Source organism: Pholcus phalangioides, unplaced genomic scaffold, assembly GCF_987345545.1.
Source record: "Pholcus phalangioides strain wild (caught in Gottingen) unplaced genomic scaffold, Ppha-v1.0 ptg000007l_1, whole genome shotgun sequence".
NCBI lineage: Eukaryota > Metazoa > Arthropoda > Arachnida > Araneae > Pholcidae > Pholcus > Pholcus phalangioides.
The window spans coordinates 42,042,829-42,187,007 of NW_028301600.1; the positions used below are offsets into that span (position 1 = coordinate 42,042,829).

Below are 144,179 nucleotides of genomic sequence, written 5' to 3' on the forward strand. Positions count from 1 at the left end.
GTCCGGGACGAACTAAGCCTCGAAAAAGCGGAAGAATGACTTCAGGAGAACGCGAAAAGACCTTTTTGAAAATGAGACCAAGCATTCTATTCGCTTTTTTGACCACCGCTGAACAATGTTCAGAAAACCTAAGCCGCTCGTCAATGAGAATTCCCAAATCGGTGGCCCTAATTGCATCCGGTATAGTGACACCATTCAACTCGTAAGAGAACCGTGGGTTGTTCGAACCAAAATGAGCGTCCATGCATAGGAACCCTTACATAGGAAGCTGTCATAGGGTTGACAGGGCTGCAGAAAGAGGCATCAAAAAGGTTCTCTGGTCCAGCTTCCGGCACAACAGACCCGCCTGCTCCCCCCTCCTCCGGTTGCGGCACTGCTCTCAGGAATCTTGGGCAGGTGAGGGAGGACCCTCGTTTTCATTGAATACCTCTCAAGAGATCCGCGCCTCATTTCAAACTCAAATATTTATTTCCCAGTTTGTAAAAAAACCACAATAGTCATCCTAAGCTAAGCCAATTGTGCCTCATAGTTATTTTATTCAAATGTCATTTTGTTTTCAACATGAAAAGAAAAATCTCTAGAAAAACTAATGGCTACATTGAAAAAGAAAACAAAGAAGTTGTAAATGAGAAATAAAAATAATTGGTTTTTTATTCAATACTTTAAAATATTTTCTGGCTCCTCTATCTTTTCACATAGTACACACAAGTTATTTTTTAAGCAAAACAAATTCAAATTATACATTTATATTGGAGCGAAAATGTAGACTACTAATAAGGAAACGAAATTTTATATTCACATTCAAAATATCAAAAAAAAGAAAAGAAAATGAATTTCAAAAAATTAATGTTCATTCTAACATAAAATGTTAGAAAGACGGAGTTAAAAAAGAGTGTTAATACTGGTTATAAGAGTTTAAATATTTCAATTATAAGGGAAATTTATAACATAACTTATAAATCTAAAATATGCATCTGGTTATAAATCAGTTCAAAAATAACAACTTTTCACCTTTTTTTTACTGACAGCTCACAATGTAAAAATAAAATCAATCATTTATTTTCAGGAAAATTTCGGAAGTATGTATATGACCATATATTAACCAGAGGTCTTCAACCTTTTTCCAGTCACGAGCTGGAAAACGAGCACCCTTACGGCAAGTTTGACATACGTATGCATGAAATTAAGACGATTTCAATCTTTGAATGCAATTTGTACAAGGTATTTAATTGGGATGTTGATTAAGAGTGCTCGCGAGCATGAAAACGTAGATGAGTATCGAGCACTCTGCGTGTTTCAGGGAGCGCCGTGGTGCTCGCAAACAACACTTTGAAGATGTCTGATCTAAATTATGTAAAACAAAATGTACATAATGTACTGTACTCATTGGTTTTTTTTTTTTTTTTTGGATTCATATTGATATCGATCATTTATATAAGTTTATCACACTAATGAGCATAATTGATAGCAGAATCAGAAACTAATTTGCTCTTTTGATGGTTGTCATCAAGTAATCAAGCATCATTTTGTTAAATTTACTCATATTTCTTGTAAAAGTAAATACTTAGATAAAAAGGTGTTTTATTTAAAATAAATCGATATACTATATAATGACAGGTCAGAAAATCTCGTGTTTACCCAGAAACTGGTAAATTAATATCCATTCCGTCTATCTCAGTTCACGTTGTCTACTAGTGGCTTAGATGAATGTCTTAAATGCTGGGTTTCTATCACCAAACGTAATTAAGACAATTTTTTTACACACTACTTATAGGTTTAAAATGTTCCGAAACTTATTTTATTACGGATTAATGTAGATAGAACCCGTTTTTTTGGTGTTTTCTTCGAAGTAACTACCCTGTGTAATTATGTATTTTTGCCACTTTTCATACAAAGATGTAAATGCGGATTGCAGTTTTTTTTTGTCACATCCTCCAGTGCCTCTGTCGCTGCACTTCTTTGGAACCTAAGAATCGTTGCGCCTTTTTAAGCAAATTCTTTATCAGAGGAAAAAGGAAAAAGTCATATGGCAAGATCAAGGGAATAAGTTGGTTGTTGAAGTGTCCTAATGTGATGTTTTGACAGGTTATCTGACACTAGGAGAGACCTTTCAGTCGGAAGACACCAGGAAGGTATGACACCAGGAAGGACACACAGGTCCTTCCTGGTGTCATATTACCTGTCAAAACATCACATTCCAGTACTTCCTCAACAAGCTTATTCCCCTGATCTTTCCCCATGCGAATTTTTTCTTTTTCCTCGCATAAAGAATTTGCTTAAGGGCAACGCTTTCTCAGGTCCCGAAGAAGTGCAGCAAGCAGCGACGAAGCCACAAGAGGATGTGACAAAAAAAAAATTGCAATCCACATTTACATCTTTGTATGAACAATTGCAAAAATGCATAATTGCACAGGGTAGTTACTTCGAAGGAAACACCAAATAAACAGGTTCTATTTGTATTCATTCTTCCGTAATAAAATAAGTTTCGGAACTTTCTGAACGAGTAGGATAACACTGACTATAGATTTTAGAAGACCACTGTCTTAACGCATGGGCCCACCACTCATGCACGGCACCAGTGCAAAGGGAGTCTCATGAAAACGAGATCTGATTGAAATTTTCGATAAGCATGTAAATTGGTAACTATGTATTTCAGGTATGTAAACAAGGCCGTAACTAGGATTTATGCCGCGCCAACAACTTTAAAATTCGATAATTTTATAACGGTGTTCTTTGTTCCCATCTAAAACTGTCGCCTCCTAAATTTTGCCGCCCGGGGCAGTTGCCCCTCTGTACCCCCCCCCCCCCCGTTTATATATACATATGTTGTGTTCTGTTAATGGACCGACAAACTCAGAGAATTGTTAGTAGGCATCAAGAGGAACAAATATTGCAATAGAACATGATGTCGCAAACCGCGTTGAGAGGGTGAAAATCGCAAAAAACGCATGCAGGCTCCGAGTCCAGAGGAGACAAAAAGTGGATGTAAGTTGATCGCTGAATGCGTTCGTGGGTTCGTTCAGCATATCTGACGTAAGCAGCGTCGCGAAACGCATGCGCTGGGGTAGGATCACGCGCTGCGGACAGCGTAAGTTAGCGCTATTGCGGTAGTAAGTACGTGTAGCAGTTACTTGTTTGTTTCAATGAGTATCGAGATGGCTGACTATACGAACGAAGAATACACTGATATGTATCTGATTTACGACCGAGCAGATGGCCGGTCGCAGTGCAGCGAGGCATATGGTTCATTCATGATGGTGCCCTGCCCATTTTTCCGCGAGAGGCATAATCACCTCGATGTTATATACCCAAGTAGGTGGATTGGACGAGCGAGACCCGTCGCTTGGCCTCCACGTTCACCTGATCTCAATCCGTGTGGCTGTTTCCTATGGGATCACCTTAAATCACTCGTTTATGCGACACCTGTGGACACACTGGAGGATCTCATAGCGCGGATTGTAGTCGCTGCAGCAGACGTCAAAAACATACCTGGTATCTTCGAGCGCGTCCGAGAATCGTTTTTACGTCGTTGTAGACTGTGCAATGACGTCAGCAGCCGCCACTTCCAACAACTCTTGTAATAATTAATCAAATAAATCTTTTTGTACTCATTAGTATACTTTTTGTTGTTCCAGCGTGACGTCGAAATCTGCATGCGTTTTTCACGATTTTCACCCTGTCAACGTGGTTTGTGACACTTGTGTTCCATTGCAAATTTTGTTCCTCTTGATGTCTACTAACAACCCTCTGAGTTTGTCGGTCCATTAACAGAACACCCTGTGTACAACCTTTCAGGTGTGGGAAGGGACGGCTCTTGGGCCGTGCAGCCGCACGGAGTGCCGCTCTAGGAGGGGTAACAAATCTGAGTCGAAAGGGTGACTTGTCGACCTAAAAAAACATGGTACGGGGCACCAAAAATAGGTTTTACACGGGTCGAAAATTTTTCTCGAGCCACCCGGGTATGAAGGTCTCAGAAAAATCTCTTTTCCTGGGTCCCACAATGCGCTTAAGATGGCCCTGGTTTGGGACTCTGTGGAGAAATTAAGTACACGCAAATCATTGAACACAGTCGACCCTGAGTGAATTTTAAGCAGTTGCAACTGATATTTGACAAGCACCCAGTTTCACCGGAAAATGTACGTACTCTAATTGAATCTGTGTCTCTTCTCGCGAAGCCATTATAGATATCAAGATATTAGAGGTAGAGGTGATCCCACCCATAAGTGGGTTAATGTCCCATAATGCGGTAATACTTTGGTAGTATGCAAGCTCAGTATGATGAACATTTGCATAACAGCGTGATTCAAAAAAAAGTTCCATAAGATTTTGATAAATAACTACATAGCTATATTTTAAATTAAAAAAGAAATACACATGATGAACAAACTGATGGATATGTACAAATGCTATATGATCTTTGGCTAACACAATGCTTAATTAACTGATTATGTACCTATATACAATATATCACTCACAAGATGAAACTCAATAAAGATCCATAAGCTCTGTGCTGACTTCTTGATATCACATATACGTGGAACTATCAATGATAAAGTAAGGCTTGCCCATGTGGAAGAGAATACTCATCAACATGATTAAAAAATATAAAATACAACCTCGCATTCGTTTATATACACTCTTAAATCATCTATATGAAATAATTTTTCACGACTTGATTACAACTTAAACATTCTGATGACAATTATACCAAACTTTGGTAAAATATTAAAGCAATAAACTGGTTAGTATAACAGCAATCAAGAAAATAGTTCATGGTAAAATGAAAACCTATGATTTTTGAGAGCATCACTGTTTAAAATCTTTTCAACTTCATCATTAAGAGACTTTGGTCCACAACAAAAAATTCCAGCTCTGCATCTACATGAAGCAGTATAAAATTTTAATCAAAAATGATATTTAGTGTGCAAATCATTAAGATTTACAATCTTTCATAAGTATTTTGAATTACACATGATTAAAAATGAATTTATTAAGCGATAAAGAACAATAAGAACAATTTTAATATTATTCCATAAACAACAGGGTGTAATTAGATGAACATACCTTTTATAATTTTTAGCCCAGTTTTTAAACAAAGAAAGAAATACTGGTCTTCCGTGGATCAATCTTGTTTTGATAAATGGAAATGAGTTTCCAAGAGTTTTCTGTGTGTGATAAAAAATACATTTTTTTCAGTGATGAATCTAAAGATCACAAAATGTGCACATACAAAAAAAAAAATCTTGTTTGAATTTGAAATTATATCCCTGCATCGCATTGTTGAAGAGACTATTTTTTTGTAGGAAAACATAAATAAGAATACTAAATCATTGTGTTGCAAAGAGACAGAGTGTGTGTGTGTGAGATTATAATTATTACATTGTAAGAATATTCTAATCTACAGCCTCAAATTCCTAGTTTTACATCAAATATGGTGCCATTCTTCTAGTAAATATACACTACGATTGGTGGCATCTCTCAAGTTATTGAAAATTTTTAGAAATATACAGGGTGGTGACTATCAACCACCCAATAATTCTACACGTGGTTCCTTGTGAAAAACTAATACGGAAAAGTGTTTCCAGTTTTTTGGTTTGACCCATAATTAATGAGTTCTAACGCTTTAAAAATTGATGACGTCACTTCAAAATCCTGCCAAATTCACCAGTCGTGCACCAAACGTATTACTTGGCGTTTTTAGAAGTGATAAAAATATATTAACCCCCACACAGAAATCCAGAAAACGAAAGAGATATAAACACCAAGTTTTTTTTCCTCACACTTTCAGTCGCCATCTTGACAAACACTGAAATGGCAGCCGAAGAAAGAGCATTAGTGCTACCTGTCGGCACCTGCGTGAAACTCGAGATTTGGCTCTTTCTACCTATACATTATTCGATCAAAACGAATTAAAAGCTGAATAGTTATGATTTTTTTTAAATCAGATGATTCTTTTTGAAACACGCTGTATTTTTAATGAAGTGCCCCTAAAATAATTGCCCAGGTGTGAAATGTTCAGGAACACTGACACATTAGAAATACAGAGCATATTCCTGTTTTATTCATTTTTCTATTGCACATGTTCTTTGCACATATTGGTGTAATTTCTTCCAATATTTGCATGTTCTCACGAGGAAGAGGCTCCACAGAACAACACTTTGTAGATTATACTATAAGTCAACTGTATACCTGTGCTATCCTGTTCGACCCTTCATTTTCAGCATTTTATATATTATGTTTACCTATTAGACATGAGCAGAGCCGGATTAACGCATATGAAGGCCCTAAGCACACAAGTGATTTTGGTGCCCCATTTACTTTTAACCTTAACGCATGACCCAGGACCTCATGACAATTAGATCTGTTTACAATTTTCACGAACAAGCGTGTAAATTGGTAAGAAATTATTTTTAGGGGGGGGGGGGGTCGATTCAGAAAAATCATTTCACTCAAGGCCCACGTTTTCACATGATCCCACGGCTTGGGAACATCGATTTCCGGGAGGCCTCATGACAATTTAATCTGGTTAAAGTTTTGGAATGAGTAAGTATGGAAATTAAGTAAGGTAATAAGGTAGGCAGGTATTTATAGCTAAGTGGGGGGGGGGGGGGATTCAGAAAAATTTGTTTTACCCGGATGCCTATGATGCTGTTGAGACAGCTCTGGGCTTACGGTACTTTATTGAAATACAGCAAAATTTCGATTCAAATACTGAGCATTGACACAAGTTCTTGTTTGCAATTAACTTAGTTTCTCTGCTTTTGCGTCAACCTCAGGGCCGCAACTAGAAACTAAAATTTACCCTGTTACTTAGGGGAATCTGTATCCATTTTGGCGCCTCCTCTCCACAATTTTTAACGAAAAAATAGTAAACTCGGTACCCTTCTTGGTTCACAGCCTGCGCACCAGACCCCCCTGTCCTCACACAATTAGTTGCAATCCTATTCAATCTTTCGATAAAGATATTCGACTCTACAATCAAGTGCTCTTAAAGTTTTAGAATTTTCAACCGGATAGTTGATGCTGGGGGAAAAAATTAAAATTAAAAAAAGTACTACTTTTGTGGTTCCCCTTTTCTCTTGATGCCCTAAGCACGTGCTTATTTTGCTAAATGGTTAATCCGGCCCTGGACATGAGTATACAAGCAAATAAAAATCATTCAAAGAAACAAGTTAATCAAAGAACTGTAGAGTCAAAAGTATCAAAAGACTAAACATACCTTCATATTCCGTATTCCATGATATCTTGTTAAATAGAATTGAAAGTCAAACATGTCTGGTTTATTATTATTCCATGACTGAAAAATAGAAGAAAAATCAGCATACTAAATCATGAATCTTGTACGCATTCAGTAGATCACATTATAGAAGTAAATTGATCAAAGATGAGATTGAATATTTACTTTTCTGGAGACCTCACTCATAAGACTTGAAAAGCAACAGAATGTTTCTATCTCTTTACAGATCCACAGTAAGTGTAAACGTTTCAGAGTAAATGAATCATCACAACCTACTCTAAAGAAAAGCAGAAAGAAATGTTACTTATAATAAATAACATATCGAAATAGGATATAAAGTCGTTTGACGTCACACGGGCAACGCATCACTCCACTTACCGAGTAATTTTTTGGAAATACCAATTGTCCTCTAGGTATTTAGAGCATTATTTAGACAGCACTAGCATTAGAACAATGCTACTAAACTCCTGAGAATACGTCAACCCACTCCGCTTAAGGTGTCACTTTTGTGAAAGAACTCTTTCAAAAATTACCATTCAAATCGGAAACTCTTCGTACAATATACACGATAAGTTCAACGTTCACTCTTACCACGTCAAAGATTTACCTAACAATTCAAGCAGAAAGCCACTGAAGCCTCCACCCCCCATCTTTCACTGCAGGCTTGTTGACAGATTCTTTAAACACTGGGCTACTTCTTATTTGGGAATGGTCCAGCGGGAATTTTGTTTTTCTTGGCGAGTTGTGGTTCTTGGTCAGGCAGGTGTCCATGGCAGGAGTTGACAGTTGTTTTTTTTTTTGTTTTTGTTCTTTTAGAGAGAAAAAAAACGTTTAGTTCGAGCTGTTCAATATTTTTGTTGACTTCTTGATGTTTTAAACAAAAGCAGGACGATTGGAAATCATCTGAAACTCTACGTGTTCATCCTATAGTCAAAATGTTCTACAAATTCGAAAAAAAAAAGTTCGTTCACCTTTAAAGACAAAGCAGCGTTACGGTGGAGTAATATGAAAAATCGAATTATTAATCAATGTCTCTGCTACATAATTACGCATTTCAATTCGTAAATTTTTCCGCTTGTTTATGGAAACCAAAGTATTGTCTTCTTGTATGGCAGTTTAATTCTTTCGGAAAATCATAAATGAAAATAATATATTCTTTATCGTTGAAAAAAAAATACTGCGGGTTTTGTTTGTATGGAATTGATAGTTGCATGGTGAGTCTTTGTCTTCAGAGTCGTCTTAACGCGTTGACCCACCCGGGCACTGCACGGGGCCTCACAGAAAAGAAAACCGATTGAAAGTTTCGAAAATTCACCAGGTAGGGTTTTAGAAAAATCACTTGTCCCGGGGGGCCTATGTTGCTCTTGAGACAGCCTTGTCTGTCTGTTGTGCATTTTAGTCCCGATACAAATTTTCTTAACATTAATTGATTAAGAAAACTCGAGTAATCAATTTTCATGACTGAACATCGTTTCAATAACTAAAATTTGTTTTTTTTCTGCGTGAATGCATCAATAGAGAGACAGGAATCAGCGCGAACATGGCTTACTCCGTTTAAGGAGTCACTCCACTTACGAAGTTATATTCTTGGTTTCCCAAGAGTGACTTATTAACGAGATTTGACTGAATACGGGGTGCATAGCAAAAACAGGGGCCATATGGCATTTCACTGGCGAACCGTTGTTCCTAGAGGTATATTATCCAATTAGAAAAAGTTTCCAAATAACGTGTAATACTCAGATATGTCATTCATGTTTCAAGGGGTTGTAAAATTATTAAAATAACAAATAAACTTTTTATACTGTCTCCGTGTGCCCGAAATCCCAATAATAAAGTTGTTGCCCTGTCTCTCCTGATATCAACAAAAAAATTCCATGCTTCAAAGTGCACTATTAACTGAGATATTAGAAATCGAAAAACGGAGGAAAGTTGGGAAAAAACAACCCTAAATTCAGAAAAACCGTTTTACCCGCATTTAACGCTGTTTTTTTTTTCCAAATTTCCTCCGTTTTTCGAATTCGAATATCTCAGTGAATATTGCATTTGGAAACATGGAACTTTTTTTTTGTTGGCATCAGAAGAGACAGGGCAACAACTTTTTAACTGGGTTTTGGGGCACACGGGGAATATATAGAAAGTTAATTTTTTTATTTTAATAACTATACACACAGAAAACCCCTTGAAACATGAACGACATACCTGAGTACTACACGTTATTTGGATACTTCTTCTTATTGAAAGTATGCCTGTAGGATCAACGGTTTGCCAGTAAAATGCCATGCTCCCTGTATATACTTCGACAACAAAATCAACACAAAAACCCATTTCCAGTAAAATTGCCAAATTTCTTTATAAGTATAATAACATGGCCATACTTACATGTGTATGACTGTACTAATTCTCTAACAGTGAAATATGTGTGGCCAAAAAGTGAAACATCTTTAGGGTGTCACAATTAGCCTTAGTATCTTGGGGGAGGGGGGGGGGGTTCTGTGCCCTGGCTGCCGGATCAATAAAGCCATGACTTTTACGTCTTTTCGTCCTTTGTCTGCTCGTTCAACACCCCAGAGGCATAAAAATGCAAGCTTGACCAAGGCTGACCAAGTATCCAGTTGCAGCCTGTGGCAGAGATGCAGCAAGATATACGTGTAACCTCTAATCTCATTTTGAAGGCCACTGCTGTATAACGAGTGTTTAATAATATTTAAATTCGTGGAAAGTCATACACACTTCAAGTAAACTTGATAATGATATATATAATAAATTCATAAAATTTATTTTTGTTTTCCTTTTTCTTAAAATAATTCTTTCTTTTTGCATGCATATATATATAAGCATTCTGCCAAGATATACAAATTATATAACTCCATTGTTAAATGAACACAAAAAGTACAAGCTTTGCTGTATCAATACTATGGATAGTTATGTGTACATTACAATGTATTTTGATCATCAACTTCGCCACACTTTTCTCTTTGCTATGTTACAAAAAGTAATGATGGGAAATGTATTTTTCTCCTTTTCTCTTTCAAAACAATCACATTAAAAATTCGAAATTAAAGTCAAGTTTTAGTTAAATCTGTTGTCAATGTGATTAATTTGATATGCATACCACTTTGATGTTTACTACTAGTCTAAAGAGAAAAAGTACTACAAACCTGAGAAAATTCAAAATGGCAGCAAATGGAGTGATGCCAATTCCACCAGCAATGCAAATGCTTACAGAATGTTTCAATACATTTTCCATGCAACTCCCATATGGTCCATCTAAACTTATTCTGAGAAAAATTATTATTAATACTAGTATAAAAAATGAAAAATTTTATCTATTAAATAACTAAACTAGCGAGAATAATGAAATGTACCCAATGCATACAATATCTTTGAAGCTCGGATATTCTATAGCTATTGCAATAAGATCCCACTATAGTAATATAAGTTAAGCACAACACATATAAAGTGTTCAAAGATGATTATTCTTTTTTTTCTCTCTCTCATGATAGGAATTTAACAAAACGCATGGATACTGCACTTGATGAAATTAAGCATAATATATATTATTACCGTCAACTGGGGTGACTTTGCCTCGTTTTAAAATTTTTCATACAACCCGTTTTTTGAGCCGAAAATAAAATTTTTATGTTTGGTTCATGGTTCATAGATACCATTTATGTAGTTTTTATTATAATGGGTAACCCCCCCCCCCCTCCCTTTTTTCAATGAAAAAATAGAAACAGGGTGGGCAAAGTCGCCCAGCACATAATGGGGTGACTTTGCCCACCACCTGATTTGTGTATATAACAAAGATGTGAGTGAATTTGGGGCAATGTGACCACCACGGGGAATCAAGAGAACCGCAATGACAACAGAAATAACGCAAAATAATACAATGAAATTTTATTTTTAAAACTTATGTCCATGAAACATTACGATAAAATAGAAAAATACGCGTGTTAAAATGGAAATTAGGTAAATGATATGCATTAAAAATTCATTTTCTATTATAAGGATGTAAGCTTTCTAGAAAAAAATTAATTTAAAATTTGAAATTGCCAAGAGAACGAAGGAGAAATAAGAAAAAAAAAAATTGAAGGAACCGATGGTTTCACTGCAATATACGTTAGCATACACAGAAAACAACTTAACATAGTACAAAACTACAAGTACATATTATCTTTAGAAAATACGTTAAATCTAATATTGAATGAGTTGAAAAAAATCCGGAATGAAAAGTAAACATAAGAGTTAACGCAGTAAAAGCTTCAGGTTGAATGGTTCCCCCAGACATTTCATGAGGCCACCCAGGAACAAATCATGAATAAAGTCAAGCTATTTTCTATGCACAGGGTGGGCAAAAAGTCCGTAGAAACTTTAAAAAGGAATGAAAACCGGAAAAATAAACGAAATAAAAAACGGTTTGCAGGTTTAACATCACTAGGTCACGGGAATTTTTTTAAGACAGGGGGGAAAACTCAAAACAGCCGATAGGTGGCACTGGTACGAGCGACTTCGGTGGAAATATGCAAATGAGACGGTTATAAGAACTTCGTTCCTAATCCACAACCAGTTCACCGTTGTAAATCGTGTATGTGGACCTCCTGCACTCTGCCGTAGCTAGATTTGTGACTCACCTGCAATGTGTTATCCCCTGTGGTGGTGGTCATTTGGAATGCATACTGCTGTAATAAACGATTTGGAGGCATTCTGTACGTTATTTGCGTATCTTTTCTTTGACTTGTGTACGTCAGCGCCACCTATCGGCTAATTTTTTAGTGTTTTTCCCTGTCTTAAAAAAATTCCCGTGACCTAGCGATGCTAACCCTGTAAATCGTTTTTTATTTCGGTTATTTTTCCGGTTTTTATGAATATTTAGAGTTTCTTCGGACTTTTTGCCCACCCTGTATATTGATTCTTACTTGAGTGAGAATCTCGTATTTAAAATAAACTTCTGTGTTTTTGTTTCACGCAGGTGAATAGTTTCAATTCTACTGACGTTATAAGATTACATCCATTTAAACCTTATAAGTTGGTACTTTGAGGCAAAATGACAATTTGAAAATGAGCAAAGTGATCCCCCCCCCACCCCGAAATTTTCTGTGGAAGCCTGGGGTGGCATATATTGCCCACTAAAATAAAAATCTTCCGGTAAGGTGCAAAATCAAAATTCCAATTGCTTTACAATCTTCACATTACAGCTACTACATAATAATAACTGATAGGACTCCTCTGGTTATCAAAAAGGCTGCACAAAAGAAAGTTTGAGGTCTTCAAATTTTCCTTGATATTGAATCTCGTTGAAAAACCGGCGTATTAGCGATATCCATTATCAGGAAATGCCTCCAAACCTCAGGTCGTCTCATTTACATGTAAAGCAAATGCCTTGACGACGGCAGCGCCACAAACGATCAATCAAGTAAGTTTCACACCACCAGAAAACATTTTTTTTTCAAAACTGAGCAAAGTCATCCCAGTTGACGGTATAATTATTGTTTTCTAATATCCAAAAGAGTAAAGAGATTTTTAAAATTAAAATATGGGATACGTTTTTCTCTCAGCATGCATTAATAATTTTATTTGATTATCTAAATTTGTAACATTTACCTGTTGTTTTTTCAAGCAGGATCAATGAATTTTGCTTGTCTTTTACAAATGAAATAAAAATTTACTTTACATGATTTTTAATTTTATATGATTTCTAATTACCTTGTGTGAAATATTGATTTATAATTTTCTTCCAAGCATGTGATTCAGAAAAATAATTTCATAAGAGTTCAGCCACCTTTGTTGACCAATTTGCCTGTTGTGGCTTTTGAAATTGTATTTGTATTCATTAAGCAGAAAAAATATTATGAAACATTATTTAAATCTTTAAATCACAATAAATTTGTGAAGAAATTTATAAGAATTTCCAAAATAGCTTATCACTAAAGTAATTACTTAGTCTTTGTCACCACTGAAAACGGCAGAGGACATAGAGAACGAGAAATATAAGAACTTTCATCATCAGCAATACCAAAACATGTATGGTTTTGAAGTCTGCCTGAAGGTAAAAAAAAAAAATCATGAAAAAAAATATATACCATCAAATCTCCATACTATCAAGCAATTTTTAATGCTGAGAACTTTTTTTTCTGTTTTAAGTTACTAAAAATTGAATTACCATTCCATGAAATGCTTCCATATATTTACAATAATCAAAAAACAAGGGTGAAAGCAAATATTTGATTAAAGTTTCTGAGAATCATACAAAAATGAAGAGAAAATGAACATTGTTTGAAGATACATTAGATAAAAGTAAAATGAAGGGTGGTTATAAATGAAACTGACACTACTCAGACTTATGTAGCGCCCATTCAGATGGAGGTATTTTGATGAAACTTGGTATATAGGACATGGTGTGCATTATGATACTCCGGCCCGCCTCTAGAGGCATCCGGGAACAAATTGTTGGGTCGATGTACGAGAGCAATCCACCCAGCACGAGAGGCTTGTTGAGATCGCAACTCGCGATTTTAAGTCTTTACGTTGCCAAAGTCCAACTCGCACCAAAATGGCAAGGGTCAAATAAAATTTTCTTGGGATCATGAGTGCAACTCGCACTAAATGGCAACATCTCCACTGAAGCCCGAAACTCAAAACCTTATTTATATACTATTTCGGTATGATCCTTACCCGGTAGTGCAATTTGTACCATACCCGAGTTTATCCCTTTCGTTCACCCGACTGGGAGTAATTTGAATTCAAATATTCGCTGAATGTGTTACACTTTCTACAGCACTCCAAGACAATTTTATTTACACATTTTCTGAGCATAAAGTGCTCAGTTAGTCACGACACACATATTTATATATTTACAATAACTTAAGTGTCAAAGTTTTCGCTCGGAACTTCGTAGTTAATTAAAGCCTTGGTTCTTCACTCTATTCCAGATTTCCTTGTAGAATAGACACCAGTTCTTCCTCTTGTATTTCTTCCCGTACGCCATAGATATTATTCTAGGGGTTTCCCTTTCGCCTTAGGCTGCGAGTAGAGCGAAGAGGTAATCGATACGAGAATTACGACTAGAAAAAAAAATGCATAGCAGTGGAGGAAGAGACCCCCGCACATAGCAAAAGAGAAGGAGGATAGAGAAAATGGCAGGAGGGGTTCTGAACGGTAGTGGTGGTGATGATGATGATCCCTCCACGGGAGAGGGAAAGAAAAAAGGGAGAAACGGGCCAATCAGCAGATAGTGAAAGTCGGCAGATCGAGGTGAAAACAAACCGAACTGTTCAAGTCGCGAACCTCGTTGAGTGGCGTTTTTCTCTTCTTTGTCTCGCTGCTCGAGTATGTGAAGTGTAGAACAAAACAATATAATTGTTTTCGTCGCTAGTCTGTATTATGCGTTGACGTACCTCGTGGTCGCCTCACTATGTGTTCAGCCATAGACGCGGTAAACCTCTCTTGGAGTTCGTTCTTCTTTAGTTCTCCCAATAACCTCGCTACTTCTTCCTCTTCAGAAGTTTCCACGATTACTGTCCTGGTCTTTGTTTGCCAGCTATCTCGAATCTTAATGTTCATTTTTGTCGGATCGAAACTCTTTCACAAATCCTCGAACGTATTTTTGCTCCCTGTGCTTGACTTGATATAAATCAAGTTCCAACCTTTAGGTACTTTCCCCTTCTTTTTCCTCTCTACTTCTTCCTTGCCTTAATTTCTTCCTGCTCCCTTATTATATCAGCAAAATTTACCGTTTTTTCAACATTACTCTTAGGTTGCGGTTATAGTGGAGCGAAGAGATACGAGTTCCAAGAATCGCGACAGGAAGAAAATATGTATAGGGTACAGAAAGAGACGTCTGCGCATACTAAAAAGCCCCGTTCACATGGGAAATAGAAAAAAACCCGCTTCAAGAATTTTCACCAACGACTGCACTCCATTTCTTTCCTTACGAAGGAAAAAAGTCGTCAAGCGGGTGCTAGAACTCCCAATGCTTCCGTAATATTTGCCCATGTGAACGGGGCTAAAGAGAAAGACAATAGAGAAAATAGCCAGAGGGGTTCTGAAATGTAAGTGTGTGAGGATGATGCCTCCGCAGAAGAGGGAGAGAAATAAGGGGGGGGGGAACCAAATAATCAGCAGATAGCGAAAATTCCTACCTCGATGTGAAAACAAACACCGTTCTTCGAATACCGCACCTCATCGAGTGCCTATTTCGCTTCCTCTCGAGTATGTGAGAAGTTGAACAAACGTCGCTAGTCGCTATTCTGCACTCCCGTACCTAGTGGTCACCTCACTATGTGCTCAGCCTTAGGTGTACTCGGTTAAAGGAATGGCCTTCCCTTTCTCTCTTCAGCCATGAGTCTTGCCACTAAACACATAGCTATTTCGAATGTCTATCTACACATTCCCAGTTCGATCTTCTGAAAATCAAAGCTCTTCTACTTTATTTTGTATCACGTCGTGCAGACGAAATAATCTCACTGTATTAATTTCCCCTCTTTCTATCCCACTCTCCATCATCTTGTCATAATCGCACTCACACACTCTGTCCCCCATAGCGAAACCACAAACCACTCTTAAACACATAAATACATTAGAAGCAACACGTCGAGTTTCTCTTTCCCCTTGCCAGGAATTCTACAACACATTTTTCTTGTACTGAGAAGCGTACAATATTGCGTAATATGAACACATTTATCTCACAACAGAAGTCACGTTTTCATTCACGTGCCTCTGAGTCAAAACCCTTGATAGATATCAGATGATTGCTTTCAACCAATAGCAGGTTTTTTCCACCGACTTGGTGTGAAAACACACGATGCTTTTTCAGTAAAGAGATTCTAGGATTTTGTCGGCTAACATGTCACGTTTGAGTATGCTGTAACTCTCTCTCTCTCTCTCTCTCTCTCTCTCTTCTACCCCTGGTTGAGGGCCCCTAATGATGACTGGTGGGTGAAAGAAATCATCGTTAAGACCTCTCATGGAGGAGAGGTATGGGTGAGTGTAGGCAGCAACTAAGATACTTTGTCATCCAGGGCAAGCTGGCATCCCTTGTAATGTAGAAGAAGCAGTTAAAGGGTGAATTCGGAGCCTCCTTCTGGTTCAGCTCCCTGGGCACCAGACCCGTCTGCTACCCCCAGTTGCGGCCCTGGGTGAGTGGACCAAATTTTTTTATTGATTGTTATGTGACCTTTTCTGTATAAATCATTGTGAACTGTGAGAGTGCCCTTGTTTGTTTATATTCTATATTGAGTTTAGTGTAATGTACCATGATTAGGGATTACCATGAATAAATAAAATAAACTTGTAATTCTCTAAGTGAAAGTGAAGTATCATTATTTTCGCATTGTTCCTTTAATATTTCAATGCCATATATGTTGCGTGTAATTCTACGATAAAGCCATGCAAGCACGTATCGTAGAGTACTGATATTTCATTATTATTAATATATGCCGTGGTAAACTTGCGGCAATCTCCTCAACTTCATCGGAAGGATTTTTCTTGGGCAAGCTCTTGATTCTTGGATTTGTTTCTTATTCGATCCAACTCTTTTGTGTTCTGCAATAACTGCTTCATATAATGGAATATGTCTAGTCTTCTCCAGTCTTACAAAGGAGTTTAAGAAAAAAGGTTCTTTCCTGCATCAGGCAACTCTTTGAAGATACATAAGGATATGAAGGTGCATGATAAATATTACAATGCATATATATTTAGCAGAATTTCCATTTTATTTTGAAATCAAAAAAATATTTTATACTTATATTTTTCTTTGCATAAGTTCAATTAGTTACCACCTCCACCTCATGCTGCTAATACCAGCGGTTCCTAACATTTATGTTCTACGGATCCTTTGTACCAATAAGACGCAAGCCAGTCACCCATTTGCCAATAAAATGAAAGCCATGGGTGCTGAAGGAATGATAGGACTTCAGAAATAGCAGTAGACTCCATAACCAACATAACTGTTATTTATTACATTTTTATCTTATCAGAAGGTTAAATATTCAGAACTGAGTAACATGATTAATTAACGTGTTCTATTGAATGGTGGTTATACAGATGAACGAATATAATGCAATGCGAATGTACAATAGAATTCGGTAGTATTTATAGATCCACGATGTGACGTATATTTCACGGTTATGGTTAAAGTCAAAAAGTTCAGTTCGCCACAGTGCCTTTGCCAATAAAATACTAAAAGCCATAGACCCCTTTACAGAATAATATTCAGCACATATAAGTAAAATAATAAGTAAACTGTTTTTTCATTCGAACTCACGAACACCCTGAAAACTCTTCAAGGACCCCTGGTTAAGAGCCACTGTGCTAAACACTCAAATTGAACACTTACTTGACCAGTCTCCTTTAGCCCTTATGTGAACACTGAAACTGGGGTCGGCTTTTGTCGGACACTGAAAGTATAATCAACCATAAAATACACATTTTTCATTTCATTTTCTTTCAGAAGTTGCTTTAGTAATCTATAAATCATTTGAATTCCAACTAACCTTTGAAATAGTAAAAGGATGCCATTCTAAAGTAGATATTTTGTGACATTGCAGAAAAATGAACTGAAATATGAAATTTTAACATTTCTTATTAAAACAATTATAAAATTGTGACCGAAAATGAGAATTATAGTCTTCAAAGAAATTGGGAATTTTTTTTCATATTCTTTTTAGTATGAATATCATCACATTTTCAATAAAATTAGTTTTTGAGAATTACGTTTTTTATTAAAAACAACTGCAAAGTTTTATATCAATAGATTTATCATGGTAGTTAAATATTACATTGTACAATTTGAGTAAATTTGTAGTTGGATTATCAAAATAATTTAACAAAGCTCAAAATATCATGGAATGAATTTTCAAATTTGTTCCAAATGTAAATAGTTGAAAATATTTTTCTCTATTACGAGTTCTTTTTCGTCTTCTCTTTTAAATCCCCGTTTTCTTTATCATAGCCATAGCGTTTATACACACATTTAATCATATTATATAGACTTATATAAAGTGCAATCACCACATCAATGTGCATGCCAAACTTATAACTGCAAATGAAGATATTGAGCATAATAGAGCTCAGAAAAAATTTTCATATTGACGGCTCATTTGAAAAAAGCAATAACCAAAAATTCTAGGTTTTGAGATATCTACATTGAAAATATTCACTTTGTATAAAACTTAATGGGAATCAACTCGATTCAATTATAGTAGGGAGCATATAAAAAGAGTTGGAAGCTGTTTCACACAATATGTAGAGACATTCCACCATTCTCATGGCATGCATAACTCATAAATGCAATTTTCTGAGTTTTTGCCTTTTTGAACTCTTCCGTCTATATTTAATCTCAGATTTAGTAAGATTGCATGTCTTTTGAGGGTGAATGAAAATCATTTTTATTATGAGTATTTTTCAGTTATCAGTCACCTTTCTGGGCTTTATGTCCGTTAATTATTACCTTTGTTTTTGTATTCGGATAAAAAGAAATCAGTTATTTTTTTAAATACAAAATTAATGGAATTACCTGACCTGGTCTTGCAGTAAAGCCTGGTTTTAAAAGGGTAAGGGAAAACAAATCACAGCTAAATGACTGAGTAGATAGAATTTGAACTGGCTCTGCTCCACGCAGTACTTTATAACTGATGTCTACTGCATATAACAGTAATGCAGCGGCTACCCACTTCCATGTCTATATCAATATAAAAAGGTTCAATGATTCAACAACATGGTAATTTAGGCATTTTGAGAGAACACACAATTAAAATTTTCCTTTGCAAATCGTAAAAAGTCAGCATAGGTGACGTAATAGTAAGCTTAAATCATACTAGAATATGATCATGAAAATTTGTTCTAATATTAATTTTTAATTTTGATTTTCAGGAACTATTTTATGCAAGTAAATTAATTACCTATACATACATGTGTTGTCTGGGGAACAAACACGGGTTTCTCAGTACAATTTTGTACAGGATGTGATGAGTAATTTGCATTACAGCCTGGAGGATGTGTCAAAAGATTACTCTGCTCCTTGAGTATTCCACTGGAAAAAAATCAAATAAAACACAAAATGTAGTCTTTTGATTTAAGTCTTACATGTAAAATATTTAGTTACAATTAGGTCAAGTCCAAAAATCACTTTTTTTAAAACAGAAATAATATTTATACAACTGTGAAATTTATACAGTAGAACCTCTCGATAACGAACACCCATGGGACCAAAAATTATGTCCGCTAATTTGGAGGTATGATATACAGTGGAACCTTGTTTGTGCCACCTTCACATTTATGCGACGCATGGCTTCACTTACAATTGGTTCCTATACATTTTAATGTTAAAATTTATATATGTTTATCTGAAAGTAATACACGCCGGTGGTTACACATAATCACTAATCGTCTCGATAAAGAAAATGAAATTAAATTTCACGACATCTTTTTGTCACTTTTAATGGTGATTATGTATAATTCCAAAGTAAAGGTGGAAAGTCTGATGAATATGGAAAAATTTATAACCTTTCTTCTCTTCATTAAACCAATTAATTATTTTTACCACTTAACAAACTTATTGCCTCAACTTATATGCACTCACCTTAACAAATTTATTTGCCAATGTCAATGCAATTCTGATTGTGCAATGATATTAGTAATCCACCTATCACTCTAGATAGCATCATTTATGATGATACTCGAAATGCATATATTAGAAAATAACAGTGTCATATCAGTAGTTGAGTAACACTAGTAAACAATTTGATGTCGTGTCACTTTATAAGCAGGGATGTAATATATACTGATCAGTTTCCTTGTTATTATATACATAGTATTATACAGTACAGGCTGGATTTAAATACGCATTTATAAGGAAAAGACAGAATTCTTGTTACCAACCTCAGTGGATGACACAGAAGTAATAAAAGAAATATCACAAATAGATGGTGACTGAACCAGAAGAGATCGTAGTTAGAAGACCTACAGGATAAAAATATATATGTTTTGAGAACAATATAACATAAAATATTATCAACTTTAAGCAGTATTAAAACATTTTACTCACCTCAAATATTTACTAGAAGATGAAGATAAAATGCAGAGTATCAGCATCATCAACACTCCAGTAAATCCAGGAACTAAAATGAAAGTAATATTATATTTTCCTTGTTTACTGTCAATCTACAAAGCTTCTCCCTTCTTAATTAGTTATAAAAAACATCTTCTTACCCGTAACAACCATCATCAGTAGAGGATCCTAATCATGGGGAAAAAACATATTTTACAGATATTAACGGTTTGCTTGATCACTTAATAAAATATTATCAACACATTTATGCACACATTATATATTATATATATATAACAGTAACCTGCATGGTACATATCTTACATAAATACCACATTTGTTATAAAAAAATTACATTCGCAAATTAAATTTTAAGTGTCTGAATGCACTGAAAATGTTTTCCACTTTATCTTATATAAGAGATGCAAAAGTACCTGATAGTTTGAACTGGTTGTGAGCAAATGCAAAGGGTTTTGCTGCACAGAAGCCGCAAAAAAAAAAAAGGAAAACCAACGTTTCTTTTTCAACAATTCGATAAAAAACTTTTGTTGAAAATTTATTAAAAATTCTACCAATTTGAAAGTTTAATTTTAATTAAGTGCACGTAATTTCACTATACACCACAAATTTTAGTAAACAACAGTTAATAATTCATAAGGGTGTATAATACACAGTAATTATAAAATTTTCTCAGATATAAAGGTCCGAATAAAAGATTACAGGCTCATAGTGTAAGTTAGTAGTCTATCGAATCGTTTCACATATTTTACTGTGGTCCTTGGTTACAGAAAGATTGTGAATGCTGATATACAGAGTGGTCGTAAAATAACCTTGACGATATACGAAACCCTAGCAGCCGCAAAAACCAACAAACGCAAATGAAATTCGAGACATAGGTGTTTCAGAGTATGCGCTCAAAGAATGAATAATGAAACAAAAACCTAGCTCTCATGGTTACGGTAACAGCAATAAAATTTCGAAAAACTGAAATGGCGACATTCACTTTTATGCATTTGGTGCAGTAAGAAAACATAGATGGCGTTGGAACGGTACCTGTAGCATGATAAACGCCGGAGCAGGACGCAGATAAAGAAACATGCGGAAACTGCCAATGCATATCCCATTTCTGCCGCAGGAAGTCTCCCACCGAGTGGTTAACGTACCAACCCCTTGGTGAGAGCTTCTTTCTTTGTCTGCGTCCTGCGCCGACGTTTATGGTGCTACAGGTACCGTTTCAATGCCATTCATGGTTTTTCACTGTGCCGGTCAGTTTGTAATGCATAAAAGTAAGTGTCACTATTTGAATGTTTCCAAATTTTTGTTGTTGTAACCGTAACCACGAGAGCTGAGTTTTTGTTTCTCTTTTCCTTCTCGAGCGCATACTCTGAAACACCTGTCTCGAATTTCATTCGCATTTGTTGTTTTTTGCTGCCACAAAAGGCTCGTATATCGGAAAATTTATTTTATGACAAGCCTGTCTGTATATGGTACACTACATTGTGTCATTTCAAACCTCAAATTGTTAAAGTCAAGGCCGTAGTGTGCCTTCTTGGAGCAGACCTTTTTTGGGGCCCCTTGAAAGGGTTTCAAAATAAGTGTATATTTTTTGTGAGGCCCCCGCATTCGGCCTGGGCAGTACCTCGGTTGCCCCAGCCTAGTTACGGGCCTGGTCCAAGTGCTTCATTGATAACCTATATGAAATTTTTAAGAACACATGAAGTTACATAATGAAAGTTAAAAAATACTGGATATCTTAAAATATATTGTATTACTGATAATATCACAAGGAGTGCTTACTTCTCCTTTGGTTTTTGCAAAGTTTATTCCACCTAATTTAGCATTATGAAATCTCGAAAAGTTCCACGCATTCATTATATGGGCCAATGAATGAAAAACTGGAAAATAAAATTTGCATTTAAATGTTTATCATAAAATAGAAATTTACATAGTAGTATAGGTGAATTTTTTGTGAAGATAAGGGCGTGATTCGATAGGCTTTTAACGTGGGATGATTACACTAGTCTGCATTTTTAAACTTTTCGTCAGATGATTTCTTAAAAGTCAGTGTTCCTGAATTAATTTTTGATGCTGATTGCAGAAATGACTTCCATTTTTATCTATCACGTCAGGTTTTTACAAAAAATAAGAAGTCATGTTTTCAATACTTTAACTAATGTAATCAAAAATCAATCACCATTTCATACACAGTATTTGGTTACACACTTTAAAAATACTGTAAAGAACTGTCCTAATAATTTCATGACTATTCTTTAATAAAACGAAAAGCAAACAGTGTTCCATTTAACAAACTTTCTCCTTTTTGACTTTCTTGCAGATCCTCCATCAATTCTGTCCATGGGCGGCGATACGGGGGGGGGGCAATGCCCCCTCCCCCAGCGTCAAAAAGGGAGTGGGCAAATCTAATGTATATGTTGTGTATGAATTGACATCATCATCATCGTGCCCCCCAGACTTCCGAGTCTATCTCCGCCTATGATTCTGTCCCTCTTCAACATCCAACAATAAGCGAGATTTTTTGGGGGTCTACGAGCGGTTCGTGCAGGATATATTCAGTCCCAGGAACAAACATTTCTCCGCTCTGCCCAAATTCTCACAATCCAATGCTTTTGCTTTGCTCGACTGTTCTATTCACATAGAAAGCAAGGCATTTTTGTGTACCCAGCTTTTTGTCCTAATAGTATTCCTATAAGTTTGAAGTTACCACAGATGAGCCATTTGTGTAACGCATACTGAATATTTCTTAACAGTTCCTTCATGTTCTCGAATGTCTCTTTCATTTGAAATAAATGGGCCACAGGAATGGACCCATATACATTCCCATTAGGCAGTAACACGCCTTTGAGACTACTCACGGAGGAGTCATGTTCAATGCCATAGAAGTGCATCAACTTGTTTATGTTATTGCAGTAAACAAATGAATCTTCTTTGAGAATAAAGGAAGTAGTTCTTTTTCTCTGTGTGTGTACCAAGAAAAATGTGTTCCTGGTGCCAGAAGATTCTTGCTTTTAAGCCGGGAGCCAAGTAGTTCTGCAGATTCCTTAGGCACGTACTAGATCATTAAGTTCACTCTGGGAGAACCGTTGTGAATTAAAGTCATCTTCAGGCTCATAGACATCATAACTATAATTTTCTGAGATTGCAGCATGTTCACATTCAACATCGTCTGCCACGTTTTGTAAAGCAGCTGGAGGAACAGGGGCCGGCACTTCTTGTCCATTTGGAACTGACCTAATGGCTGAAGGAATGCTTGGATACACAATTTTGTTCTTATTTTTTACATTGCACCCCTGTACATTAATTAAGCAGAAGTAACTGTCATTAAGGTGGCCTTTAGGCTTCCTCTATACCATAGGAATTGCAAACGACATGCACGTTTTCTTTCCTTTTGTCCATAACCTTAACCTTTCAACACAATAGCGGCAAACTTTCTTTGGCGCCCATGCCTTATCCTGATCACCTAGTTTTATTTTAAAATAAGCATAGTAAGCTCAGGGCCGTCTTAAGAACATCATGGGCCCCCTGGCCAAGTGATTTTTCTGAGGCCCCACCTTAGAAATTCTCGAAAAATTTAACTACTCATCTTTCTGAGGTCCCTCTTCTTGTGAGGTGCCCGGGTGGGCCCATGCGTTAAGACGGCACTGCGTAGGCTTTCTTCACAAAGTCTGTTATATCCGCGTTCTTTGCTTAAGCACTACAAAATTTCCGCAAATGTAACAGAAAACATTAGGATTGTTCACACACTTGCGTGAGGGCCGTATTCACCGACATGGTTTAAACTATAGTCACAATTTTTGGATAAGAGATCAATATAGATTGGTTAGAAACCTGAATTTAACCAATCCGTGTCGATCTCTTATCAAAAAATTGTGACTACAGTTTAAACCATGTCGCTGAATACGGCCCTCCTTCAAAATCAACTCGGGTCGATTGCGAACGAACTGTACGTGATAGGAAAAAAACTAAGAACAGTTCTGTAATCAGCATAAAAAAGCATTAAGTTCCCGTACTATGCCCGGGGAACTTAACTGCGTAGGGAGCCTCGCAATAATGAAGTTCGGCAAGGGAGTACGCAGAATTGACCTTTGGGGCGGGGCACGACGAATTTCTTCCAGAGAAATTTTGTTATCAACCTTCAACAAGCATTTAGAAAATGATTAAAATAGCATATAAGAAGAATTTTCTTTGGATATACTAATTTGTTCACGAAAGTGTTTAAAAAATTGAATTTTTGGTTTGCTGGAGGTTGGGGGGAACACGAGTCCCTTATGCCCGTTCCATCCTCCACCACGCCTCTCAAGTTCAGTATTATCATTTCCGAAATTAAGAATGAACTGGCAAATGGGCATTTTTTTGCTAGGTACGGACCAAAGGAGTATTTACAGAGAGACTGAGCAGACTATAGCCCAGGGCGGCAAAATTTGGTTAGTCCACAGGGGGCGAAGCTATAAATCGCCTCTGGTACTGACTACAAAACATCACTTGGCCCAGTAGGTTCATGACGTTATTAAGATGGCCCTGCAATCAGTGGAAGATAAGTCCAACAGGTAAAAATTGGCCCTATATGGAGTGGTCCTCCAAAAGAGAGGTTGTAATATAAGTATATTCGTATATATATGGTATATGTATTGTATATTCGGTAATATGTTATTCGTATAAGGAATATCCCCATTCATTATGATTTTTTTCCAGTGATAATTTCAAACCACAGTCAGAGCGAAGATTTATTTAGAAAAAATTGTTTATGTTGACACTTGCTGCGTCAGACGTTATGTTGCTGTTACTGACCTGAAGCTAGCAAAATCGTTAAGGCACAGCTAATATGGAAATTTTTGGTAAATGCACCCCACATGCTCATAAACCTCGATGATATCTGCAAGGGAAAAAATTATAATCTTCATATGTGGTTTTAAATATAGTATAAAAGGTGAATACTTCTTATGCAAAATATTGACAAAAAAAGTATTTCTAAAACAAACCTTTGATCCTAAAATCTGAATGCTTGCTGATAGAAAACGGCACATTGGAACAATGATCAAGAAACAACAAACATTAATAACAGATGCACTTGCACGAGACAAACATAACCCAAACTGTAAAATACGTAAAGAAAATCATCATACTTTTTTCATACAAGAAAAGAAGTTTCATAATTTTAAAGACGAAGTTTATTACATTTCAATAAACGCCAAAATGGACCCTGGCCCCGGGTGGCACAGTAAATTTTCATTTCTAGTTGCAGCCCTTTAGTTTAAAATTTCTGCACTAGCGTCAGTATTTGTTAGAATTTAGAATAAGTATAATAGTAGTTCTAGAACTTCATCGCCTTCCAATAATTGTGGTTTCTCAAGTTGTGAATAGAAAATATTCTATAAAAATGTTGCGAATGAATATTCGATATACGTGCTTGAAACGCATAAGAGAAAGTCGGCATTGACATCTCGGACGTTCTGGAACTGACCGAAGTTGACAGCGATGTCAGACCAATAAACCAATAAATAATTAAAAACCAATATCCGTGTAAGGTAATGAGGTTCCTGATGGATGAATGGGAATTTACAGAAAGATGAGAAACACACCGAGAATATTTTTATTTTCACAATGAAAACAACCAGTAGGGTTCTTAGATTGCCTTACCAGAAACGAGATTTACTCTGTCACCCGGGACCAGTGTCCATTTTGGTGCCCCCTCCCCGTAATTTTGAACGCAAAAAAACCATAAATTCTTTGCCCTTTCCGATCCAGCATCAGGGACACCAGATTAGCCTTCCCAATTGTAGGTTTAGTCCCACTATGTGATGTAATTAGCTCATTGACATCTCGGACGTTCTGGAACTGACCAACAGAGGTTCCTCTGTTTGACACATGCAGAGGGGAAAAATAAGCTTCTAGTATATCCAGACTGTTCAGTTCGATGCTAAGAGTTTTACACTGAAAAAACGTGTGCAGGAAACATTCACGTCTAGCTCCTCCTTTTTTAATGCATTTTATCTTAGCTTAATCTGCCATTTTCACATGAAATGGTTCTAAAACATTCTGAAAGAGGAGTGGAGGTACAGTTGGAAAGAGATATTCTTAGGCAGACATATAAACGTAACTAGATTGGCTTCCAGAAAAATATAGGAAATTGGGATTCCCAAGTATATGGGCGATCGCCGAAAATTGTTTCCGAAAATGATTACGAAAATAAGCAAAGTAGCTAATTGTTTCTAAAATCATCGAAAATCACCAATCGCGAGAAAGGATGCTACTGCAAGTTGCAGTGAAATAAAACGAAACTGAAAAAAAAATACACTCAACGTGATATCATAATACAGTTCATCAGCTGAGAAAATTATTTTAATTCTTGATTTTTCAATAAAGAGCAAAAAATTCAAATAGGCTTTGTTGAAAATGTACGGAGAAAAACGAACATTTTTACAGAAAAATTAGGATGGCCGAAATAGGTATTCAAAGTTCGAGAAATCGCTAGTTGTCACCAAAAAAGAATGCAACTTAAGCAAAGTTGCCAATTATTGCTGAAATCACCAAAAACTGGGTGGGTGGCAGAGCCGTAACAAGAATGTTTGTAGGGGAATATTGATTTTTTGTACGGTCATGAATTTGCCATTCCCCACGGTAAAATTCGATGATTTTATAACGGCGCTTTTCTTCTTGCCTAAATTTTGCCACCTGGGGAAGTTGCCTCCCTTTAGTTCCGGCCCTGGTGAGTGAGCGGGAGAAAAATTCAGGAAACGAATTCATTGGAAGTTCAGCATATTGCCATGGTTTTTGATGATCAAATCATGGACATCGCATGACATGACGCATGCAATTCAGTGTACCTCAAGACCACATATGTTGGGTAGGGGACAAAATAATCAAAATCACACTAGAGTATGTGCCCAGGGCCCCCAAATTATCAGGACCCAGAAATTGGTTCCTTTTGTATTATAGGCATTGGTCCCTCCCCACGCCACTGCCTCAAAGAAACACTATATGTACAGTATAATATACATTACACAGGGTGCATAGCGAACAGGGAGTATAGCATTTAACTCGCGAACGGGTGATCCTAGAGGTGGTATACTTCCAATCAGAAAAAGTTTTCAAATAACGTGTAGTACTCAGATATTTCATTTATGATGCAAGGGAAGGGGTTTTGTATATAGTTGATTAAAATAAAAAATAATATTTATAGTCCCCGTGTACCCAAAACCCAGTTATAAAGTTGTTGCCCTGTCTCTTCTGATGCCAACAAAAAAAATTCCATGTTTCCAAGTGCAATATTTACTGACAAGGAAACGCTCCCAGCTAAACTCACAGAATTAGACAAAAATTTTGCAGGCGTTAGTAGATGGCTCAAAATATGTACTGTGAAAAAAGTTGTTGCGGAATTGCATTATGAAAGGAGTAAATTAATGTTGAAAATTGGGTCTGGGATGCCAAACCCGTATAGTTAGCATCAATTGGCGACTTTGCATTCTTGAAAATTAACGAAAACATCTAATGCGTTTATACTATAAAAACGTGCTTTATGCTGTATTTTTAGAGGATTTAATACTTGAAAAATAGCTTTTTAAAAGTCTCGAAAACCAGAATATGCATATTAGATGCATCAGTACTATTTTGCATAGTTTACAACAGATATAGTTAATTACAATTGATTCAGGTCGAATGAAAGGGTTATAATTTCTTTATAAATTGAAAGTGTTACAAATATGAGGCTCATTGGAGAAATGCATAAAGCAGAAACGTATTTTACACCAGCTACAGCGAGCGAATATTTTGGATGCACAGTTTTGTTTCCAGCAATCAAGTGCGTTGTTTGCAATAATTAAATTCTATTTAACAAGATATCATGAAATACGGAATATGAAGGTATGTTTACAGTCTTTTGATACCAATTTTGACTCTACAGTTCTTTGATTAACTTGTTTCTTTGAAAGATTATTATTTGCTTGTATACTCATGTCCAGGGCCGGATTAACCATCAAGCAAAATAAACACGTGCTTAGGACATCAAGAGAAAAAGGGGAACCACAAAATTAGTACTTTTTTTAATTTTAATTTTTTCAACTATCCGGTAGAAAATTCTAAAACTTTAAGAGCACTTGATTGTAGAGTTGAATATCTTTATCGAAAGATTAACCAGGGCTGCAACTAACTGTGTGTGTGAGGGCAGGGGGGGGGGGTCTGGTGCGCAGGCTCTGGACCAAGAACGGTACCGAGTTTACTATTTTTTTGTTAAAAATTGTGGGGAGGAGGAGCCAAAATGGATACAGATTCACCTAAGTAACAGGGTAAATTTTAGTTTCTAGTTGCGGCCCCGAGGTTGACGCAAAAGCAGAGAAACCAAGTTAATTGCAGACAAGAACTTGTGTCAAAATGCTCAGTATTTGGATTGAAATTTTGCTGTATTTCCATAAAGTACCGTAAGCCCAGAGCTGTCTCAACAGCATCATAGGCCTCCGGGTAAAACAAATTTTTCTGAGCCCCCCCCCACTTAGCTATAAATACCTGCCTACCTTACTTAATTTGCATACTTACTCATTCCAAAACTTTAACCAGATCAAATTGTCATGAGGCCTCCCTGCAATCGATGTTCCCAAGCAGTGGAATCATGTGAAAACGTGGGCCTTGAGTGAAATGATTTTTCTGAATCGACCCCCCCTCCCCCCACTTAAAAATAATTGCTTACCAATTTGCACGCTTATTCGTGAAAATTGTAAACAGATCTAATTGTCATGAGGTCTCTCGTGTCATGCGTTAAGGTTAAAAGTAAATGGGGCACCAAAATCACTTGTGTGCGTAAGGCCTTCATATGGGTTAATCCGGCCCTGAGAATGAGCATGCATGCCATGAATATTTTCACATGTTGTCGTAGCGTGGTGAAGAAAACTGGTTGTGTGCAATGGATTGTACGACGTTATATTAGATGTATTTTACCCGATGGCGTAAACAATCAAATCATTGTTTTTGAAGGGTGACCAAGAATCCACTTTAAAAACACGGTTTCATCGGGTGTATTTTTAAAATACACTTCCGATAAATATTCGCGCAGTTCTTTTTTGACCCCATTTTTTCTAAAGCAACGGTATAAATATTGTCAGCTTGAAACATTTTCTGCCGAACCTATTTTCCGAATTGACCTTTAGGTTCAGAATTCATAATAAATAAAGTCGAGAGATGTATAGCAGCATTCCTTCTTTGCCGATTGTTGACTGACGAGGCATGCATGTCTATCTTAACACCGGCACGAATACCCATGACGATGGTAGGAAGCAGTTCACTCCATTTGGCTCCACCATGGCACATCAGTGAGCTCTTCAACTGATGGTGAAAACGTTCGACTATACCATTGGCCTTCGGATTGTAAGAGGTTGTCCTGGTGGCAAATGTTCCTAGGAACCTGCAAGTGACTTGAAAAGATTCCTTTGTAAATTTTCACCTCGGTCAGTTACAACTATATCGGGTGCCCCGAAACGGGTTACCCAGTCATTGTTGAAGGTACTGGCAATAGTGTTAGCAGATTGGTTTTCATCGGAAATGCTTCAGGCCATCGACTAAAGCGATCGACAACAGTTAGACTATACTTAGTCATTGGAAGGTGGCGAAGGACTAACCATGTCTATATGTACGTGGTGAAATCTAGCAGGAGGCAATGTATACTCGCCGTGAGGAGATTTCACATGGATTTTTGACAAGGAATGCATGTTTTTTACACCATATATAATCGACAGTCTTTTCCCAATTCGTCTGAAGCCTTGTGGCACATAGTTGTTATTACTTTCAAACTGTCTGCCCTGGTCAGTTGTCACCCCCAGTCCGGCACACCAAATATACTTATCCAGCAGGATAAAAAATGTAGATGTAACGGTTTTTGCGCAGTCATGTCTACAATTGGACAAATTTCTGTTCATCTTCTATATCTATCAATACACGTTAAAACGTATCGAAAACCATTACAAGGGGACAGTGGTCCCACTACATCGACATGAACATGCGAAAAGCACTTGGACGGAGGAGTGAAATTAATAACCGAGAGACGACAGTATGGCGATATATACTTTACATTTTTGGCAAGCCAAACTTCTACTCCAGTATGTGCAATCCCGTCTCAAGATAAATTTTTTTTTCTTACCAAATTTACAGATGAACGCATACCAGGATGTGCTGAATTATGTATTTGGAGAAAAAATTTACGAAATGGACTAGGAATGCAAGGACGAGTTTTGTTATTAGAACTTTCACAAATTAATTTAAGATCTGAACCAGGAATAGCGCATGCTGTAAATGAAAATTTTATCATTCATCAGTGCCTGTAATTCGCTATTATTAGCCTGCACCCTTGCGATATCAACATAATCGACGGTTCTGGGAAATTCTATTGTTTCTACTCGTAAAAGAGTATCAGCAACTACATTATTAAAACCAGAAATATGCCCAATATCAGTTGTAAATTGATCAATGAAGGAAATGTGACGAATGTGACTTGGATCAACTTGATCAGTTTTATGGCGGAACATAAATGTCAAGGCCTTATGATCGCTGAACACCGCGAATTCCCTGCTCTCAAGCATAAATTGAAAATGTTGATCGCAGCATAACTAGCTAAAAGTTCGCGATCGTAGGCAAAATAATTTTGTTCGGTTTTGTTCGAGAAAAAGCTATAGGCTGCCAACTATGACCTTCAAGCTTCTGCAATGCGGCTCCCAGAGATGTATTAGAGGCATCAACCAGCAATGCTAATTGAGCAGATTCATCAGGAAACGCTAATAATGCAGCCTCGGCAAGAGCTTTTTACATTCCTCGCTAATACCGGTATCATTCCATTGGATGACAGTTTTGTCATGTTTTTTGTTGCCCTGAATATAATCGAGAAGCGGAAATTGCTTTTGGGCTAAATTGGGAACGAATTTACGGTAAAAATTTATCATACCAAAAAAAAAAAGTTTTAATTCTTGCGCATATATAGCAGGCCTAGGAAAATCTAATATAGCCTTGATTTGTTTTCATCTAAAGGTTTAACGCCTTTTTCAGAGATCAAATGGCCAAGAAATTCAACTTCTGTTTTACCAAATTTTGATTTTTCCATGTTAATAACTATACCAAATTTTGCAAGTCTAGAAAATAGGATTTTTAAATGTTATTAATGATCCTGCTCATTTGCAGAGAAAACCAATATGCGTCGTCGATATAAACGAAACAAAATTCCAAACCTTCCAGGACTTCATGCAAAAAACGCTGAAACGCACTACTAGCCTTTCTAAATCCACACCACATTTTTAGAAACTGAAACAGGTCGATAGGAGAATCGTAAGTAATCGTCACTTCCTCACTATCCTCTGCCGCAATGGGAATTTCATTGTAAGCACGGACTAAGCCAATTCTGGAAAAAAATTTCGCGCCATCCAAATTATAGGAAAAAATTCTGAGTGTTTGGTATAGGATACCGATCGGGATTAGTAATAGAATTTAATCGTCAAAAATCTCCACTCTTCATTCACCGGTCTTTTTCAAAACCATATGGAGAAAGCTAGCTCATAGGCTGTTAGATGGCTTGCAAATTCCTATTCTGACAAGTTTAGCAAATTCAGCCTTAGCAGCTTTTAATTTTGCTGGGGACAGCATACGAGCAACTGCATGAACAGGAGGGACCGAAGTTTCAACAATGTTTTGTTGAATGCATACATTTATACAGTCACCTCATCAGGGCCGTATTTATGTTTTTGCCGCCTGTGGGATATACAGCATGGAGGAATGAATAACAGGAGGTGACGCGACCAGCGCCTCCGTTGAGAAAGCATGGGGAATCTGGGTTGCCAGATGAAGCCAGTGATCGATCTATTAAAGGGACCAAGTAAGCCCAAACAAACCGTGGCTTCCCATGCTTTCCTATGAGAAACATCCCCGTTTTTAAAAATCATTTTAAAATTTACTATTCACTTTAGGAACTCGATTTTTTTTCCTCAAATTCTGTGGATATATTTATACAATTGAACGAGAGCTTTTACAATTTTAGTTGTTCGAATATTAACTTTAACAACATGGAACCTTTTGCAAAAAATAACCAAAATTTACCCATATCTTGTGCCCTAAAATTCCTTCTCGGCATTTTAATTTTAAAAAAATTATGCCAAAGCATGTAATACCTCAGTGCTGAGAGTGACACTATGTTTAAAGACACTTGAACAAGTGGTGTTTGAAAAAATCTGACTTTTTTTTTTGCGAAAAACATTATATATGCAAAACATTAGCATATATAATGCCTTTCAGCTGTTTATATTAAAATATTGTAGAAATACTTCCAGTCTAGGTAGAACAACAACAACAATTTTAGATTTCAAATTCAATTCGAAACTGTTTTTTTTTTTTTTTTAAGTTTTCGTACACATGCCACTTTAAAAGCAAAGTAATAGGTACAAAATGAAGAGGGGGGGGGGGAAACAGCCCAAGTGATTATTTTCCTAAATACTATAGGCCAGAAAGATGACTTACCGCGGCTCGTAAAAAAAGTTTTTTTTATTTTTAATATTTTTTTTCTCAATACTACATCTACTGTACATAGCGGAAGGTTCGGATGGGCGGCATATATTTCAATCATACGTATTCAAGAATATGAGAGTGGAACGGAAGAAAGGTGGCGAAATTTGTAGTCTACAGGCAGCAAAACCATAAATACACAGTGGTGGAGGACGCTCGAGCACTTCCAGTACTTTGAGGCACGGGGGTGGCAAAATGCTGTTTGTCCCGGGTGGCAAAAATCCTAGCTACGACCCTGTCAGAAAGTGCTCGAGCATCTCAGAATTGATTCAGAAATCAAAATTCCTGATGTAAAGCTTAAGACGAGCGCCCACGGGCCTCAAACACTTTCGAAATGTCCCGGATCTATGATAATGATGAACGAAACAAAAAGGCAAAATAAACAGTTAAAAGAAAAAATTATGAAAATTGCATTTTGTTGGAGCTTCATATTATTTTAATTAATCATATTTCCATAGACATTAATGTGATGCATCAAATTTTTAAAATAAATTGAAGGCACTGAACTAAAAACCTATGACGAGTTGAGAGTTAAAAATGATCTTCCCCTTTCAAAAATAAATTAAAAATATAGAAACCCCTTATACAAGGATAAAATTTTATCTTTCCCCATTATTGGATCATGTAGATTACCTGAAGAGGCATTAAACAGTCATGGTGCTTAAATTTATTTAGATATTAATATTTTAAGAGAATTCGATCCGGCAAAACACATGTTAAGTATAGGGAAAAGAGCGGTTTGTTTGGGCTTACTTGTCAGTCCATAGGGTTGCCACAACGGCTTCAATTTTCCTGCCTGATGTCACCTCCTGTTATTCTTTCCTCCATGGATATACAGATTTTGCTGCCCCCTCCCATTTCAGTCTTTTTTACCCTCCCTTGCCATTACTAATAAATCATAAACAAACAAAAAAAAATGATACTGTATATAGTCGCACCTAAATTTTACTTTTCTGTCCTGTCTTCGTATCCTATTCCGATTCATAATTATTGCCATATAACGGGGGGTGGTGCTCAACCTCCGGCCTGTAGGCGACACATCGATGAAAAACACTGATAAATTTAATTCCAATGTATGGTGCATACATTCGCATATGTAAGTATCTCAGCACCAATCAATGGTGCCGAGATACTTTTTGCGCACTTGGTTATAGTCTAGCAAAAAAATAAATAATGCATTACATAATATCTATACATATTATTTTTAACCGCACGTCCTAAAGTGTATTTTGAGAAATAATGAAATACTTTTCAAAATTTTTTCGTGGACCGATTGAAATTCTAGACGGGGCAGGCCAGTGGTTTGTGCACTCCGTGATTTAAATGTGATACTGCTACATTATACTTGAATATACAGTGTCCCACAATCGGCTGATGGTATTCAAAATGGGAATAGCAAGAAAACGGTGACAGATATTTAAGTCATTCTTGCAGAATAAATTTCAGCTACGTCATTCATGTTTGAAAGGATTGCATAGTTATTAAAGTAAAATTAAAAAAATTAACTTTTTATATGGACAACCTGTGCCCAAAAACCGAATTAAAAAGTTGTTGTCCTGTTTCTTCTGATGCCAACGAAGAAATTTCCACGTTTCTAAGTGCAATATTCGCAGAGATATCTTAAATTCAAAAATCGGAGAAAAGTTGGAAAAGAAGTGTTGTCCATTAGTTTTTGCTGTTTTTTCCCCAACTCTGTGTCCTGATTTTTGGAATTCAAATATCTCAGTAAATACTTAGAAACAAGGAAATTCTTATTAATTAAACTGCTTTTGTTCTTTTCCCTATGCTACTTTTATATTGAAGCGACATAATAAAAAAAAAATAATAATACAAAGATTATGTAAAAAATTCTTTGCAAAGTTAATTTAGTATTTAAAAGGTTAGAATAATACATATTTTATAGACTTTCTCCTGTTATACCGAAATCCATTTCTGTGAAAAAATTTTACATGATAGTCAAAAATGAGCCACGTTTAAAATCAGCGACCAAAAATGCATCACGAAACTTCACGGTTTCCAAAACTTGGCATGTTCATCAGTTTCCAGACAATTTTCCAAAATTTCAATACTACAGGTCTGAATAATCAAATTTATTATATTAAATTGATTCTAAATACGAATTAAATTGGGGATTTGCTGAGTGGTAATTAATTTTTAATTTATTAATTAATTAATTTTTTTATTAGAATTAAAAACGAAATGAGCAATAATTAATATTTTTATTGCGGTGCATGTAGTTTAATACAGTACCTCATTTTTTGGAAAAATCAGCACATGAACGTATGCGTCGATGTATCAGAAAAAAAAGAACCATCAATATATGACATTTTGTTCATGAATTTAACATAACGCCTCGCATCCTCCGCACATTTCTGATATAAAATTTATTAAATGCTTATTTTTAATTCTTGCTTCAGTAATGCTTGTCAATTTTAAAAATGCTACTCGTGGTTAATTGAGAGTTGAATATCATGTGATTCAATAGGCCAATCTCTTGGAAATTGGGTTTTTTTAAAACTAAAATGAACATACGCGTGGCTCCTCTTTGCGTGCAAGCACCATCAGTGTCTAACATGGGCGGAGATACGGGGGAGGGGGGGCATACCAAAGGTTAAGTCGACTGATCTAATTCATATATGTACAGATGAATTGACATTATCATCATCGTGCCTCCCCCAGACTTCCAAGTCTATCTCCGCCCCTATGGTCTCTAAAATCCCGTTTTTCAAAACATAGATAACACGATGCTTGTTCCATGAAATATGGGGATTAATATAATGTAAACAGCTACAATACTGAGTATATGCAAAAATCACTCTTCATATTCGTCAATATTGAGATATTGCTATTAATTTGCTGTATTTTCGTTACCCTATACACATAGATATAGCACATCAATTCCTATTTCAATAAATAACAAATATTCTCACTTTAAAAGGCACTCTTATAAAATTTCCAAATTTCCTTTTTGACACATGGTGCCAATTATTTCCAACATACAGAAATGGTTCAAACTGCAAATTTAAAATGTATTGTTCACCTGTCATGTTTGCTACTCATCTGAAAAACACGAGACAGGACAATATAAAGATTGCAGAGAAAACACGATTTAATTGCTGAGTAAGACCAGGATGTGAGTCAACTTCGTGTGGTTTTGCACCCAAAATGAAACTAAAATACAATAACTGTTCTTTTTTTACTTTAATTTCTTTTTTTTTTTAATGAGCACTATCTCAATTTCAATCACTTTTTTCAATTAATCGATGCATCATATAAAAAAATATGAGTCTTACGCCTTATTGAATACAAGTATAACAGAAGATTCCAAATTACCTAAGATTGAATTGTGGCGATTGTTCATAAATTATCATTAAAGAAAACTCTCACAAGCTACTAAACGTGAACTTATCAGAAATGAGTAGCTATATATATAATATATATTTGGTATTTACTTACTTTGTTTTCATCAGGAAAGTGTAGAATGAAGAGGATTTTTTTTTTCCGTTTTGTTTGATAATGTTTATAACCGTATGTAGTTTTGTAATACTGTATACAATTTATAAAAATGTGGGTTTTGATTAGCGTCACATTTGTCCCCCCCCCCCTTTTTTTCAGGGAAACGTCACATGAGGAGAGCTGTCCTTAGGACCAGTAAACCATATTCTACGAAACAAAATTCAGACACCAATTGTTATTGTCATTGGGACTTATGTGCCCATTGAACTTAAATTATGGTATCAGATCTTTAAGCCACAAATATTTATAGAACGACCTTCCATGCGTAACTAATGTTTCAATTTCTTTCACAAATCAAAATTCTGCTCGTTTAAGTCTCAAATCTGTTTATATTGTGGTGGTAACCATATTGCCAAAGATTGTGATAGTGAAAAGAAATGCATTAATATTGTTCATCACCAGATCATCTTCCTACTGACAGAAATGGTCCAAAATATATCCATGAACAAAAAATTCTCAATTACAAGTCTGAACATAATTTACCTATTCATATAACGAGGAGATTCTGTAAGCCAAATGAGATGTCATATGCAACTAGAGTGCAAGCTTCATCTCAAAACATTATTTATCTTTTTGATATTAGATAAATCCATCTCTTGTTGCAAAAGAACTGGCAGAAATAAAAGAATCAATAATGCTGAAAATTAAACAATCTGTAGCTGAAATAATTACACAATCATTGAAAGAAATTGTACCAGAAATCATTTCCTGTATATCTAACCAGCTTCAGCCCATGTTGAAAGATCTTACTAATTCTTCAAGAAAAAGATTGGCCTCTTCTGATGATCAATTGAGAGATGCAATTAATTTCAATAGGAGCATTTCTGAAGGTGTTACAGACATGGTTCAAAGAAAAAGACGACCTGTTCTTATATTTGATTTTATGCCACATTTACTCATCACCAAACTAATTTATAAATACTACTTACTTTTAAAAATTTACTTGAAGATTTGGTTTGAATCATGACTAACATCCATCGAATACTTCAATGGAATTGCAGAAGTATTAAAAATAAGAATATCACATTTTTCGTTTCATCAATGATTTTGATATCGTGTGTTTCCAAGAAACATTTTTATCTGAAGAAGAATTATATTATTTACCTAATATCCAAATATACAGATGTAATAGTGGTAGAAGAGGTGGTAATGACTATCAGAAATAAGTTTCCATCAAACATTTTTTTCAAATATAACTCATCTGGTGTTGAAGCTTTTATCAAAATTTATTTGCAGAATTTTCATTTCACCATTGTAAGGTTATATATAGAACTTTTATAAAAGAACTTTAAAAAATCAAAGAAATAAATCATTTGAAGATCAACTCTACAAACATCTCAACCTATCCAAAAATTTTTACTATGTTAAGAAGACAAAGTTATTCACTCCAAATCATATAAAGATAATAATTTGTTATTTCACCATAACAATACAGTCATCAGTGATCCTTACAAACAAATTGAACTCTTACAGCAAACCCTTATCAAACCTTATATACATAAAGACTGATTTTTTTTTGTGGTCCCTGTCAAAACTTTGCCACAGACATGAATTCTCCAATACAAATTTCTGAATTGAAGACAGCAATTATTAAATTGCCACATACAACTCCAGGTCTTGATTCAATTAACAGCAAGGCCTATTCATTAATTCCAGATGATCATCTAAAATTCATCAATTCTGAACTTAATGAGATTTGGTCATCGGGCAGCATTCCTTTGGATTGGAAGAAGGGAAAGATAATCTTTCTTCTCAAACCCAACAAGACACCTACTTGCCCTTCATCATATCGATCACTTACACACACAAACACAATTATGAAGATTTTTGAACACATCATTTTATCCCAATTGAACTGGATATCATTGAAATATAAACTGTTTCCTTCAAACACATATGCTTTTAAATCTAAATCTGGGACACAAAATTTATTAAATGATTTAAAAAGTGCAATATCGTCAATACGTTCAAATCTAAAGAGATTGGAATTTTAGTTTCTCTAGACATAAAGGGTGCATACGATTCTATAATACATTCTGTTCTTATATACAAACTTCAATCCACAGGTTTTTGTGTTGAATTTACTGCTTGGTTGAAAAGTTTCTTATCTAAAAGAAAATGTTATATTAGTTGGACAAATCACAAGTAAAATCTAATCAATTTTGACAGAGGCCTTCCTCAAGGATCCGTTTTATCACCATGGCTTTTCAATTTATATATGAATGATATGTTTGTTCAATTATATACCAAATTCTATCCATCAGTTTGTTCATGCAGATGACATACTGTTATGGTGTAGTAATAAAGACATTAAAATCTTAGAAAATAATATCAACAATGCATTGTTGAAGATTACTGATAGGGTTAGCAGAATGGGGGCTTTACTGTCAGTTGAAAAATTTTCATACAGTGTATTTACAAAGAAAAATGTTATTAGTACTTGTAATTTATCCATTAATAGGAACCCTCTGTCATTAGTACAAAACATCAAGATTTTAGGTGTCATCTTTGACCAGAAACTTACTTGGAATCCTCAGGTTGATCACATTCTAAAAAAAGGCATAAAAGCATTAAACATAATTCGAATCATTGCTGGTCATCTTAGAGGAGCCCATAGGCGGAGATAGACTTGGAAGTCTGGGGGGGGGCACGATGATGTCAATTCACATATGCATATATACATTAGATCAGTCAATTTCATCTTTGACGCTGGGGGGGCAATGCCCCCCCCCCCCGTATCTCCGCCCATGGGGGAGCCCCTGGTAGTAAACTCCTTGCTATTGCATCAACTATCATCTGCAGTTTTTCAATTATAGTTCTTTACTCTGGCACAACTGTTCACAACGAAATTTAAATAGATGTGCAGTATTATATCTCCAAGTTCTCAGAATTGCATCCAGATTACCCATTTCAACTCCAATACCGTTATTAAGTATTTGTAGCAAACCTCCTTTTGAACTAATGATTATGAAATCTGTATCAAGACAAATTATTAAAGCCAGAGCATCAATATACACCAGCTTCAAATTCATTAGTGCCAACTTAAATACTACAGCTCGCTCTGCGACACTTCTTCTCTACCCATGTTTAGTTCTTCAGTCATAAATTTCTTCCAGGACAATCTGCTCATACCAATTCAACCTATAGTTTTTGCTAATCCACCCTGGATCATCTCCAACATATCGTATGCAACTGATGAACTGCCATTCCAGGTTATGACAGATCCAAACTTGATCAACCCTTTATTTCAACAATATGAACAATTACATTGATCTAACTCAATTATAATTGCTACTGATGCATCCAAATCAATTCATACAACAATAGGAGTCTTTTGCAATAAAAATATGAGAACTTTCCAGGTTACAGTTCATGACTCTTCTGTTTTTACAGCTGAGTGTCTTGCCACTGCTGTTGCTGCTTCAAAATTTATATCTGAAAAATGTCACTATGTAATATTATCAGACAGCAAATCAGCAATTTCTGCATTAGCCTCCATAAATCCAAAGTCACATTCAGCCATCTTTACTACATATCTCTCTTTAATAGATGCTTCTAGCTGGGCAGAATTCATTTCAATTGTCTGGTCACATATCTCCTACAATGAAATTGCAGATAAACTGGCTCAAACCGCTATTAATAATGCAAACCCTACTTTTACAGATTTTTCATGTTGAAGATGTGCTGAATTTACTTGAGAAGTCTTGGAACATCCACATTGGTTGATATTTCAGACATCAGTTTCTTTATCCACTTGCATCACGTTTTTTTTAATACTATGAATATTCATCTTACTTTATGAAGAGAAAATATGAAACATTATTTTACAGGTTATTGTCAAACAGAGCCCCGACTAATGGTTATCTGTGCAGAATTAATCAGAAAAAGGCTCTGCTAAATGTGACTATATTGTGATCAAGAATCTAATGATCACACTTCTTTTTTATATGCAAACATTGGAATAAATTTCTTATTACCAAAGTATTGGTATAAAAAATAATCAGAATTGTAATTGAAGAGCTATGTTTATTGCTCTTCCAAAATTATTTTTTAAAGGATTGGAAGTGCATTTGTCTAAATATAATAGATTGATTTTTTTTTTCCAAATTTTGATACATACATCCTTTTTTGAATGGTTAAATGTTTATTAGTCCCTGATTTGATGTAAATATCACTGATTTGTTAATACATTTGTTTTTTGGAATTATTTTTTGCTGAATGTATTGCGATTTTTGTTATGTGGATAATTCAGTTTGATCATGCAAGTATGAATGTTTTTCTTCTATGTAGCTATTTGTTTTGATTCGAGAAAAATTTCTTGTGCTGTATATACTGGAATTTGACTTAATATTTGTACAATTTGTGAAAAGGCTGTGCACCTGTGTGGTACCACATGAATGTGTATAGCTATATATACACATATGATTTAAAAATATATATTTTTAAGATATTTACTATCTTCTAATTGTATGGTATTTTTCATATATTCTGAGGCATCAAATTCTTTTTCTAAAAAACTCTAACAATCTAACACATTAACTTTGTATGTTTTTTTTTTCTCCCCTCGTCCAAAAGCCCTAGGTTGGTACAAAAGGAAGTAAAACAAGTCAAGTTGGGAGAGGGTCACCAGTGTGGTTGTGCAAAATCAACATGCAACTAAATAAATATTTTCTATAATTTTTTTTAATCGGCCAATAACAGGCACAACTTAGTACAGCAAGAGTGAGATAAAGAACAAGAGCAAAACTGGATCAACACATCACCTTTTATAGATCCGGTAACATGACGTCATAAGTTCAGTTTCATTTGCATGATTGCAATGATACCACAAATATACACCAACGATACATAAAACATTACACATGACCATGTACAATACATTATGACTGTGCACTGACAGTCCTTTTTTTAAATAACTTTACATGCATTACAGAGATGATTTTCAAGCGCTGGAAAGGGAACCCCCCCAGAACAACACTTTTGGCTTTTACTGTAATATATATATATTTGGACAACCGCCAATGAAAAAAAAACAAAAAAAAACAGCTTTTATACAAAGCAATGGAAAGGTATGTCATTAATATACACGTGACACAAACACAATAACATTCAAATGCCTAAAATTTCCAGAATCTTCCGAGCTTATATTTGAAATAAAATTTCTTCACTTTTAATATTTTGACAATTATACAATTAAATAAGCAATAAACAATGCACTCTCTTATGAAATGTTCCATTAAATGTAAATGGGGACAGCTATAGTTTGATTCTTTTCTTTGGTGATTTCACTTTTGGCTACTTTCTGGAATCATCCCTTTTGTTTTAAACATTGTTGAAAAGTATTTGTATGTATTCTCCAAGAATCTCTGATTCAAGTTTGCAAATGTCAGCTCGTTAGGTCTTTGTGTGTCATTTGTGCCAAGATAGCACCAAAATGGAACACTAGCAATAAAGCAATGCATGTGACTCAGCGTTATTTCAATATTCATGTTGCCCACAGCTTATGATTTGGTGGCCACACAACTGCCATAATTTCATCACATACAACTTGCTTGGAAATTACTAAGACTGGGATTACACTATAAAATTTTTAGAAGAGTTCTTTTATAAGACATCAAAAATGCCACCAATAAACGTATTGGTTAAATTCTAGCGAATGTAACCAATAGGCTTATTGGATGTTTTTCTCAAGTTTCGCCACTATTCAGTAAGTGTTCAGAGATGAGGCTCACGAAAACCAATATTTCCTGCTTCAAATTGTTTTAAAGAAATTGAATTGACCGTAGAACAAAAAAACTGTTAAAATATTATATAATATTTCGATGGAATCTTTAATCCATACTTTTATAATAGTCAAATCATGTCTTAACGAATACCGTTATAGCAAAAAATCTTGTATTAACTAACACTTCTAATCCCCCAGATAAGTTTACATAAAAACAATGCAAAAAAATGGAATTTCTTTTTAACAAAACTTCATTATAATATGGATGGGACGAATAGTGATTTGGCCGAATATTAATTTTCTTAAAATTCAGAAAAAATTATAAATAAAATTGGTTTTTAATTGAATGAAATTATTGGTAATTTTAAATAATTGCACTTCTATTATGAAATTTATTATTCAATTAATATTAAAAACTGTGGTAATTGAAAGATTTTTACTGTCATGATACTGACAATTAAATTTAACGATGATATATAGTTGAACTTGGTTAATTCAAATCCAAAGTCACCAGAAAAAAGTTTGAATTATCCAATTAATCTATCCTGGACCTGTAAAAAGGCTACAAATTACAATTTAATAATCAACATTCACAGGGGGGGGGGATAATAGTTATCAATTATTAAAATTACATCATCAGTTATGAAACAGTTTCCCAAATTTTAATTATTTATAATTATAATAATTGATCTTAGCTACTGTTCTGGAATCAACATCACTGCAGAATTTCTTGACCATGCTTAAAGCTTTATTTGCGGAAGCAATTCATGATTATCGGTTAAGAAACTGCTTTCCAAATTGTGCTTGTCATTCTTATGCTGTCAATGAAATACTTTCAGTAAAATTACAATTTGTACTTTGACTATAAAAAGATTCAGATTTTGAATGGTACACCTTGATCCATAGGTTGAACAACATAATTGGTATCAAATGGTACACATTCTCGATGCACTCCAGCTGAACAATATCAACATAGACATTAAATTTGGTCAAACAAAACAGTCTGTGTGACTTTTACAATTTTTCCAAATTAAATTTGCTGATATAAAAATCATAATTTTTTCCCACCAACTTAGAGTTATCCAAAACATTCAAATTAAACATGAAATTTTGAATTTTGACATTAAATTAGAAAACTCAAGGGGCGTTCATAAAAGTTTGAATTAACCAAGTTCTACTGTATTGTATTATAACATTACTAAAAAAAAAAAAAAAAAAATCAATTTTTTTAACACTTGTAGCAATTTTGTAGCAATAGTTGCTATAGAGCAACTCCTCTAGAAAATGGATTCGGTCCTTAGAGTAGAAATAATATAGAGTAAGCAAGACATGAAAAAGGGGAGATATGTAATGATCATCATCACTAGCAGGAGGATGAAGCTGTCTGGATGGCAGGGGGAACTGACAAGCAATGTATATGCTCTGTGTGTATTTATTTAAATTAAGAAAAACAGCATATGAACAAAGTGATAATGCAACAGATTTGACTGTACTTTAGTAATCTCTGAAAATAGAAATGTTGTCAGAAGTGATTTTACTATAGCTGTTCCTGTAAATGCTATCTTTATACTGTTGATAAGCACTTATATAATATTTTAAAATTATAATCATTTAGACGGGTTTAAAAAATTCTAAGCGCCAGGTCAACTAAAAAAATTATAATTTGCTTCTAAAACATCATATGTAATGTTGTTAAATTGAAACCCAAGGGTAACACAAATTTATGTCAGGAGCCTTGGTAATCAGGAAATAAAAAAATATCACCAACTCCTCAAAATATATATATTTTGGCAATCAAGTAATTTGGCTAGTGTCTAATCTTTCTTTTAGATTGTCAAGTCCTGACATTATTGGTTGAAATAATTTGATTTTGTTCAGATGAGATTCCAAATGTAATGTATCACATCAGTGCTTCAGAAATTGACATAAAAATTAAGAAATCAAATTATTATTAATGAAAAATTACCCGAAATATTCTCCTTTTTCAAGAATTAGTCATCCTTCATATTGATGGACAAACATAAATCCAGAAAAGGTTTGTGTTGTCTTCTGAAATCACACATGAAAAATTTTAGGTACTGGTCAGTTATCGAGAGGACTGCTCATTGCCAATGAAAAAAAAAGCCAAGCTCTATGTGACATTGTTTTTAATAGTTTAAGAAAGAAAGGTCACAGTTTAAACCACAGAACAAATAAGAATGCCACACTACCATTAAAAGGGCTGTAAAGTGTGCTAATGATTATCCCCGTACTAAATTTCAGACACTGATAGATTTCACCAATCAACACTTGGCAGTACAAAAGGCAGGGTGTGAAGAAAAAAAAAATTAAGAGCTTAGCATTTATTTTAGGAGTAAAACAACCTAAAATCATGTAGGCATGTAGTGTAGTCATGTAGACTACACCTTGTCTTTTCCAGCACTACTTTCAACATTAGCAGACATGCTTACATAATTACCTAAAATTTTGTGATGCCTCTCAGTCTAGTTATACATATCTATATTATTTTAGTCATCAGTGCCAATTTTTTAGTCGCCACAACGACCCAGGATTCACTAAACCCTGATATAAAGTACATCTCTTCACAAAGAATCACAAAACTTCATAACCTCTTCACGATTTTCATAAAACTTAGATTCTACAAGCATCAAATCTTCTCTCTTCAGAATCTTTAATTCTTTTAGATTTCCACACTTATGTATGAATATCTTGAGGAAACTTGGATCAACACATTCTTGGTCAAAGCATAACTCTTCCAGTTTAGGATATGGATTACTGTCTAATAGAATTCTGAGTACGCTGGTGATATCGCATCTCGAATTCTTCATTTGCAGATGCAATAAGGTGTGTTTCCATTTGCTGACTGCCTGTTGGAGAGCATCCAAGTTCATATCCTCATCTAAAAGATTAATGTCAAGATGTGTGACTTTATCAGATGGGATCTTCGAAACATTGCTGAATTGCAAATCAAAATTCTCACATAAATGCAGGCATTCCAGATTATCAGAATTCTTCAATAAACTGCACACGTCCAATCCATGAAAATCACACCTGAATGCCTTGAACACTGTCAAATCTTTGAACCCACAGAAACCGTATCTACCTGTGGTAACAAAGTCACTCGACCATAAATCCAGTTTCCGCAATTGGGGACATCCAGTCGCAAGTTTATAAATCGGAAACTCGTACTCTAGACGGCGCCATTCAAATACTTCAAGCGACGGGCATTTAGCTGCGATGTCTATAACCAACTCTTCACTGTCTTCCAATTGAACTTGGGTAAAGTTTAAATGTTTCAATTTTGGTCCACATATGGTGAGGATCGGGTTCAGTTCTTTGAGCGTTATTGTATTATACTTTGCACGGCACACGTTTTCCAAATGCAAATGCTCCAGGTTCGGGCAGTATTCAGCCACGATATTCATCGTATTTACGTCGATGACGTGATATGAAATTTCAAGAGATTTGAGGTTGAGGATGTTTGACAGCACGGTCAATAGATTGACGGGGTTGAGTGTAACCTCAGTCATATCTTCATCTGATATCTTGAGGCTACGGGTATGACGGAGTAATCCTTCCGTGGAGAGAGATATTACGTAGGTCCAATTCTGCACGTTGATGCTTTTCCAGAGCGAAGGAGTCGATGAAAGGTTCCTCCAACTATGGCATACAGGTACGACATTTCTTGAGAATCTCAAGTGTCCCTCGGATTTGATGTAATGTGAGAAAATCACCACCAACAACTCTGGTGTCAGGTCTTCAATCGTCGTCGTAATCATCAAATCCTCTGCGAACAAATCTTTAGCCGTCATCATCAACACAGCTCTGAAGACAAATCTTTAATCGTCGTCAATAATTCTGGGGACAAATCTTAAATCGACAATGTCATTATAATAGGATACAAAAATTTAGGTACCACAGTATTCTTCTTCTTCTTCAATTATACGGGGCTTTATGCCTACCACAGTATTCACTTCTTTTTTTCGTTGATGAACCAGCACAGTTAAAGAGAAAGGAGGAGCAATGAACACGAATCAACACCACAAATGACTTCGGGTGACCATATGATCACTACTTCCCGGGACATCCCAATGAGGCTTTTTGGATCACGTGATATTTCGTTCTTTCTTCGAAGGACACATAGACTGACCATATTTTCTCGAGAAAAATACGGGAAATTAAGGTTCGAATTACGGGACAATGCCAATTATCGCCAAAAATTAAAGCCAAGAGAAAGCAAAATTGCCAACTCGTGCTAAAATCCAAGAATGTTATAATCTCCTTCCTCCATGGATAAAATCACAGAAAATTTGCTAATCGCGGGAAATGAAGCGCCACTTCAGATTAAAGTGAATAAAAAAAAAACGTGACAAATATGCGAGATGAATTTACAAATGCTTATTTGTAGTCGTAATTATCGTAATGTAATTTCTGAATTGGGATGAGGATTTTAATCGTTAATTTGAAGAATAAAGGGAAGAATAAAATGTCAAGTTGTCTTCGTTGAAAATACTTTTGCAAATATGTCGAGACAACCAAAAAAACAGAAAAAACCGGGACTATCCCGGCAAATACAAGACGTATGGTCACACTATTTACATACAAACTGTATTCAAAGCAACCAACATGGCGACTTTTTTGTTAGCTCACGAAAGATTGAAAAAACAAATATAAATTATATAAAGAAATGTAGAAATGGAATAGATTTTTTTTCATTGACTGGTGCTAAATATTTTAATTTTTTTTGGAATTTCAAGTTATCTATCTGCCTGTCCAATTATCTCAATTGCTGCAGAATTACTTCAATGTAATTTATGAGTTATTATTAATTTTTTTTTTTAACTTAACTAATATGAATTGATGCAGTTGAATATAAAAAGGGAATAAGGAGACATAAAATTAAATTTTCTTACTCGAAAGTTATAAATAAGAAGGTTGAAATCAATGTTATTGCATGGATATTCAACTCAAAAGTAGGCCCGGCTAATTATTTTATATTTAATTTTCTGGGCTTCAAACTCAATAATTCAAAAATCTAGAATTCGATTTAATTTTTAAAATTATTGATGTGGTGGAAAACCCCACTAAATCTCCGCATTTCTACAGTAAAATAGGCAATTTTACATTCATAGCAGAGTGCAGGTCTCTTAATGTAACCACATCGGCACTAGGAGCTTCTGATAATAATAATCGATTAATACCTATATCCGAAAAAAATCTCAGTTGTACGTATAATGACCAAAGTCCCGTTTGTTCAAAAGGGACAACTCTGTTTTTTTTCCTCCCACGTAACAAAGCTGACAATATCTCCTCGAGAAGAATACGGTAGATTTCGACTCCAGTGAAAACACGCGACATCCACCAACTATCGGCAAAAATAATGCCAGAAATAAGCAAAGTTGCCAACAAGGAATCACAGAAAAATCGCCAATGGTAGGAAATGAATTCTACGAAATGAAATGTTTAACGCTGACCAACGTCAGACATAAATAGTCCTATTCATAGTGTCGTAATTATCATAATGTAATTTATGAGTTGGGGAGAAATTACAATCCTTAATTTCAATGAGGAAATTTTTTATTCAGAAATCGTATGGGGTTGGAATGGAATTGTCTAATATTTAAAATTAATCATGATTAGTGTGACCATACGTCCCGTATTTCTTGAGACAGTCCTGGTTTTTCAGTTTTTCTGGTTGTCCTGATTTTTTGCAAAAATGCCCCGGTTTTTCACGTATCTTCAACGAAGCCAACTTGAATTTTTTTCTTCATTTTATTCTTCAAACAAACTATTAGGATTATCTTCTGAACTCAAAAATTACATTACGATAATCACGACTACAAATAAGAATATTCATCTCATATATTTGTGTCTTGTTTTTTTTTAATTCATTGCAACTTGCAGCAGTAGCGCTCCATTTACTGCAATTGGAGACTTTTCTGTGATTTTGGCACGAGTTGGTAGTTTTGCTTACTTTTGGCATCATTTTGGCGATAATTGGCAATGTCCCGTACTTTCCTCTATTTCGAAGCTCAATATCCCGTATTTTTCTTGAACAAATATGGTCAGTCTAATCATGATACTTTTTATAATGACCACTAAGCGTGCGGTACGTTCCATATATTCCTTGGGGAAATTTTCCGGTCGAGGAATTGTGAATGTGCTCAGTTGAAAGAAACTGACCATGAACTGAAGAAAGGGATTTTTTCACCTTATACATTCCTCATGGCCCCCACATGGGGGGGGGGGCGCTGACAGGGCCCGGGAGTGAGGGGGGGCCCGTGGAAAGAACTTTTTGATTTTTTTTTTCTTTCAGATATGTCCCATAGGAAAATAGACAGGACTCTTTAATATCAATCATATCAATTTGTACTCGTATGGACGGATATCTTGAACTACGTACCTTAGATCTCATTGAAATTTGTTTTAACTATACACATGTACAAGTAAACGAAAAAAAACGAAAAAAAAAACCCCCCGGAAACGAAGAAAAGAACATTGTACAAGCCCCCCCCCCCCACCCCCGGCTCTCATGGCAGTCGTTCTCCTAGGAAGGAAGAAAAGATATTATGATGGTCATGGCTACTGAGACGGCAAGGACACCAGCATTTTGTGTGTCCTCAGGGCTATAGCCACTAGAATATCTAGTCGTCGAGCGTGTGTAGGGACCTACAGGGCTACCGCACGACCCCTGCTGTTTCAGTTCATAGAAGGCCATAATGTCTCGATAGAATGAAAATTGGAGTAAACAGACGTCGTATTCGACAGTGAAATTGCCTCTGGCATGAAAGCACATGAACCGCCCCCCCCAACATCCTGGAACAGGGGCCCGTAGGCTGCGCTCTTCAGCGGACCCCCCTCTATAGTGAACTAATAGTGTGAAAAAAGACAAAAAATGACAAGAATGGTCCAGGCCCCAGGCCTGAAGCTCCGCCAGCCCCACTCTCGTGGGCGGGTTACGATACTGAGACAGCTTTGCTGCAAGCTTTTGTATGCAGTGGATCCCGCATTACTTTTTCCTCCTTGGGTCCTGCGACTCTCTGGTGCCAACTCTTATTACTAATATCATCGAGATTTCTCGTTTAAAGCGTTTTCCCGCAAAAAGTATTGTACGAAATGGCTGTAATGACGTGTGTATTGAATCACGTGATTTCGCTCACGGCCCCTCTAGTAACCCCCTCCCTCTCCCAGTCCGAACAAATCAAGTGGTTTTTTCCTTGCTTCTTACCCTTTTGAAAAAAAAGGCTACATTCCGCATCGGCCTTTTTTATTCGCTGTACTGTCTTGAGTAAGGACACATCTCCCCTCAAAACTTCTATTCACAGACGATATTGTTGAACAGAAAAATATTTACGGTTCGTGTCTGCAAAAATACAGTTGTTCGAAATCTTTTAGTAAAATAGTTGAACGAGTTTGCGTACATAAAGGATTGATTTTTTCCCCACGTGGATGAATCCTACGGTTCTAGCCCAAAAGAACGGTAAGCAAAGCTAAAAATTTGAATTTTTGTTAAATTTTTATTTTGAGCATTAAGAGTTAACTATAATAAATCTATGTCAGAAGAGTTTGGCCCTGCATCGAGGCCAGTTGCGATGTTTGTTGAATTGTGTTTCATAAAGTTTAAAAACGATTATTTTTAATAGGGCATATCTACAAATTACAGAGTAACCTCGTTCATACGTCACTCAGTTATACAACTTTCATGTTTATACAACGTTTAACTTGGGTAGCAATTGTGGTAACAATACATTTTATACAGCAAATACATTTTAATGTTAAAATATTTCATTCATTTATTTAACGTAAAACCTCAATTATTCGACGTTTTCACTTCGACTAAAACTCGGAAACTTTTGAAAAAAGAAAAGCTTAATTTATATACATCAAATGCGCACAAAATTTTTGTATGCAGTGAAAAAGCGTTGCTGCAACAGTTCTAGCATATTGTCACCGCAAAAGACATAAATTTTAGGGTGATTGCTGACGTATACGAAAATTGCCAGTGAGATGGCTGATGAACATTTAGAGTGGACACTTAGGTGATTTGTTTATTGTTCTTTCTGAGAATACGCAGATGTGGAGAGTCCCGAAGAAATTTGTTTCAATTGTTTTGATGGCCATATGACCTTTCAGAATTTTTTCTCTCCCTATGTTTTCAACGTTATCCCGAGAGGGTGAGAAAGTCTACTGTAAGCATTTGGGGGGTACAGGTCTGCCGAAAATAGGTACACATGCACAGCAAGTTCTTTCGATCATTTCCTGTAGAACTTTCTTTCGATGTGGTGCTTTGCTTGCTGACAGGGCCGTCTTAAGACCATCATGAGCCTCCGGGCCAATTGATTTTTCTGAGGCCCAACCTAGAGAATTCTCGAAAATTTCAATTACTTCCCATTTTTGTGAGGCCCCCCCTCTCTTCTCTTGAGGCCCCCGGGCCGTGCTCGGGTGGGTCCATGCGTTCAGACGGCACTGCTTGCTAACTGTGTCAAATTCGTCGTTCGTAATGTCGGAAAAACAAAACACGTTCTCTCTAAAAAAACTGGAAATTTTGGGAGAATTCAACAAGAATTTTAAATTGATAACGAAAGTTCATCTTGCAAACAAACCCGTCATTTAGGGGGGGGGGGGCAACGCCTTCCCCCTTTGGCTTTTGAAAATACACTAAAAATGGTATATATATATAAATATATATATACATATATTGAGTACATGTGTTTTTCCCCCGGAAGAATTTTGCCGCCCCACCCTGGAAAAATTTGAAATAACGGCCCTGCGTGCAAACTAGTTGAATATGTTCGTTTCAACTTTTTGAAAAGATTATAAAGTAGAGAAACAACCAAAGAGCAAGCTCCTGATTGAAAATCATCTACTGCCAAAAAAAAAAGTCCAAGATGGGGAAATTTTTGCAAGTCGAGAAGATCTTGTTGCAATTTTGTACTCAATGTCGTGTCCCAAAGGTAATGTTGTGCCAAATTTTATTTCTTTAAATGATTTGAAATGTGATTTAATTTCCTCTCAAGTATGAAATATTTTTTTATAACAGAATTGGAATGCAATTAAACACATAAAATTTTATAACATTTTATATGTATGAGGGGGGGGGCTAAATTTAAAAAAGGCTGTTATATTCACTTCGACTTATACATAAAACGTTTTATAAAACGTTTAGACTAGGCCTCTTGAACGTCGTATAAACCACTGTAACAGAATTGTAAAGTTGCTCAGTTGAATAGGTGAAGTGAACATAAATATTTAAATTATTTCAGTTCTCACACACAATTTTTCAGGCCGGTGCTTCAACCAAGGCCAATGAAAATAATTTTCAGTATAATTACTTTAACTCTTTAATTCACTAAATTTATTTATTCTTTTTGCACGCCTGTAGTGAATCGCCTGGCATAACGGAATCGCTTCGTTTTATCAAAAAAATCATTGCATGGAATTTCACGTTAAAGCAGAGCGTCTCAAACTTTTTCCACCTGAGGCGCCCTTTCCCCCTATTCAATGCTTATCCACGAGCTCCACCGGATCTTCAGAGCAAAGGATCTTCTTTAACAAAGAACATTTTCGAAAACCTCACACCATGACAAAGGTTGGAGGCGCACAGTTTGTGAGAACCCGTGCGTAATAGGAATAATCTTTGATGTTCTAAATTGAAGTTAAACGTTTGAATAGAAATTTTGTTTTGTGTAAAACACGTTTCAAACTGGTTCGTCATGTGTAGAGATTCTACAGTAGTTTCATTTGGTGTAGTATGAGTATACTTGCTTGCTTGGTGAACAACGAAACTATAGAGATGCGGTGAGATGCGGTGGATATCTTATCTGAGAGAAACTAAGAATAAATTTGATACTTTGATATAAAATTGATTTTCTGTCTGTGTGTGTGTGTGTATGTTCTCTATACAAATCTACAATTTTAGATCGATCGTTGCCAAATTTTGCATATATACCAAATGAGACCCGACTTGAACGATAGGCTACTTTAAAATTTCGTTAGAGCAGGGCAAATGCCTCAAATGGGCAAAAAATTGTCGGGCAACAATGGTTTCTCGGCCTCAACAATCACTTTCGGAATGTTTACTTTGGTTACCGTGGTTCCCTAGCAATGCGTTTAAGACGTGTATATGCCTTTATAATGGTTTGTCACTTCTTTAATGGTGCCAGTGCATGGAGAAAACACAGTGTAGCATCAGGTATTATTGCTAGGAGAAATGATAGTCCAAGCTGTTACAAAGGCCAAGTCAGTATCATAGGAAAATATCTCTGTATTGAGAAGTGATGCAGTATATCTATCTAAACGCTTGATTTTTTTGTGTTTACAATAATTCCAAATGATTCTTATTTAGTGCTATTGCGTAACCAAAATGCCCCTAAAAAAACGAAAAGCGATAGGATTTATCAATCCAAAAACAAAAAAAATCAGATTATCCAGGAAATCGGAGTCACTGCAAAATCGGGAATCACGACTTTGTGAAAACCAAAGAAGAGTTGAAGTACTGAGAGCTACCAAAAACTTTCACCAACGCCAATCTCGACGACAAAAAAACAAAAGAAGAACTGTAGCAGCAAGAGCCGTGGAAACAACGAACAGACGCAGAATTCGACTTGAAAAAAATAAAACAAGAACCGCTGCAGCTAGAGGAGAAGAAACGACGGATCAACGATTGAGCCGACTTGAGCAGAATGGGATGAGAACAGCAGTAGCTAGAGGAGAAGAAACGACGATTCAACGAGTGAACAGACTTGAGCAGAATAAGAAAAGAGCCGCAGTAGCCAGAGAAGAAGAAACAACAGATCATCGAGTGAGCCGGCTGGAGCAGGATCGGACAAGAACAGCAGCAGCTAGAGTAGAAGAAACAACTCAGCAGTGTCGAGATCGATTAGAAAGAGATCGTAATCGACTTGGCCGGTCAAAAGAAACAGCATCTGACTTGAAATTGGCAGCATTCAGTTATAATCCAAACTGCAATTATCAGTACCATCCTAAAGTAGTAATTGGAAAAATAAATCAGAAATGTAATTATTGTCAAGCTAACAAATTCACAACTGAATCACCGGGAATGTGTTGTTCAAATGGATAAGTGAAAATATTGCCATTAAATGAACCTCCGGAACCATTCCTTTCTTATGTGTCGGGCACAACATCAGAATCAAAGCATTTCTTGCAAAATATAAGAAAGTACAATTCATGCTTCCAAATGACATCTTTTGGCACAACAGCAACTGTAAAAGAAACAGGTTTCATGCCAACTTTCAAAATTCAAGAGCAAATTTATCACAAAGCTGGATCTCTTCTTCCCAAAACCGAAGAAAGGCCAAAATTTCTGCAAGTGTATTTTATGGGCAATGAAGAAATCGAAGCCAACCAAAGCTGCGATAATATTCCAGGAATGAGAAAAGATATAGTACTAAATTTGCGGACTTCTTTATATTAATAACAATTTAGTTATTTTGTTCAAAACGGCATTGGAAAAAATGCCTTCTGATGAATATAAGATCGTTATACGAGCGGACAAGAAACCTACAGGTGAACATGAGCGACGTTTTAATTCTCCCACCATTAATGAGGTGGCAATAATCGTGGTTGGGAATGAATTCGATAGCCGGGACATAGTCATTCACAAACGAAATAATGCTCTGCAACGAATTTCGGAAACGCATCGCTCATATGATGCCCTTCAGTATCCATTGCTGTTTTGGCAAGGGGAAGATGGATATCACTTCAATCTTAAGCAAACTGATCCCAACACAGGGTTATCAACCACTAAAAAAATATCTGCTAATGCTTTCTATGCATATAGAATAATGGTGAGAGATCAGTGTTCAAACCACATTTTAAAATGTCGCCAACTTTTCCATCAATTCGTCGTTGATATGTATGCAAAAATTGAGAGCGAGCGCCTTCTTTTCATAAGGTTGAACCAAAAGAAACTGCGAGTGGATGACTACATTCACTTGAGAGATACCGTAGCTAGCAATGGAAATGTATCAGACATCGGTCAAACAGTTATTTTACCGGCTACGTTTACCGGAAATCCGCGGCATATGCACGAGTATGCTGAAGATGCTATGTCTTATGTTCGATCATATGGCCGTCCAGATCTATTCATCACTTTCACGTGTAATCCTGCTTGGCCCGAGGTTAAAGAAGAACTTATGGTCGGTCAAGTGCCAAGTGATCGACATGATTTGACCGCGAGAGTTTTTAAACAAAAACTGACAAAGTTTATTGACGCAATAACCAAGAGTTACGTTTATGGGGAAAGTCGCTGTTGGATGTATTCAGTCGAATGGCAAAAAAAGAGGACTTCCACATGCTCATATACTAATATGGCTCAAAGATAAGATTCGTCCAACTCAGATCGACAGCGTTATATCAGCAGAACTCCCCGATTCAAAAAAAGATCCACTGCTGTTTGGAGTCATTACGAAGAATATGATTCATGGACCATGTGGAGCAATTAATCCCAATTCACCATGCATGAAGGATGGGAAATGCTCGAAAAAATATCCCCGACAACTGAGGCAGGAAACGGAAACAGGAGATGATGGCTATCCTCTGTACAGAAGGCGAAAACCTGGAGACGGTGGATACACGGCAAATATCAAATTGAAAGTTAACAACAGTTATAATGAGATTGAAGTGGACAACAGATGGGTCGTACCATATACTCCATTGCTTTCGAAGATGTTCCAAGCTCATATAAATGTTGAATACTGCAACTCTGTGAAATCTATCAAATACATTTGTAAATATGTCAACAAGGGCAGTGACATGGCCGTTTTCGAGTTAGCTGATGGAAGTAGGACAAATGACGAGATCACAAGATATCAAATGGGAAGGTATATCAGCAGTAATGAAGCAATTTGGAGGATTCTAAATTTTCCAATTCATGATCGTTATCCACCAGTTGTGCATCTCAGTGTTCACCTAGAAAATGGGCAACGAATCTATTTCACTGCTGAAAACGCACGAGAGAAAGCTGCCCAACCCCCGAACACAACATTAACAGCCTTTTTCTTTTTGTGTCAACAAGATCTATTCGCAAAAGCGTTACTGTACTCAGAGGTTCCCAAATATTACTCATGGGACACATCGAGAAAAATGTTCAGCAAGAAGAAAAAAGGTTATCCAGTCCCAGGGTATGATGTTCTAGCAACAGACACATTAGGACGCATCTAGACAGTTCATCCAAACAATGCAGAGTGTTACTATCTAAGATTATTGCTCCATACTGTCCGAGGTCCGACATCTTTCACACATTTGAGAACTTTTGAGGGAGAAGTGTGTCAAACATTCAGGGAAGCATGTCAGAAGCACGGTTTGCTCTAAGACGACAAGCATTGGGAGATGACATTATCTGAAGCGTCACTCACGTCCTTTCCTGCTCAATTGCGAAGGCTTTTCGCAATCATACTGACAACTTGCAGCCCATCAAATCCCAAAGATCTGTGGGAAAAGCACAAAACCAATCTGAGTGAAGATATTCTCATGCAAACAAGAAGAGCGTGTCCAGGCTTGGACTTGAACTTCACATCAGACATTTTCGATTAAAGCTTGATATTGCTTGAAAATGCATGTTTAGCCATGAATGGAAAAACTCTCACTCAGCTTGGTCTCGATGCGCCTTTGCAAAACGTGTCCGATGCCCTCGATAGAGATTTACTGAGGGAAACGAGCTACAATAAAAGCCATTTGGAAATTTATGTTGCTGACAACAAGCCCCTTATGAATCAAGAACAACGAGATGCATACAGTACTATTTATCATTCTGTTACTAATGGAAACGGTGGACTTTTTTTTCTGGATGCACCAGTAGGTACAGGAAAAATATTCCTCATCAACTTGCTTTTGGCCGAGATACTTAAAGATGGTGGTATTGCTGTCGCCGTGGCTTCCTCTGGAATTGCTTCAACGTTACTTGATGGAGGACGAACTGCACACTCAGCTCTCAAATTGCCTCTGACTATGACGTTTTCTGAAACTCCTGTCTGTAACATCAGCAAGCATACTGGTCAAGCCAAAGTACTCCAGGCATGCAAGATAATTTTTTGGGATGAGTGCACAATGGCCCACAAAAAGTCTCTTGAAGCACTCAACAGAACCATGCAGGATATTAGAGGAAACTCGAGTATAATGGGAGGAGCTGTAGTTGTTCTTGCAGGAGATTTTCGTCAAACTCTCCCTGTCATCCCACGTTCAACACCAGCGGACCAACTGAACGCATGTCTCAAAGCATCCCATCTTTGGAAGTACACTAAACAGGTTATCACTGAAGATAAATATGAGAGTTTATTTGCAGAGAAATACGGCCATGCAAAAATTCTCGCATCAATTGCTGCGTCTTGGCAATGACAATTTTCCGACGGATCCGACCACCATGCTAATTTCTTTTCCTCCCGATTTTTGTCAGCTGTTACCATCACTCCAGGAAGTTGTCAACAAAGTTTTTCCCAACATCCGTGAAAATTTTAAAAACACCGAATGGCTATGCAGACGAGCAATTTTGTCACCTAGAAATGACAATGTTAATGCAATAAAATGATAATACAAAGCAAGCTTCGTGACCTTCGTTTATAAATCTTTCGACAATGTCGTTGAAAATGATCAAGCCACCTACTACCCAACAGAATTCCTCAACTCTTTAGAACCACCCGGATTACCACCTCATAGACTGGTTTTAAAAGTCGGAGCTCCAATTATGCTTCTGAGAAATCTGGATCCTCCGAAACTGTGTAATGGAACCAGGCTAAGCATCAAGAAACTTATGGTCAACATCATAGAAGCGACAATATTGACTGGAAGTGGTAAAGGTGAAGACGTGTTCATTCCACGAATTCCTATGATACCAACTGATTTGCCTTTTGATTTCAAACGATTGCAATTCCCGGTAAGACTTGCGTTTGCCATTACCATCAATAAAGCTCAAGGACAATCTCTCAAAGTCGCAGGTATCAACCTGGAAAATCCATGTTTTTCCCATGGCCAGCTTTACGTCGCTTGCTCCAGGGTGGGAGCAGCTGAAAACTTATATGTATTTGCTCCGGAAGGAAAGACGAAAAACATTGTTTATCATAAAGCTTTAGAATGATAGTTTCTAAATTCGCAACACGCTTCAATTTTTGTAATTATGCAAGTTCGCACCATGTTTTCTCCCGCATTTTTGTAATTATACAAATTCGAATTTCTATATCATTTTGGCAAATGTGCAAGTACGCAACATGTTTTCTCATGCATTTTTGTAATTATACAAATTGGCATTTCTTTACCATTTTGGCAATTGTGCAAGTACGCAACATGTTCCCTTATCTATTTTTGTAATTATGCAAGTTCGCAACATGTTCTCTCCCGCACTTTTGTAATTATACAAATTGGCATTTCTTTACCATTTTGGTAATTGTGCAAGTTCGAAACATGTTCCCTTATCTATTTTTGTAATTATGCAAGTTCGCAACATGTTTTTTTTTAATCTCATTTTTGTTATTATAAACGTTTGCAACATGTTTTATCTGTCAATTTTGTAAATATACAAGTTCGCAACATATTTTCTTTCCCATTTTTGTACCCGGGCAACGCCGGGTATTACAGCTAGTATCTATATATAATTGATTTTCTGTCTGTGTGTATGTTCTCTATACAAATCCACAATTTTAGATCGATCGTCGCCAAAATTTGGACATGTACCAAACAGGGCCCGGATTGAACGACAGGCTACTTCAAAAGTTCGTCAGAGAAGGGCAGATACCCGAAATGGACGAAAAATCGTCGGGCAACAATGGTTTCTGGGCCTCAACAATCACTTTCGGAATGTTTACTTTGATTACCGTGGTTCCCTAGTAATGCGTTTTACACGTGCCTTTACAATGGCTTGTCACTTCTTTAATCCTGCCGGTATTATATATTTATTCCTTTGTAATGGTTTGTCACTTTTCCAATCCTCCCAATAAATGAAGAAAACACGGGCAGCGCCGGGTATTGTAGCTAGTATTATGCATGATAAAACTGCAATGAAATCTCAGTATAATGATATTCTGCGGATGAAGAAAAATACCATAATAGAGGTATTATCGTTAATCGAGAGACTTTGACATTGAACACTAGCCATCAGGGCCGCAACTAAATGCTTGATCAGCTGAGGTAAGCACATATTTTGACATCCCCCCCCCCTGTAATTTTGAAGAACAGGCTATAAAAGGTGAATTTTGCGCACTCTTCTGGTCCTGGGCAAGATACCTGCTTGTCCCCCCCCCCCCAGTTGCGGCCCTGCCGACCATGGATCACGATCACCATTGGCGTATGCAAAGGGGGTTTAGGGTTCTAACCCCCCCCCCAGAGCCGAGATTATAGGGAAAATTATTATAAAATTATTGCAGGAAAAAAGAACGTAACCCCCCACCCTCGTGAAAATGGCAATACGCCTATGGCAATCACAAGTTTCTATGGGAAAACCATATCGCCTAACCAATTCGTTCTTTTAACTGGCCCATAGGGGAGCTCTATTGTATTGCGTAAAATTATATACAAATCACATAATCATATCTCGAAATGTGATAATATTTATCACACACATACAATTATATTTTATTATTTAGTTTAAATAGACAGTGAAATCTCGATATAACAATATTCTACGGACCAAAAAAGAAAATTGTGGTAGAGGGATTAAAGAGGTAACATTATCCTCACGTGTGATCAAATTTATGCTATTGTAATTTTTTCTATATCGGCATTGTTAATATTATCGGAAAATACGCTTTTATGTATTTATTCGTTACAAAAAATTGTAATTGATTAGTTTATTTATAAAATTCACTTAGATGTGTATTGTCCCTGTACAGAAGCTTACCGCATAGTGCTTTTGTGTGTCGTACACATAGTGCAGCAATACAAATAACGTTAGCTTTCGGTAATCATTTAGTGCAAAATATTGATGTCATCAGACGTCTTCAAAAGAACGAGAACAAGTGGCGAAGTTAAAATTAAATTCAAAACGATTTTAAACAAAATATAAAAAATATTGTTGTAGCGATTTCAAAATTCTCCTAAAAATATCGGGTTATAGAGGCGTTTATCATAGTAGATGATGTCGTTGTACTGAGAGTTTAACATTATGCCAGGCAATTCCAAACAAGATTTGAAAAAAATATCATTGTAGATGTATTTATTATGGATTATGGTTGTAGCGATGTTTTGCTGCATATACAAATGCCGTATCGTATGCAGGATTTTCTCATTTGGGGGGGGGGGGAGGGGAAGGGCATTCAACATTTTTTTCTTCCCGAAAGGGGTTCCCCCTTTTTTTTTTTTACTGAAAAAATACACCATAATCTTTTCTCCAGGGAGGTGCACAAAATTTTTCGGGGGGGAGGTAGGGGGGCCCTGGAAAAATCCTGGCCTGGGGGCCCGGCACTAGCATGGGGGGGCCATGACATTCCTACACTAAAGTAAAGCCTTTGTAAAAGAAGCTCTGCTGATATATGGATCATAGTGGCTATTACGGTCCAATTAGGGCATTGTGAATGTGCGAGGAATCATGTATATGTACGGTTTAGTAGTAGAGTTCCATTTCCCACCACTTTTCAATCAATCAGTCATTTGGCCACTGTGCGGTCGTGTGGGCATCGTGCTGGACACTCTGCGTGAGGATCCAGGTTCAAACCACATTGGCCGCACAATCGAATTGCCGCTCAATTTGAAAAAGTCTCTCCACAGAGAGCAGGAAGACCTTTAACACGATTTATTTATACAATATTGCTTGCCGAGGCCTATACAAGGGAATGCGGTTATGAAGTTTGACAGAGACGATTGATGTTACAAAGGAAATCAGAAACTGTTGTACAATCAAATAATATTTGACGGGAGATTGTTCCAGTCGGTTATTGTTCGAGGAAAGAAACTAAATTTGAAACAATCTGTGGATGGGTTTCAATTTTTATGAGTGGTTAATTCTTTTTGAAAAGTATGAAGCTGGAGTTGGGAAATTGGAAGTGTCGATATGAAAATGACCATGAAGGATTTTGAAGAGTTGGCGCTTGAGTTCAGCGACGGAGGCGGAGGATGACCAATAGTTAAGAATGAAGCGGGCAGATTTATTTTGAATAGATTCTAATTTGTCTATGTTTGATAGAATATGGAGTCCCAGATTTCACAGGCATATGAGAGTCCAGGAAGGATATAGGTTTGGAAGCAGAGATGTCTGAGTTGACGGGTGGAGTTTTTGAGGTTCCGATGAAGAAAAAAAGAGTTTTTGGAGACACTTATGAAAGACGTAATCAACATGGAGATTCCAACGGAGGTCGGCAGAAATAATTACACCCAGATATTTATAGTTAGAAACTTCGGTGATTAAAGAGTTAATTATAGTGTAAGAAGAATCGAGGGGAAGTCTTTTGCGAGTAATTTTCATAAAAACTGTTTTTGAAGAATTAAGGGGTAATTGCCAGGACGAGCACCAACATTCCGAAATAATGTTGAGAAAGTTTTGGAGAAGTGCTTGGTCGGATTCGTTGTGCACCGTTTGGTAGATGACACAATCGTCTGGAAAGAGTCTGATATGGCAATTGATGGAATTAGGAAGGTCGTTTATAAGAATCAAAAATAATAATGGTGAGAACACCGAACCCTGGGGCGTGCCAGACTTAATTTGGAGAATTGGTGAGTTCTGGCACTTAAATTTCCCATTTAAGCAGTTGAACACATAGGCAAAGGTTTTGGAGTTCAAGTAGAAGTTTATTGTGGGAGCACCCTGTCAAAAGCTTTAGAGAAATCTAAGAAAATTATATCGGTTTGGACGTTTTTGTCGATACTGCTTGATAAATCATGTATGAAAAGAGATAATTGGGTAGTTACAAAGATGATCGAAAGCGGTGTTGATTTGAGGAAAATAAGTTTATTGAATCAAGGTGTGAGCGGATTTCTTTGGCAACTATGTGCTCAAAAAGCTTGCAGCAAGTAAAGGTGATATAGCTGTAAAGCCATTCGTGACCAAGGCTCTGTCCCATTAGGGATATAAGCTTTTTACCCCAAGGGGGTTAGACCACGAGGTGATAGCAACTGGTTTGAAATTAAGGGGATTTGAAAGAGATCCTGTGTGTGTGATTTATATTGTATGAATTGGGATTATTAATTTTCCAGTCAGAGGGAAAGTTAGATGAGTTTAATGAGACGATGAAGATAATAAAAAGGTAATTAGAAATTACATCAGTGCAAAATTTGAGAATATGGTTTTTGGTATCCCATCGTGGTCAGTGGAGTGGGGTTTCAGTTTTTTGAAAGGTTCAGAAAGCCTGCTTTAGTGAAGAAGACAGGACCAGTGTTGAACAATGAATCGGAAAAGGAGTACTGAGAAGAAGTGGGATCAGTGGAAAAAGTCCGATTAAATTCTGTGGCGATATCAAGGTTAGAAGTAAGGTCGATATTATCAATTTTAAGGGAAGACGGGTCAGCTGATTTAGCGCGAAGAAAATTCCAAAATTTTGAGGGGTTAGTTTTTAGGTATTTAGGTAAAGAGCTAGTTAGTTAATTTGTTTTTTGGTGAAGGATGAGATCTTTGAGGTCACGTGTAGAGGCTTAGATCTTATTTCTGAGAGAAAGGGAGTTATGGAATTTAAGTTTGGAAACATTTCGGCGAATTTTCCTTTTTAAATGGATAACATGCATGGGCGGAGATACGAGGGGCGGGGGGGGCATTGCCCCTCCCCCCAGCATCAAAGGTGAAATCGACTGATCTAATGCATATATATATATAGATGAACTGACATCATCATCATCTTGCTCCCCAGCAATAATGACCATGCTCCCCCTCCCCAGACTTCGAAGTCTATCTCCGCCTATGATAACATCACGATTAATCCAGGGGGTTAAAGATACATTTTAAAGAGGTATTTTCGATGGGAACAGAGGCTTTGCAGTTTTCGATAACAGGTTTGAATTTACTCCAGAGAATATGAACATCATTTGAGGAAGATGATGAAACGAAATTAAGGAAATGGGTGAGAAGGATATTTTGCAAAAGGGAAAAGTCAGCCTTGTTGAAATTGAGTTTTGCAGCATGTTTAAAGGAAGGGAGAGTGTGATGGAGGGAAAAAATTACAAAAGGCATTTCGTGGTCTGAAATGCCATCAAAAACTGAGAAATCGGAAACCAGGATTTTATTTGAAACAGCAATTAGGTATAATGTAGAGCTTGAGTGGTTCGAGATTCTTGTCGGTTCAAGAATAGTTTTAACGAGATTAAACTTGAGGAAAAGAAAAAGAACTATAATAAAATGGTTACCCGAGAGAGGGACTCCAAGTTGTGCCAGTCAATTCCGGGTAAGTTCCAGTCACCAGCTACGATAAGGAGGTGTGAATTAAAAAATCTATCTAAAATTGATTCCAATTCGACGAAACAGTGAAGATCTGGCGGGGGGGGGGGGTAAATAAAGAGAAAATATTGCAGTTCGGGCAACGCCACTCAGCTACCAACAATTTCAAGATTGGTGTCCAAAGAAATTTCAAGAAGAGGAATGTAGCTGTTAGCTGTTAAAGACGAGGGCAACGCCCCCCCCCCGGGTGTTTCTATCTTTACGAAACACAAGGTAGTTAGGAGGTAAGAATTCGGAATTGCTGATATTTCTATGTAACCAGGTTTCAGTGACAGTAAGAAAATTGGGATTATGAGGTAACAATATAGATTCGAAAGAATGAATTTTATTGGTAATGCTTCTTGTATTAATAGTACCGATTTTGAAGGAATTTTTCTGAGCTGCTGCAAGGGAATTCCAGGTGGCGAAGTTCGGGGCCTAAAGAGGTGGTGGAAGAAGAATGAGGGAAGTCAGACAAGGGGGGGGGGTAGGACTACAATGAGATTAGGAAATCGGGAAAAAAATATTATTAGTGTTATGATCCAAAATGTATTTAGTGTTATTGGAGAGGGCAAAGTTATGAAATAGTTTGACTTTCAAACCAGCATCGTGGAATTTCTGGGAAGCCCTTCAAATCTGTCCCCGCAGTCTGCGGGTCTCGGGAGAAAAATCCTCGGAAATGGAAATGCCGCTTTTTTTCATTTGGAGGCGTTTTTTAGAATTTCGGTTTTGATTTTGTATTTATTGAATTCAAATTATTGGGAGTCTAGATCCGACGTCTCTTTTAGAACCAAGTCTGTGGCAACGGTCAATATCGGAAGGTGAAATTTTGATTTCCGAAAGATCGGAGCAGTAATTAATTATTTTTAATTCAAGCGTCCAGGGGGGTTTCCAAGTCCGACTGTTCCTCCGGGATGCCACGAAAAATTAAGTTGGCACGACGGGAGCGGTCCTCCAGATCTGTTATTTTGCTGACAAGAGAAGAATGGAATTTGGAGAAGTCTGTGAAAGGTCGGATACCTGTTTTTGGAGGTCTTCAATGGGGAAAAATTTGTCTTCAACCGCACTCATCGTTGAGATAAACCGTTAGGTGGATACTGAAAGAGTCTTGTTTTTGTGAGAGAAGTGTCAGTTTTGATTCAGAATAGGCATTTGAGTATCATATATATTAAAAAGGACAGAGGAATCAGAATTATCAGGTGCTTTGGCTGCATCAGAAAGGGAATTGGATCTAGATTGTGTTTGAGAAATTGTGGGCGAGTAGAGAAATTTAGGATCAGGATTCGACTCGATATCTCCTGGAAGCAAGAGAAGAAGGAACAAGTGAGAAGTGAGCGAGAGCGATGGAAAATACAATGAATAGGATGAAAGAACCTCTAACATAAAATGGCAGTGGTGGGGCGATTCAATCGGAAACATATTATACGTGGAATGATAAACAAAACATAGGAAAATATATATAAAACGATCAGGAAATGGATGCGGGATCGACGGAATAATATTGGCAACATGATGATTACATAACATGAATAATCAAGCATTTAACATCTTCACTTCAAAATATGAAAGACAGATGGCAGCACCAACAAGAGCATGAAACAAGCACACCTCTTTGACAACATAAATACGTTAGGGCCACGCATACACACACATACACACACACAATACGTTCCGGCGGGTACTGTTCGTTAGCGATCCCGCAGAGGAATGTGTACGAGGTGCATGTACGGTTAAGTTGTAGTAGTAATTTTCAGTCGTGCGCAAAACTGTCAATTATGACCGTAATTACTAAAAAACTGTCATATGATGGTATCACTGTATTCGCAGATATATTCAAATTCGAAAAACGGGGGAAAAAGGTTGGGGGAAAAACAGCATTAAATAAGGGTAAAACGGTTTACCCGTATTTAATACTGTTTTCTCCCAACTTTCCTGTTTTTCGAATTCGAATATCTCAGTGAATATTGCACTTAAAACCATGGAATTTTTTTCGTTGGCTCCAGGAGAGACAGGGCAACAACTTTCTAATTGAGTTTTAGGGCACTCGATGACTGTATAAAAAGTTACTATTTTTTATTTTAATAACTGTACAAACCCTTGCAACGTGAAGGCCATATCTGAGTACTACACGTTATTTGGAAACTTTCTAACTGAAAGTATACCTCTAGGGTCAACGGTTCGACGGTAAAATGCCATGCTCCCTGTTACCTATCTACCCTGTATATGTTTTACAAACAGAAAAATACAACCGTTTTCTGAAGTAACATTTTTTGAGTACATGACTGTAAATTTTTTCGCAGTACATGACTGTAAATGTTTTCGCAGTACATGAAGAATAGTTTACTTTGAGGGACACTATACATATGCTTAGAAACTGTAAAAAATGAAACATAGCATAACTGCATATACGAAAGTAAACAAATATATTTATCTTAGTACCATCAGAGGAAAGTAAAATACAGATTTTTATGCTCACCCCAATAATCTGACGTAAGTAAAAGTACTTTGGTTCATTCTTGTAATTACAGTATGATGCCCAAAACACTAAAAACATGAAACACATCCATAAAACCTGAAAAATAGTATTTTAATAACAAAATATGGAATTCTATTATACACCATACATCGCTCTAACAGATAGTGGAACTTGAAAGATCGTTTCAAATAATGATTCCAACACAAACGTATTTGCGCGTAACCATCGAATTTGAAGCGACAGAGTAAAAAAACTATGCAGTGAGAACTATTTTATATGGTCATTACAATATAAAGATCGGTAGGTTTAATCATGACGATCACTCTCGCTGTCAGCTCTGTTGTTTAGAACCTGTATATCTAATGAGATCTCTATATAATATATATATCAGATAAAAAATACATATATAATCTGTGGAAAATAAGATATAAGCACCTTGAATCGGCCTTCTACCGAGTGTTGATTCGGGGTCTTGCATGTACTCGTTTCGCGTTGTCAGATCTGTATTCTCAGGATTGCAGCGTTCGGGGGCGGCGGCAGGATAATGATGATGATGTCAATTCATATATATTGATATACATTAGATCAGTCGGCTTAGTCATTGATGCTGATGGAGGGGGGGGGGGCATATGACCTCCCACATGCCCCCTTCCCCCGTATCTCCGCTCACGCTTCAGAAGAATTACCTCAAGGCGCTCGGACTATTTTGGTATGTACAACTAAGCCTTTTCATCACGAAAGTATGAAGATGTGTGAACGTTTCATACCCGAAAATAACTGATAACAGTCGACCCTCAGCAGGGCCGTAGTGTGCCTTTCCGGGACCCCGGGGCAGACTTTTCCTTGGGGCCCTTTTTGAAAGGGTTACTATTATGCAAAATAAGTGTAATTTTTTTGGGCCCCTATTCGGTTGCCCCAGCAAAGTTACGGCCCTGACCCTCGGTGTACGAACTTGACCCTTTTAAGCAGCATTGACGAGATATTTCGCCTATTTGAAAGACTCTTATTTTAGCATTGACAAGCACAGATATTTTGTGAAGTTGATTTCTCAATGGAATACTTTTCCCCTATATCCCTTAGTTTTTCTTCTGAAAATCGGAAAAAAGACTACCTCATTAAAAAATACACGGAATTTTAAGGAGGGGGGTTAGTGAACTCTGCTGTGTGCCGCTTGAAGGGTAAATTCATTCCTGAAGTCTGTTCGTAAACCGAATTGTTCGCAAATCGAAATAATTTTTCCCATCGGAATCATTATATGTTGGATTAATTCGTTCCAGCGACCCCGAAGATTTCTAGTGTGAATTTTGACGATAGTGTTTTACGCTCAAGTGCATAACGTAAAACCAATAGAAATCTCATTTCAGTAACACTTAAAACAATATTTTTCCTAAATAGAGATAGATACAATCCCAACCTTACGAGATAACGCGGGATAATATCCCATACCTCACAGAGCAGGGGCCATGTCTCTTGTTTCTTAATATCCTCCATAACTTTAATATCGAAGCAATCGAAATTTCTGCCTCAAAGCAATCTGCCCACAATGCTTTTCAAACCGGATTCATGGTTAATCACTTGATGCCAAGCTCTTTATAAAAGAGAACTATGGGCAATGTAGAACGTAAATTAAAAGGAGTTTCCAGAAGTTAGTGAGTGTTAATTTTATGTCAGAGATTATTCCAAACCTTTTTGAAAAATTTATTTGATGTAAACATCGGGGTCATCTTAAGAATATCATGTGGCCCCCGGCAGGGCCGCAACTAGGGGGAGAGGGCGGGCTTCATGCCCCGGGCGCTGGATCAGAGGGGCGCAAATTTTATTCTCAAACCTCTCCTTCAACATTACAAGGGGGTGCCAAAATGCGCCACTTGCCCCGGGTGACGAAGCATCTAGTTGCGGCACTGCACCCGGGTAAAGTGATTTTTCTGAGCCCTCCCCCCCCCCCGGCTAGAAATGACTGCCACTGCCTACGGCCAACGGCCATACCATGCTGAAAACACCGGTTCTGGTCTTTCTGCCACTGCCTACAAATTAACATGCTTACTCTCAAAATTTGAACCACATCTCATTTTCATGACACCCCTCTGAACTCGAGACCCCCGGGTCATGCCCGTGTAAGCCCCATGCGTTGAGACACAGCACTGGTAAGCCTTCTCAAAGTTTGAAATTACCCGCTGATCCATGGACTGGATAAAAGGAGTCGTATTTAGAAGAAAGAACTTGAAAAAAAAATCACCACAGAGATCATATACTTCTCAATTCTTTCATTATTCTTTCGGAAATGAGCACTTACACTACTGCGATCATTGGGTACGAAATCCTTTCTTTGGATGGCATTTAACCACTTCCTCTTCAGATCTTCACATTTCGGAAAAGAAAATACAGACACTTTTGGTCCTGACAGATAATTTCCTCTGCAATACGGTATGCACTTGATAGGCATATTTCTGGAAAAATATCTCTACATTAACAATCGGCGACCACGTGCGTTCGTTACGAACTGATGTTTTATGGCGATTATTTGGGACAAGCAGTTTCGGTCGGGGGAGAATGCCGAGAAGAAGAGAATCTCTTTCTCGTTCAAGCCGGACCGTGATGACATCATAGCTTCGAAAATATCGCGGGCGAAGGCTTTCTGCTCTAGAAGGTGTTGGCTCGACCCCCTCGCTACGCTCGGACGTCGCTTCGCTCCTCGGGCCAATAAAGGGGGTCCCTGACCCCGGACCTGGAAATATCAACTCTGTTTTCACCACAACCGGAAACATTAGTAATTCACTAAGCAGATTTTTGAATGGCAGGCATTTGACAGGCCCATTTTTGACTGACGTTGAATTTGCGCCACATTTTGTTTAAAAAATGTTTTCAATTAATTTTTATTAAAATTTTTGGAACTTGAAAGGTTCAATGAGTGCCATAGTATTTTTTTTAAAATTTGTTTACAAAAAGAAATTTAATCTTTTATGGCTTTTCAAAAATGAAATTCTTGGAAATTTTATTCCAATATACTCATCTAGAGAGCATTTTTACCCCGGAAAAGAAATCATACATAATTTTTCCCCCATAGAGTTCGGTAGAAGGGAAAATCTTCCTTGTGAAAATCAGCTTGAAATTATTTTTCTCATAGTGGTTTATGTATTTTTTTTTTTTCGACTCCGTGTCCAAAGTGGCCGTTGTTCGGAGGTTACTTGTAATGTTAAGTCTATGGAACGCATTCGGTTCCGACAAGATGTGGCCGTTATTCTGAGATGGTCGTTGTTTGGAGGTGGCCGTTAGAAGATGTTTTACTGTAATATATTCCTGAAAGAACTTGGGTACGTAAGCAAAGCAGACTCATCACTTTATATAAGGCGTTTGGGATACCGAACTGACTCATCGCCCACCATCTTAATGTGGCAAAAACATTATTTTGTTCAAAGTTACTCCTAATCGTTACTAAAGGCATCATAGGGAACACTATTGGCTGTAGAGATAATACTTACGTCATACTTTGTATAAATATGGTGGATAAACCAGCCTAAGATTTTTAGGAGCTCTACCTAACAAACTTCGGGTTTCCAAGAATCAATGTTTGTAAATGCTGTATTTGTAAATATGGTTTGGCACCAATCCTGAATGGAAACAATTTTAAGCATTTTTCGGACCATTAACACCTTACTATGGTAAAACGTAGGATTTACCAATCTCTTCGGGATTTTACAGTGTTTATATATTTAAAAAAAAATTCGAAAGCGAAATGTTCGATTGCTTTCAGAGTAAATATACATTTTTATAAACTTTATATTAGATCTAAATTGTACGAATCGTAAAGATTAATTTTAAAAGGTTTTCTTCGATGGTGTTTTTTAGCTCGTTTGATGGTGTCCATACGAACCTTGTAAGGGAACGAAACGCCTAACAATTTTCACACTGATCACGTGTCCTCAACTGACCTAGTCTCATGAGATATCTTGTTCTTCCTGTGAGCATGACTTTTTTCTATTTTATAGTTTCTTTTTTTTTCCTTTTCCAAATATATAATGGTTTTTAGATGCTCTTTCTATTTTGTTTCTTTTGCTTCTGGGAGGTGTTTAATTTCAAGTTGTTTACCGCGAGGCTTTTCAATCACTAAAGAGCACTATGAAATCTTATATATGATTAGAATATTTTTCTAATGCATAGTAGGCTTACGTCACGCATTCAACTCGAAGCAATGAGAGGTGATTTATTTGAAGTCGCGTAATTCGGGAAGTTTTAATACGATGCTCACTTATTATGATGAAAGGATACATATGCGTAACATGACTAAACACGACCATAAAACAACTCGCTATCTGTTAGATGTATTAAAAAAGGTCGTTAGATGACATCACATCTAGTTGAAGGAACGGGCAAAGTTTTTATAAGGGCTACTTTGGTGGTCTAAAGTTTGTGCTTGGGTCAATGAAAAGATTAGTCTCGTCGATCAAAATTGAGTGACAAGTGACCAAAATAAGGAAATACTTCGAATACGCACACTTCAGAAATTTTGTTCCGCATTTTGTCAGTTCGATATACAGTACACATAAAGCCGCCCACAGAACTGCCACTCAATTTCGATACCGAGCTAATGTTTATTGAATAACTTAACGATAAAAAAATGGCTTGGTATCCGTTCCTTTTACTGAAAAGCCGATCTTAAGTGTCCATTAATGAGAAGAGCTATTAAAAGATCAAGCGAGAGGAAAAGAAGAAGAAAACATCAAGTGAGAATCCACCTCTCGGCCATAACCTTTTCTTGGAAAGGCTAATTACTTTTCTTTTGCTTTTAACATGCGTATAATGCTGATAGTAATGGCCGCCTACGGATTTATAACTAAGGTCGGAAGTTGGGGGGGGGGGGACTGAAAACGATATTCGACGTGGGTAATAATTATGTAACACGAATTAGTAATTTTCCAGTAGAACCAAAACGCTAAGAAGGATTTGATGATGAATTCGCTACTGCTGAACCAGTCAGTCGAGTGAAGCACTTCAACAGAGGCTCGCACCAGTCAGATTGATTCAATTTCTAGAAGCTTCACAAAGCAAATATCTTTGGTATAATATATGTTTATGCTCGTAAGTCACGAATATTGGCTTTTCTTGCGTTTTTTTTTGGGTTTGTATTTTTTTTACTCAAATCACTTCTTCATGTCTATGTACACTGGTTTTCCTGATGCTCTACATGCATACTTCCTATGCAATAATAACTCGAGTCATCTGTAAAGTTTGGAGAGCGACCAGACATAACCTAATAAATCTCAGATACTGTATCACAAGAAAACACTTGAAAAAAAAGCAAAGCTTATATTTATGGTCTTTCTAACTTCCTGTGCGCGATACAGCTGAAGAGATTTCAGTTCATGCTTTTCTTAGACATTCAACGAGAAAAAAAGTGAAAATAAATGTTCACTTTTGCTCAAATAAGAATTAAAAACAGTTGTGAACAGGAAACTGTCTTGTATACTGTAATTTTACTTTTTTTTTGGTAAATGTTACTATTATTTTAGAGCATACGAAGTTCTGATCTTTTTTCCAAGAATATAGCAGAAAAGAACTAAGCATATAGACGGTTATCGAACATATATAACAATGGGTTATACTAATACTGAAATAGAATTACAGCCAAACAAAACCTCACGAGCGTATCATCGATGGCATAATTTCTAAACCCTTACTCAGAAAATGCAATATTTATGCGGGAAATGGAAGTATAGAAATAATTTTCTTTTGTGTAATAGAGTTAACGCGCGGTGTATCCGGATAAAAATGTTGCAAAGAATTATTCATCTTGTGGAAATTATTCATGAACTGTTGGGGCCGGTTGCACAGATTTACAGAAGTAGTGATGCTGAGGGTATCTTCCGGGATTGGAAGCTTTCTAATGTGGTTCCGTTATTTAAAAAGGGTAGTAGAGAAACCGTGTCGAATTAACGTCCAGTGAGTTTGAAGAGCTCCCTCTCGAAAATTTTGTAAATTATTATCAAAATGCAATTGGTGAAGTGGACAGACGAGAGTACCGTATTTTCGGAAAACCAGCATAGGTTCAGGAAGGGCAAGTCATGTGTGACTAACCTCCTTTGCTTTGATCACGTGACTAAGACTTTGGGAAAATGCAAACACGTATATGTTGGTTATCTTGATTTCCAGAAGTCATTCGATCGGGTCCAAGACTCTTGAAGCATTTTTACATGGCATTGTGATTGGGGGCAACTTTTTGAATTGGATGGAATCATGGTTGAGAGATAGGTCATAACGGGTTATGGTGAACGGGGAATTTTCTGATTGGACAGGTGTCAGAAGTAGAGACCCTCAAGGAAGTGTCCTTGAGCAAAAACTTTTTTTACTTTTTATCGATAAACTCGATCAGGGTATCGATGGGATTGCTAAAAAATTCGCAGATGACGTGAAACTAATAAAGGTAGTCGGGAATCCAAGCGATAGGGAGATGCTCCAGACGAACTTGAATACGATTGCAGCATGGGCTAAAGGAGCATGACCTTTAGTGTTGGTAAGTGAATGGTCGCTCATTTTGGTTCGAACAACCCACGTTTCACTTACGTGTTGAATGGTACTACTATCCCGAATGCAAGTAGGGTTACCGATTTGTGTATTCTCATTGACGAGCGTCTTAGGTTTGAAGAGAGGCTTGATTTTTTGAAAATGTTTACATTGGAAGAGCACAGATGTCGCGGGGATATGATCTAAGTGTTTCGAATTTTCAACGGGATGGATGAAATGGACCATGAGTTATTAATACACCTTCAATCAACTATTTCGACAAGGGGACACCAGTATCGTTTGGTAAGGGACAATTCCAGGTTGTGGTGTCGCAGGGAGTTTTTCACTAATAGAGTTGTTAATAAATAGAATTACTTCCCTCAGGCGGTCGTGAATTATAACACAATTGATACGTTTAAAAAGAAGTACGATAGGATACTGGGATAAATCGAGAAACTATCCATACTTAGATAAAACAACCATGATCTTTATTATAGACAGTCTATTATATATTATTAATTATTATTTCTTTTTTGGTGGTATATGCTTTTATATTTTGGTTATACTTGATATCCATATGTTTTATGGGCATAATTTTTTCAGAAACCTCGTTCGGCAATTTGGCTGTTGCGGCCTTTGTATGTTGTGCAAAGTTGTATCTTGTCTAGTTTTTAAATAGCTACAAAATTATTGTTTGAAACATTATGATGAAGTGTTTTAAATCAACTTTATAAATTGTGTTTCTATTACGTATGCTTTAATTGCTCTTATACATTGATTTATCCTGACTTCGGCGTATCAATTTTTTAACGATTCAACAGGTGCCGTTCTCTTGTACGAGATGGAGCCGCTTAGAAGTAGTTTGTTAGAATGTGCTCAAATGCAGGGCCGGAACTGAGGGGGGGGGGCTGCCCCGGGTGGTAAAATTTAGGGGGCGACAGTTTTAGGTGGGAACAAAGAACACCGTTATAGAATTATCGAATTTTAAAGTTGTTGGGGCGGCAAAACAATGTTTGCCCCGGGCAGAAAAAATCCTATTTACGACCCTGCTAAAAAATGTACCAAATCTGGAGGAGTTCAGTCACAACAGAACAAATCTAATCCGTACTGTAGTTTTACCTCTGGTAAGGAGTGTTCAAGCCATAGTAGACTAATATTTGGTGAAAAATAGCCAAACGTAGTTTCAAAGTATATGCTCAAGCGTGACGCAAGAATAACTGATGATGGAGAAAGCTCAGCCTTAGAGGAAGGATTGATAAGTTATAGATTGGTGATTGGTCGAAGTTGATTTTCTGTGGTTTGTTTTCTTTAATTTTGAGGCGTATAATGTGAGCCGGTTCAAACCAAGAAGGTTGTAATCCCCATGGGTTCATTCCTCATGGTCATTCATTCCTCCATGGGTTCAAACGGCAGCAGACCCATAAGTTCTTGTGAGTGAATTAGCGTTGGGCTCAGTGTGTAGCGTACGCAGGATTTTCTCAATGGAGGAGGGGGTTCAACTTTTTTTTGTCCTCGAGGGGAAAGGTTTCGTTTTTTTACTAAAAAATTACACCATAATCCCGGTTCGACCCCCCCCCCCCCCCGCGTAAACAATGGTTGGGCTTGACAACATTATTGTCTTTTATGATGGAAAAAGAGAGAGAGAGAGAGTATGATATTTTAGTATAAAAAATCATTAAATGATATGATATAATATATATCATATACATCATCATAATTTCATAATGAAATTATGATGATGTATACTTGTTGTAGATGTAGACTTGTTCTCCCTCTTATCACAGAAACGAAAGTTCTCGGTATTCTTTCAGAGCATTCATTTTTTTTGAATTTTAGAAACTTTTTGTATTTTTGATACGAAAAAATGCATTAAAAACATAAATGGCAGCAAATCTTTATTTATTTATTTTTTTTTAAATTTTTAATTTTATTATTTTTTGTAAAGAAATAATTAATTTCATTCAGATGTTTTAGCCAAGATGATACAAGGTGTATCTTCACATACAATTTTTTCCACAATTTTATTGCCAAATTTTACGTAATAAATCACACTTTTCTCGAAGGAACATTCTCGTGGATACGTGGAAGCTATCGTAAAAATCCCCTGAAAGTTCAACTTCAAGTGCTGCCCTCTGATAAAAGCCCCCCAAAGTTCATATCACCATATTTCTAACTCAAAACTTACACAATCCTTCAAGTCTGGGCTTAGCTCCCCAAAGTGAAAAGAAAAAAAATCTACAATGACAAAAAGCAGCCCATATATTTGTGGCACCAGGGTCTGAAAGGGATAATTAATTTGATAAGAACAAAGGGCGAAAAACAAATTCTAGTTCAAAAACTCATCACGTTTTTTTTTTGAACCGAAAGAAAAATCAAGAACTCAATATTATATTTACCACATATTCAGTTGTTCAAGGAGTAGTTCGTTCAATAGTTAAGTATGGGGGGGGGGGGGCAGGTGAGGTACCTGGGAAACCGGAACAAATACCCTAATTCCTAGATAAATACCGGGACAAAACACGGAACCCAGTAATAAGAAACAAAGGACAAAACCGGGATATTTTAGAAAAACTTTTTTTGGGGGATATTACAGTATAAAATTGCAAACTTACAATGTATTACGAAAATATTATCACACTGCTTCTGCACAAAGGCGCCAAAATGAGTAAAACGTCAGGATGTGGCTATGAATGTCGAACATCCTGTATATACGGGATTCAAAGGCGTACACTGTGAAGGGGGGGGGGATTTTTTTTATTTCATTCAATATTTTTAATTTGTTGCACAAACAGAAATCCTTTCTTTTCGCGATCATTTTTCTAATTTCAAGATATTTCATAAAGCTATGGCATTTGTACAGATTTTTTTTGAGATTTTTACTTTTATTGAAAATGTCAGCGCCCTCTATTGGCTCTACAGAGAACAAAAATAAAATAAAGTAATTAAATACTGAAGACAACTTAGACACTTCAAGTTCCTAAGCCTAGGCTTTTTATAAGTCTTTAATTGACGATATATGCATAGGCGTACGCAGAATTTTCTCAAGCGGGGGTTTCAATTTTTTTTTTCTTCTCAGGGGAATTGACGTTTTTTCCTGCAAAATAACACTATGATCTCGGCTTGGAACCCCAGCAACCCCCCCCCCCTTTGCGTACGCCAAATGCATATATGTGTCATAATTTCAAAATGTTTTATTTAATAAATATATTATGTGCAGAGGGGTTAATATACATTTACAGTTGTCGTGTGAATCGTAATATTCGATTAAGCGGGGAAAGTTGATATTCTTTTAAGCGGGAAATCTTAACATTGCCTTTATGGGAGAAATTTTGGTCGCAGAAGATTTTATTCACCACCCAATTAAGCGGGACGGACTTATTTGATAATGATTCTATTTCATGCGATCTTTGATTGCGCAAAGAAAAACCGGGACATCTGGCCACCCTAGTTAAGTATGAAAATTTCCCGAATGATCCTGTGCAAGAAACCATCATACTGAAGAACATTTGAGTTTGATTTTATGTGTACTCCACAGGCGTATGTCAATGAATGACACTATCATATTGCTGCTTAGACAAGACACGTATATAAGGAGGGCTCTTTTTATTGGTTTTCAAAGAATTGGAGTTATACGTATATAACCGTTATAGAAATATATACTGGAATATAGTTAGAAACCTGAGCAGCTGCTCTTCTGTAAATAGTGTTTAATGATACGTACTTTGCCAAGTATTGGATAAGATACCTCGACAATTTTTAATTGTTACAAATCACGGCAACTCGATTATTTTGTAGACTCATGCTATTTTCGCTATGCTGTTTCATGCCTTATTTTGCCTTGTTTCATGCCTTATTTTGCTACAATCTTTGTATTCAAAGAACTGAGGAAAATTGGGAAAAAACAGCATATCGGGAATATATATCGTTTTACCCGCTTTTAAATATAATGCTGTTTTTTCCCCAATTTTCCTCCGTTTTTCGAATTCGTACATCTCAGTGAATATTGCACTTAGACGCATGGGATTTTTTTTTGTTGGCATCAGGAGAAACAGGGCAACAACTTTCTCTGGGTTTTAGGGAAAACACGGGGACAGTATAAAAAGTAAACATTTTTATTTTAATAACTACACACAACTCCTTGGAACATGAATGGCATATCCGAGTACTACACGCTGTTTGGAAACTTTTTCTGAATTGGAGGTATGCCTCTAGGATCAACGGTTCGACAGTAAAATGCCATACGCCCTGTTTGCTATGCACCCTGTATACACAGAGCCATAGAGAGCTAAAAGAATACATGTGCAAATTTTAGAACGCTTCAGCTATATTTTGGTAGAAACACCTTGTCGTTTTTCCTCCCACTTGAGTTCTAGGAATTGTCAGACATCTTCAAATCATTAAATTGCTTGGAGCACATACGGGGTCATATCCACTAACTAAAGGGAACTTGCTCTGAAACATTTTCCCCGGTTTTCGTTTTTTTTTTTTTTTTTCTAGTCGAAGAATATTTTTTTAAGAGTTCGGGGTGCAAAACGAAGCCATAATCTACTACGAGGATTGAGGTGCGTGCACGTGATATCTCTTGTTACTTGATGCCGTCTTTGAAGACAGTAAAACCTTATACTTTGCCATCTCACCGCACCAAGATGCAGCAAGATGGAACAAGACCTGCTGGTTATCTTGTCTTTTTCTTTTTCCCTGCCATAAAAATATCTGAAGACGGTTTGTTTTATGTTGGTTAAAGCGACATGTTTGGTTACCATTTTGTGTGGTCTCTTTCTTTGAGATCTGCAAGATCTCCTAAAGTAACTTATTGCATTGAATCTCTTAATACCATTGTGTGTGCTTGCAAATTGGAACTCATGACCATTTATAAGAGAGTTTTGACTCAAATATTTTCATTATCTAAAACATGATTGAAGAAGTGATTTATCATATTTATGCAAAATGTGGTCACAAAATTTTAAAACGCTATGTAATTTCGCGCATTCCTCGAAATAAACAAGAATCGAAACTGAAATAAGATGGATTATCATCTTTCACAGGTAAGTGCTATTAATTTTAATTTGACAAATTCTTAAATTAGAATTAATTTGACACCAGAATGTGTCAATTTTTTAATACCAAGTTTTTAAATTTCCTTCATTAAAAATCACTCACCTGAAATAATCGCCGATACATTTTTTTCCCTCGAATAAAAATTTCAGTGCCCACTGACTTCAAAAATTGGTCAATTAAGCCAGTATGTCTACAGTATAATTTTGAATCTTTGTTCAAATAAATGATGGATAACACAGACACGATCTTGGTGCTTCCACCACGACGGGAGAAGAAATTCAAATGAGCTAAAAACTTTTTCTGATGTCCCTCTTGAGGCCTTGATTCGGCGCTTTTTGGCGAGTTTCTTTCTCTTCTTTTTTTGGGTGGATGCTATGCCTTTCCTCACTACAGTCAGCTGTTGGGCCTTTTAGGAAGTTAACAGCTGAGGTCTTTCTTGTTGCTTTCTTTGCCTGCCCTGACGTAATATTACTTCTTGCTTTGCCTAAAAAGCCCACGCTTTCTCTGTTCGTCGGTAGGGTCGATTGAATGTGTCACCAACATATATGAAGAGCTAAATTGATCTTAAAAAAAATTCGTGGTTAACCGCAATATTTTCGAATCTCGAATTTTTTTTTTCAGTTTAAGAGATGTTAAACTCATTCAGAGAAAAATCATAAAAAGTAGCTCAACGTTTTACACCTTACAATTATCGAACCCCAATCCCATACGGTGCTATTATAAATTATTTTCTGGAAAATTTCTAAAATTTCCATCGAAAATATTGGATTGAAAATGACAATATACAGGGTGTCCTATAAATTCGTAAATACTTTAAAAATGACAAAAATTGAAGGAATTGTTTTTTTTAAATGCGGTTTAGGAAAAAAAAGTTATTCTCACGAATGAGGATTTGTTTTTTTTGGGACAGAAAAAAAAATTATTTCAAATCTTTGTCGATAGGGAGCACTGTATGGAAGAAAATCACTGGAAATATGCAAAGCAGAGTCCTATAAAATACAGGGTGTACGATTAATACCTCATTTCTGAATTTTCCTGTTACTGGGGCTTACATACGCTTTTCATTGTGATGTTGACATTGGTGGATGAATCACTATTGGTGAAGTAGTTTTACATTAGGCACGAATCGCCGACTGAAGCTTTACGAACATTTCGGATTATATTTAGAATTATAAACATGTACATACATGTACGTGGTCATTTTTTTTATTACCGTGAGTATGCGGCTCGGTACGGCCGCACCCTGTTGCACACCCCTAAGGGCGGCCCTGGCTTTAGTTACATTAGAAAGTCTGTTTCATCCGTTGATGAACATCACAACCGACCATAATACTATTAAAGCTCATATGCACTGTATTCCTCTGAGGAACGTCTAAGGAATTTTGGCACGTCAGAATTTGTTGTGTTTGTGTGTTGTATCTAACTAAAGTTCGTTTCTGAAGAATGCCTGTACTGTGTTTAAGAATAGAACCTCTGAACTTCCGAGTTCGGAAGCAAGCAACTCGACAGGTTATTTTGCCTGTTGCATTGTGCGTAAATTCTTGAATGTTGTAGGCCTGTTGGTCTCTGTGGAAAGGCTTCTTTACAACAGACTAAAACACTAAAGCTTGGTGTTCAGTGACAGAACACTAAGAAAATAAAATTTCATTAAATGTCGAAACCACTAATAAGATTTTTTTTAAATAAATATATTTTTTACTTCATTTACCCTTTCAGACTCTGTACGCACAAGTGTGGGGTCCCGTTTTCTCACTGTTTTTGTTTTCTTTTAAACTCAGGAAGTTAAGCCCTAACTTAAAGGATCGTGAGGGTTTTTTAGTTAAAAACATGGTGAATATATGAACTTTGGGGAAAATCCATCAGAGAGAACATTTGAAGTTGAACTTGTTGTTTCTTCGGGGGGGCTTCCAAGAAAAAGTGCCCCTGAGTTAAGTGTGATAAAATTCTGGGAAAAAATTTATGTGAATAAAAACATATCTCGTATCGTCTTAGTTGAAAAACAAATTGAATGAAGTGAATTGTTTTTTCTCAGTTATGCGGCTCAAAACGTGGACAGGTCGAAATTGCGCACTTCAGGATTAAATTTCGTTTTTTTATGATAAACGTGTTAGAACTAGTTTTGAACTTTCTGATCATTTTAAAGCAGTTTTAATGGTAACTGTGATGTATTTTTTTTTAATTCAAGAACAATTTTTGCATCCCAAGATTAATAACAGCTTACTTCCCTTGCAGTGTGCTGATAGATAGCGTTTGATTTGAGACATGTATGCTTGAACAATACGGATAGAATTTAAAATAGAAAACTGTTTGGAATCTATTTTGACCATTGGTTTTTCATGGATGATCTCAAATTTGCTAGGTGTTGTAGACAGATAGGCTGCAAGAGAAGGACAAAGACGAGATGCCGAAAATGCGACACATATTTATGGCTGAATGAAGAATCAAACTGTTTTTATCAATATCACATCATGTAACATTTCACTAGCTGAAACCCAGACCATAAATCTGTGTGGGTTCTGTATTTTGAATAAAATTTGAAAAAAAAAAAAAGATTTTTCCTGAAATTTATGTTTTTATTGAATAAAAGTAATTTTATTTATTTATTTTATTATTTTTTGCAGTTTTAGACATAATTTTAGCATTTCATGTTTACTTAAGTTTTCGTGATGACAACAAATCGAGAATTACTAGAAACAACTCATCAAATATATATTTACTATCCTGGTTATCTGAGTTCGTTTTAAGTTGTTATTCTTATAAAATTATAATTCGTTATAATTGTAAAGTTTCCATGCTTATCATACGAAGTGGAATGCCATAGCTCCCTCTTGTACATGATTTTGACCCGTGATTGGATAGCATACATGCTCAACCAACGACCCGTGGGTCAAATGTGGCCCACGGAATCATCTGACGTGGCCCGCGACAAATAAACAAACTACTCAAATGGCCCGCGACATACATTGGCGTACGTAAAAAAGCCGAGATTATAGTGTTATTTTGCAGGAACACCCCCCCCCCTGAGAAGAAAAAAAATCGAACCCCCCCCCCCTTGAAAAAATTCTGCGTACGCCTACGGTGACATATTTCCAGATTGCTTCAGTGTCTCGCGTAACATTACCAGATCATTTAAGCTGACAGCGGCACATGTCCAGATCACTTAAGCGACCCCGTGTGCATTTCCAAACGCGGCACACCTCTACTTCACTTGAGTTGCTTGTGTTGGATTTGCAGATGAGTGGATCAGAGGTTTACTTGAGTAGCTGGCAGCACATTTCCAGATCACTTGAATGACCCCTCGACACGCTTCCAAATAACTTGAGTGGCCCGCGGTATGCTTTTGGCTCACTTGAATAGCTCGCAGCATGATCACAGATCACTTAAGTGGTCCGTTACTCATTTCCAGATCAAAGTGACTAGAAGCCAATTCCGTAGCGAGAGGGCTACTCATGCAGCCCGAGGCGCACTTTCAGATCACCAGGAGTGACTCGTGGGGCACATTTCCAGATAACTCAAGTGGCCCGCAATACATTATTTCTAAACCGATGAAGTCTCCCGCCCTCTCAAAAAGATTGAGAACCCCTGATCTATAGAAAGTAGAAAGAAATAATTTTCTTCAAATGGACAGAGCTTATAGTGATCGACTTCAAATATAGATGGCAGCATTACAAAACTCAAATTTTTCGCTTTTAATTAAACTTTAACAAATTCAAAAATCATGTCGGTCGAATCATTTGGCACTTTCATTATGAAAATATATTTATTAATTGTTTCAAATCAAAAACATTCGAACACCGAAAATGTTAAGAAGATGACAATATTATACAGTAGTTCAGAGTTTTCAGTGTGATATCATGTTTCAGCATTTAGGGAACAGATGGCGCTAGCTATGTTAGAGATCATTTGCATGGGTTTTGCATAAAATTTAAAAAAAAGCTGTGTTGGCAATAGTGCCGGATTAAATTTTTTTGGTGACCTTGAAAAGTAGCTGCTGTGCCACGTAAACTAGACTGAACTTTTTCACCGATTTGGCTCATTTTCGGTCCGCATCGTGATAGCTTCCAAGTTTTGATTTCGAGTGAGACAGGTGACAGATTCGAAAACTGAGAAAGGAGCATGCCCGTGTGCACCATTGGTAACGTCACTTTTCGCAATTTCCACAACAGATAGCGCCACTTAAACTAACAAAAACCACCCGCCAACACAATAATCTTTCCCAACTAAAACAAAACCGCCAAGGCCGCGGTAGCTCAGGTTAATAAGACGCTCGCCCAAAGTACTAAAGGATGTTCAGAGGTGTCGCGAGTTCAATACCCGCTTCGTCCTTGTCAGAAACTTTCCTGGCACAGTGGTACAACAGAAACGGTGACATCACCACCGAAAAAGATTGCTACCGCGGGAAGCGCATCTACTTCTCGATGAGTATAAAAAAAGTGAAATTCTGAACGCTGCCGTGCGGAATCGACAGTAAATTATAGGTACCAGTCTAATTAGCCCTCGTGTGCAGAAAATGACCGTAATGCGACGAAGATGATCAAAACCGTTAAACAAAGAACAATAACGATCCGTCTCTGCTCGCTTGTGATAATAGTTCGCAGTTTTATTACTTTTCCTGGAGTAAGGCGAGAGTTTTCTTTCTCTACCTTCAGAAGGTTTTTTTTCTTTTTGGAGCGTTGCTTTTTCACGAGAGGCGATTTCGGCCGTAGGAATCAGCATTTAATGTCGTTTGCATCCTATTTTCCTATTTCTGAATGGAAGAGGTAACATCAGCCCCCTTCCTTCCCCGTTCAGTATACGGCATTAGCTGTTGATGGGAAAACAATACTACATAGGTCCCAATTCACGGACTTGAAAATTTTGTAGTTTATCAAGAGATGACACATTCCGTATCAAACAAAACATGTCAAGAAATAAAAGCGAAAATTCGGGTGCTTTTGAAATTTCAACGAGTGACCATATATAAGTCCCGTTTTTCCGGGACACATTTTTTCGCTGTCCCGATATTTTTAGCTGTAATTAGCCACTTCGCTCGCTTTTGGTATCATATTTGGCGACAACTACCGATTTTTCATACTTGCAATAATGATTTCCCCATATTTTTCCTGAGAAAACGGGGGTCAGCCTGAAATTGCAAGGACTGAAAGAGTATTTTCTTTAGGGATTTTTCATTCAACCTAAACTCAATTTGAAGACTTTTAGGGATTTTTCTATGAAGATACAAAAAATCGGAAGAATTAGATTTCCGATCGGAAAATTTTAATAAGGCTGAAAAATCGGAAGAGTTCCAGGTGAATCAGAAGCATTGGCACGTATGATACTAGTATGCTTAAAATGCGTGTTGTGGTTTTGTTCTTTCAGAGCTTTTTGCTTTTTTCCGGACTTCCTTATTTATATTGTCATGGAGCAAGCTGTGCAGTGGCTAAAACAGTATCAGCCTTGCTTGGAGGCAACTTTAGTTCTTATATTCTGGGAGTTTCGACGGTGATGGGTCAAAGCATGTAAAAATTTGGGGGTTGGGGTAGGGAGAAAACAAGAGATATATGTTTCAGAGTAAAAAAAAATTCCCCAGGAAAAAAACAAAAATAATTCAGGAAACCTGAAAAGGGGAAGAGAAAATTTTCTAAAATGTAGGAGGGCCCAAAATTGAAATGACATCAAAAAAGGAGGACGTCCGGTAAGCCTATGTGTGTGACCCGTGAGGTAACCCTTACAGGGGCATCGAATCCGAGTTGAAAGGGCGAAGAAAAGCCTTGTCGACCAGAAGTACGTGGTCGGGGGCACCAAAAATTCGTCCCGCATGGGTAGAGATTTTTTCTTGACCCACTCCTAAATTCTCACATGATATTATGTTTCTCAACCTTTTTGAGCATATGGCCCCCTTTGGACCATATTTTATTTTCATGTCCCCCAGTTTTATCCAGCCCCCCCCCCCCCACTCAACCAGGAGCAGGAACTTTTTTGCTTATTGAATTGAACTCAGTCAAAACTGAAGTTACAGCCTGTGCAAAATACGGGATAACCCAACACAATAAATCGCCCCTCCCGACGCATGGGGTCGGAAGGGGGTAGAGCTATAACTAGGAAGGAGCAAGCGGGTCTGGTGCTCCGTACGCCGGACCAGAGAGGTGCGAATTTCACCCTACAATCTCTCCTTCAATATTAGGGGGGGGGGAGGCTCAAAATGTGTGCTTGCCCCGGCTGACTGAGTATCTAGTTGCGCCAATTGGGAAGGGCGATGGGTCCTCACCCAGGATCCATACCTACCCTGGGCTAGAGATCAGTGTGAGCTTCTCCTTCTTGTGGGGTTCTATGCATGTCTGTCTCATCATCATGGAACCCTGGCAGAGTGATGTTGTGGGGCCCCATACTTAGCTTATAGTAACAGCTTACATACATTATGGTCGAAAATCATCGCCCCAAATCTCTTCATGTAGGGGACTATGGACATGAGGCCCCTGGCTATGTGCAGATGGATCAACATGGTCTTGGTTTCATGGACAGCTCTACTGAAATCTTAAAGCAGTCACATTATTTCCCATCATATTTCACTTAGTGCCCTCCTACAAGCTTAATTTCTTCATAGTTCTCTGTGGTTCCCATTTCATTTAATTTTCACCCGTGGCCCTCTTAAGTATCACAGAAGGGGTCCATATGGTCCCAGGTTGAAAACACTGATGTACAGCACTTAGTTTTTACACAAAATAGCATCTTTTTTTACACGCACATAATACAGTCAAACTCGGTTATAACGATCGAAGATTCCGGAAATTTTTATCGTTATAACTGACGTGTCGTTACAAACGAGGTTAGCATTTGGAGACCTTTTTTAACAAAAAAAATGCAATTAAATGCTGTGCAAAAAGCATGTCTGTCTATGCATGTCTGTCTCATCATCATGGAACCCTGGCAGAGTGATGTTGTGCGTTACTTCATTATTATTAGGGTGAGCATATTTTATAGAGAGAAAACGGTAAATTGGTGTCATAAATACGAAATAACACAGATTCTCGCCAAAAATATTAGTAACTGTCAGAGAAATCACCAAATAAGGCTAACGGATAATCCTCAACGAGAAACATAGTACTTGTCGGGCCTACACCCAGCAAAATATGCAGTGATTTAAAATGTATTTCAAGGAAGAAAAAAATTAACAGTAAAAATACTGTAAGTGGGATGAATATTTACTGACGTATTTATTTTTGACACAATTTATAAATTATGCAAAATACCTTCATCTTCTCATTATAGTAAAAATTAATAAACTAAATTTTTCGTCTTAGAAACGGGAAAAAACGGGACATTTTTGTAATGGAAAAAGTCGGAAAGGGCGGAGTGATGGGAAAATATGGTCATGTCCTATATACGGGACATGTTAATTAGGAGTACTTTGGAGTGGCAAACTTCTTAAAAATCCTTTTTTTTCATCGTTAGCTATCAAAAACGCTATCATAAATCGACGAGAAATGTATCGTTATATCCGAGTTTGAGGCATTTTCATCGACATTATAAGCAAGGTTCATTAAAATTATTCTCTATGGGGATCAGCTCATACCGTCAATTATTGACGGTCCACACGACCGACACCTTACAATCAAGGTGTCGTTATAACCGAGTTTGACTGTATTTAGGAGAGAGGTTCCGAACGGTTTTAGTTTGCGATGAACCCGTGGTAGTTACGAGAATGTTTCACAGAATCTAAACAAAAATAAATACTTCTACAATATGGCCTTTTCTATTATACCACCAATGAAAAATTCGCAGGTTTTGATACTGCGGAACCCCAGGAAGGAATTTCACACGTATTGTAATTCAATTTCCCTTCTGAACAGAAAATTAAATAAGTATTTTATATTATTTATGAAGTTTGTAGTTACGAGCGCGTTATACTTTCTCCTCACAAACAATAATCATAAACGTGTCTAATTCCTTTCCTTCCTCAGAATTATTTTGCCCAATTTCATGGGATTAAGTTATGGTTTTTATTACAGATATCTTCTGAAAAACTTCGAAAGTTATTTTATTCATAAAAAATAACGGAATAAAAGCGAAATTACACTTGAAAGTCGATGAAACTAAAATTCGTGGACATCAGTTTTTCTTTTAATAACGTGTAACTTTGTTTCGTTTATGTTGTTCCTAGGTACAGGGTGTCCCATAAATTCATAAATAATTTTAAAAATAAAAATATGTTGAAGGAATCGGTATATTTGAATGCGGTTATGAATACTTTTCTTTTGGTACAAAAAAAAGAAGAAATTAGTTTTAATTTTTGTGGATAGAAGGGCGCTGCATGTAAGCAAATCATTGTTGATTAGACCTGAACCTTTCTTCAATCACTTCTGCGTCCAAAACGTTCGTAATGCTTCATCCGGTGATTCGTAACTGAGGTTCAATTAGTGCTTTATCCCCACCAATGTCAACATCACAACGAAAGCTTTATGCCAATAAACGGAAAATTCAGAAACGAGTTGTTAATCATATGCCCTGCATTTTATAGGACTCTGATTTGTATATTTCCAGTGATTTGCTTTAGTGCAGCTCCCTCTATCGACAAAAATTGGAACTTTTTTTTCTTCACCGATACCACAAAAAAATTCCTTTCTTTCGTGGGAATAACGTTTTCGCAAACCTCATTCAAATTTTCCAATTCTAATTTTATGAATTTTGTTTTAAACTATTTACGAATTTATAGGACACCCTGTATATACAGTATATATATTTTTTTATACATGCATCTCATAATTATATTTACTCTCTTTTAACCCTTTCAAGATCACAAGGATTTGTGAAGTAACACAAAGTTTTTAGATATTGAAATGAATTGCAAAATAAAAGAATTTCTTGCAATTTTTTGCAACTTTTTTTAATAGGTAACTCTAATATATGATTTCTAATTATGAAACGTTTAAAAATATATATACACCGGTTACATATTTGACAGAAAATGATTTTAAAAAAATCACCTTCGCGTTCAATCAATATTTTACATTGAGACACATGTGCCCCTTGGTCCTCAAAGGGTTAGGGATCTAATTTCGTGCCAAAACTTGCTGTTCCCCGCTAAAGCCCCTTCCTGTAAATATGCATCTGCCTGTCACGCACTTTGTTTCAAGCCTCCCCCTCGAAAAGTTACTGAATTATAATTAGACCTTGTTGATAAATGTATGGCTTCAACCAGCCATTCCGATTTAGCTCAAGACAATGTAGGCTTCAGTTTAGTGGAGCAGCAATGAATTCCGAGTTGGACCGTCATTTACTGCATTAAGAAAAAAGGTTTGTCTTCGTTTTTTTCTCTTTTTCCGTGGAATGCTCATGCACGTCATTTTTCAATGGCATTTTACGACACCACACAACCTATCGGGTATCACAATTTTGAATCTCGAAGGTTTACTAACGTTATTTTTTTTTAAAGAAATATTGAAACCATCATTAAAATAATGATCACAAAAGCTTCATTTCATTAACGTGGAAAAATTCACTTTTCTACATTTTTGTCTATTTGTGGCACGCACGCGAATCGGAATACAATGAAAGAGTATAAAAAACATAAAGGGTTGCAAATTATTTCTTGATTTCTTTACGGACCACCGGCTAGCGACTTCTAGAAACATCACTTGGAACACAAAAAGCAGCTCAATCTTTTGGGAAGGACGGGTCACAACGCTAGTCTGGAGACGTGTCGCTGCCTACTTAAGTGATCTGGAACTGTACTGCATATGCTTGAGTGATCTGGAACTGTACTGCATATGCTTGAGTGATCTGGAAGCACTCCATGGGCCACCTGAGTGATCTGAAAGTGTGCCACGGTCCACTTAAGTGATCTGGTAATGTTTCGCGATCCATTTGAGTGATCCAGTAATCGGTTGTGGGTCACAATCAAATAAAATGACTCGATTTCTTACAAATTTTTACACAGCAATTTGGAAAATTTCGAAACTAATGACTAGGATCACCTATTTGCATGGGGACTATCTATGTTAGAATTTAATACCATTTTATCTCTTGGTAGCCCTTTGGCATCCACAGAGAAAAAGCATAATGTGGTAAAACTACACACTGTATCTCTAACCTAATACAGTATTACTTATACGAACAATGACTTGGTTCATTTTTACAAAATTGCGTTTGAAGTCGCGTGCCAAATCAGATGACTCTGAGTACCTCGTCCATACTCCTTTGCGGAAATTCTAATGAATTGGTACATGTTGGAATGTGCGTGTATCTGTTATGAACCTGATGTAAAGTTTGTTTCTGTGCAATGCTTGTTATGTGTAGAGTGTTGCCATCTGCCATCAGTTTTTCAAACTATGAGTCGGTTCGCATCTCCTCGTTAAAAAGTCTCGCTGCAGAGAGCAACAGGCCTACAACGATACAATTATTAAATTCTTACACTTCATTCATAGTTAGAAAAAAGATGGCGGATGGCAGCACTACACGTAAACAAGCATTGCACAGTAGCATTATAAAGATGCTGCTGATCGCTGCCTGTCGTATTCCCGTCTGAGATGTTGACTCGAGTGATGTATTATACAAGAAATTTTTTTTATTTCTATCAGTATAGAGATTAGTGATATAGATCTTAGTGATGTGATCTATATCACTAATTATCACTAATTAATCTATATCACTAAATATAACTCTCAACAGTTTTAAACATGTTTAGAGTGACAGATCATGACAGATGAAGAAGTTTTTTCGAGCTGTGCAGATGGTGTTTGCACATTCATACGGATCATCACTTGTCTTATCACACAATGAGTTGAAATAATACAGTTGAAGGAAAAAAAGAGGAATCTCTCTAAAATATTTAAAATAATTTATTCACACATAACATTTTTTAATATCGAATCACGTATATCAAGATGGATTTTCTTTTTAGAAATCAAAATGAGTCACGATATGTGTCGGAATTCGTACATGCGAGGAGAAGAGAGATTATCATTTACATATCCTCTCGAGTACAACAATAAAAACAGACATCCCTCGGATAATAATATAGAATTTGACGCTGTTGAAAAGTAACAAAAGGTTCAATATATTGTATAGAACACAATGACACCGATTTATTTGTCTCACAGTACAGTTACAGAAGACGGATAAAATGTTCAAGAGGCACATCCAACAAATCCTTGATGAAATTGTGCACACGAAGGAAGGGGACACGCCGCCAGTCTTTCCAGCACCCGACTAGACCACGTCGAATTTTTTTAATGTTTCTTTGTTTTGGTACGCCATATTTTGACCAATTTCAGCGCAAAATAAAGCGAGAATATGTGAACTTGCAACGTGACGACGGCGAATATATAAACGTAAAGAGCGATCGGATAGCCACACCATTTTTCGACTGCAGCTTCGGATTTCTTATCCGCGTATTCGAGTATGTCGTAGAAGTAATATATAGCTCCACCAAGAAGAGGACACAAGCCGAAAACTATGGTACCGGCAACAAACTGTTTCATGGATGATGAATTTGTTTTGGAAATTGCTTTGAGACCGATGAAAGCGAAAATGATTCCACACGACCATAACCACTCCCAAAGCAACGGTTTTGGGATATAGAGCTCTTCTAATTCGAGGATAAATATGTCCAGTCGATCCAGGATGTCCTCTGATAGCCTTGCTAGCATTAGAATGAACAGCATAATCTGTAAACTGATGCATACTTGAAGTCGGCCTTTGTATAATGCACTGCAAAGAAAAGAAACGTTTAGCATTTAGTAAAGTTAAGAATAAGTTAATGAAGCGACGGATCGATGTTACACTCACGTAAATAATCTATAGGATAGATATAATTTCGATTAAGGAGTGACAAATAAAGGTGACATAAATATTAATCGAGAATATGAAATTTCATTAAGCTTTTAGTATGGACAGTACGGCCCAAAATTTTAAATAATGCACTTTTCTTAAAATAACAAGAAAAATACGGCGGATAAAATTAGCACTTTTTAATGGATACAGAAAACAAAAGTTCATTTACAGAAAACAAAAATTCTACGATAGAACATTTAGAATATTTATAGTATCGAAAATACAAAGAAATATCTGTCTCAAAAGTTTAGAGAAAATTCAGATTAAAAAAAATTACAGGCTTTTATAATTGCTAAATGGACTTTTCATTTTTCTCTAACCTCAAGCACACTATCTTCCATGGATCTAATTAAATTCTGTAGGGTTTCAGCATCAAAACTGTGCCATGCTTCCTCGATAGAGCTCTTCATGTCAACAGTGAATACTGTATTTCATTTGCAAACACATTTATCGTAAGTATGCCCCATACAGTCCTAATAGGATTCAAGTCAGGACTCAATGGCCAGTCTAAAAACCGATATGTTTTTGCGATTAAAGGACTTTTTTGTGGCAGCAGATCTTTGAATAGACACGTTATGATGTTGAAATGTCAAATTTGGTAATCTTATCTTCTCCAATCCGTAGCAAATTGTTCTCGAGGATCTCCTTTAAGCATCAGAGTTTTGATAACCAATTTCAAAAGTTATGGAAGCCTGACGATTAAAAGCAAATGCTGCCCATATCATTATCAAAGCTCCACCTTACTGTCTGCTTACTGTCTACGTCTGGAACATGTAAGTTCTATTTTTTTTGTAAAAACATGATAAATACGATACCAAGCTATTTGTCTCCATAAAACATAAGATTTCGTTCCCATTTCAGTCTCTCTTCTCCACCTCACTTTGGTGCTTCCTTGTGACAAGCGATTTCCCAACCCTCTTTTATGAATCAAATACAAGCTTTTCTGATTTGCCTATGAACTTTATTTGTTGAAATTTTCACTCCGGGATCTTTCATTATTTCATGCGAGGTCATTTTTGGCGTTGAAGCCAGTCTTCCAATGGTTTTGTTTTCGCGTAAATTTGTAGTGGGGTGCCTACCGCCCACCTAGGTTTTGACTTTTGGGACACCCGTCATACATTTCATTTCGACCTGTTCAAGACAATAGCAATGCCTTTTACATCCTTTCTTTTTGCTTTCAAATGAAGTACTCGCAGGATTTCATCGTACAAAACATGCGACGACTTCGGCAATTTTTTTTTAATGAAAACCAATCCAATAGCTTTCCACTTTTATACTATTACGTCACTGATACGCCATATAGACGCAATTTTCGAAATTTGCATATAATCGGATGTTTTTCTAAACTTTCGAGACAGCTATTTTTCAAAATTTAGAGTTTAAAAAAATCCAAAACTTATTTTCTTCGACAATGACCGAAGTTTAAAGTAGGTTTTCACATTATGATCACAAGCAAAAAAATGAAATCAAAATCTGAAAATGGTATCCATGGCGCAGTTAAAAATCTATAGCGTCTAAACTTTTGAGACGCACTGTAGAGTTATTAGCAGTGTCCGACTAAGCCATTTTGTCCTCAAACTGAAACTACCCACTCAGTAGAATTATATAATTTCATGGATTGCAAGTTTTCTTAGAGAGACAAACTTTATTGATTTCGAGGAACAATTTTGTGATGCAACACTTCCTCGTAACACGAAAGAAAGAGAGGTATTGCATATTGGAAACAGTATTACCAAAGATTCCTCGACTGAGCTTGCATCGAAACCCGTCTCAAGATATACACAGAGATGGAGGTTAGATAACATACCTACCTACATCTGTCAATAATCTGAGGCATCATTCAACAGCTGCGTCTGTATGATAAATTTGAAGCAGATTTTACAGTGTCCCACAATCGACTGATGGTTTTCAAAATGGGATGGGGCAAGAAAATGGTAGCGGATATTGAAGTTATTCTTGCGGAATATAAATAAGTCAGACAGTCAGAGCCAAAAGTCAGGAATTTCAGATACGTCATTCATGTTGCGAGGGAATGTATAGTTATTAAAATAATAAAAATTAACTTTTTATACGGACAATCTGTGCCCAAAAACCAAATTAGAAAGTTAATTTCAAAGTTTATAGTTCGGAAAAAAGCAGCAAAAAATAAGGGACAATGATTCTTTCTCAACTTTTTCATCGATTTTTGAATTCTGACTTTTCCCAACTTTTCATCGATTATCTCTACGAATACTGCACTTTGAAACGTTAAATGTTTTTTTTTTTTGTTGGCATCAGGAGAGACAGGGCAACAACTTTCTAATTGGGTTTTTGGTCACAGGGTGTTCGTATGCAAAGTTAATTTTTTTTATTTTAATAACTGTACATTCCCTTGAAACATGAATGACGTATCTGAAATTCCTGGCTTCGCACATTTATATTTCGCAAGAATGACACATTAATATATGTCACCATTTTCTTGCTTCTCATTTTGAAAACTGTCAGTCGATTGTGGAACACTGTATAAAGGTGATCTATCACATGTTAATACAAGATTTTTCGGAAGAATTGGTTATACTCTTGGAGACGATGACTTTTAGGAAGAAAATTCATCTCTGCCTCCACGTGGGACTCGATCTCCGGTCGTTCGTTTGCGGAACGAGTGCTCTACCTCTATGTTATGGAACAGAGCGGCGACAGCAAAGAAAATGTTCTTTCTTCCGTGGAGAGTATGTAAATGTTGAATGGTTTGAATGGACGGCATTAGGCTACCAGATGGCGATATATATGTAGTAAAAGATTTCCTCTCCACTTTTTAAACGAGAGAATGGAGTTCGAGTCTCCGTGAAGGCAGAGATGAATTTTCTTACTAAAAATAATCTCCAAGTATGACCAGTTCCTCTGTGTATTAACAGGTGGAGACAACCATCTTCCTCCACACAGTACATGTTATTCAGCCCTTAACCTCCTTCCGTGCAAGGGCGAGATATCTTGGTGGAAGAAATACATTTTTACCCCTCTTTCTCCTTTCCCTATTATCATCGAGACACTTCATTGGTGTCCTTATGAACGGGAACAGATTTTTTTCCTCCACCTCTCTCATCAGCATTATTTTTTTTTCTTTTCTCTCTCGCTACGGGTTGACTTGACAGGTAAGAATAAAATAGTATACATAGTAGCAGTCCCGTCTTAACGCATGGGCCCACCCGGGCACCCCAAAAGGAGAGGGGTCTCATAAAAATGAGAAGTGGTTGAAATTTTCGAGAATTTTCCAGATAGGGCCTCAAAAACATCACTTGGCCCGGGGGCCCATGATGCTCTTAAGACGGCCCTGCATAGTAGTATACATAGTATACAATAGTAGTATACATAGTATACAATAGTAGTATACATAGTATACAATAGTAGTATACATAGTATACAATAGTAGTATACATAGTATACAATAGTAGTATACATAGTATACAATAGTAGTTATATAATAAATAGAATACATAGTATCACATGTATAGGGAAAGTGAGGCTTAGGGAAAACCTACTCGACTTTTTCCTCCTTGTTTCATGAATGTTAATAAAGATATCAATTTCTGAAATATATCGCTGTCACTTTAACTATCCGTTGTTCAACTTTGTTGAGAAAAGCCTGTACATAAAGGGGATCAAACTGCAAGAATAGCCGGAAATATGCCTTTCTGTATATACTAAGGAAAAACTTCCTCTCTTTTCTCCTAGATCGGTGGTTCCCAACGTGAGGCCCACGACCCATAAGGGGGCAATTCGATTTTTGAGGCAATATGAATATGAATTTTTTTTTATTAAGAATTGGAACTTTTCAGAACTTCTGCCATTTTTTGTATTAGTTCAATTTTGTACTTTTCAAACACTTTCTTGATGAAGAAAACAGATCTTTTCTGGATATTACGCCGAGGTAGATTCGGTAAGAAAAGACATTTGGTGTCCATCGGGACTCGAACCTAGTCCCTCTTGTTAGCAGTGTTTGCTCTGCTAGAATCGGTGATGGAAGACCGATTGAAGACGGAAGGTGTTGTTTCCGCTTCGTGATGACGTTGAGTCCAGCTCTGATGGAGCGGAAAGCATGACGCATCCTTGAGAGCGCGCAGACATCCTTTACATCACAAAAGATGTTGAAAAGGGGGTCGACTCCCGGCAGCAATCGGTTAGACGAAAATTCGAATAAACGACAAACAGCGAGGAGCTGAATCGGGCAAGCATGCTTCCATATACACCACTGGAGACACGATCCTGCCTTCCTGATTTCACACAATATGGCGTGAGGCGCTGAAGTAAAGGCATTAATAGCCTTTTCAATAGACTTCAATTTCTTGATTTCCGTAACTTCTTTTGATGACTTCTTTCTTTTAATCTTTTTCTCAGTGTTTTCTTTGGGGGTGCTTTGTATTCCACGGACAATTTGTGCCAGTGAGATGAAGTCCACGGACCCCCTACGCCAATAAAAAGAAGAAATATGCAAGCCACGGACCCTTTTACAAAATAATATTCTGTATGTAGCAATGTAAGAACAATGCGTTCATTGTTATATCATCCAAGCTCCTGGACCCCCGATGTCTTTCCAAAGACCCGTGGTTAAAAACACGCTGCTTTTAACTAAGTAAATAACTTTTTGGTTCCCTAAAGACTTTTTGGCTCTGAAATAGGACTACTATTTGGGTAACAAGAATTACAAGAAATGGGGGAAAGAGACAGAATTGGGAAGGGTGGGGAGTGGTAAAGATCCAGATCCAGATTGCAAAATTTAAGAATGTAAAGGGAAAAAAATTTACATAACGGGAAAAAAATTTGGCACGGAACTATGAATTTTCACGGGGGGGGGGGCTCTTGATAAAAGTTCTAGTTATGACCCTGACAGGGGGACATAAGGATTTCAGATAGGCTTTGGTGGGGCATGGCCTAACCTAAGAAAGGTTGAGAACCACGACTCGACTATCCCCTAGATGGATCTACTGTATAAACTTTCATTTTAAAAAATGCGTTGTTCACTGGGACTCACAACATATCCACAAAAATCAGAGCATTAATCTTTCTATACAAGAATACAGTAGAAAGCGGGAACAATGCAATAACTTATTCAGTACTTTCCGTGCCACGCTGTTGAAATATATGCTTGCAATTCCGTTGTTCATTCTCGGAATCCGAATGGTAAAGATTCTTAACCGAAGACCACATACAAACATCAATGTTTTTTTTCTTCAGGGGCAATTCAGTTATTTACTCATCCACTCATCAAATAGAATGTTCAAAAGCATTGCTTTACCGGCTCCAGAAATTTCATCCGACAAACAATGAGAACTTTCGAGCGAACGTACTAGTTAAAGTTTGCGTAACTTCTCCGTTTTGCATAACTTCTCCAAATAACTCAAACGAAACTCTGTCGTTTGCATAACTTTTCTATATTAAGATATTTACAGATATCTGTATTCCGGAGGTAAAGGACACCGTGTTACCAAAGGGGAATTTAACAAGAGAGCAGTTCGAAGGTTTTTCTTTGTTTCTTTATTGTGACATGATGCCTTTTATCAAGCGAATATATATCTGCTATTTATCTAATTAGAACAGCGCAGCGTCATTCAACGTTTCTGAATCCAAGGACCAGTACCATGTCTGGCGCCCGAGTGGAGTGGCGTGGTGGTAAGATGCTCGTCTACCACCATGAAGGCTGCTGTCACGGTCTCGGGTTCGAACCCAAGGGAGGATATAGGAAAGATATTTTCCCTAACGAACTTGAGACGACCACCGGTAGACAGCTCCTACATCTCCAACCCATCTCATTAATGGCAGTGAATTGCAATGTAACGGTATGGCCAAGTTTGGTGAAGTAGTAAAATGTTTGAAAAAATTTGGTGGACCACAAACACTTTCAAAATATGATGGTGTCCCGTATTTCACTGTACTTTCGGAACGGCCGGATTTCTAGCTGTTCTGACTATTTAATACAGTTGTCCGGTTTCTTTCAACGTAGCTTATTTGAATTCCTATTTCTTACTAAACTCGTGAATGATAAAAAATTTTTTTATCTATATATATATATATATATATATATATATATATATATATATATATATACTGCATGGGCTGCGGTATGCGCCATGTGTGCTGACGAATTGTTACAAAATTGTAACGTAACGTTCAGTAGTAATCGTTTCTCGCACGAAGAAGGGGCCGATAATGCCTCTGGCGCATACCGCAGCCCATGCAATAACTTTAGGCGAATGCAGTGGTTTCTCTTCACACAAATGAGGATTTTCGGAACCCCAAAATCTCCAGTTTTGTTTTGTTTTTGTTTAATTTTAAAAAATTAAAAAAAAAACTAAATTTTCGAAATTTCTGTACAACATTCTTAGAGTTTTGCTAATAAACGTACCGTTTACCGCATAATTCTATTGATCTTTGTTGTAGCATATATACCAAACGGTGCCCGACTTGAACGATAGGCTACTTTAAAAGTTTGCCAGAGCTGGGCAAATGCCCGAAATGGGCGAAAAACCGTCGGGTAACAATTGTTTCTGGGTTTCAACAATCGCTTTCGGAATGTTTACATTGGTTACCGTGGTTCCCTCTAGCAATGCGTTTCAGACATGTATATGCCTTTACAATGGTTTGTCATCCTTTTAATGATGCCAGTATTATGTATGATAGTTTTGGCCTACTAATGGTTTGTCACTTTTTTCAATCCTCCCAGTAATTGAAGAAAACCCGGGCAGCATTGGGTATTATAGCTAGTAGCTTACAAAATCACATTATGGTAATTGTGACTACATTTCTATTCATAGCGATTGCCAGTAGTATTTCATTTCGTAGGCATTTGCAATTTTTCAGCAAGTTTAGCAACAAGTGTTGATTTTGTCGACTTATGGCAACGTATTTGGTGACGTTTGACGTTGTCTTGTATTTTGCTGCATTTAAGACCCCAGCTTTCCGTACTTCACTTAATGAAATATGGTTACCAAGTAATGGCAAATGTTTTTTTTTTAGAAATAGATCTTTATTTACTACTATTTGCAGCAGCCCTTTGTTTAGGCAATTTTTGCAATAATTAGCGAATTTGCCGTAAACTGCATTTTTTGGATACAGTAAGTGATATCCCGAATTTAAGGGTCACAATTTCCCGCACTTTTCTTTATGAGATACGGTGACTCCAAGAATGAAGCTGTATAATTTTTGTTTCAACCCATAAGGACATTGCTAGTACCAATTACACCAATTGAACGATTCTACAATTGATTTGGAAATAAATGATCAAATCTGCTTACGGGTCACCATTGCCCTCATCAATGACAACCTCTGGCCCGCGGACCATAGATTGAGAAACGTTGGTATAACGCTATTGCAATATTGGAAAAAATTCCATACGCTAATTACCTTTACCTCCGGCATGCCGATATAATACGTCGAAAACACAAAAATTCTCATAATGGATGGAAGTTTTTCTAACCAGATTTGATACATCTTCTTCAGCAAAATTAACATAAGATAAACATAAGTTTAACTGATGTTTCAAATCTTCTGACATCTATCTATCTCATTCTGTTACGCCACAGAATTTCTATAATTTTCAAGCTCTCTCTCTCTCTCTCTCTCTTGAACGCGAACTTAAAACAATAAGGCATATTAAAACCCTGAAAATCTGGTGTCTCTCATCCCCTACTACACAAATTATCGAGTACGTTGAGATTTTAATTTGTGAAAATTGAATTTCGTCGTGTTAAAAATAACTTTATCCTAAACCTGACATTGGCACAGGGGCGCCCTTATCAGTCACGGAGCCCGTTGAGAAATTAATAGCGGGTGTAGAGGCGTCTTAACAATTCTCCTACGGGCCACTTAGCCCTGATTTCATATATTCTGTGGGGGAGGGAAATGGTCATCCAAAAATTCATGCACTATTACAGAACTTACAGAAATGTTGAAATATTATACACACAAAAAATATGGACATAATTAAATGTAAATTAACACAAAATTACTGAAAAAAATTTGAAATTGATTGAAATTCAGAACTAAAAAAAGTTTTTAGTTGATGAAAGAAATAATTCCGAAACAAAAACCCTGAAAAAATAATGAAAGGGCCTAATGAAAGAAATCATCTGAAAATAACTCAAAATTTAGAATTGATGAATTAAAAATAACAAAAATGATTGAAAGAAATAATGCCAAAACTAACGAAAATTCAGAATTTATGAAAGATATAAGTCTAAAATTGACGAAAGTTCAGAATTTATGAGATTATTCTAGAAATGACAAAAAGCCAGAATTAATAGAAGAAAGTCTTGATCGTTTTGCCACGTTTATTTTTGCAGTTCTGAAATTTTTTTACTTATTTTAGCACTTGAAAAGTGGCAAAAATTAACTTTTTAAATCTCCAATATCTTAATGAATTTTCGACCAATTGTTACGGGGTAAATTTTTTCTTTGGGCTTATTAGAAAAAAATAAAAAATTTTGCTGGTAGACGGTTTTTATCTCGGTACTTTATGAAAATTTCAATTTTTGTATTTTCTGTAAATCGTTTTTGTGAACACAGAATATCACAACAAAATTTTCCTATTTTTGCTGATAGTTTTTCATATTTTACTTGAATTTGAAGATGAACAGTAAAATTGTGTGTGCATCTGGACACCGTTGATGAAACACTCCGTAAACTTGGCAATAACAAAGAATTTCAGAACTTCGAAAAGATGCGAAAAGTGGCAAAAAAAAATTCATGATCGATATCGCAATGAACTTTTTATTCAAATCTCACGACATTTCTTTCGTTATATTAATGTAAACAATCTGTGGTACATATCCGCTCGTTTATCTTTACTTTGTTGATTTTGTCTTGATCTAATCCTGTCGTGAAATACAGTATGTCATAGGTCCTCACTTTATTGGTCCTTGCGCCATTAAACGCAAAATCCAATCCAATCCAATCATAGGTCTTAAGATAAAGGCTTAGAACAGATTGAATCTGTATAGCACACATACAAAATTATGGATAGGAGACGCTCGTATTTATATCCACCATACTTCCCAAATTACCTAAATACGAAGCGAGGGAAGCCATTTTTTACAAATAAGCATAGTATGAAAAAATGGCAAATTGCTGCCGGTGAAAAAAAAACTGAGATCGCGTGTGTGCGCTCATGTTCCGTATTCCTACTACGAGCGAAAAAAAGTCGCGTGAATGCGCAAGACTACTATAGCGGTCTTGCGCATACACGCGACTTGTTTTCACTTGCGATATCTTCGGCTCGGCTGTGCTCACAGTGGACCACGCGAAGAGGTACGAGTTACAAGAATTCCAATTAGGAAGAAAAAAAATGCATTGGGATGGAGGAAGAGATGTCCGCACATAGTAAGAAAGGAACAGGATAGAGAAAATGACCGGAGGGGTTCTATGAATGATAAAGGTATGATGATGATACCTCCCCAGAAAAGGGAAAGAAAAAATAGAGAAACAGGCCAATCAGCAGATAGCGAGAATCAGCAGATCGAGGTGAAAACAAACAGTGGCCTCCTTCTCTCTTTCGACTCGCTTCTCTAGTGTGTGCAGTGTAGAACAAAACAATACGATTGTTTTTGTCGCTAGTCTTTATTATGCACGCCCGTGCCTCTTGGTCGACGCACTATGTGCCCATCCAGTGGACGACCGACCTTATTCATAGAGTACAGACACCACTCGAAACGGTAATGTACTTTGAACTATACGGCCCCGGTATTTCATATTACTGTATATCAATGTTTCTCAACCTATGGTCCACGACGATGGCTTAGGTGGTCCACAGGCAGACTTAATGATTCAATTCCAATGAATCAGTTAGAATTGCTGTTATTCAATTATTTTAGTTGATATAAATACACCAATTTCCTAATGAAATAAAATAGAAAATTAGACCTTCGTTCGTAGGGTAACCATATATAATCGAGAAAAATACGGTAAATTGCTATCCTAAATACGGGATACCGCTAATTGTAGCCAGAAAATTCAATTCACGATAAATGTACTACTGTAACTATTGCTGAAGGGTGGGGAAGTAAAGAGCTGTTGCAAATCACAATAAATAAATATTTATTTCAATGGGATAACAATCATCATGACTTGGGTGGCCATATTTCATTTAGAAAAATACAGGAAATTCGGATCTTAAATACGGTAAAAATACGGAACATCGGCAATTTTCACCAACAACGTTGCCTTAAGTCGGAAAAATTCACCAATTATTTCTTAATACTGTAACTATCAAATAGTGGGTTATGAAGAATTACTGAAAATTGCAGTGAATTGAAAGTAGTGGACTGTAGTCCACAGAAAATGTTTGGTACATGAAACACATAATTACCATAATATAATTTATAAGTTATGAGAATTTTCTTTATTCACAAATTTTTTTTTAAATATTACAAATTCAAATATGCCTCGTTGAAAAAAAAAACAGTACAAGCGTCCAGTATAAAAAAAAAACGGATCGACAAAAAATACAAGAATATCACTTAAAATACGGACATTCCTGGATAAAAATTATAAAATTTATTCCTGCATTTGAAAAAGTCCCATATTTTACGGGACATAGGGTTTTATTTCACTGTTGCTGTGTGTGTGTGTGTGTGTGTGTGTCTGTTAATGTGGTCCGTCAAAAATTGTTTCAGACATTTTACTGTTACTTGGATTCAAAAAGCATGTGAAACGCTTCTGTGTATACATACGTATTTAATTAGAAGTACACGATTACAATCGTTTTTCTAAGATCAGATAAAGAACTAATTAATCTAAATTTGTTAGTTTCGACCATCTGACTTCCGTATCCGCCACATCAAACATCAACATTATGAAACAAATGTCTGAATGGCATATCTGAGATGTTTGAGGATGGAAGGAGAGTGGTATAGTGCCAAAAACGTGACGACACAAACAGAAAACGTTTTTATTTTATTTGTTTTAATTGATATTTTTTCAGGCTTCTGCCAAGTCACATTGAATGGCAGGTGAACGTTATTTTCTTGATGGGATCTCTCCAGCAAATAAAAAGTTGTCTCGTTCCCTCTCTGATGTCAACCATTTCCCCAGTTTTGCACTTCTTTCAGTGTCGTAGCTTTGAATCAAGGAAAATATTTGTTTTACTCTGTTCCGTGTGATTTAGATCCATTGGTAGTCGAAATGAAGGTTTTATTTACTCGTTTTTTTTTCTAATTTCTGAGAAGGAGGTGGAAGAAGGAAGACACAAGAACACAAGAAGACGCGTTTCTTTTCTGTTAACCTTGAGCCCATGTGCCAACTGGCTCATTTTGGACCTCACTCTTGGGTGATTGGCATTCCATTTTATTGCTTGATGTGTGTTTTGCTTTTTATTCTTCTTCTTAACAGTAGCAAAGAGAGAAAATTGTTGTCGGAAAAATTATTTGAAAAAAAAAAACCCGCCAAAATATTTGTTAATTCAGCATTCTTGACAATTGAGTAATAAGTATGTTCATATATTTTGAGCTTTTTGTTCACGCAATGCTTCGCTAAACTTCTATATTTAAATATGATTCTAAGAAACAAACTCTGAGTTGAAGGTACAAAAGAAGTCGTGACGTGTGAAACTGGTACGGAGTGATTTCTGAACATATCTTGAGCAATTTTTAAATCGAAACCATACCTCTACTACGTTGATGTGAAAAAGACCGCATTAGGACTTACAAGACACCTTGCATATAGACGCTGCTACCACAATCACTCTTATCGTTGTCCAACGGATTAACCGTTTCCAAACGGTTGGTTTCAGAGACAATTTTCAATTAAAAAAGTGTTTTAAATGGTGATCACTATCGTCTTAAATGCCATTCAAATGAAAAAATAATTAATAAGAAAAATTACAAATTTTACATTTTTGTACGGCCACCCTGTCCTCTAAGTTCCAATTAGAAAATTTTCGTACCGTCTCTCCTAAGGTCAACAAAAAAATGTCTATGTTTCCAAGTGCAATATTCGCTGAGATGTGTGAATTCAAAAATCAGAAGAAAAGGGGGGAAGAACAGCTTAAATGAGGGAGAAAGAATCGTTGTCCGTTAGTTTATGCTGTTTTTTCCAATTTTTTTACAGATTTTTATATCCAAAAATATCTCTGCGAATATTGCACTTAAAAACATGGAAATTTTTTGTTACCCTCATGAGAAACAAGGCTTGAAGTTAGAGGACGGGGATCCGAATAAAAATTAAAATTTTGTAACTTTTTTCAATTGAACGACATTTAAAATAATGACGTCATTTGAAAAAAAATTTTCTAATTGAAAGTTGCCTCTATAAAATCAACGGTTCAGGGAATGGTCATTGGACAACGATAAGAATGCATAGGTAACAGGGCGCATGACATTTTACTGGCGAACCGTTGATCCTAGAGGCATACTTCCAACTAGAAAAAGTATCCAAACAACGTACAGTACTCAGATATGTCATTCATGTTTCAAGTGGTTGTATAGTTATTAAAATAAAAATTATAACATTTTATACTCAAAAAACCAAATTAGAAAGTTGCGTTTTAATCGCATTTAATGCTTTTTTTTTCCAACTTTCCTCCGTTTTTCGAATTCTAACGTCTTATGTTGGCATCAGAAAAGACAGAGCAACAACTTTCTAATTGGGTTTTTGAGCACAGGATGTCCGTTTAAAAAGTTATAATTTTATTTAAATAACTAAACAACCACCTTTTTTTTTTTTGCAATATGACAGGCGTATCTGCGGCCCACACGTTATCGGGATACTTTTTCTAATCAGAAGTATGCCCTATGATCATCAGTTCGCTAGTGCAATGTCAAGCACTCTGTTACCTATGCACCCTGTATGCGTACATAATTAAAATATTCAAAGAAATCAAGAATCTAAGAAAAATACTAGAAAAGTAGTAAACATTTGTTATCAGCATAATTAATGTTTCCAAAGCTATCCTTTTGCTTTTTTTTTTCATTGCACACACACACACATGAAAGTATGAAAACAAAAAACACAATAAGACAAAGATATCTTCCACATTATATAAGCAAATTAATAAATTTACAAAAATGTTCAATTTTTGGGTCGAAGTAACCACAAGTTATGGTTTGGCTTTCCATTATATAGTCTCTTAAGCTTAGAATGCTGCACATCCATTATTCTGTGTTCAATGCTTTGGCTAGTTGGGTACACTTGTATGCTGGGGTACTGTAACAGGGTAGTTAATGTTACTGAGGGCGATTTAAGGTTTTTTTCCACCTATGGAATACAAAACCACTCTTCACCCGTTCTTGTGTAACTTCCTTGACCCCAAATTCTTTAAAATTGTTGCCGTAGACTTTGGCACACTCAGCGAACCTTCCCCCCCCCCCCACCTAGTCAATGTAAAATAAACGGATAGATGGACATAAGTCACCACATAAAATTTGAAATTGCTGAATATTTATGTAAGAGACAAGCCAAGGCACCGGAACCCTGGCGGTTCAGGTTACGCAAACACAAATGACACAACAGGCAAATCGCCCAACGAGGGGGCTGAAAAAAGATGCCCATAAAAAATATGGATGTCAAATATAACCAAAATACAGGAATAATATAATGGAATGTATCACGAAAAAAAAATATTAACAATCAATAATATATAATACAATTCCGATAAAAAATGAAATATTTAGTTGTCTTATTTAACAACGAAACGCTCCTAAGCTAAACTCATAGAATTCGACGAAAGTTTTACAGGCGTTAGTAGATGGCTCAAAATATGCACTGTGTGCCAATAAGGACACGCGTAGCTCTCTTCTCTGCACCCCTTCAACCAAGCCTATGTCCCTCTGCTGGTATGGTCTCTAAAAACGGCATACTTCAGTCAAAGGACACAAATTCGTCTGTTTGGATCACATACAGACGAACTAAGCCTCGCGAAAGCGAAGATTGACTTTGAGAGAACGTGAAGAGACCTTTTTAAAAATGAAACCGAGCATTCTATTCGATTTTTGACCACCGTGAACAATTGAGGGGGGCTCTGTCCCCGCCCCCTCAATAATTAATGAATATACAATGCAATAAACCTCTTACTGCTCCTTCTGCGTACGTACTCAAGTCCCGTATATGTGGGATAACTGACAACTTTCAACTCCCCCTCCCCCAATACTTTCACCGTGTCGGCTCCTTTGATGACAACCATATTCACATTATGAACATTTTCTCACTCTTTCTTCATACAGTCACCTCGTTGGGTAATTTGAGTGTTGTGTGGCCTTTGTGCTCGTATTTTACATAAAACTTGACAATTTTAGTAAAGTGTTCAATATCTCTAGGATTTTATAAGTATGGCTATTACACAAGAGCTATTCTGTATAACTGCAATATTTGCAAGCGTGTATCGGTATGTGCATCATCACAAAGCTCCTCGACCAAAGATGACTGTCGAATCATATTTTCGAGAAAAGTCTGGCTTTCGACTCATAAATGGCGCATCATGTCTCGGAGGTAGATCAGTTCTATTATTCGGTGGGTGAACAACGCCTTATATTCTTCATAAACATATTTATTTTTCGTGGTTATTCCATGTTGATAATGTCACAAAAGGAAATGAGATTTATGAAAATTCCTTTTATGATTGTTTTCTGAAATCATAAAAGGAAAATCCTTTTATGATTTCAAGAACAAGAATATTCATATCATGATTATTATTCGAAATTTACCAACACCAGTGAAAAAAAAACGAGTCAAAACAGAGCTCTAATAAAATAGGGAGTAAAAACAAAGCCTTCTTCCTGCATTCCAGAATGTGGTTTCAATACCTGAGAATAGAGGAATTGAGAATCTTGTGTATTAACTGCCAAGAAGCATTCTGTAAGATGGATCACATACAGTAACCTCACTCTAAACTTGCGCTAGAAATATTTGCATCAGAGATAGCCATCTGCCATCAACCTCTCAACGCAGCTCTATTATTATCTCTTATATTTTTCTCTCACAAAACCCCAATACCTAAAAAATAACTTAGAGGTAAACGTTTTTGTACTGCCACGTTGATGGATGCAGCTGATAGGGAAACGTTTCTTCCACGTTTTGTTCTCAATTCAAATTATTCAATTTGGGTTCAATAAAAATATCTATATTCGAGGAATATTCACGTTTGTTTGAATTCTGTGGAAGCATCAGGCCCGTAACTAGGTTGGGTCAACGGGGACAATAGCCAATGACGCCGAGCTGAATGGGGCCCCCCCAAAAAATGCACACTTAATTTTTATATTTCTTAGAAATTTTGACAGTTTCTTGTTTGAAATTATCGGCAAAATGAGTGGGGGAGAAAGGGGGACAAACCCCTTCTTTTTTTTAAGCATAACCTCTTTCCAGCGAGCCCTAAGAGTCTGCCCCGGGAACTCGAGGATGAAAGTTACGGCCTTGCGAAGCATCAAGGTTTCTTCGTTCAAGCAGTAATCAGGTTCTGTATGAACAAAGACGGTGGAAACTTCTATGTTACAATATCTACATTGAAAAAACGATACTAATTAATTTTTCCAATTTTATTTAGTATTCTCAATCAGAAAGGCCGAAAATTCCAAAAAAACTCAAGGAAGCAGACATTTTCTGGTTGTTATGCCGAGGTGAACTCGAAAAGAAAAGTCATCTGGTCTCCGCCGAGACCTAGGACCTTATTTCACGCTATAGTGCGTAAAATAAGGAAGGTAGGGTCGTGTCTCCAGTGGTGTAGATGGTAGCATGCTTGTCCGGATTGCATGGAAACCTGGGTTCGAGTCTCGGCGGAGACCAGATGACTATTCTTTCCGAGTTCACCTCTGCATAATATCTAGAAAATATCTGTTTCCTTGATATCTCTCTCTTGTGCTGGGGAAAAACATCCATCTTCTCTCAATCCAAAAAACTTTTCAGCATTCCTCTAAAGTTGACCATGAAAGCCTGTTGTGGTTCACTTATTGAAATTTGTTTCTGCCATATTACATAAGTACCACAATCTCATGGCTTCGGTGTTTTTTTAATAGGGTAGCCTGATGTAAATGTTTATGTTTGGACCAGGATCTTCTTAACTAGTTAAGTATTTATTGCCCTATTTACATTAAAAATCGTTCATGTGTGCTAATTAATAAAACACTCCAGTAGTTTGGTGCCTTGGTTAGTCTCGATGCTCTGACCCACGCAGTGCCGATTTCTTCCATGGTCAAACACAGCATGTGCCCAGCAGAGCCCACAAATTTTAAGGGGCCTCATAATTGTCTGTCTTTTATATTTTAGTCTTTTTCACAAAACATTGCCAAAAGTGGAATCGTAAATACTTATCTGCCATCAGTAAAGATATTGCTAAGTCCATAACTCTTCAAGTGTTTGTTCTGTATATGTACTTTCTCATCTTGTCGAACTTTTGAATACCCTGATGGAGATGCAATATAAGCAAATGCCATAGTATATTCAGAATTAATTTTGATAGATTTTCAGAATTAATTTTGATAGATTTTCAGAATTAATTTTGATAGATTTTCAGAATTAATTTTGATAGATTTTCAGAATTAATTTTGATAGATTTTCAGAATTAATTTTGATAGATTTTCAGAATTAATTTTGATAGTAATTAATTACTATTAATTAGTTATTACAATTGCTACGCAATAATACTCAGTAACTACACCTCGAAGAACAAGAAAAGGGTCCCAAAAAGTCATGTTTGATCAGAACCCGAACTTTCGAGGAACGGGCCTTGGACCCACCCGTTAAGATGCTATTGGTTTAAACATACTAAAGAAACCTTTTTTGAAATATAGTAATTTGCTGGTTGAAATGTTTACGTTATTTTAGACACGGTAAATGTGATAAATCCAATGATTATGAATAATCACCGACCATTTTGATGAATTTCATAAGTTTTGTTCATATAAAGAGAATTTGTCACATTTACCGGTGATTATGTATAATCCCCACGTCGCTATGATGAATCGTCTCAATAAAATCACTCAAATGTACTGCCATTGTATATAAAGTTCAATTATAAATTTGATCATAATATGTTCGTTTTATTTTCACTTGTTGGTAGATGTGAAGAAACCCAAAATTATAAGACTGGTAATTATTTTTATGTCTATCTTTTTCACATCTATTTTAATTCATTTTAGTTTTTGCGGCAAAGTACGTGAGATGTAGGCATCACGTGCGGGCAAAACTAATAAACTGATCAAGTGAATTAAAAAAAAAAAAGATAAATTTTTCTACGTTTATCAAACTTACCAACTTCACTTGGGAATTATGCATAATCACCAGTAAAAGGAATAAATATAATCAAATTTATTAATCTCACCGAGACGATTGGTGGTCATGCATAATTACTGATTTATCACATTTTCCGTAATATATATGTATATATACTGTACATACATACAGAATGAAAAGACACATGATTATGACTCAATCAATTAATTTGTTGACCATAGGTCAGCTCACATTTTGCGAGTTGAAAAAATTCCACGCATAATTATTTTTTTAAGAATTCTATTCTTATATCATTAATTATATTTCCAATATAAAAGTTTGTACGTGAATTCGGAGCTTATAGAGGCGTGGTCAGAATCATATATTTGTAATTACCATACAACAAATCTCGATTAAAAGGCGAATTTGGGTACAAATATCCACGATTAGTTTACAGTAAAAACAAATTTTATTAGTACGAAAACAGAAGAAGATACTTTAGGTTGAACAGTCTCGGTCAGGTTAGGAAAACTAGAAACAAAAAAGAAAAAAAAAACAACAATGGATTCTGGGTGCATTTTCAGGGGGAAGAGAGAGTAAATGAATGCAAAAACGTTCTTCTTCTTTTTCCAAAGAAGTCTTCCAGACAGTGAGAGAATACAGAGTTTGAAGCTAAATATACTACTACCTACCTCAGTCGGAAGAGTGGCGTTCCCTTCGGTTTGATAGCTAAGCTAAACTCAGCCGGATCAACAGCTGAAATTGATGCGGTACTGTTATTAGCAATAATAGGCTGTGGCGTCGGTGTCCGTCCATCACCTTCGAGTATCGGTTCGTTTTCCGGTGCCACGTCCATTGATTCCATAATACATCCGTTGACCTCTTGTTTCATGGACACCTTTTTTTTCGGATGGGGGATGTTAGGAGGATGATCAGTTTCTTGCCGGCATCCAGCCAGTTCCTCTTCTCAGCATCCCTATCTCAAGTGCTTCTTCTTCTTCTTCTTCTTACCCCCTACACTCACACACGACAGCATCTACTTTCAAAAATAGGGTTGCCGTATGGTCCTACCGCCAAACTTTCGGTACCTATGAAACCCGTAAATCGCCAAACCATTCGTTTTGGTCGTTCTTGGTTTCATTCTGGATGTAAGTTTTGGCGGGTACATGCCGAAACGTTTTTTTTTGTATTTTTTTGTTAGACATGTTATTGTTTTTTTGTTTTTTTCTTTTTATGTACTTCAGAATGGAAAAAGAATTTTCTTTTTTCGTTCGTTCTAGAAGTCAATTCCTCTTTTTTTCTATCTGCACGTTTAAATATTTTCTAAAGAGAAAGGATGAATAATTATGTATTTAAAAAAAAGATAAAGAAGACTAAAATTTGTATATACATTTTAACAGCCAAAGAAACATTTTAAGAAAAGGAAGCTTTTCAGCTCTCTTCGGTTTGTCCTTGAGATGTTTATATTTATCGCTAAACTTGCTGTTGTCGCAAGAACAAAGCCTAGGCTTTTGAGTGTTGTTGTGCGGTAGCACGAAAAATCATTTGATCTTAAGCAACGTGACGAAGTGTTACACTTTAAGTAGATCCCACACGCATGACTTTCCTTTAAAAACGAGATTCCCTGTCCTTTAAAATTATTAAAATTTTTCGCATAATTTATATTTATAAAGATCCAGAGATTCCCAAGCTTTTTACGTTCACGGCACCCTCTAGAAATTTAAATATCTGGAGGCACCCCTGCCTGATCTCCAGGAACTTCATCGACGATCTAAATTGCCTAGTTAGGAATAACATCGTTGTTATCAAGTTCAAAATTTGGTTTTATCTTTACAATATCTCATGATAGTGACAACCTCACCCTGAGGGGGGGGGGGAGCAAACCCTTTGGAATTCACTGCTGTAATGAAATCAAGCATGCCATTACATTTTCAAAAATTCATCAGTTTTACAAAACCGGGGAATTACAAGGAAAAAGTCACAAAAGAATTCAGGATTTACTTCGAATAAATCTTCAACGAAAAACTGTAAAACGTCGTTTCACTGTAAAACTGAAAGACGTCGAATTGCGATTTCAAACGCAAAAAAATTCGGATACCTATTTATAGGTACAATGACAGGTTACCTAGCTACAATGATATTCGATAAAACGATAAATCCTTCTACAACAATATTTTTCAAATCTTGTTTGAAGTTGCTTATAGTCTAATGTTCAACTTCTCTCGATACAACGATGTCCTTTACTACGAAAAATTCCTCTACAACGATATTTTTTTAGAAATTTTGAAATCGCTACAACGATATTTCATTATGATTCGCTAAAAATCGCTTTTAATGTATTTTCAACACAAAATTTTTTAGGACCAAATTTATATTTTCAAGACTGAAAAAAAATGTGTGTGTATACAGGGTGATTCAAAACTCAACGTACAAACTTTTAGAGGAGGTAAAAAACACAAAAAAAAAAACAGAATCACATAGGAATGTATGACCGGAAACCCCAACCTGATCAGCTGGAGTATAAACGAAGATGCGAAATAACAAGCTAATAATGGCTGGAAAAACTCTTTATTTAGCGTTACTTTACACGAAGACAGTACGTGTACACGTTAAGTTTCACAAAAAGTGCTCAAAGTTCTTACCATCCACAGTTATGCACAACAACAAAAAAAAATATGTGATACATTCCTATGTGATTCTGTTTTGTGTTTTTGTGTTTTCTACCTCCCCTAAAAGTTTGTACGTTGAGTTTTGAATCACCCTGTATATTTATTTTAATTCCTCTGTAACCAATTTTTTTTTATTTCAGAGGATGTCAAATAACATCGGTATTTTGCGCAACGCATCCCCTGAAAGTGTTAATGAAGTTATCCTGAAGCCATTTTTTGAGTTGTATGCAAAAATATAATGCAGTAAACTTCCTTACAGGGACAAAACATATAACTGAATTTCATTAAAGTATTGTCTGGTGCTTTTATTAATTATCAATAAGAATTTCATTAATTTTCTGATTAATTATAAGTTTTTTGCTGCGAATAAATACTTATAAGTACATTGTTTTGGTAATGCCGACTTACAAGAGATGCCAAGAACAGCATAAATTCGGTAGCTCATACCTCTCGATATAACATAACGATAATCCCTCTACAATAATCTCTGAGAATTGTTCAGCGGTGACCGGAAAATCGAATAGAATGCTCGATTTCATTCTTAAAACTGGGAATCGATTAAAAGTTTTAACTGATTAATCAAAAAATTTTAATCGATTGATCGAATTGTTTCAAATGCTATTCATTCATAGCAAACGTAGTGTTGCTAACTATATAATATCAATTGATGTTATAAAAATATATTCTATTCATTTCACGCATCTATTTACTGAATGGATGTAAACAAATATATAAATAGATTAAGAAATAAAGGCCACATCCGCTTGAAGCTATTTTAATATCGTCCTCCTTCACCAGAAACATGAATGTGCAAATTTCATGAACTTAAAAAACGACTTTTGAATGATACTCTATAAAAGTTGTTGCCCTAAAATGTTTTGTAAAATGTGTTTCAATAGAGGACACGCATTTGCGTTTCTAGCAAAACTTTACAAAATAAGTGATTCAACCAGCTGATGAACACAAAAGTGAAAATTTGCACATTCACATGTCTCTGGCATAAGGAGGACGATATATGCTGAACATGTTTGTCATATCCTGGAATATCTTAACTTGAATCTTGTCGTTTTTTTTTAATCGGTAATTTTAGAAATCATCTCTAGTTTTCGTTAAATCGACTTGTGTTTCCTCATATTGAAAAAGTTGATCAAAATATTGATTCAAATATTTTTAAATGCGGTCACTTATCTGAAATGTTACGTACAGGAACACAATTTAAGATATTCAATCGGTTTAGTCAAATAAACCAAATTAAATTATAAACGAGTCGATTATAGGTAAAATAATTTTACCTATGTCTCGCGCCACCCTAACTGATTTCACGGCGTCCTAGTGTGCCACGGCATACCCTTTGGGAATCACTGCTCTGAAGGTTATTTCATACCTCCAATTTCCCCAAGAATGATATCATAAACAATACACTATCCTTCATGATGTATTGATGTATTGTTATCAATCGCGGACCACTAATTTTTCACGTGGCGTGCAGGTGTAACGTTTTCGTTCCAGACTCTGCCACGAAGCTGGGCTGAAAGAGATCTCGGCAACGGGATAAGTCCAGTGGCAAAGTTCTGGCGTTCATTCATTCATTCAGGTGTAAGGTTTGCTACTGTACAGTCCCTTGATATGCAAACTGTCCTGAATTATTTGTCTTAGTAGAATATCTCTGCGACCGTTGGATTTAGAAACATACTTTCGATTACGAAAATGTTTCTAAATAGCGTGAATTTACTTGAAATGTAAACTTTGCGAAGGACTGTATGCGTAAAAAATAAGAAAATGGTTTTTTTTAATGTAGACCTTGTGTGATAAAATGTAGAGAATGTAGAGATCTTATACCCGGAAAAATCATTTACAAAGTATTCCATATTTTTGACTTTTATGTTCACCGCGATATTGAACATGAAAAACTACGATGTTTTGACGATTTACTATTTTGTTGGCAAGTTCTTATTGGCATGCAAATCATCATGTTTAGGGACTGTACAAAAATGGAATGAAATTAGGTTGTTCGCAATGCACTTATTGGTTTTTATTTCATTTATACACTACAATTTTATTATTTAGGTACTAACAATATTTAGTAATTTTTTCATCCAGTCAAATTTACCGTATTTTTCTATGTATAATCCACTGAGGATCATACGTTAAAAAAAACATCGAAATTTCTTGGTGCGGTTTATACACTCTCTGATATCCGAAGCTTTTTATTCCGAAAGGATGGAATAGAAATAAATATTTAAAAAATTAATCTCTGTAAAAAAAATTATTTCCCAAATATTCATAGATAGCGTATAAATGCGAGTAGAAAAAGCTGGTGTTTTTTTAATTTTTTTTTTTTGTAAAAACGTGACGAACAACCCCCTCCTTTTAAAAAAGATTCAATTTATTAATAGACGAAATGTTTTGCACTCGGATTATAAGCCCGAAATTAAGGTACATTTATGATTTATTTTACAATATTTTATTCGTTTAATTTATTAATTTTTTTATTTATTCAGTTTCTTATTTTATTTAAACCATGACCTCTACTAGGATATTTGAAGATCATATTAAAAGCTTAAGAATAACTGACACTCTTAGGCCGGTATTACACTATACAAGTTTTATAAAAGTGCTTGTATAAAACTTGAACAATACAACGAATAAGCTGATGGGTTACATTACACTACACATAACAAGCATTACACAGAAACAAACTTTACGTCAGGTTGCACTACACGTACACGCACATTCCCGCATGTACCGATTCGTTGGGGGGTTCCGCGGGGGAGGGGGGTGCATGTGTGGTGTAGCAGTAGTAGGTAGGGGCTCGGGGATCCATGATGTTCTTAAGTCAGCCACCTCGTTGGGCGGTTTGCCTGTTGTGGCGTTGTATTTGTATTGTATTCAAGCTTATCCAATCGATCAGTTTATTGGTTGTATTTTTCAAGTTTTATCAAAGCACTTTTACAGTGTAATACTGGCCTTATTCAAGTTTTAAAACATTCAAGTGTACGATACTTCTCATTTTATAAATTATTTCGTATTAGGAAATGGTTAGTTATTTAATTTTTAGCCACATTATATGACAATTAAATTTTATTCACTTGGAGTTTAATTTGCATTTCCGCGGTTGATAAATCCCACCTTAATCATCGGCGACAAATCTAAAAATTTTGAACTCGAACGTCTTGATGAATATGGCATCTAACTGAAAAAATTTTTATTGCAGTAAGATTAACATTTCATTAGTTGGAAGTTTCACCACATGGAAAATAGAGAGGGGCGGGGGAAAGGGTGCAGAGAAAGTTATTTATTATTATTTATTTTTACTTACACAAGCCTTCAAAAAAATATTATTGACATCTTAAGTTAACACACATCATTTGAAAATATTTTGTGATTAGATGTATTGGTTTCCAAAACCAACAGTCTCAGAGATAACCCACTGGACACAGTGGCGGATCATGATTTTGGGAGGCCCGAGGCGCAACCTGATCTGGAGGCCCCCCCCCCTATCGGGGCGGATTAAAGGTAGGGGCTGTCAAATTATTTCAGAATGAATTAAAATTATTGTCAATGAAAGAAATTATTTAAAAAAAATTTTTTAGAAATTATTTTTTATTTGTTTATTCTATTTTATTTTTACTATTATTATATTAATTATTATTATTTTCTCTTTCAGCCATCTCGTTGGGCACTCTGCCTGCTGTGGCCTTTGCCTTTGTATTATTTGTATTCAGAGTGAATAAAAATCTTCTATATTATGCCCCCCCCCCCGTTTCGTTTAATAACGAAAAATGCCACAGTATAACATTGTGGCCCGCGTACTTTATAAAATGTTTCAATATGGCCTGCTATGCCTCAAAGGTTGAAGACCCCTGCAGTAGACTCTCGCTAATCCGGTACGTATTAGACCACGGTGTGCCAGATTTTACCGAAATTGCTGGATTAACTTTGAAGAAACCCATTGAAATAATATATGAAATTTCGTGCAAAGACATAGTCAGGACTTGATCAGTAATTAAGAAATATTAGAACGTGTTAAGGGGTTAGGGCATCAGGAGAAAAGTGACACCACACCACCTAAATATCCTGGACTACTGGACGTGCTGGATTAGAGCACGATCGAATTCTCGAGAGACTACTGTAGTTGAATTGAAATGCTCAAATAAAAATTTATCAGATAATTTATATATTTTTAGTTTTGCTTACCGTTATTTTTGAAGATTCTGCAATCTAAATCCTAAAGTAAATCTTGAGGATCGGCATGAAAATTGTTTTCATTACAATAACACACATTACAATTACAATAAACACTTTTCGGTCTGACACAAAGATGTTGTCTACCCAAGCCTCCTTGACCAATCCAAAAATGTAGCTCTTTTTTTAGAAAGAAGGAAAAGAAACCCCCTTGATTTTTTTCAGCCGGGGAGGGAGTGTTAAAAGAGAAACAGAAAAATCACGTGATTCAGAATGCATGTCATTCAGCATTCATTTCAAACCCCACTTTTTTTTGTCATGTGGTCGTATGGTTCCAGTCATAGATTGCAAATGTATAAGTTGTTTGAACCAGCTTTTAGTATTTCATTCAAACAAGTGGGAGACAAAATCACAATAAGAGCTCTACTACATTCATTTTAATTAGTACGACTGTCTCTTCCTGTCGATGTCGCCGCTTGCCGATAGCCATCTTGCCATCCATTATACTGTATACAAAAGCTTACACCAAAGCTGTCCTATTATCGGCGCCCATAAAAGCATTTAATACTGTGGAATGAGACATCTGTTTATGCCTTCACTCCAATTTTCATTTCGGACAGACATTAGGACCTGCTGTTCTCACCCCTCCTCCTGCTTGTGCCCTTAGGGAAATACTGTTTGAAACTGACCCTCCCTGAATGATCGCTTTACAATGTCTCTTCTTTCTTTGTCGGGGAAGAACTGGCCCTTGAGAGCTGCGTCTTGTAAATTGTTCTTTTCTTTCAGTTCCCGTTTTTCTTCCATAACTCTTACTAATACGTACAGTATACATTAAAAAAAAATTGCGGTTAAAAAAAAAAAGGGAGAGCAGATACTGTACTTAGTTCAAGAGATTTGTTGATGCGCATGTAAATTCATATGTAGGATGAAGCACACAACTATTTGGAGGCCCCCCGCTCTGCCGAGGCCCCAGGCGCGCGCCTCATGCGCCTGTGCGGTAATCCGCCACTGACTGGACAAAGAATTCGCGACAGACTTTATAGTGAAGACACTAAAGAATCCCAGTCAAATTGCAATTTAAACGGCGATAGACCAGGTTTGTGTGCGTGCGATGCTGAAAGTGAAAAATTCAAGTCAACAATGTTTTTCCGAACCTCCATAATAACGGAAGATCGTAATAGAACATGCCTTTTCTGTTGGCCAAATCCTTTTTCTGGAAATTATTTTCTTCGGTTTGGCCAATAGTGAGCGATCAGTACGGTACTCAATTTAGAAGTACGGTGAACTTTTTGGAAGTACTCAGGGTCGGACTTAGTTATTTAGCGGCTCGGTGAGAAAAGAGATTTGCGGGTCTGTTTAATATTTATATGCATGCCTCTTACTTAAGGCATTCGCCCACGAGTGATGTGATAGGGATTAAGCCCAGAGATTAACTCATTTTTGCACTATACATTCACTGAAAATCAATTTATGGGGCCCTCTGAAAGACTCAGAGTCAAATTGTCAGTGTCATTTGGGACAGTCAAAAACCTTACGGTGGAGGTTCCGGATTGCAAAGCCATCTTAACGCATGGTCATAGGCCCGCTGAGTACTTCAGGTGGATAGGGAGCCTCGTGTAACGAGACATAAGTAAAACATAATAATGACTAATAATATGCCTATATGATGTCGGTATTAATTAAATTGCTGTGTTGATGTATTGTACGTAATTAAATCCAGTTTTACGGCCCCTAATATTTTGCGGATGGATGCGATTGCAACCTTCGCACCTGCCCCAATCAATACCTTCTAGAGCAGAAGGTATTGCCCAAGTCCGGTTTTGTATCTGTCGGTAATAGCCTTGCTTTTAACCCTTACATCTCGTCTAACTTGATCCGCTTTATTTCGGCACAATCACGAAATATCTCTGTTCCTTAAAAGCCTCTCATTTCGACGATCCCGAGCCCAGCTACTGCGTTGAAGTTGCTTTTACCGTCGAACATGTTTTCCTTCAAATTCAAAAAATATTTTGAATTTGAGTGGCTGGCACCTCAAGGGAGACGTGCCCAGAGAATCTCTTCTCCTAGGGGGTTCATGGCACTGTAAAGACCATAACACATGGGAAAGGCTGACAGGACTCTGAGTGCCTTGAGTATTCTTATACTGGGTATTGGTCTCCCAAAAATCAAAGCCTTATATGGATAACGTGAGGGTCCACACGCACGCACGCACGTACACACACACACACAAATACGGATTCACTTGCATATGCCTATGTGTGTCAGTTAATAAATCGACAAAATTTTCATCAATAGATCGACAGAACTTCAAGTCTGACTTTTTCAAGTAGTTATAGTTGAATTTAATACGTAATCAAAGAATAAAATTCAGTTTTACGACTCTTGGTGCTTTGCGGCCTGGTGTTATCACACCCTTCGCATCTGCCTGAGTCCGGCCCTGGAAGTACCTGTTTGTTTGGTCGAAGCACCTTGCACAATATATGATACAAGATAAAGTTCAAATTGCACATTGTGACCGTCTGTGCTAGCTCACTCCGTTTTGACGATCTTTTTCGACTAATATCGGAAGTTATAATTGTAAAAGGGCAAGAGAGTTGTTTGTGAAAAGACCAATTCTCTCTTATTACATTTAAGTAACGGATCGTACCAGAAACGTTATCCACTAAATTTTATAACTCTCAAAATGCGATGCCTAAGTACTGTATCAAACTTTTTCAATCGTCCGAGCTTTCTCAAATGTAATTAATTAATCAATGAATCGTCTATTAGCCCTATTTGTTCGGTTGGCAGCAGATCATCAATACAAGCCGTATGATGAAATATTCCTTATTATCCATAAAAAGTGAAAGGGATTTCCAACAGAATAACAAAAATTGCGTGCATGAAGAACAATATCTTGACAGTAAAGCTGAGTGGTCACGGTTTCGTTTTGCAACACGTAAAAATTTCGTACGTCCATTCTCTCTCTCATTATGGCACTGGCTGATAACCATATCAGCCCATTACTACTATATGATCAACTTTCAGCATGTTGGCCGTAGAACTGGCATCTCTAGTCGGACGATAAAAGGACAGAGCATTGACCATTGTTTCTGATCAGTTTGGTTGCTGTGGTTTTAACACAACCGATCGTTTTGTGAATTAAGCAAAATATTCAAAGGAACTTTTCAGGCATAGAAATTTTTTTTTATTCAATTTCCTGGATTCCATTAGGTGCGATTATCTGATCAACGAGTTTTGAAAGAAGCCTTTTTATCAAGGTAGGTACATACTACTACACTACGAATGCTCGGAACTTCTGGTCCCGAAGTTCGAACTCGTCCGGGAAACGTCTGTCTGATTTTTTTTCCCTGGTGATTACAGCACCCCAGCTTTCCGACATACATGATTCGTAAAGTCTAAAGTTGCTGATGATATTAAAATATTTGACTTTATTGTAAATTTTGGATCTTGTTCTATTGTTAAAGATAAATTAATCCACATTTACCACTGGTGTATCGAGAATCATCTACACTTGAATATTAACAAATGCTTTGTTGTCTTACACCCGTATAGGAAAAATCCTATCACATACTCTTATTATATTGGAACTGATTTTTTACAGAGAAGATATTCTGCTACGGACCTGGATGTAATTTACACCTCTGATTTTACCTTTCGTGATCATATTAACGACATTTGTAGTAATTAATATCGCAGACTCGGTTGGCTTAAAAGAATAACTAGAGATTTCACCAATTTGGATACAATGATTGTTCTTTTCAACTCTATACGATCAAAACTTGAATATGCATCTGTTGTTTGGAATCCTCATTACAATAATGCTATTGATGATATTGAAATTATACAAAATTCATTTATGCGATATTTGTATTTTAAGAAATTTAGAGCAAAAATGACATTACAATTTCAACAACTTTTCTCCGTCAAATTTTTTTAATTATCAGTCTCCAAAAGAGAAGAAATTTCATTCTTTTGAAATATTTCTGGAGGTTAGTTAATGGTAATATATCGATTTTTCCTTTCTGTTATCTAAAATAGGATTCTTGGTCACACTATACAATACAAGGTCAAATAAATTATTTCATATAGCTCCCTTTAGGACATTGATTGGTCTGTCTTGTGCTATAAACAGATTTTGTATAATAGTTTACCTAGCGAATTTGATATATTTGCATAACATAAAACGACTGCTCATTGTCCTCGTTTAATCTGCAAAGGGGATGCTAGGGAAGGAGGGGGGGGGCGTGGGATATGTTTCAGAACAAAACAAATTGAAATCAAACAATGAGTGGCTGATGTGGAATGGAACAGAGTGTCTTCAGTCAGCGGCGTACGCAGGATCGACTTCGCAAGGGGGGGACAAGATTTTGGGGAGGGGGGAGAGTCACGAAAAATCTCTTCCAAGCCGGCATTACACTATAAAAGTTTGATCATTTTTTTATAAAACTTGAAAAATGCAACGAATAGGCTTATTGGTTGTTTTCTTTCAAATTTTGTAAAACGTCTTTTATCAAGAGTTTATAGTGTACTTCCGGTCTCAGAGAAATTATGAGTTACACCTATGTCTTTGGTTCCCCTAGTGTTTAACCAAAGGTTCTTTGAGTGATGCCGATGATGAAAAAAACACTACTCAAGTGTTTACCTCGGAACATGCAAAGCTTCCCGAATATGCCAACTATGAAATATGCTCAGCTTGGTTGGTGCCTCATCAGTTTTGGTCTGAACCCATCAGACCATCTGAGGAGGGTCAGGGTCCTTTGATTTCATGATTTTGAGACGGATTTTCCACCTAACGCTTGCATATGATAATTTTTTGACATTATATCCAAAGGAAATTACGAGTGAAACGTTTATAATGCTAACAACTACACACAATGTGTGAAGGTACTTAACAATCGACCACATATGATCTCATCGACACTTCCCCACAGATTACTCAGGGGACAGAAATTTCTAACTCTTAGCAGATTTGGAATACATCCAACCACGCTGACCGTGGGTCCCACTTGGGTTGTTGCCAGACGACATCATCATCTAACTTGACGTGGACATAAATTTTCTCCGCCGAGCAACTGGGAGTTTAGATTCGGTATCCACGGTCCGCGCGATCGTATGGATATTATACATAGACGTCCGCAAGATCTCTTCAAGGGGTGGGAGGGGGGGGGGGATTCATTTCTACAGCAAAAAAAAAAAAAAAAAATCTCTAATTTGCGTACGCCAGGCAGCTGGTACCACAATTCACTGATGAATCGTTGATCCTAGAGGCATACTTCCAGTTAGAAAAAGTATCCAAATAACGTATACACCTCAGATACGTCATTGATATTGCAAGAGGTGTGTGTTGTATAGTTATTAAATTAAAAAACATACTTTTTATATAGACACCTATAGACACACCTTTTATATAAACACAATTAGAAAGTTGTTGCTTTGTCTCTCTCGTGGCCAACAAAACAAATCTCACGTTTCTAAGCTCAATATTCGCCGAGATATTTGAATTCAAAAATTGAGAAAAATTGGGGGATACAGCATAAATAAAGGGGGAAACATTTTCCGTTCGTTTATGATCCAATTTTTCTTCACCTTTTTGATAAATTCAAAAATATCTCAGCGAATATTGCACTTCAAAATGTGGAATTTCTTTTGTTGGCTTCGAGAGAGACAAGGCAACAACTTTCTAATTGGGTTTTAGAGCACAGGTTGTACGTAAAAAAGATCACTTTATTTCAATAACTATCCAACTCCTTGCAATATGATTGAAGTATCTGAGGTCCACACATTATTTGAACACTTTGTCTAATTGGAAGTATGCCTCTAGGATCAACGGTTGACCAGTAAATTGCGGTACCTGCTATGCACCCTGTATATAATCTGAAAACGGCACTCATTGCGTGTCAAAATGCATTAGGAAGTCGTGGTGGTTTTTCTTCGTTAATTTACGTTAATGGTTCATTATATAAAAGATTATCCAGTGTATTTGCTTGTGTAAAGGTGGTAATGGTTCCCACTTATAATGTTCCGCTACCAAGTGGAAATGCTCTTATAGTAAAAGACGAATGCATATTCAAAAACTTGTTTTTGATCCACCTTTCTTCATTCATCTCATGACCAACATCAAACAACTCTTGTGAATATGATGAAAAACTCTCGGAGATTTCGTGAAAACGAAATTATATATTTTAATTTTTTTTTTTTTATCATTCTCGTTCCAAAATACTTGAGATATTTTCAAATGAGGACCGTTTAGCAATATCTTTTTTCTAAGCTCGCGTTCGTGATCGAAAATGTTTTGTAGTTTTTGCGTGTCCCAAGAATTTTGAAGAAATTCGAATTGAATAATATTTTCTAATACTCAGTCATCCGACGTATTAGCAATATGCACCTTCAATATACAAAAAAAAGTTTCCAGACATAGGCGCCCGAGTGGCAAGTGCTGATCTTTTACTATGAAGGTTGCCGTCAAGCTACTCCACGGGTTCGAATCCGGGAAAAAAACATCAGAAACAAGCTCTTTACCTACCGAGCCTGGGACGACCACCAATAGATGTCGCCTTCATTTCTCTCTCCCCCCCCCCCCCCCCACACAACTCCACTGGTTGGAAATTGCCGTATGGCGATACATGTCCGGAATTGGTTTGCGGTAAGTAGACATTGGCGGAAATAAACTTGAAAGGCTGGGGGGAGGGGGGGATGAGAGAGATGTGAATTCATATACAGGGTGTCTTGTAAGTCCCAATTCGGCCTTCATCTCACGAAATGGCTGTCGTAGAGGTATGGTTCCAATTTAAAAAATGCGCCAAATGTGTTCAGAAATAATTTTGTATCAGTTTTGAGAGTGAAAAAACTCACAAAATAAAACATTGGAATTTTTATATGGTTCCCGTCCTCTAACCTCCAATTAGAAAGTTGTTGCCTTGTCTTTGCTGAGGTCAACGAAAAAAAATCCATGTTTCTATGTGCAATATTTGCCGAAATACATTTTAATTCAAAATCAGAGAAAAGTTGGGAAAAGAACAGCTTAAACCACACACACAGGGGGGGGGGGGGGCTCTTCAACCTTTCAGACAAATTAAAACTTTCCACGAAGCCCGCAGGCAGGGCCAGAACTAGAGGGGGAGCAGGGAGAAACAACTGCCCTGGGCGGCAGTTTTAGGTGGGAACAAAGAAACAGTTACAAAATTATCGAATTTTAAAGTTGTAGGGCAGCAAAATAATGCAAGCACACCAAGTCATACAGTGTGGGGTATTCCGTTATTAAATAGGGTTCCCCAAATGATTTAACACTTTTACTCCACACACTAATTATTTCATCCATTGAATTTTAATTTTTATTCTCCTTGAAATATAATTTCTTTCACCAATTCAGATTTTTTTAATGATTCCATTTAGAAATTCTGAAATTATTTTTTCATTAATTAAAAAAAATTAGGAATAATCATTTTCATAGTTGAAACATTGTTCTTGAATAGAACCTTGTTCTATTATGAAAATAATTAACTTTCTTTTATAGTGCCACATATGCCGGACTCCTTCAAGCGCGGAGCTGTGTGGCTGCATCTGTCACACACCCCCGATGGCACACTGGTCTATTCAATCAAATACTAAATATATATGTAAAATAAATAGTCAAAATTGTGTTTGCAATGCATTTATAGTGTAAAAAAAATATTATCAAAAGAGCATGGGGCCCAGAGCCATCTGCTCCTACCCCCCCTTGTGTGAGCTACAAAGTCAACTGATGACCTCTTGGGACAGCCATCGGTCAGCTATACACATACAATGCACTCCAATGCCTGACAGACATATTATGTGAAGTATGTGGAGAAACAAATGTCTACTTTTTCTCCACTTTAAACATAGGAAACGTTTATCTGAAAAAAAATTATTCATGTCTAACATCACCTGGTGAAAGCAAAGTTAATTGCATGACGACACCAAAAACTCCATCTCTCATATCACTTACTTGCATTTAAATAGAGCTGGAAGGGTTGAGGGAGCTTTCTGATGATTAGTGGAACATTTTAAAAAGAGCAATTCTTTTGTTCTCAATTTTCAAAATATCAAAGTTTTGAAGATTATGACCTCTGAAATTCACTAATAAACTTAAAACTATGTCAAAATAGGCATTTATGGCAGGAAAATTTCAAAAAAGGTATTTTTACCAAAAAAAATTGAAAATCTGCAAAAAAAAAGTATTTATGGTATTTTGCCTGAACTCTCTGGCTGTAATGATGAGAATCGTCCCAGACCCAAGGGCCCTGTCATCCTATCCCATGTGGTGGTGGGGGGGGGGGGGGTCATGACACTGCATAGATCATCAACTCGAGGTTTCACACAAGCCAGAACTTCTCATTTTGAACCAAAATGTTATTTTAGGTTTTTATTCACTGCTCATATCGAAGTCCTCCAAACACTGAATCCTGGAACTTTTTATAAGGACGACATGTATTCAAATTTTTGTTGAGTCTCTTATCAGAGATTTTTATTTTTTATTTTGTGTGATAAATCATTTTTAATTTTTGTCAAACATATTGAGAGATGAACCAATACTTGAATGTTTCCCAATAAATATATTCTGGGATGAATATTTATTCTAGAAAAGACACTATATAAAAAAACAACATACAACTAAACAACCTAATATGTATATGAGTGATACTATTTTTAGTGGAAATACACAACAGAATATATTACTTTCACACATCATACACAATGCATACTGTATTGACAATATAGGTACTCTAATGAAATTGTTTGATTACACATCATGTATTGATCATAGGTTGATTATGATCCATTTACCAAAGACCTGAACAGAGAAATTCGGAACATGCATTGCAATGTATAATCCTCTGTGAAGTGTCATAAATGTTTTTCAAATAAAAAAATTTAAGTCTTAAATACCAATGAAACTGCCATTTATTATAATATATATAACACTCATTATATTTCTAGAGCAATAGTGAAAAGTCTGAATGTTTAATTATTTTTGATACTGACATTGCTTTTGCACCTGATGAAATTGTTGAAAACAAAAGAGAGTAGCTGACAAAATCTTTAAAAATCTTTTCATTGCCTATTCTACATTTCTTGACTATAAGTGGACATTGACTTGAACAGCAGGGAACATGATGGAGATGTCAGTACTTATACTATACATATAACACTACAGTATATTAGATATTAGAACAGTCAGCCCCATCATTGATGCTGGGGTAGTTGGACACAGTATCTTTTTAAAAAATAACCTAAAATTTTTAAAATCTATACAATTAGGAGTTGGCATGTTTGTTTCAATGAATGTATATGCATCACATTATTTAGAAACACTGATGATTACTTCATTTCATAAATAAAGAAAAATAAATATAAATGTAAGAATATGGGCATATATAATTTGTTTACATGTTTAAAGAAAAACTCTTTCATGAAAATGTGAAAGCATTTAAAGTAGGGTTTAAATTATACTGTTAGAAAAATTCCATGAAAAAACAAAGTTTAATATAGTCAGTCCATAAATAGGTTTATTAGTACACTAAAGAAAAATAAGCATAATACAAAAGACGGTGCTCACCAGAATTGAGTATTAAAATATTTACCTTAAAAACCAAAGTTTTTGTACTAATTTTTTCAAATTAGATGTACAGATGGTGCAATTCATCATTAAACATATTTTTATTTCATTTATCAATATAAATGGTCAATAAAAAATAATTTGCCTAAATATCAGTTAATAGCTTGAGAAAAGAACAATTTACACTCTCAACATGCAGTATAATTAAAAAGTTACTTCAGTTTCCCTTATCTTCTACCAGTGAATAAGCAAGAAATTATTTATAACCACAACAGTTAGCATATTTAATAAAATGAAAAGCAGAAATAAAAATAAACAGTAAAAACTTTTTGCTTACCTATTCTATACAATCACAAACTTCATATAAATCATTTTTTTAAACATACATATCTCTAACTACTTCAATGAAAAATTTTGCAGCATAAAACATTCCAGAAATACATTAACTTTGCTATAATGGACAAAACATATACACTTACATACTGTACTTACAAAACATGCTCTTGCAATGTTACATGTTCTAACATTCAGCATATTAATTTTGAAATGTAATGTCCTACACATTTTCAGAAAAATCACATTTAACATTCAGTGACAAAATGTGCTCAAATAAAAGTTCAACATAAAAATTGAATTCAATTACAGTATAGAAAATGATTTTTATCATAAATCTCTTTTGGCGATAAGCAATGATTTTTATCGTAAATTTGAGAAATTTTCAAAAACTATTTCCCCAATGCAATGACAGTTCCCACCCCATTGCCTACAAAACCCCAGGGATTTTAAAAGGCTCATACCAAAAATCCATTGAAACAATATTGTCACCTAACCATTTTATGAAGTTGTACACTCAATTTCTTTAGCATCTTTTCTTCTTGCTTCATCAATATTATTCGACTGATAATAATAGACATAACCCAATTGTTTAAATTCAAAGTGTGTGTGTGTATATATATATATAATTAGTCAAATTTTATCCTATATATAATTATATATTTTTAAATTTTTTTGTGTTCTAAGTATGTTTTCGGTAATCAGTTGCAGATTTCGAACATCCCCAAAAAGTGTCAGGTTATCGACAGATAACTAAAAACATTAGCTGTCATTACACACAATTCTTGTATTTTTATCTTAATTTTTTTTTCAAATCTAAGCTTGCTCAAAAACTAACACTTATTTAATTAAATGCATTAATCTACAATTACAATAGAATTATTAAAAGAAATAGTCTTATGAGCATTTGAAGCAAAAAAAATTAACATCTGTTTCGGCTTACAAACTAGGAAAAAAAATACACTGATCACTTTTTAAAAAAAAAAGTGTAAAAAAAGAATTGGCTAGATTTATAATTTACTAGAATTAACTTTAAAATTTACTAGTTTATTAATTAGTAGTCTCTCTTATCAATGTTGTTGTGTTTACAAGAAGCTAGAATTTACAAAGATACAGCAGCTCTGACAGTCCTTGATTTGAAAAAGAGTTTTGATACATATAGTACGATGGACTGCTGTATAAACTAATCCAAATGAACATGCTGCATAGCATAGTCAAACTCAAAAGGCAATATCTTTGACAGATCTTTTCCGGTTCAAATCAATAACTCAGTTCAAACTTGCACCTTATCACAGCCTAGCAGAAAGGGCCAATTATTACACAATTTTCAAATGAATAATTTCTCTCCTAATGATATTATGACCCCTTATATAGATGATTCGATATTTCTGTAGACAAGTTGCTCATAAAAGAACTTCCAATCTTCCAGAAATGCTTTCCCTGGTTAAGGACTGGTGTGAAAGCAGCAGAATAGAACTAAATGCTAATAAATCAACCTTCATGTGGATCACTGGCAAAAAGGACTTACCACCTGACCAGGGTTAGGGTAACCAGATTCGAAAACCGAGAAAGGAGGATGCCTGCACACGCACCCTTAGTGACATCACTTATCCCAATTTTCACGATAGATGGTGTCATTGTTCCAAACAATAAAATCAGCCACAATAATTTTTCCTAACTCTAAAACAGAACTGCTAAAAAAAGCTTAAACAAAAAATGCTGGGAATTTCAGTGGCTATTAGTGGATGCGTATGGGGAAAAAGCATAAAAACACTCATATCAATGAAGAAATGTGTTTCAAAAAAATAACTCTGAAAATCTGAAAAGGACAAAAGGATGAATTTTCCAAAACGTAGGAGGATGCTCGAAATGACATCAAAAAGGAAGACGGTTTGTAAACCTACCGCTGACACTCCTGTTGAAGTATATGCCACTCAAATCTCACCTTTTAACACTACTAGATACTGTGATGGCATTTTAGACAAACGTTTATCTTACAAGGAGGCAATCATCAAAACTACAAAAGAAAAACGTGTTGAACAAAATTGCCACAGTCTATCTGTTCTCACTCTCTCCAACACACTCGCCTTATATAAAATGGTGATTCAACCTATTTTGCTCTGGGCATCTTTTTTTTAAGTCTGGATATGTACAAATAAAACCAATCTTATCAAATAGGATATATTTCAAAATGTCACTTTCTCAATGATCCATTAAAAATTAAGATATTTGAAAGGATACCCATATCAAAATAATTACACATTATGTCCAAAAACTTGTTAAAATTTTTATTAAATTCTTTGATAAATCAGAATTTCAATATTTGAGGGGAAAGTGCTCCTTATCCCCTATACACAAAGACTCAGATTTGCTAGACCTAAGAATTTTCTTGTGGTCAGTAGGTCTGATATAAAAAAAGGGTTATAATCAGGGTTGGGTTTTTGACATGACAGGTGTCAAAAACTGGTTTAAATTGTCAAAAATCTAAATGAATGCTTTTGGATAATGTTTTGAACACAATGGGTATATAACATGATGCAAAACTTCCTTTTTTGCATATTACAATATTCTATTTTTAAACAATTTATTACAATAACTAAAACAAAAATTATTATAATTTGCAATTTTGAATTTTTCAACACAAAAGAGTCTAGAACATTTAAAATATAATTTTATGATTTATTTTGTCTAAACTACTGATTACCTGTGTCCAATTTGTTAAGCAAAATAGAGCTGTTTATTCAAAATATGTATAATAGGGTATCAGCGTTAGGTTTTGGCCTCAGAGAAACTATCTCAGTATTAAAACAGTTAAAAACTTATTGTCAATGTTGTCGAAGTATTTTTAACCAAAGCAGATCTGGCAGGACTTCATACCCAAAGCATTGTTTTGCACGTTCAGATATAGCTTCAGTTGGAAAACCAATGATTGCATTATATACATGCTAGTAAATATACCATATCAGTCAAACTTGGATATTCTTACTTTTGCAAAAAGAATAAGCTACAGGAGTTTCTTAAGCATCATATACAATCAGAACACTGTCAAACTAAAGGGCATTTCAGTCCTACAACTTAGTATTTTGATTACTAGATATATTCTAACGTTATGCACAATAAGGGCATTGTTTTAAGTATCTCTCTCTCTGTGATTATCTAGGTAATTTAATAACTGAAACTAACATTACATATATGGTGTAAGAGAGTTTTTTAAACACCGAACTGTTATAAAAAGAGTACAGCAGATGCTTACATCTATACACACATAGAAACAGTTGAAGAAATTTTGGAAGGTCAAGAATCGTTTTGAATTGAAGAATATCTAATCATTCCATAGTTTTTACTTCAGCTTTTACGCTATGCTTTATTCAAATTGCATATTTTACCAGAAAAAAAATATATATATATTGTCCAAAATAATTCTGTAGGGAGTAGAAAATTATTCTACAATCATATTAAGTATTTATTCTTTGTTTAACATTGTCACTTTAAACATTACATGCAATTAACATGTGTATTTCTAATGGGAACTTTGAAAATGGAAAAGCAATATTTGAGGTTTTTGACAGAGGGTTTTTGCCGCGACAGTTTAAACCATCAAAAATTGCCATGCATCAAAAACCTGCCAACCCTGGTTATAATGTATAAATTCATTCATTTTATATTATTCACAATTTCACCATATTAGCATAATACTAGTATTTCATATGCAAATATTCATCATATTTTGAGTGGTGGTATATACAGTGGATCCCGCTTATAACATTTTTCAAAAAAAGATAAGCAAGGAAAATACATTAATGGAAAATCTTAAGAAATTTTTTTAGAGTTGGGACCACAAAAATAAGTCATACTAAGCAGGAAAACGTAAGTGGGAAAGTTATAAGCGGGATTGACTGTATATATTTCTTATTGATCATATCTCCTCACAATATTTTCAAAATTATTCACCTCCACATAATATTACAACTTCCCTTATTTTATATATCTGATAATAAGTTATATAAAATAAGAAACCACCACCAGAGAGGTATAACCCTCCCCTACTATCTAACTTGATTTTACTGGGTCCATTCTATTTTCCAGAGCAAAAAGAATGCCAAGAAAATTTAAAGTATTTTCTACCATACCCTATTGAAATCATTTACTTAGAGTGCCAGTGCTTTTGAATCAACATAAATATGATGAAGAGGCAATCAGCTGAGCCTACACTCAGCGAGAGCCCTTGTACCACCATTCAAGAGGTTTCAAGCCCAGTGAAACTTCAGATTATGTGTAAATTGGTTTATGAGTGTTTTGCAAGAAAAGCAAAAAATTCTAAAGTTTTAACAGAATTTTACTCAATAAACTAGATTTCTCAAACTTCAAAATAAGTGGTAGGTGTACCAAAACCTACCAGATGAGAACTAGACTACAAGAGGCTTTGGGTATTAACATTGTCTGGTGGTCTGAGAAAATCACATGATCACAACTGTCTTAACAAGTTAAGGGGCTTAAGCCCAAGCATTCTTTGGGGCTCTTGTTATTTTAACAAAAAACCTAATTTGTTTGACTTGTGTCCCTTTCTAAATCCCATGTACCCATTCATTGCACAAGCCCATGAAATGGTTGTCTCACCTTCTCGCTGTGTGTTCATGCTAGCAAAGATTTCAAAGTTCCCTTGCTCTTTTTCACCATGCCGAAATTACACAAGTCTTCCATGTAAAACACATAAAAATATAATATTAAATAAATTAATCTACACATTATCTTGAAAAGTATTGTACCTGGCCGGAGACCATAGACAGTTGTGGAACAAATCATTTGAGTTTCATTATTTTTTATGGGGAAGATTGATTTAATGTAGTAGTAAATTAGATTACGAGCGCATTCATGGAACAAATTATTTGGTTAGTAAACCAAAGTTCCATTGTATATTAGTATTTTTTTCCTTGGTAAACCGAAAAACTCAATGATTTATCAACCTTTTCTCTCTTCTATAAGTTTATTTTTATTCCTTTCATTAAATTTGTTTTCACACCTGAAGACACTTTAATTAATAAGTTGTTTAAAACCACTTAAACAACCTTTCTTTGAACAGTGAAATAATGACTAAACAGCAAAAGCTAAAGGGTAATACTCATAAAAGTAAAAAACTAACATTTAACTTGGATATTTTTTAACACATTGACTGCCATGTGAGTTAAATACATCAGATCCCTTGTAATGATTTTGGTGACATACAAGTTACATGTAACTCAATTATTTTCTGAGGCCATGTGAATCAGAGACAATACAGAGGGCCAAAACATAGTCAAACAAAAAAGTAAGGCACCAGGGAGTGTGATTTCATTCATTTAGTACATCATTTAGAACACTTTAAAATTTCTTATATTTTTGTCTTTTCTTAGCATATTGCTTCATGTTATCGTTATTTTCAATGAGAGACCGAGTTGTAAGCAATGCACACAATCTCATGGAATCTTTTGCAGCATGAACTAAACATAATGCAATAGGAGCATTTACATGGTGGCAAGTTCAAAGAGGCATTAAATTCAAAGAAGTTGGTGATCACGAAAATTAAATTAGAACAGGAGAAAGGTGGCAAAATTTGAATAGCCCACACACAGAATCCATATCGCACATCATTATTCACTCAAATGCATTATTTTTGAAGGGCATTAAAAAATCATGTGGGCCTATCATCCCAGTCTTCTTCTGCATAACAGTTAACATGAAGAATTACATGAAATTCCAGTAATATGATCATTTGATATTTTGTTATTGCATTACAGTAATTTTCTGCTAACAAGGGCTAATGAGACCAGGACCTACAGTTTCTGGCCAAATCTGAATGGCAGCATTAAACATGTTCTTTATCATATATCACACCGAGAGGTTAGTGTACCAACTCTGTTTATGGGAAACTTCCTGCAGTAGCATTGTGTTCTATAATCATCTTATCCCCATTTCTTTTGTACCTACATGTCAGGAAAGATTCTGACAAGGATGAATCAGGTATCGAACTCCAACACCTCTGAACATACTTTGGTAGAGCAGGCAAATATCTTATTATCCTTGGCTATCCCCCCTCCAGTGTTTTGTTCATTTTGATATACAATATAGCCATTCTATGTAACGCATGTCATCTGGGCTTAGTAGCCCAATTTACATGTGGGGGAAATAAAAAAAAAATTAGCATTTCAACTAGCATTAAGGATTTTTGCCTAAACTTGTTTAGATGACATTAAAATGACTGAGCGCAAAAAGATTATGAAAAAGGAGGTATAAACCCCAAAATATCCTAAAAAAAATATGACACATTTATTTACCCTCTTTTTTTCCTTATCAGGAGAAATAGAATTTTAAAGAAAAAGTTAACACTTCATCATTATAAATTTTCACATTATAAAAAGTAGAATAAGAAAATAGGCTAGTAATAAAATAGGCACAGTAATAAATATAAAGGTAATAATAAATAATTATAATGTAAACTATTTTTAGCTCTAATTAAAGGCAAAAAAAAAAAGTTTTTCAAACAATTAGTACACAACACTGTCAAACCCGGTACTTTAAAGTACTACCGATAAAAGGGGTGAAATTGATTCATATAAACATATTACTTTTTTTCATTTAAAAAGTGATCTGCATAAGCTACAGATATACATCCATATCTGTTCAGGTATTTGAAAAAAGGTTTGGGCAGACATTGGTGTTATTATTGAGCTGGCAGGGAAGAAATTTATGCTAACATATTAATGTGAAAAACTTGATACATTGTTAAATATAAATTACAACATGTTTTGAATACATTTCATCCATTAAAACAAATATAAAAATTAAATCAATCTTAGTTTTATTTTTGCTTTGCTTAATGATAATTTATATATCAGATGGGAATTGATATTGAAATTCAAGTTCAATTGTCAAAATCTGAACTGAAATCTCTGAACTGGATGTATTAGATGAAAATATGTTGATTTTAAACACATCACAGACTACACTGTCTGGAAAAACTGTAGTTTCAGTTGTGAAAGCCATGGAAGTTTAAATACATCACCATTTTTAAATGCTAAAAAGCTGTCTCATTGAATACAGGTACTAGTACAGCATGAAAATACTTAGCATTAATAGAACATAAGGAATTGTGCAATGGTATAAGTGGAAACATTAATTTAAGAGGTACATACTATTTTGAGCAGGGTTGTAAAGATATCTTTTAATGATGCAGTAGGATAGATTGTGCAAATGCGCTTTACAATATGGTGTCTGTGTAGCGTATAACTAAATGAAAAACTAATAAATAAGTATAAAGAGATGACTATCACAGTAATATATTTCATCATTAAATAACCATAGTTTGAGTCTCATCTTCACCTGAAAAGTCACTCATAGAGCTCTCACTGCTAGAAATTTCATCTTCTTCTTGCTGGCGTAATGCATCTTCTGTTGCATATGTTCTGACATATTCTTGGACTTTCTTTTTGTAATCATCAGGCCTATGTAAATATAAGGCTGCAGCATCACTATTTAATGGATCAATAGGATTTGGGTATGTTAGAAGCTGAGGTAGAAATGACTCAAATATGTTTGATAAGTTATATAATGCAGACCATGCTTGATTTATCACATCAAGACAAACAGTGCCCGAAATTTCATCAATATTTGGATGATAAATCTTATTCATAAATCCAATGGAAGGTGATTTAAATGGATATTTTTCTGGAAGATCAACACGAACTTTCCACACTCCTCCCTCATAAGGGGTTCCTTCAGGTCCATAAAACTTTACACACAATTCATTGAGACCACCAAGAACAGTCACTTCATGACGGCTTTCAATAAGTTTCACAACATCTGTATCCATTCTTCGTTTACCAGGACTTGGAGAAGACATCATCATTTTGAATGCCACCAATTTAAAATAGGCTCTAAATAAATTATGAATATTAAAAAAGGATATGTGAATAGCATTCACTGATATACAACACTTCAAATACAACATCACTAAGTGAAAGACTTGGAAAAAATATTAATTCTGAAAAAAAAAAAATTCTTGTCACGATTAAAGTGATACTAAGTTTTATAGCACTGCATACTAAAACCTTCTTAATGTTTTATATTGGCTAAGGCTCAAAGCAAAGGAGATTGACTGAATTTCATAGAATACTTTCCATTTTCATAATAATATAAATATGTTTGATAATTTTTGTCTTGCCACAAACACCTTCTGCTCAGCAAAGCCTACAGTTAAGACCACGACCTAAAGTTTATAGCCGATTCTGAGAGAGAATGGCAACATTCTATAATCGTTATATACTTAGATCTTTTGCTAAGATATTAGTGCTCCAACTGCTCAGTGTGGAGACTTCCTGCTATAGCACTATACTTTTGTGGTCATTTCTCTGCTGAATCTCTCAGCCAAAACTGAACGGTTATCAAACTCATGAGACCAATGAACATCCTTTTTGAGGGAATTGTCAACTTGGGCTACCACATTAATATAAATATCTTGATACTCATTTTAAATACAAGTTTGCAATATTGAAACAATGCCGGTTTGGTTAAGTTACTCTGTATACGGCTAATTTGGCCTCCTTGCATTTTTTTTAATGCTTCACAGATATTGTATGCTTCTCCTACAGACAATTACCATGTTTCATGAAATTCACAAACTGATGCCATTTAGGTGAAAAATACATTTTACAACCAAAGCTATGGAAAGTCTGGTCTGCCTATTAGAGTTCATAAAATGGCTGTGGTACAAAACAAAAAATATTTAAAGATGAACAAGATGCAGAAGAAACTGGAGAAACCACGAGACACCCAGGCTCTGTCCCAAGAAGCAACGTAAGCTCTTCTTGCAAACCGAGCCTGGGTGTCTCCAGTTTCTCCTGCATCTTGTTCATCTTTAAATTTATTTTTTTTTGTACCACAGCCATTTTATGAACTCTAATGGGCAGACCAGACTTTCCATAGCTTTGGTTGTAAAATTTATTTTCATCTAAATGGCATCAGTTTGTGAATTTCATCGAACATGGTAATTGTCTGTAGGAGAAGCATACAATATCTGTGAAACATTAAAAATGCAAGGAGGCCAAATTAGCCAGAGATTAGAAATATACTACAGTGACCCTCTTAGTAGCCTTTGGCAAAATATATTAAATCTGTGGATGAAAAATAATCTTGCACTTGAATGTAATACTTGAAAAAAATTTTACACTTAATCTTTTGAAAAAAAAGTCTACCTTTGCAAGTCAAAAGAATTTGAAACATGTTGAAACTTTGCTGAGTATCATACCTCTGAAAAATAATTTAACAGAAGGTTTATTTTAATGCCATCACTCAAGTTTTAAATAATGGCAGGATGGCATCACATCAATAAACATAGGAACACGTGAAGGTGCGAATAATGATGAGCATTCCTGGTGGTCTTGATGCAGAGCTGTTGGGAAAAAATAAATATATGTTAAATGTATATAATTTTCTTATAAAATAAACTCGGCAAGTGTTAAAATCAGTTGAAGATAAATTTATTGAGTAGCCTGTTTTAGCTCATTGGGCAATGGCTTGTTATTAAGAAAAGAAGTATATTCTTTAGAACCATCTTTTTTCATTTGACAGTAATAAAATAGCATAAATTATTGATGTCGACAAAACTTAATACAGTTGAATTCTTAAAGTAAGAACACACAGTAAGTAAACGCAGAAAATTGCTAGATAAGTTTTGTTCAAAGGCTATTGCCAGAAAAATGAATTCATTGTATTAAATGTGCTACTCCAATCAAAATCTTTTTTTCTTTGCCTTGGTTATTTTAAAAAGATTTTCTTTCTTTTCAAAGAAATTGCATGATTACACAAATGGTGTCTGAAAGGCAAATAAATAATGATTTACTAATTCCATAAACTAACAATTGTTAGTTCCAATTTTGCATTGTTTGAAAATAATGTAAAATGCCCTGTCAAACTGTTTTGTGTAAGTTATGTGTAGCATTAACACTGCATTGTATTTCATATTTTTCTGGGATATCTTTACACTTTGTCTAAGCCATGCACAATACAGATATTGGCCATAATAACTTCTTTACCATAGCTCTTCTGCATATGTAAGTATATTAATTGTACAAACATATAATTAAGTAAAAAACATATCATGTAGAACAAGGTTAAAATTTATTAGATGGTCTTACTTCATATTGTTAAAGTTCAAATTGACAAAAAGTCATAAAACTTCCCAGCTTAAATCCAGACACATTTGCATTCAATCGTTTGATATATAGAGCTTGAAATGTTTAAAATCAGTGGCACATCATCTGGGAAAAACAGGTGAAGACAAATTATAGAGAGAAAATGATATATCACTTAATAATTTTATTTCAAATCCAACAAGGGGGGAACCACAAAGCCTCAAAAAACCATAGGCCAACAAGATACAAAACCATACCCACAAAAACTCCAAAACGAAAAAGTCATGATGCCTTGAGTATTAAAAAATACCGATAGAAATTTATCTTTTCTAATTGGTGTTGAATAATCAAACTGAATAGTTAAAAGATACCCCGAAAAAAGAAACTTTTTTAAAGCCTTTTCTTCACAGAGCTGGATCTGTATACAATGGAATCTTCAATCTATTGCAAACCTTGCTTGCTCTTCTGTCACATGCATGCCTATTTTCAAATGAACAAGAACGCACAATGTACTGTTATATAAAATATTCCTGATGTATATGATTCCAAGGTCATTTCATTTCAGAGAACTCTAAAATCAAATGACTTCAGAAAGCCAACTTTATGGGTACAACTCTATGGATACATAGAATTATTTAGAATTATTTCAAATGTATTAGAAAAAAGATTAACATATTTGTTGTATTTCCTAATTTATTAATTTAAAATTACAGTTGATTGGACAAACTAAAAATTCCTTTAAGTGGTTTTATACCGGGCTTGACGAATTGAAGAAAAAATTAGGGAGGAACACGAATTTCTAGACAGCCAAGCATGTTTTAAATAAACTGTCCAAAATAATAATCGCTTTCCATTAACCATTTTTCAGATCATGAGCCTTGGTGTCCCTTTCCATCTCCTTTCTTTCTTCTAAACTGAGCACAACTCCAGTCTATTGCCATGGGCAATTTACTACCGATTAAGTTAGGCCGGAAGTGTGAGTATGTGTACCTAAGTCAGTGTGTAGTGTTGTGTGTGAATTTTTAGTGGTGTCATCTATATTACAAATTCTGAATGAAGTGTGTGACGTTTGAATATTTATACTGCTATAGGCCTGTTGCTCTCTGTGCAAAACTTTTTAACAAGATCGGCTCCCATTCGTGCCTCGAAGTTGGAAACTACAGAAAACCAACTTCAGCTGACCACCACTGTAGCAGTGATGGGGTACTCTTTCAATCTTAATGGACACGCTAATAGAAATTTCAAAAGTTCAGTGTCGTCCTTAGACTCTAATAATTTGACAATCAGACATACAAAATTTTAGGGCATCAATTTCAATTGTTTAGTCACCATGGTGACTTGTCATGTGGAATTTGTCAAACAGGTTTTAACTAAAAAAAATTCACACACTTATCCCATATTTTTTTCTATTAATGCATGAAAATGAGAAAGGACCCTCTTAATAGCAACATGGGTCCCCAAGCCATGTAATGTTCTTTGTCACCTGGAAATTAGATCTCTTTTTTCCAGATACTGCTGTAATGCGCAGTATCTGGACTCTGCTGTAATGAGAAGTCAGTGCCATCTTAAAACACGAGCCCACCTGGGCATGGCACGAAGGCCTCAAGAGCAGAGGGGCCCCAGAAGAATGAGAGGTAGTTGAATTTTGAGAATTTTCTAGTTAGGGCCTCAGAAAAATCACTTTACTTTGGTGCCCATGATATTCTTAAGATGGCCCTGCGAGCAGTATCTTGACTGTGCTTTAATGAACAGTATCTTGACTGTGCTTTAATGAACAGTATCTTGACTGTGCTTTAATGAACAGTATCTTGACTGTGGTTTAATGAACAGTATCTTGACTGTGCTTTAATGAACAGTATCTTGACTGTGCTTTAATGAACAGTATCTTGACTGTGCTTTAATGAACAGTATCTGGACTCTGCTGTTATAGAGTATAAAATTACCAAGCCTTAATATATAAACAGGACTTGAAAATCCAAAAAAAATTTTCAGGCACCAACCTAATTTATTAGGAGTCAAGAAGGATTTTAGCCTCCAGAAAAATGGCTTTAAATATATTTTTATTAATTCTCCATGACTCTTTATATCCTTTTCATATGTTATGAGACAAGGTCATGAAATCAAAAATTTTGTATTATTCCAATTGAGCAATCAAATACAGAAAGTTTTTGGTGCCAATACCAATTTTATAGTTTCCATGGCCCCCACATTCTGGAGCTGAGATCTATGGAGGGCCCCAGATCAGACTATTCATGGCCCCTTCATAGTGTGAAAGAACAAAAAATGATGAGAATCGTCCTGGACCCAGTCAGCCCCACCCTGGTGGGGGCCATGGCATGGGCTGAGATATGGGTGAGATGGCTATGCCTCTCCCCAGCATCAATGATGGAGCCAACTGAAATTATGCATATATATGTGAATTGACATCCCCAGCTATTCAAGTCTATCTTCACCTATGCACTATGACAACCAGGAATTTGTCAGGCCCTGTGTATAAATATTAAGTTGTTCACTCAGTTGGATACTGTTCTGAAAACCAATATTCATTGTTTCGTTGCAGCACCTCCCTCGCAATGTCAAAAGAAGTGTTGAAGGGAATTTGCACCCTCTCACAGCGCCCAGAACACCAGACCCGCCTGCGACCCTAGTTGTGACGGGGCAATATGTTGTTCAAATTTACGCCCCTAATCATAAGGGTCTGAGCAAATGCCCCTATTGCTAATGGGGAAATTAAAATCATGGCTACTTTTGTTTAACTACAAAATAAATTTCATCAATATTCATATTAATATTTGAGAATTTGAAATCCAAATTAAATATAAATCGCCAGTTTTGACACAATTTATATTTCCAGAATTAGAGTTTTATAGGACTAAACAGAGTTAAATTTTAGTTATTTCTTAATCACATGAAAAAATTCAAATTTTAAAAATTAAATTTAAACAAAAACCATCAATATCTATCATCATTTTTATATTAATGTCATATTTTTAGCTGTTCTCAAAAATGCAAATTTCACACTTTCACAGTGACATTGGGACATGATAGACTGACTAGGATTTTTCATAAACAATCTGTTCGCTAACACTGAACAACAACAAAATCATTGACAGGAAAATTTATTGAAGGATATTTCCTGTGTGAACATCGCGAACAGTCAGAAGGGACCCTATTTCAATCCTATATAAAATGCTAATAAGTTATCGTTATTACAGAATGAACTGTGAGAACAGAGTTTATATATTTGACGAATAAACTGAAACGTACGTCACCCAGCTGTGAACTGTCATCAGAGGAACGAACTGCATTTGGGACGTCTGCTAGAATGCATTACGATTACAGCAACCCTCATCTTCCCTTCTTACCCCTGCGTCTAAAAGAGGAAATAATGCTATGTATTGTAATGAAAACTCAGCTGTTTCTCATCATCGCCATCTTGACCATCTTTAAGAACAAAAAAAGCAGGACATTGAGCCAATTAAAGCGAATCGCTGCTAATCGTCACCTAACAGAACGTTAAATCACATATTGTACTACATACATCCTCTTTCATCACCACGGTCAAATCAAAACCACGCCAAATAAGAAGTAGCTTAAAGCTTAAGTCTAAACAAGAAACGGGACGTATAGTCAATTTTACCATTTCCATTGTTTTCAGTGACTTCTCCATGACATGACCTTAATTGCGTCACAGCTTAGGTGACCATACGTCCTGTATTTCCCGTGCAGACTTGGTTTTTCCTGTTTTTGTTAGCCGTTCCAACTTTTTTGCAAAAATGTTCCGATTTTTCCAGTTTTTTAGTCGGAGTTTTCTTGAATTTGTTATTTTTATTCGAAAACGTTGATACAGGTGTGATTTTCATAACTCAATAAGTTGACGAGTTAACATTATTTTCAGAGACATATAAGCCTATATATTAGTATTTTCTCTGAATATTACACGTATGACAACACTTCGAGTGTCTTTAACGCTCAGACCGTAAGCTCGATGGCTCAGACAGATTTTATATTCATTCGGACGCAGCGTATTTTTTGGAATTATTTATTGTGAAATCGGTCGCACACACACACACACAAACCTGTAATAAAATATTAACTATCGTTTTTTTTTTTCTTTGTTGTTGCATGGTACTTAAATAGCATATAGGAATGATAAAAGAATATTTAAATACAATGTTTCTTGATCAACATTCGAGAGAGTTATCCACATTTAAATTTTGGAAATGCTCCGTTTTGAAAGAAAATTAATGGAAGTGTTACATTTCGACTAAAATTTAAGCTGGTAAAAATCTGAAAAATTGGAAATTTCTACGCCACCTGTTGATTTCAAAAGGTTTTGACTGACCCAGGAAGGTACCTTTACTGTCCTCCCGTTATTAGCGTAAGAAACTTTCATTCTACAGTAGAACCTCCCATAACGGACAACTACACTGACGGATACAGTTCGGATTACATCGACAGGACTCAATGTATCCTACTATCCATTGACGGACACTCCTCTTTAGCAGACAAAATTTTCGGTCCAATGGGTGTCCGTTATCGGAATATAAAAAATACCGAAGTGTACGAAAAAAGTGGATACGTCCTCTTTTGTTAGAAACGGTTAACTTTACGTTGTAATTTCTACCAAAATATTCCCGTTTGAATAATACCGGTTGCATAATCTGACAGAGCTTATCCCTAAGATTCATAAACCATTGCATTGCGTTTAAAGTACTCAGGGCAGCTAACTAAATGCTTGGTCAGCTAGGGCAAGCACGCATTTTGGGGATCCCGGTAATGTTGAAGGGTGAAATTTGCACCCTCTCTGCTCCGGCACCCGGGGCGCCAAACCCACTTGCCTCTCTCCCCCCCCCCTTAGTTGCGATGAGAGTACCATTGATTTTTTTTTTAATAAAACGTGGACATGTCTTGTGAATTTCATTGAAAAAAATCCTTTTTTTGGTCTATTATACAGCATATTTTGCAGAGTAAACACATTCAGAGCTGGGCTGTTCTAAGAGCATCCTGGCCATGGCCGACTCAACACAGAATTGACTCGGCCGTGCAGTGGTGTCGGAGCCGGGGGTGCTGTGTGTGTTCGAGCACCCACGGTAATTTGTGACATGAGTCACAGCACCCCCAGAAAAGATTCAGAAATAAACATTTTGTATGCAAAGGCTCAACCCACGGATATTTTCCGATACCCTTGAATATGAATAAAATTGCAAAAGAAGTAACCTGGGGACAGTGGCTTCGAGGCCACGGGTGCTGGAGCACTCACGGTAGTTCATGGTATCGATCTGAGCACCCTGAATTCATTCAGAAGTCAAAATTTCCTATATAAAGATCAATTTCCTATATAAAGAGCACCCACAAGTTCCAAACACTTTCGACGCCCTTACGACCGTGCCCGGGATAAGTGATTTTTGGAAGAGTTGATCAACTTTGCCCAAGAATATTAAAAAGACTTAACCTGCGATTGTAGTTCTCTGTCTGTGAGTACGGCCATGACAGAGACATTGATACTGAAAAACAGGTCTGCCTAACTTTGCTGTATTCACTCTGCGCTATGGGGAAATCTGAAATCACATGACTGAAAAAATGACTTTCTTCAAGCCCCAACACGCACCCCTTTATAAAGTACGTATTTCCGAGGGGAAAATATACAGCAACGTGGAACACATACCAGTGAAGGGTATGCGAAGAAGATGTGCGTGGTGTAGCACGAAACAGAAACACCATAGGTCACGATTCATATGTAAAACGTGCAATGTTGGGTTGTGTTTTTCCAAAGGGAGTGTTACATGCTTCGAAAAGAAACACGAACAAAAAAAAAAAAAAATAAACAGAAGGAAATGTAAATATAAATATATCAAATCTAAATAATGTGTGTGTAAATATCTCATTGCCAAGATTTATTTTTTTTTCACTTATTCATATTCAGGGTGTCCTGTAAGTGCTAGTACGTCCTTTATCTCATCAACCGTCCATCGTACAGGTATGATTCCAGTTTAAAAAATGCTCAACAGGAGTTCAGAAACTACCCTGTACCAGTTTTGAGAGCGAAAAAAACAGCGTCACAAAATAAAAAATCTAAATTTTTATACGGTCCCCTTGTCCTCAAACTTCCAATTAGAAAGTTGTCCGGACTCTGTTGATGCCAACAAAAAAAAATCCATGTTTCTAAGTGCAATATTCACAGGGATATTCAAATTCGAAAAACGGAGGAAATTTTGGAAAAAACAGCATTAAAGCGGGTAAAACGGTATGCCCGCCTTTAGACCTGTTTTTTCCTAAATTTCCTCCGTTTTTCGAATTCCAATATCTCTGTGAATATTGTACTTGGAAACATGGAGTTTTTTTCGTTGGCATCAGAAGATACGGGGCAACAACTTTCTAACTGAAAGTAGAGCACAGAGGGACCGTACAAAAATTTAGAATTTGTATTTCGTTACGCACTGTATTTTCACTCTCAAAACTGGTACAGGGTAATTTTTGAACGCCTGTTGTGAGCATTTTTTAAATTGGAATCCATACCTCTACGACGGAAGGTTGATGAGATAAAAGCCATGCTAGCACTTACAGGACACCCTCTATAATTTTAATTTTCCTCCGTTGATTTTATTTCTAACCCCCAACCTGGTGTTTTTCTTCAATAAATAAATTTGGCACATACCTTTAAAAGTTGGAATTTTACAACAATTAGTTGACGTATAATTTTAATGTTATTAATTCCAAAAAAAACCTAAATTTTCTGACAAATAGACAACACAGTGCGCAATTATGCAGGGAGGTGCGGAAAGGTAGATCGAATTGCACTGGTGGTGTGAGATGGAAAAAGGGTTTAGAACCACTTCTTTAAAAGATTCCATTAAAGCATAGAATATGGTGTGAAAAATCTCTTTCTTTCAAACCAAGCATTACTCCTTCTAATCGCCATGGGCAATGAGTTGCACCGGACGTATAAATATGTACCTAACAGCCTGAATGGGCATATGGTGTCGTGTATGAATTTTTTAGTGTTGCCATTAGTTTTCAAGCTACATAGTGTCCTACAATCGACTGACGGTTTTCAACATGTAATAGAAAAAAAATGGTGACAGATATTAAAGTCATTCTTACGGAATATAAATGTGCGAAGTTAGGAATTCCAGCTACATCCTTCACGTTTCAATGGGATGTATTAAAATAAAAAATTTACTTTGTACACGGACACCCTGTGCCCCAAATTCCAGTTAAAAAGTTGTTGCCCTGTCTCTCCTGATGCCAACAAAAAAAATTTCACAATCATAAGTGCAATATTCGCAGAAATATCTTAATTCAAAATTCTAAGAAAAGTTGAGAAAGAAGCGTTGTCCGTTAGTTTTTGTTGTTCTTTCCCAACTTCCTTCCGATTTTTGAATTCAAATATCTCATCGAATATCGACGTACAAATGGGGAAATTTTTTTGTTGGCATCATGAGAGACAGAGCAGCAACTTTCCAATTGGTTTTTTAGGCGCATATAAAAAGTTAGTCATTACTTCAATAACTATAAAACCCCTTGCAACAGGAATGACGTAGCTGAAATTCCTGACTCTTCGCACCCCTATCTGACTCATCCCACCGGTCCTCTCGCCATTATTACTTTTAATTTATATAAACGATCTTCCTAATTCCAATAATTACCATATCAGACTCTTTGCAGACGATTGCGTCATCTACCAAACAGTGCACAACGAATCCGACCAAGAACATCTCTTCAAAACAACCTCACATTATATCGGAATGGTGCTAGGTCCTAGCAATTACCACTTAACTCTTCTAAAACAGGTTTTATGAAACTCCCTCGCAAAAGACTTCCCCTCGATTCTTCTTACTCTATCAGCAATTCTCTAATCAACGAGGTTTCTTATTATAAATATCTTGATGTAATTATTTCTGCCGACCTCCGTTGGAACCTCCATATTGATTACGTCTTTCATAAGTGTCTCCAAAAACTCTTTCCTTCTTCGCCGAAACCTTAAAAACACCACCCGTCACATCAGACATCTCTGCTTCCAAACCTACATCCTTCCTGTACTCTCATATGCCTGTGAAATCTGGGACCCCCCATATTCTCTCCAATATAGACAAATTAGAATCTATTCAAAATAAATCCGCCCGCTTCCTTTTAAACTATTGGTCATCCTCCGTCTCCGTTACTGAACTCACGCGTCAACTCAATATGCAACCTCTTTCCACCCGTAAACATATCTCTCGATATTAACTTTCCTTTTCAAAATCTTTCACGGCCATCTTCATATCGACATTTCCAATTTTTTATAGACTTTTCCAATGGAATTAACCATTCTTAAAAATTGAAACCCATCTTTGCATCCACAGATTGTTTCAAATTTAGTCTCTTTCTTCGCACAATAACCAAATGGAACACCCTCCCATCAAACATTATTGATTTTATAACAGTTTCTGATTTCTTTTGTAATATCAACCGTCTCTTCTGTCAAACTCCATCACCGCATTCCCTTGTATAGTCCTCTAACAAGCAATATTGAATAAATAAATATATTTATATTCCGTAAGAGTGACTTTAATATCTGTCACTGTTTTCTTGCTATCCCATTTTGGATACGGTCAGTCGATTGTGGGACACCTTGTATGAGAGAAGTGTATTGATTAAATATTTGTGCCGTTGTAGGTCTGTTTATCTCTATGGCGAGACTTTTTAATGGAGACATCGACTCGCATTTACGCCTCAAAATTGGGAACCAACTTCAGCCAACGACAACTATGTCATCGGTGGGATTCGAGCCCGGGCCCTCGCAATGCGAGTCCGTCACTATGGCCATACGACGGCACAGCGGCTACGGTGAAGTCTGAAAATGGATAAAAGTCACTCTATATGGTGAGATCTAGAAGTTTCAGAAAGTCCCACAGAATATATATATAATACGGTGTATGAACAAATGACGTCAGGTTTGGATAAGTTTAAAAGAGACAATTTCAGTCTTTCGATTTTCAGTCTCTCAATTTTCAGTCTCTCAATTTCTGAATCTAGAAGATTCCTCAGTGCATAGAAATGCGGTGAAAATAAACTAATATTTATGGTATTCAAATATGTTCGAATACCAAATTAAGCACAAATACCGTAAAGTAGTGGTCGGTCAAATTGTTTCAGATGTTGCACTGGTCCTTGGGTTCAGAAATGTTTCAAAACACTGCTCTAGAAGATTCTATGGTGCATAGAATATGGTATGTCTAGAACAATTGACACCGAATTCGGGTGAGTTTAAAAGAAATCCTCTTAATATTTCAGAATCCAGAAGATTCCACAGTGCATAGAATACAGTTAGTTCTACAAGTTCCAGAATGTTCCATAGGGCATAAAATACGGTATGTCTAGACTAAACGGTGCCAGGTTGAGTTGGATGAATATAAAAACGAAAATCTTCAGAGGTTCTATTCATTTCCGTTCGCATGGTGGTGGGGTTTGTCATTGCGTCGAAAAAGATGGCTTCGAAAGGTTTCATAGCATTGAGAGGCAGGTAAGAATTTTTTTTTTCACGGAAATTAGTATCCGATGAGAATTATTTTCTATATTTGTGACTGATGTATTTGATTGGATTGCGTAATTCATACCATGCATGGCTAACTTTTGTTCTAATGTCAAGAGTTATATTATTTTTCTACATATAATCAAAAAGAATAGGCAGTGTCGGACACTGCCGCGATTATTTTCGTGAAAACATCAATCTTGTATAATAAATTGGTCTGGGTTGACCTTCATTGCATTGTTCATTTCATCAGCAACGAAATCCACAATCATACTTGATTCAGCCCCGTCAGATGCTGACAAAGTTGTCTATATTCGCAGCAGTATTGCGCGTTGGTTTTGGGTTCGAGTCCATCGTTTTTGGTGTCATTCTCTTTGTCATTTTATGTTCTACGCATTCGTAACTGATTTTTTCTATTTTGGTTGCACTTTGTGCTCATACATCGTGACATTTTGAAAAACTCCAGAAATGTTTACACTTTTCTAAATTTGCAGCCTTTTATCTTTCTAGGTACTCAAACTCCAAAATGGGAGTGGATAAGTAGTTTCTGAGTTATGATCCCGTTAATAGACACGTGTCAAATCCGAAAAATCGAAAATCATTGGTTCATTTTGCCCGTGCACAGCTCCAGACGTTGGGCTTCCACAAATATAAGACTGGTACTAGCAAAAATTTACATCTTTCCACTTTAAAATGAGACCAAGATAGCAGTACTACGTCTATTTTTGAAAGAGTTATTGAAGTTTGAAATTAATTCGATAAAAACTGTTGGCGTAAAAACGATTGGCTCTCACCACCCCGAATTGATTTTAAAGATGTTTTCGCGCCAAAAAGAATATTATATTATTAGGACTTTTGATAAAAATTTGAAATGTTTGAAATTTTCTCACGAATGAACCTTAAGCTCGGTTTTCCTAAGAGTAGGTTTTTGCTCCGCGCAGGGACGGCTTAAGCGAGGGTGCAAGGGGTGCGGTGCACCAGGGCGGCAGCCTAAGCTTTTTGAGTAAATACACAAATTTTTGAAAATCTGGAATAATGAAAATTAAAAGACACCACATGCTGTCACTTTTTTCAGCCGTACCTTGACAACGGAAATGTTGAGAAAACTTGGGGGAACAGACATGGCCTGCGGCCGTAGTACCAGAAACAAGAATGGACTCTATGCATTACTTCTATCAAACACAGTGCAGGAAAGTCTGCATTTTAGTTCGGCAATGGCCCCCATATCTTACAGTAGGGCCCCCTAGTCTGGGATCTTTTTCGGGGCCCCCAGGTAGGATTTTTCACGGGGCTCTTCATAGTAGATTTATAGTATGAAAAAAAAGATGAGAATCGTTCCGGGCTGGAGCCCTGTCAGCACCAACCAGTAATTTTTCAGGAGTGGTCAAATAAAGGCAAAGAAAAAATTAAGATTCTCACTTGTCCGGGGTCTGAAGCACCAAATCCCCCCCCCCCACACTTCCTTAATTTTCACCTTGGGAAGCTTGGAGTAAGTATTTTGGCGTTAATAAGGTACAATGTATTAAAAAAATTTAGAATAATTGAAAAATTCAATCAGAAAGGAAAATATGAGGGATCATCAACAAGATCTGAATGGGGAAAAAGTTATTTGGAATAATATTAAGAACAGTGAACAGTAAAATAATTCTGGACCAAAAAAACAGGATTGTTTCTTTAAAAGCGGGACGTATGGTCAAACACAATTTTGGTTAAACATTGGAGTGCGGCTTCTGGCGGGTAAAAAATCAGGTTTAAGAGAGCCGGGTTTTCCTAGGAGAAGGGTTTTTGCACTTCGTGAACAGAACTGGATCATTTCGCGTCGGCAGAAGCGTGTTACGTAATCACGCAACGTGTTTGTGTTTTCCTAGCGTGGCGCATCAGCTCAGGGCAGCTGCCTCTGTGGTGGTTAAGTGGTCAGAGTGACGGACTCGCATCGCGAGGTCCCGGGTTCGAATCCCACCGTCGCCACAGTGGTGGTCGGCTGAAGTTGGTTTTCTGTGGTTTCCAACTTCGAGACCCGAGCCGATCTCCCCATTCTGCCCGAGAGAAACCGGCCTGCAAATGTTCAGTCATTACACTTTCCTCACTTCACTTCTAAAATATAGATGGCAGCACTGAGAAAAAGCATCAAAACAGAAAACACACACTTACACTTCCAGCACATCTGGCTAGGTAATAAATTGTCCTCGGCGATAAACCTGAGTTGTGCTCGGTTTCAAAGAAAGCTCGGGGCAGCTGTATAGTATAATGACCCTGGCATCAGCTACTCTGTCGTCTGCATGCTCCGGTTTGAAGGGAAGGGAAAGAAAACAC

General features: G+C 36.2%; 2 protein-coding genes and 1 pseudogene across 5 annotated transcripts; all 3 read right to left on the reverse strand.

The window, feature by feature from the left end:
• Positions 1–2,805: 2,805 nt before the first annotated feature.
• LOC149085306 (NADPH oxidase 4-like) lies at positions 2,806–76,694 on the reverse strand. Its single transcript, XM_089233249.1, has 18 exons — positions 76,545–76,694; positions 64,887–64,982; positions 25,280–25,393; positions 25,089–25,173; positions 22,080–22,177; positions 20,444–20,471; positions 20,280–20,352; positions 20,114–20,194; positions 19,145–19,265; positions 18,750–18,914; positions 17,728–17,790; positions 17,571–17,631; positions 13,175–13,277; positions 10,396–10,515; positions 7,403–7,514; positions 7,220–7,297; positions 5,065–5,165; positions 2,806–4,878 (listed from the first exon to the last, which is right to left on the reverse strand). Exons 1-18 carry the CDS (start codon positions 76,563–76,565, stop codon positions 4,758–4,760), a joined length of 1,641 nt encoding a protein of 546 aa, XP_089089375.1. The 5' UTR covers positions 76,566–76,694; the 3' UTR covers positions 2,806–4,757.
• Positions 76,695–87,241: 10,547 nt separating this feature from the next.
• LOC149085307 (protein jagunal-like) lies at positions 87,242–106,419 on the reverse strand. The gene is made up of 2 exons (XM_089233250.1): positions 106,112–106,419; positions 87,242–88,130 (listed from the first exon to the last, which is right to left on the reverse strand). The coding sequence occupies exons 1-2, from the start codon at positions 106,309–106,311 to the stop codon at positions 87,650–87,652; spliced, it is 681 nt and encodes a 226-aa protein (XP_089089376.1). The 5' UTR covers positions 106,312–106,419; the 3' UTR covers positions 87,242–87,649.
• A 19,634-nt stretch (positions 106,420–126,053) lies between these two features.
• Positions 126,054–135,722, reverse strand: LOC149085308 (ubiquitin-conjugating enzyme E2 H pseudogene; annotated as a pseudogene). 3 transcript variants are annotated; one of them, XR_016192832.1, is made up of 5 exons: positions 135,620–135,722; positions 132,724–132,832; positions 132,356–132,478; positions 131,467–131,610; positions 126,054–130,096 (listed from the first exon to the last, which is right to left on the reverse strand). The product of XR_016192832.1 is annotated as a ubiquitin-conjugating enzyme E2 H pseudogene, transcript variant X2 (transcript). The 3 variants fall into 3 exon arrangements; XR_016192831.1 differs by having other exon boundaries at positions 127,182–130,096; positions 131,414–131,610; XR_016192833.1 differs by having other exon boundaries at positions 129,030–130,096; positions 131,414–131,610; positions 132,610–132,832.
• Positions 135,723–144,179: the final 8,457 nt, after the last annotated feature.

Bases quoted from the DNA above. Each gene is read 5' to 3' on its own strand.
- LOC149085306 (XM_089233249.1), bottom strand. From the start codon at position 76,565: ATGTATCGGCGATTATTTCAG. The intron at 22,178-25,088 runs GTCAGTAACAGC...TTTATTTTCCAG, and splicing joins AACGATTTTGCTAGCTTCAG to TTTTTCATTCATTGGCCCAT. The intron at 20,472-22,079 runs GTAAGCACTCCT...CCCCATGATTAG, and splicing joins TTGCAAAAACCAAAGGAGAA to GATCCTCTACTGATGATGGT.
- LOC149085307 (XM_089233250.1), bottom strand. From the start codon at position 106,311: ATGAAACAAGAGGTCAACGGATGTATTATGGAATCAATGGACGTGGCA. The intron at 88,131-106,111 runs GTAGGTAGTAGT...TTTTCTTTGCAG, and splicing joins ACGCCACTCTTCCGACTGAG to TGCATTATACAAAGGCCGAC.